The sequence below is a fragment of the Pholcus phalangioides genome, unplaced genomic scaffold (assembly GCF_987345545.1).
Source record: "Pholcus phalangioides strain wild (caught in Gottingen) unplaced genomic scaffold, Ppha-v1.0 ptg000007l_1, whole genome shotgun sequence".
Classification (NCBI taxonomy): Eukaryota; Metazoa; Arthropoda; class Arachnida; order Araneae; family Pholcidae; genus Pholcus; species Pholcus phalangioides.
Genome location: NW_028301600.1, coordinates 63,506,713 through 63,620,403, shown reverse-complemented (window position 1 = coordinate 63,620,403; position 113,691 = coordinate 63,506,713). Strand labels below are relative to the sequence as shown.

At 33.7% G+C, this 113,691-nt stretch overlaps 1 protein-coding gene across 2 annotated transcripts; it reads left to right on the top strand.

The window, feature by feature from the left end:
• The first annotated feature begins 16,035 nt into the window (after positions 1-16,035).
• LOC149085620 (protein FAM135A) lies at positions 16,036-97,853 on the top strand. Of its 2 annotated transcripts, XM_089233760.1 has the most exons (22): positions 16,193-16,318; positions 18,289-18,433; positions 27,232-27,311; positions 32,798-32,937; positions 35,279-35,349; positions 43,830-44,003; positions 47,424-47,456; positions 49,518-49,614; positions 52,162-52,312; positions 53,282-53,331; positions 57,263-57,334; positions 59,933-60,162; positions 63,132-63,310; positions 72,809-74,522; positions 74,944-75,003; positions 76,821-76,930; positions 81,982-82,073; positions 85,618-85,715; positions 90,637-90,788; positions 94,142-94,252; positions 94,439-94,555; positions 97,382-97,698. In XM_089233760.1, the coding sequence occupies exons 2-22, from the start codon at positions 18,357-18,359 to the stop codon at positions 97,585-97,587; spliced, it is 4,014 nt and encodes a 1,337-aa protein (XP_089089886.1). In that variant the 5' UTR covers positions 16,193-16,318; positions 18,289-18,356; the 3' UTR covers positions 97,588-97,698. The 2 variants fall into 2 exon arrangements, with proteins under 2 accessions (XP_089089887.1, XP_089089886.1); XM_089233761.1 differs by lacking the exon at positions 47,424-47,456 and having other exon boundaries at positions 16,036-16,318; positions 97,382-97,853.
• Positions 97,854-113,691: the final 15,838 nt, after the last annotated feature.

Here is a 113,691-nt window from a genome sequence, read left to right as displayed (position 1 = left end):
AGCAAATTTTTCCTACTTTCGGGGCCATATTACTAGTAGAAATTTTGGTCGCATGCTCTTCATTATGTTTAATGGAGTGAGAGAGTTTATTACCTTCACAAATATTACAACTTGGAGAAAAACTTCGACAGCAAATATAGAGATACCTATTTTTCCTGCCTATAATTCGCGGATTATGTTAAAAAAAACATTGGAAGTCGTTAGTGTGGAGTATATACCTCTGTGTCTTTTCTGAGAGGTTGGAACAGAAATAAATATTTTTAAAATTAATTTTTAAAAACAATTTTCAAAAGATTCATAGATTACGTACAGATATAAATAGAAAAAGTGATATTTTTATACAAAAACAAAACAAACAATCCCCTTTATTTTCTGGAGATTTCAATTCTGATAGATGGAATTTTTGCATGAGGGTAATACGCCGTTTCGGACTATAGTATGATATTTTTTTTCGAAGTAATGAAATTTACAACTGCGGATTATTATACACCGGAAAATACTGTAGACTACCATACAACAGCATGTTAATTTAGAAACTATTACTGTCAAATAAAAGAGCCAAATGAATAATTGGTATGTTGGTTTTTTCATTTAAATTCTATGTTGTACAACTTGGATGGAAATACAGATGCATTCAAATAGAAATAAACTGCTCATTTTTTCTTTATTCGCTTGCTTTTAGGTTATCAGGGGTTCGCTGAGAAAAAAAATTGATCCGGGCGTAGTATATATACAGATAAGTTTGGACAACCTTCACAAGATTCCAACCTAGTCAATGTGTCGATATCGCCATCTTGTGAGCAAATATCAAACTAATGTTATGGTAATTTCCAAGAAATAAAAAAAAATTTAAACTATCAATGGTTTCTTAGGGGCCGTTCAAGCAAACGGTAAGCAAATTTTTAGCTATTTTTGAGCCCCTCCCCCCTTGTCAGCAAAAGTCAGCAAAACTCTGACCCCCTCCCCGCCCCTTTGTCAGCAAAATTTCGTTATCAGCTCTGCTCCTATGAATCCTAACACATATTGGTGGGATCAGAGACGTACACGGGGGCATAGGGGGACTCATGCCCCCCCCCCCCCGACGATCAAAATTTTACTCTTTTTTAATGCAAAAAATAATTTTTTTAATTGAAATTTCGGAAGGAAATACCTTTATATGTTATTATAATCAATTTCTGTTAATTTCAATGTTATTTAAAGAACTCAAAATTTCTTTTTAAGAAATTCATTGCGACCCACCCTCTAAGTCATATAATGATGAATCGCATAAAGGTCCTTGTCCCGCGGACCAAATATGACCCCGGCGGTTATCTGATACGGTCTGCCCTCCTCAAACCTAATTTTGCAAAAATGAACTAAGCGGCACATTTACAGATCGCTTATGTGTCTCGTGGTACAATTCCAGAGCATTTAAGCGACCCGTGGCACATTTTCAGATCACTTAAATGACCCGGGACACAGTTCCAGATCACTTAAGCGATTCGTGACACATTTAGAGATCCCTTGAGTGACATGTGACGTAGTTTTAGAGCACTTAAGTGGCCCTCAGTGCGGTTCTACACCACTCAAGTTACCCGCGCCACATTCTTAGATTATTTAAGTGATCCACGACACATAATTACGGATCACTTGAGTGATGCGTGGCACAGTGTACACTTGAGTGATGCGTGGCACAGTGTACACTTGAGTGATGCGTGGCACAGTGTACACTTGAGTGATGCGTGGCACAGTGTACACTTGAGTGATGCGTGGCACAGTGTACACTTAAGCGGAACGGACATATTTCCAGATCACTTAGATCCGTGAAACATTTAGAGATCACTAAAGTGGCTCTGTATGGCACCTATCAATGTGGGGGGGTTGTTACTTCAAGTGCCCACAAACAATCGAAAGGTTTTTCTCGTTTTTGGCACACCGAGTAAGATGCCATTAAGAATATTTCATATCTTCGAAAAGGGTGGTTGATGGCGTAAGCATCATCCAAACCCCCCCTCGTCATCAAAAGTCAGCAAATCGGAAACCCCCTCCCTAACGATGCCATATAAAATTTCTTGCCATAACATTTGTAACATGGGTGTTACAAAAAAACTGGAAGTAAGGATGGAATTAGAAAAAAAAATCTTCGAAACCTTTTCTTTTCAAATTTTTAAGCCATTTGTTTCTATCTTTTTTAACAGTATTTTTTTCATTTTTTTTCAAAATAGGTCCAGACTACTGGACCACCTAGAATTTAATGCAAGTACAGATATGAAAAAAAATCCACAAATTCAATTGAAAAGTTTAGTGACAACTGCCCAACAGAAATAAAATCAATCAATTATAATTCCATCGTTTTACTTCCATTCTTTGTAACACCCATGTTAAAAATAACACGACAAGAAATGCTATATATAAGCTTGACATCCCCGCGTCACTAAAAGTGCACATGGAGAAATTTTGTACGTAAAAAAACTTTGAAAAATCTTTTCTTTAGAATTCTATTCTCTAAGTCGTTTGTCCTCTATCTTTAACAGCTTTCTTTAAATATATTTTTCAAAACAGGTAAAGACTTCTAGACCACCCTGTATTATTTTCACTCTTTTATCAACGCGTTTCAAGGTTTTTACGATTCATATACAGTCAATCTGGTAAATTACAAGTTCAAAAAGACTGTAAAAAAGTTCGAATCATATATAATTCGTCATTCCATAAATCAATCACAAAACACAACCTTAACTAGGATTTTTGTGAGTTGAGTAAAATTCGACAATTTTATAAGTGTTTTTGGTTCTTTCTATAATTTTTCGCCCCCTAAAGTTTGCCACCCGGTGAAATTACCTCATTTATTCCCCCCCCCCCCTCTGTAATTCTGACCTTGCACAAAAAATTCTTAATTCACATAAGATTCTTAAGTGATCGTAGCTGCTGTTTACTGGTCTAGAATCAATATTACTGTAGAATTTCTTCACTATGCTTAAAGCCTGCTTTAGGAAAATATTTAATAATAGTATGTTACGAAACTGTTTCGCAATCTCTGCTAATAGTTTTTATGTTGTGCTTTCCGATATTTTCTACACACTTGGATGAGGATAAAAATGTTTTAGATTTTTGATTACAACTTGGACTATTATATTGAATAACATAAGTCATATCAGATGAGAAATACTCAAGCTCAATGCACTTTCACTGAATATTAAAATGGGCATTTAATTATCAACAAACATTAGAAATATATAAATTAGCATGGTGAATTTTTTTTTGTACAGACAATGTCATATCAGAAGTAACTCACTAATCATCCAAAGAGTGTTCGAAAGGAATAAAATACTGCAGTTTGTTCTAAAATTGAAGTAAAATATAAACATAATTGAGACATAAAGCAAGCCTATAGGTTACATTCGAATGTAACCCATATACACATTGGTTGCATTTTTCAAGTTTTATCAAAGATATTTTACAAATCTTTTATAGTTTAATCCCTGCCTTATTCACATTTTTTTGATTGGCGGCCTGCATACATTTTTTTTTTTTATACGGTATATCTCTCCTTCATTTATTATTTAACATAAATGTAATTACCACAACCGAATTTCCCTCTTTTAACTGATTTTTTTTTAATATTTTACATAAGTTTTAAAATCAAAAATAGAATCAGGGCCGGATTAACCATTAAGCAAAATAATCACGTGCTTAGAAAATTCGGAAAATAGGGGCACTACAAAAATTATCCAATCATTATTTTTAAATTATTATCTCCCTTTAAATTGTACAATGTACAATCCTATACATTGTTTTTAAATATACAATTTTTTTCCCAGCATCAACCATCCAGTACAAAATCCTAAAATTTTTAAGAGCACTTGATTGCAAAATTGAAGGTTTTTTAATCAAAAGTATAGGGCGGGGGGTCTTTTCCCAATGCTGTCTTAACGCATGAGCCCACCCGGGCACGGCTCGGGGGCCTCAAGAGAAGAGGGGCTTCAGAAAAAAGAGTAGTTGAATTTTTCGAGAATTTTCCAGGTAGAGCCCCAGAAAAACCACTTGGCCCAGGGGCCCATGATGCTCTTAAGACAGCCCTGTCTGTCCCCCGGGCGCTGGACCAAGAAGGGCATCGAGTTTACTCTTTTTCCGTTAAAAATTACGGAGAGGGGGTGCCAAAATGGATACAGCAACCCCCTTCTAAGCGACAGAGTAAATTTTCGTTTGTAGTTACGGCCCTAAGGGTGGCACAAATGCAGAGAAACTGAGTTAATTGCGAACAAGAACTCGCTGTTGATACTCAGTTTATGGATTGAGAGATTTCACTCTATTCCCATAAAGTAAGCCCAGAGCCGTGTCAACAGCATGATAGGCCGCAGGTAAAACAAATTTTTCTGAGCTTTCCCCTCCTTCACATAGCTATAAATACCGAACTCCCATTTCGCATACTCACTATCTCCAAAATTTTAACCAGATCAAATTGTTATGAGGCCTTCCCAGCACTTGAGGATTCCGAGCCGTGACATCGTAGGCATCGGGCAAAAAACATTCCACTTCTTCTAAACCCCTACCCCACTTAAAAATGCCTTCTTGCCAATTTGCATAGCCCCGAAAAGTGGAAACAGATCTAACTGTCATGAGGGTCCACTGGTTATGGTTAAAAGTAAAATGGACGGAGAGGAGAGGGGCAACAAAATCACACTTGAGTGCTTAGGGCCTTCGAACGGGTTAATCCGCCCTGCATAGAATTATATTCGTTTCGGACGCTCTTCGTAAAACATCCGTATGTCCTTTCTCCTTATATTTTTCCGTATACACCAGTGTTTCTCAAAGTGGGAGATGGAATAGTTCGGGGGGGGGGGGCAGAGAAAATTTCTGAAGAAGGGGAGCGATGAAACAAAAAGTTTGGGAAACTATGGTATACACCATCATCTACTATTTCACGCACAATATAAGTAATTATAAGTTATTTCCGGTATTACATTATGAAAAACTCATCCATTTGTAGACTCTATACCGATATTCCCTTTATGTTTCGAAATCTTGACCTGTTTCATTAAGATGATTTGTTATGTAACATAGCCTGCAGTCTTCCCTTTAGTCACAGAGGAAGACAGACAAAGTGGTGACACTGTGAGGTTGGCGGTATTGGTGACCTTCTACCCTCTACTTACTAACAGGAGGAGAAAGATGAGGATGAGGCAGTAGAACAATAGGGTCCTTCGTCACGTACGCGACTCTTGACGCAAGAGTAGGGTGTTGATGACATTGATGAATACACACACAACGGGAACATAATATCTATAATGTCTTCAGCCGGATACCGTTGATGAGCATCTAACACAACAGTGTCGACTGCCCTACCATCCATAACATTACCCATGCGGCTATTGAAATTTTCCCATGTTCAATGAATATTACGTATCTGGCTGGATATACATTCCGTATCAAGTTAATTTGATGAATATTATCAAGCATATCATTCAACAAAATTTCAAAATAAATACTTTTGAATTTTATCCTTCCCAAAATAATTCCAAATGTCTTGCCTGTTATATAGAATAAACGTTCCCCATAGGCATAAACTTGCATTGAGCTCAATGTTCTCTCTGAGCTGAGTGCGTGCGCAAAATCATCATATGTATCATTGCTGTATGTGGTTTATTGTCATACCTGGAAGAGAATGTTCAGGTCGACACAGCAAAAACAAAAATTAGAGGTAACGTTTATTGAGAGATCATGGATCCTTCCCCCAATATTTCAAAAAATTTACACGTATATGCGCATCAACGGTTAATCTAGTTGAAAGCTCAGGCGTCCATTGCTTCTTATTAATTTTAGAATGCCTCATGAAAAATAAAAATGGTTCATTAAGATTTTTTATATCGTGATATTATTATTCTGGTATCTCACCATATTTTTGAATGTGAATATGTTCTTTATTTTAAAAATAAACTTATCAAATTGTATTAAAAGTTCATTCTTCTTGAACTTTTGGTCAAAATAGTGTTCGGTAAGAAAATCCTAATAAATTCAATTGTAAGGTATTCCACATTAACGGCTTATAATGAGAGAACCATACATCATTATTTTTAAATATAAATTGCATTGAGAAAAAGACAACTCCTGAAGTTTATATATATTTGCGGGTTAACAAAGTACAATGTGAGCACTTTTAGTGGTTCCGCAGATTTCGAAATTGTTCATGGTTGTGAGCAGTGATGGTAGCTCGTGTGCAATTTTTTGATATTCTATGGAAAAATTGGTCAAAATTTGTTCACGTGGGAAATTTCTTGTCGTTTGTCGGAAATTTTGAGATTTCACCAAACAAGAGTTTTTTTGAAAAAAAAAAATACAAATATATAGTGTAAAACTTCACTAATGGTAAATGTGTCCCGCAAACGATCTCAACCTAGGGGCCCTGCTCGGGTCATGATCGAGCCCCCCCACCCCCACCCCCACCCCCCCCCCACATTTGCCCACCATCTCCATTGTAACCTATGGAAATATTAGGTTTGAGCCAGCCAATAATTCTGAGCCCTCACAATATTTCTAATAACTTTACGTCTAAGGGCGTATTAGTGGTGACGTCACGACTGGCAGCTCTGATTCCAAACAAACATGAGCTACTTGAGATTTTATAGAGGAAAACGCCATAGGACGTAAGTGAGTCTGTTTAAATTATTATTTTTTAAAAATATGATCAAATAAGACTTGTGAGCTCTTGAAATGGGAACTTCAAACTCTTATGAACATTCAATGTTAAAAATAAAATAATACTTCTTCTCTAATTAGCTATGAAAGAATTTTTATTTCTGGAAGCTATCCGTTCACGTGCGTTTGACTTAATTGCTCTGAATATATTTATTTCAGGTAATTTGAATTTTTATAATTTATTTTCAAATAACTTCCTTTCATTAATTTCATTGATGTTTTTGATCAATTATTTCTTTTATTAAATCTGAAATTTGTTCCGATAAATCTGAAATTAGTTTTTCAATCAACCTTAAATTTTCATCAATTATGAACTTATTTCCTTCAAAAACTCTAATTTTTTTCATAAATTATTACTTTTAACCATTCTGAAATTACTCTTGACAATTCTGAAATTACTCTTGACAATTCTGAAATTACTCTTGACAATTCCAAAATTACTCTCAATAATTCTGATTTCTATCAGTAGTTTTGCAATTATTGCTTTTAGTAATTCTATGACTATTTTTTTCATCAATTCTAAAAATGATTTCTTTCATTAAGGCGTTTTTCATAAAGTCTGTAATTGCGTATACCTTTTAGATGCCGAGTTTAGCCTCTCGAAATATGTAGCCTATATAAAATCAGAGGGTTCCCCCGACGACCCATTTAATGTTTCAAATGCACAGCATATTGATTCTGGATAGCATCTCACAGTTCTAAATACAGCAGTACAGATTTCAGTGGTCAGAGCTTTTTTTTATTGATTTTTCTTTTAAATTTAAACTTTTTTCTATGTAAAGTAGCTAATTTCTAAAAATGGTCGGCAAGCCTCTGCACAAAGCTCGGAGGGCCACATTTAGCCCTCACAAGGGTGGGGCTGACAGGACTCTTGCCCTGGGGCTCCATCCTTTCATTTTTCGGCTTTTTCCTGCTAGAAATTAAACATAGAAAAGCCCGAGAAAAGTGTGACCGAGGGCTCGCGAAAGATCCCAGCCTAGGGGCCCTGCTCTAGGCTGTGAGGGCCAACGGCCCTGGCAAAGTTGGGATTAGTTTTCACTTTAGTATCTATTATATTTTTTATTTTCAGGTTTCTTCTCAAATAACTCGAAAAAATGTGGCAAAGTTTCATAATTCACTGGATTCCATCAAAGAACCTAAACTGATAGAAAGAGGAAAAAATGCAGTAGAATCCGATCACGTCAGATCCATTCACTGTGATAGACATGATGAAAATATCTCGGGCATAGTGTGAAGGCGTTTACAATCAGGCACAAAACACGTCACCATATTTAATAGCGAAAAAAATGACCCGAAAACAATTTGTTCGATTCAATCAGTGGATTCAAGTGATTCAATGCATGAATCAAAAGCATGGCTACTGGGATAAATACGAGTAAACAGATAGCATGCGAGAAATAAAAAGCTTTCATAGCTAATTAGAGATGAACTATCGTTATATTTTTAACATTGCATGTTCATAAGAGTTTGAAGTTTGCTCACAAGTCTTATTTGATCATATATTTTTCAGACAAATAATTTATACAGAGACGCACCTACGTCCTATGGCGTTTACCTTTTATAATCTCACCCGGCTTATGTTAGTTTGGAATCAGCGCTGCCTATTAAATGTATCTATTGTTAAACGTCGCCAGCAAAAATTTCACCATGAGTGACGTAATGATTCATCACTCATTTCGGCCAATCACGATGCGCTAAATTTCTACAATGTAGCTAGAAATGTAGGGATTGTTTATATAGGCTGCCCGGCACACTCAATCAATCAATCAATGTCTTTGTTTTAGCTGGGTTTTTGGCTACAGCAAGGCCCTCTCCCTGCAGCTGGTAGAGATTTTATACATTAAAAGGGGAAAAAAATTATTATCGCTTAAGACTGCTCCCAGAAATTAACAGCAAAAAAAGGAAAAAAAAAGAAGGGAAAGGAAGAGTGGAGTGTCTTCAGCTGCACCGGGCAACGATGCAGCACTTACAAAGATAGAGGCCCTCTATTTTAGTCATGATAGAACAGAAAAAAGTCAATCGAAACGATGTGAAGCCCAAATATATTTTTGAACCAAACAAAAAGAATGATGGGAGGAAGAGAAATCAGATCTGACCACTCTAAAATGTATTTTTTTGAAAAAAAATCAATTGCGAATATTTTTATAGAAAAGACATCGGAAAAGCAAATGATAAGCAGTTTCTTCCATTGGACAATGGAAACAGTTGGGGTCTGTTTGCCTTTTAATAGTGTGTAAGTACTTGTTGAGAGGAGCTCGTTCACAGATCAGTTTGTAAAGAAGGTTTTCTATTTTTCCAGATGACATCTTTCTGGAGATTTTATCAACGAAATTGAGGAAAAGAGAAAATTAAGGTGGACAAGCAGCTTGAAGTTTATTTCACCAAGTGGATGTGAGAATGTCTCTAGTTCTGGCTTTGCAGTCTTCCATGAAGAAACCTTCTGGAGTTGTCAGTGGAACAGAAGAAGTGGCTAAATTACGAACTGCTTTATCAATAGTTTCATTGAGAGAGATTTTGGCATGACCTGGAACCCATACAAGAGTCATCGAGTTGATCTGGTGACAAATATGAGCGATAAAGTTATAGTGTAACAAGATGACAGTTTGTGAGTGGATTATATTGTTCAGAGCAAGAACTGCTTTAGAGTCTGAAAAAATTGTGATGTTTGGATTGTTTTAGATGTTGATACAATTGAGGCTATATGCAATTGCAAGAGCTTCAGCGGAGAAAACAAATGCATTTGGATGTGCAGTACAGGTTTTCGTGACATTTGCTTGTGGAGGGGGAAAAGCACCAAGAGTTGTATACTTGGCTTTTAAGGCATCAGTAGCAATAATGATGTTGTTGTTCACCGATTCAAAATATTCGTTGAAAATAATTGAAGAGAGGTTGCTTTTAGGAGTTTCTTGGAATTCCCAAACATCAGTTTGAATGAAAACATTGTTCACAGACCATGAAGGCACTTTGTACCATACATGTATGGAATAAATGAGTTCAGATTTGAGAAAATAGAAGAGTTGGCACATCTATTTTTCCAGAAAGGAGTAGTATTTCCAAAATCAGAAAAACTATTCATAGTAAGAAGGACGAATTGTTGAGATGGTGAGCTAACTGCAGTGATAAGAGCCACAGAGATTCTGTTCAAAATAATGTTCTCCAATGATGGGATTTGAAGGAGGGATCTCATCTTATGACAGAGGTGCTTTTGGGAAGCCCAAGAATGGAGTGGATGGCTGAGTGGTATATGGGATCCAGAAAAGATAAGAGGGATTTCAAACAGTTTGCCCAAGCAATTGCACCATATCCCAATATATTTGAAATAATAGATATAAAAAAAATAGGTTTTAAAATATTATGTAGGGAATGGCTCTAGCTGACCGTGCAACAGAGTGGCAGATATTATTTGAGAATGCTCCTGTAAATTTGAGATGAAGTATTTGTTTCTTCCAGTTCAGAGTTGTGTCGAAATAAATTCCCAGGATTTTGATGAAAGGGTGGTAAGGAATCTGAGAATTATGAATATTAAACGAAGGATGTGTGGTAATTTGTTTTTTTGGAGAAAAAATTCAGAATTGAGATTTGTTAGGAAAAAGTTGAAGACTATTAGTTTCTGCCCAAGAATTAAGGATATTGATATATTTCTGAAGAAAAACCTCTGCTTGGTATCCCTCTGGAGAGCTGACATATATAATCAAGTCATCAGCATACACAAAACGTTTGACAAATTTTGGAATTATCGGAATCAAGTCCAGTGTAAAAACCGAAAAAAGGAATGGTGAGAGGCTAGAACCCTGTAGAAGACCTTTACTTATATGAAACCTGGGCGACGTATAGCCCCTCCAATGAATATGGTGATTTCTATTAGAGTGAAGCCACTTGCTTCATTAAGCTCAAGATATGAGTGAAGCCACTTGCAAAATAAGGTACCAAAACCAATGTTATAAAGTTTACGAATCAGAATATCATGAGGAACATTATCATATACACCTTGTATGTCTAAACCAATCAGATAGCCCTGGTGGCCTTTCGAGAAACTTGTATAAATATTGGCAACTATATCTCTAAGACAGCTTTCAGTACAAGTTTTAGGACGAAATCCATAGATTTACTGTAATGTAGAAATAAGAGATATTATGTAGAAATAAGTTGTGCTGAAGAGATCCATTGAATACGAGAAAGAATGATTCGTTCAAGTTTTGTAAAGGTATTAATCATTATGATGGGTCTATATGAAGTAATTTCAGTGGAAGGCTTTCCTTCTTTTAGGATGAAAATAACTTTTCCCTCTTTAAAAGATTCGGGAACAGAAGATGAAATCCAGAGAGAGTGGGGACTTTTGAGGAGGTATTGTAGGATGCCTGGAGGAAGTTGTCGAATGGCTTTGTTGGGGATATCGTCTGGTCCTGGAGCAGAGTCTTTACCCTTTTTGATTGCTGATTGAAGGTCCTTGAAGGTAAACTTCTTTTCCAAATTGATGTTAAATTCTCTAGAGGAGCTGAAAACTTGAGGGCATGTAGATTGGAGTTGTGGGTATTGGAATCTGGAAATTAATGCGTTAGTTTGATCCAGAGGGTCAATGAGCGTGTTCCACCTTGAAAGTGAATGACTGTATGTGCTGAATCATAGCTTTGGAAACCAATATATTTGAATTTCCTCAAAATCTTGTAGATACGCGATGGATTGTTGTTTTGTCTGAGTTGGGAGTCAAAAAACATAAATTTTAAACATCGGAAATATTGTCGAAAAGTAGCTTGAGCTTTTTGTGTATTCAATCCAATTTCTGACAGTAGGTGACTGTCTATACTCTAAAAGGCCTTTTTTTTATAAGGAGTTGTCTACACTCCGAGTTTAAGGGTATCCGCAGTGGCGGATCATGATTTTGGGAGGCCCCAGGCGCAACCTGATCTGGAGGCCCCAGGCGCAACCTGATCTGGAGGCCCCCTATCAGGGGCGGATTAAAGGTAGGGGCTGTCACCCCCCCCCCCCCGAGAGCAGAAAAATTAAATGGAAAAAAAATGTTTTCTACGTTTTTGACTGAATAACAAACCAAGAAAATAAATTTGCTTAAAAAAGGGGGGAAATTCAGAATTTTTTCCAAAAAAAATCAGAACCGTCCTGAAAAATTGAACATATGGTCACAACCACCGCCCCCACCCACAAATTTGCGTTTATCCACCACTGCACCCTTTTGGCCCTAATAAGAACGAGATGGTTCACTAAAATGAACAATATTATGAAAATCATAACTTTTTTTTTATTTTTGCATCACCAAAACCATAAACACAAAAATAAGATAAGGAAATATAATGATATTCTCTGGTACTAGATGAAAAATAATCACACTCCCATTAAAAAAAAAAATCACAGTAAAATTCTGCATCATATTTTTAGTAATCTAAGATGTCCGTCCTGGTGCCTTCAGCCACACGGCAAAAATGGAGATCCGTCATAGTTTTAGTAATTTAATATTACTGATTAATAAAGATTTGATAATATCTCAAATATAATATATTTGATTTGATATAAAGATACTGATAATATTTAATAGAAAAACATTTCTTCAATAGAGGGAATAGAGGGAGGAAATTATATCAGAGTAAACATAAGAATTATATTTTTAATGAAAGAAATTATTACAGAATGAATTAAATTTAATGAAAGAAATTATTTCAGAATGAATTAAAATTATTGTCAATGAAAGAAATTATTTAAAAATTTTTTTTAGAAATTATTATTTTTTATTTGTTTATTCTATTTTATTTTTACTATTATTATATTAATTATTATTATTTTCTCTTTCAGCCACCTCGTTGGGCACTCTGCCTGTTGTGGCCTTTGCCTTTGCATTATTTGTATTCAGAGTGAATAAAAATCTTCTATATTATGCCTCCCCCCTCCGTTTCGTTTAATAACGAAAAATGCCACAGTATAACATTGTGGCCCGCGTACTTTATAAAATGTTTCAATATGGCCTGCTATGCCTCAAAGGTTGAAGACCCCTGCAGTAGACTCTCGCTAATCCGGTACGTATTAGACCACGGTGTGCCAGATTTTACCGAAATTGCTGGATTAACTTTGAAGAACCCCATTGAAATAATATATGAAATTTCGTGCAAAGACATAGTCAGGACTTGATCAGCAATTAAGAAATATTAGAACGTGTTAAGGGGTTAGGGCATCAGGAGAAAAGTGACACCACGCCACCTAAATATCCTGGACTACTGGACGTGCTGGATTAGAGCACGACCGAATTCTCGAGAGACTACTGTAGTTGAATTGAAATGCTCAAATAAAAATTTATCAGATAATTTATATATTTTTAGTTTTGCTTACCGTTATTTTTGGAGATTCTGCAATCTAAATCCTAAAGGAAATCTTGAGGATCGGCATGAAAATTTTTTTCATTACAATAACACACATTACAATTACATTAACAATAAACACTTTTCGGTCTGACACAAAGATGTTGTCTACCCAATCCTCCTTGACCAATCCAAAAATGTAGCTCTTTTTTTAGAAAGAAGGAATAGAAACCCCCTTGATTTTTTTCAGCCGGGGAGGGAGTGTTAAAAGAGAAACAGAAAAATCACGTGATTCAGAATGCATGTCATTCAGCATTCATTTCAAACCCCACTTTTTTTTTGTCATATGGTCGTATGGTTCCAGTCATAGATTGCAAATGTATATGTTGTTTGAACCAGCTTATAGTATTTCATTCAAACAAGTGGGAGACAAAATCACAATAAGAGCTCTACTACATTCATTTTAATTAGTACGACTGTCTCTTCCTGTCGATGTCGCCGCTTGCCGATAGCCATCTTACCATCCATTATACTGTATACAAAAGCTTACACCAAAGCTGTCGTATTATCGGCGCCCATAAAAGCATTTAATACTGTGGAATGAGACATCTGTTTATGCCTTCACTCCAATTTTCATTTCGGACAGACATTAGGACCTGCTGTTCTCATCCCTCCTCCTGCTTGTGCCCTTGGGGAAATACTGTTTGAAAATGACCCTCCCTGAATGATCGCTTTACAATGTCTCTTCTTTCTTTGTCGGGGAAGAACTGGCCCTTGAGAGCTGCGTCTTGTAAATTGTTCTTTTCTTTCAGTTCCCGTTTTTCTAATCTTACGTACAGTATACATTAAAAAAAAAAAATTGCGGTTAAAAAAAAAAAGGGAGAGCAGATACTGTACTTAGTTCAAGAGATTTGTTGATGCGCATGTAAATTCATATGTAGGATGAAGCACACAACTATTTGGAGGCCCCCCGCTCTGCCGAGGCCCCAGGCACGCGCCTCATGCGCCTGTGCGGTAATCCGCCACTGGGTATCCGATGATTTTTAGTAGTGTCACAGAGTCCACGAGCATTTTGAAATTGATAAAATTATACAAGTGATTAAAAGAGTTAAACTTGGGATATCTAGTGCACTAGATAGCCTGAGTCTGCATCTTTTTCAATTGTTGACAGATTTCACAGATCCTCTGATCTTCCGAAAAAACATGATATGGATAAAATTATAATTTATATAACGTGTTGATAAATTTATATGAACAATTACTCATTGAAAATTTTACATTTCCATTCAAACAAAATCGCAATTAAAAGTACTTCATTTATCTTGTGAAAACCAGTAACGAATAGGCCTAAGGTAATTTTGAAATACCCTCTGAAGGTTCATTAACAAACATTTTGGATAATTTTGATATTTTCATCCGGAACCGAATTTTTCAATTCGAAAGAAATTCTTGATTTTTATGACGCAAAATCATTTACGTCATTTAATGAATGACGTGAAATGACACATGAAATGAACGTGAAGAACGGGAAGAGGACCTTTGATTTTGTGGAGGGTTTGAGAACAACTTGGTCATTTTCATTCGAATCGGTAATCTTTCTTTTGCCGCCAGGCTCCAGAGTCATTTTTGCTGGTAATGAAGTAAAGGGTTGTAACAATGCTTTAATTTCATTTACCAATGCTTCTCTAAAAGCATAAAGTTCACTCTGAAGAGTAGAAGTAATCTAAGCATTTTCAGGTGGACCACTTTTTGATGTGATCGTGGCAGGATATGATTCTGTGTGTATATATCGCCGTGCCTCAGCGATAGAGACGTGTCGCTCTGCTTTGATCTGTAGAACTTCGCATTCCGTATTGCAGTGGGCACACGATTTATCAAGTGCTGAATGAGAGCCTTTGCAATTGATACAGGTTAGTGTACTAGCTGTACACACTGATACATGGTGCTGTTCCCTACATTTATCACAAAATTGAGCCCTTGCTGAGCAGTATTTTGTAATGTGTGTGAATTTGAAGCATAGTTTACATTGCCGCGGTCTATCAACGAATAGAGAGATTTTCAGGCGAAGGAACCAAAGTTTTATGTCCGCAGGCAATTGTGTTCCCAGCTTGGTTACTAACACTGTGGAGGTTGGAACTCCCTGCTTGATGAAACGTCGTAGCTCAAGTAGGATCATGTTACTACCTTGAATTTCTTCTGCCAGTTCACCAACAGGGATATCTGATTCTATGTTTCTAACGAGGAATCTAGTTGAACAGTTTTCCAATAGGAATTTTGTATACACGTGAGCTCCAAACAGCTGATTTATCATTAACGCCTCCAATGTAGACTTTACTGTTGATATTATGAGAATGAGGCACTTCCCAGAGCGAATAAATTTCACCTTAGAGATATCTTTGCTTTTCCTGATGAAAATGTCGAGTTCTTTCTGAAGAGCACGAGGCTTCGAAGATGGGATATTCTTTGAAGAAAACAACTTCACTTGTGGAACACCGAGCAGCCTAGTGCGGCCGCTTGAATGACTTTTTTGTCCGTCGGACATGTTAGAAACGAACACGTTATGTTCGTCGGATTTTGTCTCGGTTCCACTTACCTCCATCTTCTCATGGGAAAGAGTCTGTTCACTTTTATCTGACGAAGTTGATGCAAGTATCTTCATATTGTCAGTGTCAACAGGACTTGACATGACAAAAGTTAGGCCTAAGCTATTTAACCCTCCCCACTGCAGAGGGGGAAATAAAAGAGCAAAATACCAAGAAAAGGCAAAATTCCCGAAACGAAAAGTAAACCTGACTAACTTGTCAATGAAAGAAACACAAAAAAGAAAAAAGTTGGAAAACGAAAAAAAAAAAAAACCAACCGCAGGGGGAAAAACTCCCCGGTCACGTTCCGAAATATTTTTCATCCCGGCACACTCATTCTGAAAGAATGTTGATCGCTCAGTCAGTCCGTAATTGTTGTGATGATGTCTTCAAAAAAACTCTCTTCGGGACTGTAGCGCCCTCTTTTGCGAATTTCACCCAGAGAAAGAAGCTTATGAAACCGTGACCGCGGTAATTTGAATTACGTACGAAAGTATGGCGATTTTGTTAGTAAATCGTCAGCTGTCGGGCTCTTACGGGAGCAGTTCTATAATATCAATTGTGAGGATGTGGGGGCTTCTCATACATCCAGACTTTAGCGATGTTGGCAGGAAACTGGGAATATCTAATTCATCTCCTGCACAGTACAGCCTTTTGTCATAGACTTTATGTTGCACCATCTTGCATGCAAGTTTTGGAATTGGAGTTCGTGTTTCTCTCTTTCACGTTCAGTTTATCTGTTACTGGAAGTGCACTTGATATGTAAGCATATAAAGATATTTTTGGAAAGACAATAGATATACAATTAAACCTCGATATAACAATACTCTGCAGACCAAGAAAAATATCGTCGAGGGCAGGATCCAACTTTGACTTGATGGGGCCCTGTATTGGAGGCCCCCCTAGACTGGTCGAAGAGGTTTGGTACGTCTTCAAATACAATACATGTTGTTTGTAAACACATCAAAAAAGGATATGCACTATTTAAATTGAGAAAGCTATGTAGAATTCTCCATGAAATTATCTGCAATAAATGCTTTTTCCATTCTTTCATATTAGCAAAATCACTGTTAATGTCATGAAAACCTAATTTTTGAGATATCTCAGTTTAAATACACAATAAAGGTGACAGTTTTTCTTGTAAAAGACTTGAGTGAACTGATCATACTTTATCCTTTTTAATGATCTTTTGCTAGAACACAGTTTGATATTGATGGTGATGCAATGTTGTCTCAACATTTGGAAACGCCTCTTCTAAACCCATAGCATTGTTTAAGATTTGTGGTATTGTGTCATCAGAGCCCAAGCCAAGGACGAAAATTGTTGCAGTTCGTCTGAAAAATTGTTCACAAGATCAGATGCGTAAAGTTTTTCATTGCAAATATATAGAATCTTCATGAAGATTCGAGGATTTCATGTTGATCAAACATGCAAATTTTCTTCTCATAGTTTCATAAATCATTTTACAATTAAAAGTGTGAAATTGAGGAATCAAACAGACTGACACATTGAAACATATTTTTGTCAGTGGAGTTGATATTGCAATAGGTGTTGTTATACATGTGCTGTGTAAAGTGTATTACTAATTAGAAATATTAAAATTGGTAGTTAATGGGATTTGTTAATAATGGCCACTTTGGAAATAGTATGATGTGATTTAAGAAAAATTCTTTGATTTTCCAAAATTTTACCAAATAAAATTTATAAAAATTTGAGTAAAATATATATGTTATAAATTTGGGGCCCTCTACAACATGGGGCCCATGCAGAGAAATTATTGTTATATTGAGAGCATTATCATCGGGTGTCACCAAATTCATGTTGGCATCTCTTCTGAATAGGCATTGTTAGTGGAACTATAAAATGCATTTATCAGTGTTTATTCTATAGGTTGCACCTATATCTTGATATTTTTTATGCAGATAAAGTTTGGCTATAATAGCAAAATTGTTTTCATTTCATCCAGACATAATATTGCAACCCTGTCGAGGACAAGATCATTCAATACACACACCATTCTCTATTCTTGTTTTTCCTTCTCAGCAGATGGGTTCCTGTGTAGGGACACCAGATGTCATTTTTTTATGACATTTGAAGCATCCTACGTTTTAGAAATTTCACCCCTTTTGCCTTTCTTCAGATTTCTGGAATCATTTTGGTTTTTTTCTGAGGAAATTTTTCCCCCACTCTGAAACATATTTCTTCATTGTCATGAGTGGTTTTTTGTGTTTGTGTTTTTAAATATTTATTGTGTTTTATAATGTTTTACAAACTTGCTCTAAATGACGAGAAAGAGGATGACTATCGTTTAAGATATCATTTTATGTTAACCAGAACTTTAAAATCCCAGGGACTAGGTTGCCGTGACAATTAAAACATTAGTATTAATGCTTAAATTTTTCTATGTGTGATAATTAAATTAGAGTCCAAGGACAACATCAATTTTTTAGGAATTATATCAGTATCACTACTGAAATGGAAAAAGATCACTGTCCTGGAAAAGTCGAAATAATATTTTGATCCCTTTTTTTTCTAGTGAGCGACTATGACATGGTTCTGGGGTCCTTGGGTAAATTCTAATCGAAAACTGCTTTCATATAAAATATCTAAACTCTCAAATTGGACCATCTTAGGTTGATCTGAATTTTGAATGGTTAATGTAATTGTGTGTGTGTGTCTCTAAATTTTTTGAGATTTTTCAGCATTATGTTAATTTTTTCATCTGTTTTCAGGATTATGTGGCCTTGGAAAAAGCACATAACTGTGCTGACTAGCTCTTACCATTAAATCTTGGTATAATATGGGTGATCTTCAGTGCACATTGGAATTTTCTGTTGAACTTCAAAAGTTCATTAATGTTGATTTATTCCAAAGGGGGTAAGTAAATGTGATCAGCTAAACTGATAAATAATTTTTGTGCTATTTTTGATTATTGATCGTTTTTGTCGCACTACCATCATTTTCTGCACATGAGGTCTAATTAAATGACTGGGCCACTTATAAACACCCTACATTCCTAGCTACATTATAGAAATTTAGCGCATCGTGATTGGTCAAACCGAGTGATGAACCATTACATCGCTCATAGTGAAATGTATGCTGGTGCTGTTTAACAATGAATATACTTAATTGTGGTTGAAACAGACATCCTCAGTTGGAGTAATGGTTATAACATGAACACACATACCAAAGGTTGTGTTTGATTCCTTCTCAAAACCATCCGAAATTTTTCTCCCATCCTTTCATCTTTGCTATTATTTATTGATTCACTAAAAAATGCTTTCATTTTTTTTCCTGATATAATCAAATGTGGTTCAGGTGCATCAAGATGAAAATAATCATGGCTCCCGAAGTTGGGCTCTACTGATTCACTGAATAATGCTTTCATTTTTCTTTAATGAACTTTGAAATTCAGTTTCACCAAAAAAACTCTGCCCCTCTACATGCGTGACTTTTTTCTTACTGGTAGTAACCAACACCAGCATGCTAATGTGTGATGTGTTGCTAAGAATGTAACGATTTTAATTACACGACCGGGACCTAAAATTTATTGCCAATTCTGAATGACAGCTGTTTTTACTTGCCGAGTATTTTTTGATATTACCATGTCAAACCTTTGTGTGAATGTGGCAGAGATAGAAAATCTGTGCTAATTGCGCCAAACTGCTACAATTTCTAACGTCTCCTATATTCTGTTACAAGAACGACAAAATTCTTCAATTCTGTGCTATCTTGCATCAGAAGTAGTTTTTCTTGCATCATAATGGAAGCAGAGTTTTCGATGACATCATTTGTCCCCCCCACAATTTTATTTCTTAGAGCCACAAATGGAATTAGCTTGAGAGCCCCCACCCCAGGATTTGTCACCTAGGGTTTTGACGTATAAAATGAGGTCAAACTATGTGAATTGTCACTCATCCGCGGAGCAATGAAAATACCCTTATCATATAACGGGTCCCATTACCTTCAATAGCTTAGTGGCCTATCAAACCAAAATCATCGTCTGAATCATCGTCGTTTCTAGGAATTTTTGGCCCAAGAGTTTGAAGCAGATCATGCCAATGCTGTCTATCATATCAATGTGTATTTGTTAAAAAAAAGTTTTGACTTGATGCAGATAACTGACTTTTCTTTCATGAATGACATCTCATTCCATTTGAATGAACTGAATACATGGCTACAATCCAGAGATCAACTTGTGCACACTATATTTGATCATGTCGAAGCTTTTGTGGCAAAGCTTAAACTTTGGGAGGTGCAACTCAAAATATAAAAAAAAACCAGACTTATTTTCAGCTTCTCGCCAAGTCCAGAAAGATTGTGACTTGTGAACAACTGTCTTTTTTCAGTTTTTTTAGATTTATTTTCGATGTTTTTCAGCATAGATGAAAGAAATTCAGCAGCTGAAATGCTAGTCTTACTACAAATAGAACAGCTCAAATTTCAAATCAGCTATTCCTTGAAGGAAAAATCATTCAGTATGCCCATGATCACATGTTATAGAGACTATATTTCTGAGAAGCATTCCCTAATCTTTGAAGGTGTGTACTTTGTTAGGAAACATACTTATGTGAGTAGTGCATGAAATACGTGAAGTGGAACACAAGAAGTCACAGATTAGGGACCAGCTGCTGTGGTGATTGAGTGATCATACTGATGGACTCGCATCACGAGGTCCCGGGTTTGAACCCCACCATTGCCACAGTGGTGGTTGGCTGAAGTTGGTTTTATGTGGTTCTCCCAACTTCAAGGCGTGAATGCGAGTCTATCTCCCGTTTACAAAGTCTCGCCATAGAGAGCAACAGACCTACAAATGGTACAAATGTAATTCAATCAGAACACATCACTCACTTCACTACTGAAATACAGATGGCAGCGCTGAAAAATCAAACAACACTACATACATACTTAGGCTGTTAGGTACACACACAGTTACACCGCCTGCACAACTCACTAGGTAGTAAATCACCCATAGATGGTGATAGACCTGAGTTGTGCTCGCTTTGAAAGAAAGAAAGATTAGGGACCAACATGTTGAAAATACTCTGCGTATTGCGTCGATCAACAATGACAACCTAGTCAAGGAAAATCAATGCCAAATGTCTCACTGAAATTGTAAAAATATATAATACAGGCCTATTATTATTTTTAATTAAATGTTCCTTACTCACAAAGTAGTTGAATGAAATTATAATCCCAACTCCTCTTCGCGCAAAGCTGAATTTGTTCATTTTATGCAAAGTATAATCTCTTGACACCTGAGCAAAAGTTGACTATTAAAAAAATATATATTTTTTTATTGATTTGTGTTTATTTTGTATGTCAAAATGCCCTTTAAAAAGGAAAAAAAAATTACTGATTTGGGTCTATCTTTATTAGGACCATAGACCTGCCAACTCTCCCGATTTTGGCCGAAAATTAAATTTTATGCGAGCTTTCACATTGTCGTGGCGTCAATGATTACCAGCGTCGTTAGGGAAAACACCCATAGAGGACAGCCAGTAGTCATTTCCATCGAGCACAGCCTTAAAAAAGTCTCTGTGACCGCATTTAAGCAACTGGCAAAGACGCGACTTCGTTTCCATAGCGTTTATCGGCAATCATTTATCAGGGGCATGACCTTGGTTGCCGAAATTACTGTATAATCGTTATTGTATTCCATTAACAGCCGTAAGGTAAACTTGTTTTTTCGTCGGCAGCTTTGTAATTTGAATATTTTTTAATTGTTTCTTCCGATTAAACATCTTCAGAAAGAAAATATAAAACTTCAAGCTATATAAAGCTAAATATAAAGCTTTTAAGAGTTCATATACCCAAGATTATCAATCACCGATAGCATCCACGAAAAGAAACACTTATGTTTTATGAACAGTATATAGATGTTATTTCTCTATTCTGCATGGAAAGACTGACATGGAATTATATTCTGCTCAGGGGTAATGCAGAGCCTGCCTTGGGGGGGGGGGGATGTAACTTTTTCTTACTTGATTTAAAAAAAAAATTTATGAACTTTTTTTTTTGATCGAGTCTGAGTGTCGGGGGTGGGGGGGGAGACCCCCCTCAGGAGAATCTCGGAATTTCTGGATTTCAAAAGTTGGCATGTCTGGGACCAATTAAGTTAGGTATGCAAATGTGTACCTCGTGTCTTAACTTGAAAAAAGAATCATTAAAAACCATTTAAAATGTGAAATACATATGTGTACCTCTGGAGCAAAGAGGATAAAACTCATCAGAGGTGTTGATTCAAAGTGGGTGGGGGGTAAGATGTCTAGCATATGGTCATTCCTAAAAAATGTGTACAAACCATTTCCAAGACTAATTTTTATACAAAATTTCAGAGCACTGGTAGTAGTTTTAATTTTTTTCTAGTTCATTTAATTCTTTGTCATATGGTATCTAATTTTTTTTAATCATTGTTTGTAGCAAAACCTCAAAATCTGGCTGTCTCCCAGTTTGAAAAAAGTGTTAAACAAAGGGGAAAAAATTGAAATCGCATTTTATATATGTGCTATAGATGAATAAAACAGGCAATAACATTTTGAAAAAAAAAAAAAAAATTTCTTATGAAAAACTATTTTTTTGTTTGTTTACTGAAATGTTTTCTTTAAAATGTCTGTTATGGTCATTTGGGAAATATATTTTTATACCGATTAAATCTGATAACACTTTTGAGCTCATCAAAAAGTTCACTTTTAATGCTTGATCAACTTTTTTGGATTTGACGTTGAAAAAATTACTTAAGATTCATGTAATCTCTTTAGTACCAGATTTTTCACCATGAAATTTCCACTATGTTACGTCATTATCATAAATAATTAAGAATTTTTTTTCATCTATATCAACATCAAGTGATAGTACATGGAGATATGCTTCAAAATTATAATAAACGTTTTCATCAATCATTTAAATTTATAATTTCAAAAAACGATAATTTAGGCTAATTTGCCCACTCTGTTACATCTTCCAAAAACCCAAGCAAGAATGGAAACTATGATTTAAAAGTAAAGTTATTGTAGTTCAGAGGTTTTGAAGATTTCAGTTAAACTTAATAAGTTATCCATTCAATTTTTAAACCTTTTTACCACATTCTCCATGTTATTTTTTTCAGTTAAATAAAAAAGTTAATTAGTGCTTCCAGGCACACATCCAGAGAGATGTGTCATAAGGGGCATTTTAGTATGAGTAAAGGTCATTATATAACAATGCATTCTGTATTTTATGGGACAGAACCATTATTTTCCTATAATTATTTTTATTTCCAGACTATCCCCCAGTCCACTCTGGATCACTAATGTGAGAGGCATAAACACAAGATTTATACCTACATCAAATTATTATTTAATTTCAACAATAAATTTTGAAGTAAAAGAAAAATCATCCTGATGATATAATATACAGTTGAGCTAGTCCATTGCCCACTTTAACCAAATTTTAAAGACCAAAATTCAAACTACGGGGTGGGGGCATGTGTTTTTTAAATTTCCTCATGGGTTGAACGTTTTTCAAAGGTTATAGAGGAGTCTCTGGGTCACCTATCGCATTTTGTATATAATTTTTTGAGAAAAGAGTGTATTTGCATAGCCTATTTAGAATATTATTATTTTTATATCAGTTAAACATTTCTGTGCACTCTGTTACAGGAAGCATTTTTGCAGTTCACCGGCAAAAAAAAATTCTTCAAACTAAGATGTTGAATTATAAATTACCAATCCACTGTCTGTCAGAAATAAAAAGTTCTGATTTTAAGTAGCTAAATATATTTAAAAAAATAAACTTTTCTATGTGCTATTTTGAAAAAAAATCATGAAAAACCGTCAAAAGTAAAAAAAAATTTAATTTGCCTTTTTTTCAGCATATGTGTAAGAAATAAGCTGATTTCATTATTTTAACAATATTTAAACTATATTTTACGGTGATATTTGTTTTTGTAACAGAGTTAACAAAATCCATGACTTTCAGTCATAAAACCGAAAAAATTGAATATTATTATAAAATAAAAGTGAATATTTATGAAATATTAAACTTCAAGTCATTGGCTATAATTTGAGATCAATTTTATTCTGAAAATTCAACTTTGAATTTCTCGTTTCAAAAATGTAGAATGTACAACTTTTTTGGGAATGACCCATATACAAAATTCAAGAATGGTTGTGAGGTGGATTTCATACTAGTAAGGGTATTACTGTCAAAAAATTTTCATGTAGTAGGGAGTTATGCTCAGGTAGCCTTAAGTACAGGTTTTGACATCCATGAAATGAACAGCATTAATTATGGATCTGGAAATCCCCTCACAGTTCTAAATACTTGAGATGCTTTGTGGCCCACAGGCTTCTCTGGTATGTGTAATACAGACAGCAATGTCTAAGATGTTGAAGATCCCTGGTCTGTAGAGGTCTCTATTATTTGTGAAAACCACATGTTTTTTATGTGCTTAGTTTTTAATCAGTGTTTCAAAGCAATTAAAAATATCTTTCTCCTGGTATTAAGTAATCAGAAGGAAGATTTGATCATAAGTTATACAAATGCAAAGGCCATAACAGAAAATGCCCAACGAGGTGACTAAAAAAAGATGCCCATGAAAAATATGGATGTGGAATGAATATCTAAACTAGATCAAAAATACAGCAACCCAATAAGAGAAATAAAAAAACCAATAATTATGATAAAATATAAATATACTGCCCATAAAAATTATGGTTCTCATCTAAGTATGGATAGCTTCTTAATTTATCCCACACAATTTGTTTATCATATTTCTTTTTAAAGTGTTGTTTGTGGTAGAATTCACGATCCTGGAGGTAAGCTATTCTATTTTAAAAAGATTAGGGGAGATGAAAGTTAAAAAAGAACTGCAGTAATGTTTCATCCAAAGACTACTTTGAGAGTGTCTTTCTTGCCTAAGCAAAAGATAAATAAATTATAAATCTGTTGCCTCCATAAAATTGGGGGAAAAAAGCAAGAAAAAACAAAAAAGAAATAAAACTACAACTGACAAAAAAAAAATTCAGAGTATCAGTGATAATTAGGAATGCGTAAATTTCATATTTATGAAATAGATGAGATAAATGTAAAATTGTTGAAATGGATGTGATAAATGTAAAATTGTTGAAATGGATGTGATAAATGTAAAATTGTTGAAATGGATGTGATAAATGTAAAATTGTTGAAATGGATGTGATAAATGTAAAATTGTTGAAATGGATGTGATAAATGTAAAATTGTTGAAATGGATGTGATAAATGTAAAATTGTTGAAATGGATGTGATAAATGTAAAATTTGTAAATTTTGACAAATAAATGCAAAAACTTGATTTTTTTTGCTACTTTTGCAAGAAAGCGCTAATTTGCTGTTTTAAAAGCAAAGATTGGACATGATTTCACTCAGTACTTGCACCTTATTTCCAATTTATTCACTTAAAAGCCAATTTTTCTCTTTGCATAAACTAGATCATCTTGTTGCATGTAATTATTTTGCGAAATATGTGCCTGGTTCAGGTAATCTTCCTTCATTTTTTATAATGAATTTCCAGCCTATAAAATATGAGCTATCCGTTCATGCCAGTTTTGTGAAGTTAGTAGTCTTAAAATCTTTTGAGCACTAAATTCGAGGGCATTTTTAAACAGACAAAAATTTTGACACAAGAATAGTGAATTGAAGAAAAGCTTAATATTATGGTCAAGACAGCAGCAGTTATTGACTGTCGTTTGTTTTGTGAGTAATGTTCAAACAATTACAAAACAAATGACATCCATTGTAGCGAATAGCTTTCCAGCATATAGATATTTTGGTCATCTGAAGCCGTAACAACACCTACATCATCTTTGTGTAACCAAATTTATTACTGGCATCCTTTTCCAAAAAATATTTTTTTAAAGATGTGACACAGGATGATGGGGAAATGATCATGTTAACAGATAGCTACTTCTAGTAGTAAACCAACAGACTTTTGCTCTGGCTGACTTCAAATGCCACCAGTATAACCCAAAATCTGCATAACTTCGGCAACATCAGTATGTTACGGCCACGCATATATGCACATTATGTTCCTGAATATACCAATTTGTTACAAAATTCACAAAGGAGTTTGCATTGTTTACGTGTTGCATGTACAATTAAATGACATGAAAATGTAGTAGTAGATTTAAAATGCAAAAAAAAAAATTGTTAATGCATGAATTTTTCAAGGGCAGCTATTAATTTAAATTAAAAACATACCATAATTAAAAAACAGTTGTAATTTTTTAAAAATCTATTATTTTTAGCAAACAATTACAAAAAAAATTTCATTTGAAGGTTTTTTGTCAATAAATGTGAAATTACCGATTTCAAAACTTTTTTTTTTAAGAAATATTTTTTATTCATAAAATTTATGTATCTCTAGTGATAATCCAAATTAAAAATAAGTTACTGAAATAAATTATATTGCGAGTGTCAAGCATAGCATAAATATCAAATTAGTGTGGAAATAGGCAAAATACCATGTTGGATTTATCAATCTCTTAACATGGTTAAATTCAATTTTTTTTTTACCATTAATTTTCAAGAAACTTAGCTGCTGGCTATATTTTACTTATCAGTATGTAAAAAGTCTCAGAATTTTTTTGGGGGGGTTTTTTTTGGTTGACATTTGTTTTTTTATGTAATGACATTTATTATGGTATTTTTTATGTTTTGTTCAATTCTATAAGAATGACCCATCTATATATAGTGACTTGTAGATAGAAATTTTTTCAATGTCACAATTTCTCTGGAAGCCAAAATAAGTAAATAGGAAATTTACAGAGTCATCTACTCCTTATATTTAAATTACTATGTCTTCGTAGAGAAAATGTGTCTCCATCAATGAGAGTTGAGAAAGATTGGAATGATGATTTATTTCAATAAATCAAAAACAATTTTTGTTTGCTCTATTTCTTGAGCTGTTTCGATGAGCATTTGTGTTCCATTAACTATAGATGTTCGGTGGTTGTTCCAAACAGTTTTGGTAATTTCATTATTGAAAATGAAATTTAATAAAATTATTTTAGTATTTTAGAGAGCAAACAGTTTACTTTAACCTCTTCTGTCCTCTTCTGTGGGAGGCACTAAACAGCACGTTTAGAAAGTCTGCCTAGCTAAATGAAATGTTCACAAAGAAACCTGAGAAAATTAGTTCTAGACGTTGCAAACACTTGGTAATAACTTATATATACTCATCTGTCAGCAGAAATTATTTTGTTGTAGAATTAATGTAAAAAGCGTAAAATTCAAAATGCTCGAGTACTGAGGAGGTTAAGCTTCCATAAAAATGTATTCATTGTTTATTTTTACCATGAGTGTTAAGTGGTGTATATTTCCTAAAGAAATTTGTTGCATGGCCAAAAAAATTTGAAAAGCACTGCATTAGTTAGTTTTTTTGCCTTAACATGTGTAATTAAAAAAAAAACTTTGTTTAATTTCTAATCGTTTTATATTTTTGTTGATCAACCATACTTCAAATCAAGGTATTTCTGTTAGTTCATTGTAAATTCATTCAAATTATATGGTCAGTTTATGACGTAATGATCTTACATGTTTTAAAATTTAAATTTATGAGATTTATTATGGTTTTTTTAATACTTTTTTGTGCCTATTTTTTTCAATTGCTGGTTGTTTTTTAAAATCCTTTACATGTGTTTTCAAATTTTGTTTCTAGTTTTTACCAACTTCGTATTACACTTAAAACATCACCAAAGCTGCCTGCTAAAGTTGAGGTTAGCCTGCCAAAAAACTCAAGTGAGCTCCATTTTTATTTTTTAGAAATTCAGTTTACAAAGTTACTTCAATTTGTTGTGATGATTGTACTTTAAAATTTTCATAAAAATTGGCATCTGCAGCAAAATGAATTTTGACAACAGCTGTTGCTCCCAAATCTTTTAATAGTTGTGATGTTTTCTATGTGAACATTTATTTTACTGGCTGTTAGTTTTGTACTTTATGTTGCATCATTCTTTTTGATGATTTGTGTATTATGTTAATATTTTTATACAAATTTTATGTATATATTTATGTTCTACGTTATACATGCATCGATTTACAAATATACAAATACAACGCCACAACAGGCAAATTGCCCAACGAGGTGGCTGACTTAAGAACATCATGGATCCCCGAGCCATTTTTTGGAGGCCCTACCTACTACTGCTACACCCCACATGCACCCCGCCCACACCCCCCTGGAACCCCCAACAAATCGGTACATGTGGGAATGTGCGCGTACGTATAGTGAAACCTGACGTGAAGTTTTTTGTTTCTCTGTAATGCTTGTTATGTGTAGTGCTGCCATCTGCCACCAGTTTTTCTAACTATGAGTGAAGTGTTATGATTGAATGATTTATCGTTGTAGGACTGTTGCTCTCTGTGGCGAGACTTTAACGGGGAGATCGGCTCGCATTTGTGCGCGTACGTATAGTGAAACCTGACGTGAAGTTTTTTGTTTCTCTGTAATGCTTGTTATGTGTAGTGCTGCCATCTGCCACCAGTTTTTCTAACTATGAGTGAAGTGTTATGATTGAATGATTTATCGTTGTAGGACTGTTGCTCTCTGTGGCGAGACTTTAACGGGGAGATCGGCTCGCATTTGTGCCTTGAAGTTGGAAACCACAGAAAACCAACTTCAGCCAACCACCACTGTGGGGTTCGAACCCGGATCCTCGCATCGCGAGTCTGTCACTATAACCACTCGACCACCACAGCGGCCAAACTTTTTCATGTCTGGATTCTAACCCATGACAGCTGATAAAACCCCAATCTCCAGCCTGATGTGCTAACCAATGAACCAAACTACTACTTATACATGGTATTTTAGCTAGTAACCATATTTATAAGAAATTATTTTCTTGTCAATTTCTCTAATCTGCCAACTTGAAAACAAAAAATTCGAATTCATCAGAAAATTCAACTAGAATTTCAGACAACGAACAATGGGACCAGTTCTGATCAAAGTAGCGGTACCTAGGCCAACGACTACCTCTTAAACAACACTGTGGGCTAAATCATTGTGAAAAAAATCACTGGCACTCCAACCTAATTCATTTCTTCCTTAAAACTTTCCAATGTACTTTATTTGTATAATTTTACTTAAAATAGCTCAAAAAGTTTCTGAAAGATAAACTAAACTAAGAAAATGCAGACGTGCCAACTTTTGAAATACCAACACAATTATTACCAATTACCAATACAATTATATATTATATTTATTATTTTGATGTATTATTTTGCATCATTAATTTTTAATGATTAAAAAACATGCCTCTTGTGGGAGGTTTTATTGTTTACTTCAAAGCACACTCACTAACTCAAGGAAAAAAAACTGATCTTTTTGTAAGAGTTGATCCTGTAATGGAGGTTAGGAGCAAAATATGCTGACAACTGTGACATGTTTTGCCTGCTACAGAACAATTGTTGTAACTCGGTGGTGCTACAGAATAATTTCAGTAAGAGTTTAGAGAAAAGAACTTTTCTGTATAGAAATCACTATTTTTTTCTTTAAATAACTTTCATATAGAACATTTTCTATCAACTGAGGGCTTTTTGCAGAGCAGTGCAGCACATTCTGCTTTGGGAAGGTGAGAGAAGGGGAAAAACATGTTTTAGTTACAAATGAAATATGAGGGCTTGGGACATATATAAAATAAATACAGTGAAACTCCTGTAAGATGGCCACTTGTCATTCCGTAAAAAAAGTTCCCATCTGCAGATGTGACTGCGGAATAGAGATTTTATGAGAGGAAACACGTTTCAGGGAGATGTGTCTAAATAACAGTTTTCAATGTCACCAAATAATCTTATGTTCAATTTATTTACAATGCCCAAAAGATAAAAACATATATATATATATATATGCACAGTGAAACCTCACTACAATGGTACTTGACATGACGATAAATCCCTCTACAATGGTATTTTTTTCAAATCTTGCTTGGAATCATCTATAGTCTGTAATTCTAAACTGCTCTCGATACAGTGATATGCTTTACTATGATAAACCCCTCTATAGGCCTACAATATTTTTTTGGGATGGATGACTTTGAAATCGCTGCAACATTATTTTTATTTTTCACTTATTTTAAATTTGATAAGTGATGATAATGTTGCCTCTCGATATAATGTTAATACCTCAAAAAAGGTATATTTCTTGGTCCGGTATTGTTATGTATATCAAGGTTTCACTATATTTTATACAGAACTTGAAATACCAGATTATCTGATCAATTACTTAGGCTATATAACAGGGATTTGTTTTCTTTATAGTAAGTTCTGTACATGTTTTTTTCCTCACATTTAAGTTACTACTTCATTATTGTCATATTGAATCTCTGCGTGCTAAAAAAAAGTGAAGTAAGAATCCACAAAGCCAGAACTTCCACATCCTTTATCTATTCTGTAGAGATCATAGGTTATTTGTCTTGTTTACCCTGTCACCCCTGGAGCAAATTTTCAAACTGTCTTATCAGCAAAAGTCAACCATATAGCATTAGCTTTTGTCCTATTTACAAATATTTCCAACCTAATAGTGTTACTCATAAACAGAAAATATGATTGACCCAAAAAGGGTATTTATGCTGATGGTTGAAGATAAGGTTGCACAAAGAGAACTATCAGCTCTGAATGCATTAGGAAGGGAGAAAAACACAAAAACATTTTTTTTCAACTCTTATAAACAGAGTGGCCGTGGACAGGTTTGCCACTGACTGCATACAGAGGTGGCCATAGAATAGGAGTGATTTTTGTATGATGCCTATGAAGCCTGTTGTCCGTTCCAACACAAACTGGCCGTGATAGGAAGTTAGCTGCGAAATAGAGGTGGTCGTCTATGGAAGTTTAACTGTATATAAAAATTTAAAATATGAACAATGCAGGTCATTCACATATACCAGGGATTATCTGAAAATGTCAAATAAAAACCATGAACAAAAGTACAGTCGACGCATCTTATAATGACCTTGCATCATAGCAACCATTCCATTACAATGAAACGATTGTTATAACGAGTGTCAACTATTATTTTGCACCGTAAACTGGGGTGACTTGCGTAAAGATTTTATGAATATTTTTGTATTATCTCCCTTATAAATTAACATTTGTTGCACCTCTAGAGAGACTGCGTTTTTAGTTATTTGTTTATGTAAGTAATTGTTTTGTAACTTATTATAATGGAGAAAAATTAATGCAAGGTCATGCCCAAGTCACCCTTTCAGGTGGAATGACTTGTGTACACAGAGCAATAGAGTAGTGTGCCCAAGCACCCACCTGAAGGAGTGACTACTCTATTGCAATGATATTTTGCTTTTCAAAGCGTATGTTTTCATCTGACCCAACTGGAAATAATTAGAGACAAAAAAAGGATAAATACATAAATTTTGTTTTCATTACAGTAATATAAATACAGGGAATTATTTATTATATTACAGGGAATTTATTTTTTTATGTCTACAATGAATACTGCCTAGTCTAAGATGTCTGTTTTGTGTTAATCTCTTCCTTGTAATTTCTATAGGGCTTTTAGCCTGAACATTTTCTCATATGTTTGAGGTATCTGTGTAACTGCGCCTGCAGCAAATATAAAATATTGTCCTCAAGAGAGAGAGAGAGTGTGAGTCACCTTACAAATATTAAATGTTTCACTAATAAAACAACCAGTATTTAACAAACTGAGATTTAATTACATCCACCATTAAAACAATAAGTATACTTACCAAAGCTAACTTCTATCAAGACTAAGATTTAACCACTAGGCACTTTAAACAAAGTTTTGCAATGTTTTTATGATACCTTAAAACATAGATTTTGATGAAAGTAAGCAGAAAAAAAAGTGAGATAATTTTGAGATATTCTGGCACCATTTTTAATCATGGAGGCTGGCTCTGGTGTCTAGACTTAGAATCACCTTTCAATTTCATTTAAAGTGGCTATAAGTCATCTAAAATGAGAAATCTGAGTATGTACCCAAGTCACCTCAGTATACGGTATCTGCATTCCCCAAAGTGGGCAATATTGCCCCTTGAGATCGATGGAGTTGTCTATGGAGTTGGTAGAAGCTGTGAATTTAGTACAGGGTCCCTATGGGATAGCTTGAGTTTAGGGGAATGTGATGTTAAAAACTTTCAAAGGGAGCTATGGAACAAAAAATTTGGTAACTGTTCTATATGCATAGTAATATTCACATGGCTGTATAAAAAAAAATATGTAGTCCCCAAGGAACGAATATTGAGAAAACAATGGGTACCTAGGGTTTCCCATATGTCATAAGTTTTAAGGCCATACACAGAGAAGGGGTGTGCATTACATTGTACATTCATGAATTATTGGTAGTGACTCAACCCCTTCACTAAGTTTATTAGGGTACTCTGGCCAGTGCCTTCCCTGGTTCCAGAATCTGTGCATACTATTCTATGAAAGTAGTCCACCCAGAGAGCATCCATAATGATTTAGAAGACATTAAATACAACCCTTGATGTTTTCTCAAGTTTGATAGTCTCCTAATCAGTGATACACTATTGTGTGCATGTATTTTGATTACTGTTGCTTACAAGTGACTAATCATGTTTACATGTCTGCAATAAATAGAAAGTTTCTCTTTTTAAAGGACAGTCATCTGTACAAAATTATTATCTTTACGTTTTTCCAACGCTATTGCTTGGCATCATCAGGAAATATTAAGTGTGTTACTGAATTAGCGAGAAAAGAATAAAAGCCACTGATGATAGCTTAAGGAAAAACTATTGTTTCTCACAACTTTGTTTCACTTAATCCCTATCTAATCCTAGTGCACATACATGCATTGTTCATATTTTTATCAAGCTTGACCAATCTCAGATGCCAAGTCGTTATAGTGAGTAGAAAATCTGTATCTGCACCTAAACTTTTTGATATGTAATTTCTGAATTGAAGTCTAAATTAAGAAAATTTCTAATTTCATGACAGTGTCTACCAACATGGAAAGAGGTCATGAGTCTCAGAAAGATCAAAAGAAATATTTAGAATTGTTTTTCTTGAGAAAGAAACCATGGCTAGCTCCTGAGAAATCTGGCTGGCACCCAAATTTTTCTTCAATTTATCGAGCTCTAACACTTTTCTGTTTTATTTGCATGTTTAGAAATCCTGCTGTGATCTCTTCTTTCTTTTCTACATTCCAGCTCATAAATGTTTTTTTGTGAAGGCACAGTTTTTTAAATAATATAATATGAACAGAAAAATATAATTTTCTGTGAATCTTATAGGCTGCCCACTGGTTTTTCCTGCCTGTATTGTTAATGGAACTGCTGTTAGCAAGACATTTCAAATTTTATACAAAAATGAAGAGGTCATCCTCGATGATTTGGCAATATTCAAGGTTCATGCACTTGTTGAAGGTTACAAGGTATATAATAGTTTAAAGAAATAAATTTCATATACTTTTATATTTAGTTTGTACTATCCTACTTTATTTATTGACAAATGTTTAAAAAAATATATGTTTTTAGTATTCAGAGTTATTACCTTGAAATGTAATAACACTTTTATTGGTTATGTTTGAAATTTTGAGTGCTTTAAATAAGTTGAAGCCACCAGTAATTGTTGGACTGTACCATATTGTACAAGATATGCAGGAAACTGGATGTTATGTTGAGATTCAAAGAATTTTTGCAACCTATTGGCTGATTTTGAGATAAAAAACATAGAATGATCGAGTTTTATGTTCAAGTTTTGGGTTTTCTATAGAAGTATTTCTGATTAATTTCTTAATATTCATATAAGAATAAATAGCATGGGGCAGTACACAGTGTAATTTCTATGCAGACAAAGTGTATATAGTTTAGCTAACAAGACCAATATGGTACATATATAGAGTTAAATGTCACTGTCCTTGTTTATACAAGATATACAGGAAACTAGATGTTAAGTAAAGATGGTTTTTGGAAATAAAAATTCACTTGTTTCTTTTGAGGAATTAAACCACTGTCCCCCTCCTCGTAGTCCAAGCAGGTGTCCCCATGTGTAATGTAATCAGCTCATTTCTCTGTCTCATACATGCAGAGCGAAAAGATAAACTCCTAGAACTCCCATACCATTCAGTTTAATGCTAAGTCTTTCCCCGAAAGAACTTGTGTACTCAAAAAAATTGAAGTACTTGATTTCTTTACTTTTTAATGCATTTTGCATTAGCTTTGTCTTTCATTTTACATGAAGTTGCTCAAAACCTTTTTGAAAGACAAACTAATATAGGTATACAAAGGTTTTTAACAGCTGGCTGATGCAAAGATGAATTTAAGAAAGAAAAAATTTGATTCCACGCAAGGATAATTGATTTTTCTCTTTCTTAAATTCATCTTTGCATCAGCCAGCTGTTGAAAACTTTTTTATGGATAGCAGAAAGTGACATCATCCTTGGTTAACCCTTACAGCAGCAATCCCAAGATATCTTGTCAAACTTGATCTGCTTTATTTTGGTCACCCAAAAATATCTTGGTTTCTTTTTCTTAGTACACTTTTATTTCCAATGTAGCAGTTATAATGCAAGATCAGAGAAATTTTTAAAACCGCTTAAAGGGTTAAATATGGGTATACCTAGAAAGAAATTTCAAATGCGGATATAAATTAATCAGGTCAAGTGACAGTAACTCTGATTATTGTCGCCACATTTCAGCTCGCAACGGGACTGTGTTAGGTTAGCATGTGCATCTACATCAATAAAAATGTTTGTTAGCCTAATCCATATTCATTAGCAGCGGTAGAAATACTGCGAAAAAAATCTTTTGTTAGCTGAACAATTTGTAATACAAGGTAATGCTGTATGGATATAAAGCAATTTTTGGAGTTGTCAGTTTAAATTATTTTATTTTCTGAAACATTATTTTACTGCACAGCACCAACAATTTTGAGAATTTAACAAATATCTTTCGTTCGCTCTGTTTTTTAAACTTCGTGTAACCCTTATATATGCCATACATGATGATCTGCAGCATTTTTACAACTTTTAATGTCTGAATTTCAAATTGAGTTTGATCAATTGCAAAATGCAAATTTTCTGCTAACAAAGAACATCAATCACGCTTTTTTTTCATAAGGAAAAAAATCATGTAATAAAATAGCAGTACAGTCAACATTCGTTATAGCGACCATTTCATTACAACTGGTAGGATAAGTCCCAAATGGTTTGATACTAGGACTATCTTATATGTTTTACTTTCAATATAACGTCTGTTTTCAACGAAGGGGATCGTTATATCAATTGTCGACTATATTAAATATTATATTGTGATAATTTTTTAAACAATTATGAATTTTGTTATCACCTCAACACCACACTGTGAGTGTAAAATGCTGTCATCTGAATTTCAGTGAGTGGTTCTCCAAACTCCTTATTTTTTTCTCTATATATGAGCAAGAACACTGCTTACTCATGGAGCTGGTTGCAAAATTTGCCTTTTCTCTCCTTGTAGTCATAAACAGTTAAGATTTGGAGTTGAATCCTTAAAAGTATGAGTAACTGGTACACGTCTGGGAAGTGTTAGAGTAACATCACTGTTTTTTTATGCAGTTTAAGGGTTGCCTGTTTCATCAAAGTAAATGAATCTGCCATCCTACTAAATACAATAATTTTCTGTACAAATCTTAGAATAAATCTTTTTTTAATTTAGAATTGCATTGTTTGTCAGACCTACATATATATGTATATACATACATGTTTTGTTTGGTTTTTTTTCCCGATTGTGCTGCAGATTATAGAATGTCTTTTGAAAGCTGATTTTCAAATTATTGTTGAATTGTGGTTCACTGACCAAACATTTGGGTAAGTCTAGACTTTCTGTTTTTTTTTCATTCTTATTGCTTATTTCTTTCAAAATGCAGGATGAGTCAAAATGATTGCCGGGCGCGGTAGCCCAGTCGATAAGATACTCGCCTAAAGTACCAAAGGATGTTTAGAGGTGTCGCGAGTTCGATACCCGGTTCGTCCTTGTCAGAAAACTTTCCTGGCACAGGGGTACAACAAAAAAAAAAAACGGCGACTTGACCGCAGCAAAAAATTGTTACCGCAGGGGGCCCCCATCGAGGAGTTAGCGTACCAACCTCTCGATGAGTATAAGAAACAAGCCTGCCGCTCGGAATCGGCAATAAATTGTAGGTCCCGGTTTAATTAGCCCTCGTGTGCAGAAAATGACCGTGGTGCGACAAAAATGATCAAATGATCAAAATGATTGCCTTTGATTACAAATGAAAATAACTTTATTATAAATATTGAAATATGATAAATTTACACAATACAGTAGACTAATTAAGTCTGGTTAGGGCCGGACTCAAGCAGGTGCGAAGGGTGCAGCTGCACCGGGCCACTAAATTTTAGGGGCCACAAACCAGAATAAAAACACTTTGATTGCATTGAATTACATTTGACATCTTGCCAAAGCAATAGCTTAAACTTCTGCCCAAGACAGAAGTAGGGGTTTAAGTAAGTCCAAGACAGGGCCATAACTGGGGGAGAGCAGGCGGGGCTGGTGCCTCAATGCCGGACCAGAGAAGGATGCAAATTTGATCCTTTAACCCATCCTTCAATATTAATAAGGGGCACCAAAATGTGTCTTTGTCCCGACTGACCATGTTGCGGCCCTGCAAGACAGGACCCACAGATCTAATCTAGGGTTTTTGGGTGAGGTCCCTGTATCTCATAATTTCTGGCAAATATGATTTTTTTGGGGCTCTTTATATGTAGTGTTCTTTGAGGCAGTGGTGTGGGGAGAGGGTCCTGTGACTATAATGCAAAAAGCAGCCAATTTAGGGACCCTGGACACATGCAAAACCTTCTAGATAGACATTGTAATATCTAGGAGGCTTTATCAAGCGCGCTGTTTGCCCATGCGAGAAACAGACCCTGCCCAGAGCAAGAGTGCACAGGTTTGATGTCCCGGGTGCTGGACCAGAAAGAGCACTTGAGTTCTCCCTTTAACAATTTAAAACTGCACTGAACATTCTTGCTTTAGCTGGAAGAGTATTTAGTTGCAGCTCTTGGTAGATAATCGGTCGTCTAGCTGTGACAGCCCTTCCATTGTGGTATGCTATATATATTATAAACATACCTCTCCCCCCCACGCACACACATTTTGCAGCAGGGTCCCTAGGCTGTGATCTTTGGTTGGCCCTAGGACAGATATTTTTGACGGACCCCCTCTGTAGTGAATTAAAAGATGAAGAAACAAAAAAATCATTCCAGGGTTCCCGGACTGGAGCCCTGTCAGCCTACCTATTTGGGTGGGGCATGATTGCAAAGTAGTGGTTCTCAACCTTCAGGTTCCCGTGTGCAGACTTACAATTTTTATCATTGGGTAATGGGCCCAAATTTATTGCCAAGTAGCTTTTTTTTTATAATAAACTAGCTATAATACCCGTCGCTACCCAGGTTTTCTTCAATTTCTGTGAGAGGATTGATAATGTGGCAAACCATTATAAAGGAATAAACTATTATACATAATATTGGTAATATTGAAAAAGTGACAAATCATTGTAAAGGCATATGCACATCTGAAACACATTGCTAGGGAACCACGGTAACCAGAGTAAACATTCCGAAAGTGATTGTTGAGGCTGAGAAACCATTGTTGCCCGACAGTTTTTCACTTATTTCAGGCATTTGCCCAGCTCTGACAAACTTTTAAAGTAGCCTATACCATTCAAGTCAAGCCCTATTTGGTATATATGCAAAATTTGACGAGAATAGATCTAAAATTATAGATTTGTATAGAGAACATACACAGACACAATCAATTATATATATATATATAGATGTAGTGCATAGTTTAATGGTCTTTCTTGGGTGCTATTGTAAACCTGTGTCCTATCACAGGGTGCCGAGGATACTAAAGGATTGTAGGAAAATCATTTTAGAGGGCTGCAAAGCTCTTTTCGCAAAGGCCGCAAAATGTAGATGTAGCATTTGAACCTAATCTTAAACTATATAAAAAAAATTAAAAACTTCTCTAATATTTTAAAGATAAAGTGTCAGAGATTACAATGGAAACTTTCTGGTTTCTTATAAATCGGGATATAAACAATTTAAAATGTTAAATTTTTTAGAGGAAGGTAACTTAAAAAATAGGGTTTTTTGTACATTAAAAATTATGCACACCTCATTTCTTTGAATATCTATTGTAGATGCTTAAGTTTTTAAACAATTTTAAAGCTTTTAATGCTCATTCATTCTATTTTGTATTCTTGGGAAGAAAAAATAATTGCAGTGTCTTCCATACCAACCCTCATATTTATAAGTTTAAGAGTGGGGTTACAAAAAGCTTTCCGCTGATTTCGTTAAATATAAGCTTTCTGCTGATTTTGTTAAATATAAGCTTTCCGCTGATTTCGTTAAATATAAGCTTTCTGCTGATTTTGTTAAATATAAGCTTTCCGCTGATTTCGTTAAATATAAGCTTTCCTCTTAAATATAATTATCACTTCATATTGAATAGTTTTTCGATTTTTACTTATATTTTCTCTGGTTGAAATTATTTTTAATTCTGCTTCATTCTATTTGATAGTCTATTCTTCTAATTCATACAATAATTTTTTCAGCATCTATTATAGTGTGGTACCATATATTTGAATTTTCTGTCATTTCATGTGCCATCATACAATTAAGATTTCTCCTTTTAGTCTGCATTTGTGGATTTTTGAAATCATTTGAATTTTGTTTTCTTTGAAGAAAAATTTGTAATTGGAATCAAATATTTTTTTCATCAGTATGAATGTCTGTATGTTCTTTTTTTTTAACGTGATCATCATGTATTCCCAAGATATCTTTACAATCTGTCGAGGGAATTTGTTAGTGTTAGTAAACATCCATGCCCGAACCCAGACCTGCACAGTAGGGTGGAACGAAAAAATAAATTTTTGAAATTGCCATTGTAATAGAATTTAAAATATGCCTTTATGTGAAGAAATACCATTCCTAATCTTTTTTCCAAAGTTCAAACTTCTTGAGGTTTCTCATCGCCCCTAAAGTTTTATTGCACGTATGTAATTCTGTAACGACATCACAGAGAAGGCTTTCCTACTCCCCTGAACATGTGATTCGTTCAGTGACCTCGATGCTATTCTCTTGTTTTCAGTATTCATTTGCAATCTTACCCCTTAACTGAGAGGGTGTATAACAGTCAAAATGATCAGAAGCTTTTTATCGTTGTGACATTTTAGGAAATCCTAAAGAGTTGGATTCGCGGGTCTTGCCCACCTGTGGTGATGTTATGCTTTATTATTTGCTGACTCAACGCAATATGAAGGCACAACAATAAAGAAAAGATCCACCTATTGCAGACATTCTTGAAATTATGCCAAAGATAGAAAATATTTGGAAAACTGCTTCAATTCCTACAGTTTCTCACCAACGGATATGCAAAATTTTCTGTGACTTTATTGTAAATACAAGAATCTTCAGAAAAGTATGAAAGCAAGGAAAGACTCTCAAACTTTCAAGTTGAACTTGAAATTTTTTCAGTGTGACGCACTGAAATTGTTCGACATTGCAGCATGCAAATATGATTTTGAAGACTGTAAGTGTGACAAGTTGAGAAAGGTCCCAAATTTAGAGCGAGATTTCTTGCAAGATCAAAGTACACGCAAGATGGCCATTGGTTGAGTAGAGGTCCTGGCTTTGCTTCCTGGCTGGGCAGTTATTTTGGCCACTGTGTCAGGCTAGTTTAAAAAATATACCATCTGAAAAACCACAAGATTCATCTTGAGAGCACTACTGATAATGCCATACACAGAAGAATGTTTGAGCTGGTAGCATATTCGGAAAGCAATGTGCTTTGTTGTTGAAAAAATATCATTATTTCACTTAAATGGATGGCTTTAACAAGATGGGTGCACCCCCAAAACAATGTTTTGCATTGTTCCACAACGAGCCCTCAGTTGACTAGAAATGTTCTACGATAAAAATTCTTATTGCAGTATTTTTCTCGTTTTTCTTAAAATTCTTCCTGTGATAGTTCTGTGACATACCTTGCAGTTTTTGGCATATTCTGCTTTGGGGATGACATAAAACGCCAACTCTAAAGTTTTTTTTCAATCAGTGGAAACAAGTAAACTATGAAGTAAGTACCTTTAGGGACTGGTGTAATTATGTGCAAATTTATTTTCGTAAATGACTTGGAATGTGACAAAGTAGGCAATTATACATTTTACTATGGTGCTTTATGGTTTACTTGTTTTCTTTGATTAAACTGCAACAAAAAGTTTGTAAACTGCTCCAAAGTATACTGAAAAAAAATTGTAAATGCAATAGGATTTCTATTGTGAATATTAAAAATGTAATTATCTTATTGAAAGACAGTTTCTCTCTGGGCAAAGTTCCCCTTATTTAACAACAATCCTTTGTTGCAAGAAACTACTACACACCAACTCCGACCATATCATCATACAATAATTTAAGAAACTGTCTTTTGATTCCTGATGGCTGAAAAACCTTCTTAGAGAATTATTTTATTACAGGAAAGTAAGATAAAGGAAGATTTGCTCCTTTAATTTAACGAAGATAACCTTTAATGAACTTGACTTTGTTTTTTTAGCACATTGCATAATTGTTAATAAGTTTTTCCAAAGAAATTTTTTTAACTAAATTTATTGATGTTTTAAATTGTCTTGTTTTTTCTTCCATTCTCATACAGTGGTTGAAATTCAGATATAATTACATACTGATGAGTGTGTGTAAATACAGTGAAACTTCCATAGGCGGCCACCTTTATTCCATGGCCAACTGCAGTCAGTTTTCCTAAGAATGGGCAATAAGCTCATAGTCATAATACAAAAACCACCCCATTCTGTGATCAACCTGTCCATGTTGATCTGCTCCCTAGATAGAGTTGATAAGAGTAATAAAAATAGATAAGAGTTGAAAAAAAAGTTTTTGTGCATTTTTTTAAATGCATTAAGACCTGATAGTTCTCTTTGTATAACCCTTATAATCTTTATACAAGGGCATAAATACCTTTTCGGATCAACTAAATTTTCTGTTAATGTGTGATACTATCAGGTTGGAAACATTTTTAAATACAATGACAAAGGCTAATGCTATATGGTTGACTTTTGCTGATAAGATAGTGTGAAAATTTGCCGGGGGGGGGGGGGGGTGTAACACAGGGTAAAAAATAAAATAAGCAGTAGGAAATCTAAAAAAATCTTCTAATTAGAATCATGAGGGCCCTATCTCCATAGATATATTGGAAATCCTTAAAAATTGAATATAAAAAATTGTGAAGTAAAAATTCAGAAAAATGGTGCAACCAAAAATTCTTGACTTCATGAAATGAAAATTGGTATAGCTATATATATACAGTCAAACTCGGTTATAACAACATTGAAGATTCTGTGAAATTTTGTTACAACCAATATATCATTACAACAGAGATAGACTTCGAAGTTTTTTTGGTGTAAAATATAATTGTATATATAATAGAATATCTGCTGAATCGAAGTTATTTCGTTATGATGAATGTGACCATATTAGATTGGGGAAATTAGGTAAATGTAAATTATGGATATACATTCCGTCAAACATGTAATTTTTTTTCCAATATTAGGCAGTAGAGCAACAAACATTTCCTTAGTGTGATGAATTCTAATTCTAAAAAACTTCGTTCAGAATACGCCATAAAAAAAAGCAAAGGCAGCGAAAAATATATCGTTATGTCTGAGGTCATTGCATTTACATCGACCTTATAAACAAGGTTCATTAACATTACTCGCTATGGGAATCAAACCAGATTGCTAATTATTAATGTTATAACCAAGGTATCAATACAACCAAATCCGTTATTACAGAGTTTGACAAAATGTGTTTGTTTTTTGGATATTGTAAATAAATTGAGCAAAATATTTTTTGGGACATTAAAAACTATTATTTTGACACCCCCCCCCCCCTTCCACCATCGTACAACTTCTATTTGATGGTCATCCCTGCAGACTGCCACTTTTTTATGGAATGCCAAGTTGTCATCTTAGAGAAGTTTCACTGTATATGGAAACATTGTTATAGCAAACAGAAATCGGTTTTATAAATTGAATATGTATTTGGTATATGCTGAACTATATGTATACAGACTTCCCAGACTGCTATGGATTGTCCATAGCTTCTACAGATGGCAGCACTCATCTACATGTCTACGAAAGGTACTGTCAATACAGTGGTAGATTTTTGGAAAAAACTTGGTTTTTCTACTCGCATCTATATGTCATCTATAAATCTTTAAAAAAAAATTGTGTTTTACAAATTAAGTTTGAAAATATTTATTTCTATTACAACCTCATAGAAGTAAAAAGCTGCAGATAGAAGAGACAGCTGTGTATAATCTATGCTAAGTTCAGATTTTTTTTAAGGTGTTAATCTGCAGATCGTATGCAGAAAAATGGTGTTTTGTAAGGGGAAACACTGTGTGTGTGTGTGTGTGTGTGATAGAATAGAATTATATGGATACTATATGGGCACCCACCCCCCATGCAAGTCATAATTCCAAAGTTGCCAACTGTTATGGATTGTCCATAGTTTCTGTGGACGGCCGCAATGAACTACGAAGCTATGGGAGACACTCTAAATACTACTGAAATCGGTTTTAAAATATTGGGTCTTTGGATTTCTTGTGTTTTACTTATTTTTATTATTATTTTTATTAAATTGCATGTGAGATGGTTTGTGAGAAGACCAACTTGGAGCCGATCTGTTTTGTCTGTGCATGGAAGGCAATCTGTAAAGCCTCGGCTAAACCCGCTGCTCTACAAACACCTTCTATAGCAGAAAGCCTCTGCACAAAGCTTCTGATATCTCTGAAGTCGTCCATTTCACCTATAGTCATTGCATATACTCCAAAAAAGGTAAAGATTTCGCATATGTCGGCCTGCTTTATCTAATGGCTGCAGGTGAAATGGACGACTTCAGTGACGTCAAAGCTTCGCACGAAGGCTTTCTGCTATAGAAGGTGTTAGTTCTACTCGATGCCCAAAGCACAAAAACCTGTTTTCCATCAAAACTGTCCCATGCTGTGGGATAAAAACAGGTTTTGAACCGTTCAGCACAGCGGTTCCAGATTCCCAGCTTTGCTCTATTCGCATAGTGCATGCTCGAGCTCAATGAACTTGTGTCGGAAAAAATGCTTCATCATAGGAATCGGCAATAAATTGTAGGTCCCAGTCTAATTAGCCCTTGTGTGCAGAAAATGATCGTGGTGCGACAAAAATGATCTAATGATTAAATTATCATAGGTGCCGTAGGAGCTCTGATACGAAGAAAATGGGGATCTAGGGTTGCTAGACGTCCGTATATACGGCCCACAAGGGTGTATGCAGGTTGGGATTGCATTGAATATTCATGAATTATTAAGGGATTCAGCTACTTCTCTCTCTCTCTCTGGAAGTTGTTTCGGGAAGTGGGGGGGGGAGACTCATGTGGCTTGAGCCCTCTAGGTATGAGTGTATGATGCTGTATTTAATGAACTTTCAATTAAAATTTTTTTTTTAAATTAAATTTTTGAGTGATTATTTTTTATTGTACTATGATTATGTTGTCCTGGGGGTTACTTCCCCCTCCCCATGGCAGAGCTGAACATTCATCACTACTGACAAGCTTTAAGCCAATGTTGGCATGTCTATATGATATATTATTTATAACACATAATAAATAATATAAAAATATATACAAGGGTGTACAAAATTTCATTAAAACTATGTTATTTTTCAATTAACTATTATTTAAAGAAATTGTGGTTTGCAAAAATGGGGTCAGATTGAGATCAAATTTTAAGAAAAATAAATTAGTTTACAATAGATTACAGCTAATATGCAATATATGGAGCAGACTATGCAAATGAGGCTGCTAGTATTGAATGAAGAATTCATGTGCATCCATCCATTTTATTAATGGCCTGATTTGCATAAAGCTGCTTCAAATGTTGTATGTCAGTGGCATTTATCAGACAGTCATCTATCAAACTTATAGAACTTTTTTTCACATTTAATTTTTTTTTTTTAATCTTATCTCCGTCTGATCCCATTCATGCAAACCATAATTTTCTATAATTTCTTCTTTTTTAGTTAATTTTAAGTTTTTATGAACTTTCGATGCACCCTGTATACTTATATAAGGTAATTTAAACTCGTTGAGAAAAAAATTTAAATTTATCGTATTTTCTCAAAAAAAAAAACCCCAGGTTTTTTGCGACTATGCTAATAAGTGAACAGTAGCTGGTATTCCTTCATTTATCTTCATTTCATATGTGCATTGTTGATTTTCCTCAGGCCTGACCAACATAATTCCATCCATTGTGTGAGTACAAGGACATTATTGATACATTTTGACCCATGCCGGGGTCTTCATCATCACTTACCACTTTTATTTGATTATTTCCATTTGTGTGCAGTGACTATCACCATCCATGCATCCATCCTAGCCCTCTGTCAGCCGTATCTCAGGTGAGTACTTTGTTGTGGCTTTGACCACAGCCTTACATATTTGTTTGCATGATAAAATAATACTAAGCTAACCCACACACATTGAATAATAAGAGAAAACACCTTTCAAAAAATGTAAAAACATTTATTCAAAAATATAAAAATATTTATCTTCAAACTGATAATTTGATTGACCATTTTGAAATTCCATACATTACTTAACCGATGAAACATTACTCAACAACATTCTTTTATAAGGGCATCTTTTTCTCAGCCACCTCGTTGGACATTTTGCTTGTTGTGGCCTTGTACTTGTATTTGCAATTATGTTACACATGGGCCCCAAAGCGTTTTTTTTCCCCCCTCTTTTCTTAAAATTCTTGCCAATCTTTATAAAAAAAATTTAAGAAAAGAAGAAAACTTTTCTGTGTAGAAAACCCTATTATTGGAGTTTTCATCACAGAGCATTTTCAGTCAGAGCTGAGGGATCATTGCAGAACAATGCAAAGCATTCCACTTTAAGGTACACAGGAAAAAACTTGCTCACCAACAACTTCAAGGCCAATAGCCATTTATCATTACTTATGGAAGGTAATCTTGCTCAAAAATCAAGAGAACTAATAAAAACCTATCAAACTTAACATGTTTCAGCCACAGTGTGTCCACAGTCTGGCAACACCATAGATCTCAAAATCTTTTTTCTCTAACTAGCTTTTTTAATTGAGTTACAATTGTCATGTAAAATCCTTGGGAAAGTTATACAGAACAAAGATGCCACTGTACTCTAATTTACCTGGGTCCCTCAAAAAATCTGGGTCCTTTTTGAGTAAAAGCGGGTCCCTGTCAAAAAAAATATCTTGAAAATAATTATTCCCCCCCCCCCCCCATAATTCACTGGTGTCTCTATAAATTTACTTCCAGCATGCCACAGGTCTTTGATCACCTGCTTATATCTGTGGTGTTTGGTCAGAGCATGATATCTCTAAAAAATGGCTTCTTGATCTAAAAGTAAGTCTTGTTAATTATAACTAATTAGAAGTGAGATAAATGCACAAATACGTGTGTACGGCTAAACAACATGCTGATGTGTGATATTTTCATTTGCATTTGTGTTTTATTTTGGATTTTTAAATGACAATGAAAATGCTTATATCTCAAAAATGTGATTTTGGAGTTATGTTCTGACCAAACACCATAGATATTTCTTCGTTGAGACTGCGCGGTGGACCATGTTCTGGGTAGGAAAAAATATCTGTGAATCAAGTAATTCATTTCTAATTTAGAAATGAATTACTCAATGAATTATTAATAGAAATTTTAAAAATATGTTATATCCAAAGGTTCATTTACTTATCCAAAGGTGAGAATTTAAACGTATGGAATTCCTCATACACATATAAAAGATCTAAAACAAATATACAGTTGATCCCACTTATAAGGTTTCTCCCATTTAGAACTTTTTCCACTTAGTACAACTTATTTTCTTGGTCCTAACAATAAGTCCCGTTTAAAGTGTTTTCCTGTTTACAACATTTTTTATGACAGTTTTTGAAAAATGTTATAAGCAGGATCCACTTTAATTAACAGTTAGAGGCACACATTTATATATTTACTAATAAATCAATCTATAAATTCCCTTCTGATTGATTTTACATTTCATTAAAGAATCTTCTTAGCACTTTCAATATCTTCTGATCAAATTTAAAGCAAATTAGATTCTCTTTCATCTCTCAGATGATTGTTTCTGATTCCCTATTCATACTTTGGTTTTCCTGGTAAAATGATTTTATTTTCCCTCCCTGATGGTCCAAGAGTCTGATCTGTTGCCATTTAACTGCCACATATTTTCACACCTGAATATGGGAGCTATGTCAGATTTGTGTTGGAGAAACTTAACAGTGTGCTTTGTGTGTGCACAGCATTTGGCATGTTTTGTGTTCAGTAAGTGTTGTTCAGAAATTATCCAGTTGCAGCGCTAGATAGATGGCAAAATCTATCTAGCGCTGCAACTGGATAATTTCTCAAATGGGGCAAGCACATATTTTGGCACACCCATGTAATGTAGAAGAAGTAGTTATAAAGGGTGAATTTGGTGCCCCCCCCCCTCTGGTCTAGAGCTCAGGACACTAGACCCGTCTGTCCCCCCCCCCCTCCCAGTTGCAGCCCTGCATCTATCCTCCAAACTGGTGATGCGTGCATTTGAAGTTCGATGTATACATATTTGTGTTGTAGGTCTTTGTGATCAACCAGAAGTTTTTTTGAAAGGAATATCCAACTCAAAATTTGAAAACCTTAGAAAATCACATTTTTAGCTGATTACCATTGCGCAATCGCGGGTTCCAAACCCGGATTTTCACTAAAAGCAAAATTTGATAGATCTGAGTTGTGCTCAGTTTGAAAGAAAGTAAGTATGATAAGTGCTGAATGTGTTCGGCGGAACAGTGGCAGTTGCTATGACGAGCATTGACTGTTTATCATATTAGAAACAACATGACTCTTGTTACTTATTACTATTCACTGGGATGAGAATTATGAAACTTCACAAAATTTAATGTATGTCATTCGTAACAAATATATTTGGTCTTAATCTCTAATTGATCTTTCAGTTTATGATGCTCATTTTATGCTCTTGCATTTTGGGAAAGCTTTCTATTTTTGGGGAAAAAATAGGCACTAAAAAACAGCTTCTAATATGCACAGAGGTAAAAATGTAGGTGTTACTGTTTGTGGCTAAAGCAAATGATGATGTTGCTACACTGCTTTATATAAGAAGTCAAAAACATTTTAAATGCATAGTAGTTGTGGCATTTTAGCATGGGGTTGATTAATAAATTGTTGAACTACCTTCAGAAGTAATATTTTTTATTCATCTTCCACCAAGTGATCTTAAACACAATTCTCAAGGGCTGGGAGATGGTTGTTCTCATGGACCTATCTTGAAAGCTGTCCTAATAAACAGGATGTAAGTACTTATATAAGGATGGTATACCTCTTAGGTTTGAATCTTGGTGAGCATGGAAGCATAGCCCTTTAAAATTTCCCTGTCTAATTAGCTGTGTACCAAAAATAATAATGTTGCTATCAAATTATACCTCTAAATATATAAATATTCTGTAGGAAACTTTAAATAATAGCATAGCCTATATACCGTGTGTGTTGTCTAAATTTCAAAAGTATGGGAAATGTAATTTTTATTGCCTTATTTTTCTGCTTCATGAGATAAAAAATAATTGAGATAAAATAATCATTTTTGTGTGATTTTTCAACACATTTACATATACATTAGATTCTGCTTATAATGCTCTGCTTGTAACGTTTTTCATTAGGTTTTTGAAAAATGTTATAAGGGAGAACCACACTGTATATATCTTTCTAAGATGCATATTGATAAAATTAATGTTGATAGAAACATTCATACTTCTTTTTTTGCCACTAATGCAGGAAGGGTGTGATACAAACACCCACTCAGTCCGGGTAAGTCTTCTAAATAGTTTTATTCTTATAAATTTTATGTTCTTAATAGCTTAGTTTGTAAGAAATTATGGGGAAATTTTTTCTTGTCTTCAGTCATTTGTGCAAAAAAACTGTCGCTAGTCTGTGTAGCATTTCATCCAATTCATTTAGCCACTAAATAAATTCAGTAATAATGCTAATGGCATTCAGCGAGAATCTATTCAGCAGTTGAAAGAAACTCTTATTGTAGAATGATAGAAAAATACAACTGTGTGTGTGTATTGAAAAGTTTGCAGACAAACATTGCAGACAGTGTATTTCCAATGCACTAAAAAAGATTAATTGCGGATGGCTTGTATCATTTCGTAACTTATAATTTTCATTTTTAATTGATTTCAAGAAATGTTTTAATTGTATCACATTGTTTTCCCATCAACTATTTAAATCATCCATGCACAGACCTGCCAACTCTCCTGATTTAGGCAGGAGACTCCGGATTTTTCATCCTTCCTCCCGCTCTCCAGATTTGTTAAAATTTCTCCGGATTTTGGCAGAAAATTAAATTTTACGCGAGCTTTCACGTTGTCGTGGCATCAATGATTACCGTCGTCGTTAGGGAAAACACCCATAGAGGACAGCCATAGTCATTTCTATTGAGCAGCCTTAAAAAAGTCTCTGTGACCACATTTAAGCAATTGGCAAAGACACGACTTCATTTTCGTAGCGTTTATCTGCAATCATTTATCAGGGACATGGCCTTGGTTGCCAAAATTCCTGTATAATCGATATTGTATTCCATTAACAGCGGTGCAGTAAACACGTTTTTTCATCCACAGCTTGGTAATTTGAATTTTTGTAAACCGTTTCTTCTGATTAAACATCTTCAGAAAAAAAATATAAAACTTTAAGCTATATATACAGCTGAATATAAAGCTTTTAAGAGTTCATATACCCAAGATTATCAATCACTGATAGCATCCATGAAAGGAAACACTTTATGAACAGTATGTAGATACGATTTCGCTATTCTGCATGGAAATACTGACATGGAATTATATTCTGCTCAGGGGCAATGCAGAACCTGCCTTGGGGGGGGGAAGAATGTAACTTTTTCTTAATTTATTTTTTAAAAAAAAGTTTTTTTTCGGAAATTTTTTTTGATCAAGTCTATGAATGTTGGAGGGGGGGGGGGTACTCCCCTCGGAAGAATCTCCGGATTTCTGGATTTCAAAAGTTGGCACGTCTGCATACATTAAAAAAAATAAATATATCTCACTACTGCCTCGTCTATTATACAGGGTGATTCAGAAAAGGTAGAAAAAACTTTAAGAGGTGATAGTACACACCAATACAAACAATTGTCATCAAACAATGCATGGTCTAACATGAAATGCAAACATGCTAGCACGTTTTGAAATGGACACTTTGCAAACATTAAAACAACATTCCAGTGGAAATTTATCAGGGGGAAAAGAACACCACATGCATGCAAATGTAACCTGGGGAAGAAGAGACCATATGCAAATCTGTGGCACAGGGAATAAAAGGCACATATGCCAGCCCTGTGAAGTTATTCCAATGTGCAACCATTCTAACAGTTGTAATGTAGGAGATAATATGGCGCACTTTAGTAATATTGAGTCGATGCCTTTTATTCACTGTGATGCAGATTTGCATACGGTATCTTCTTCCCCAGGTTACATTTGCATGCATGGTGTTCTTTTTCTCCCGATAAATTTCAACAGGAATGCTGCTTTAACGTTTGCAGAGCGGCCGTTTTGAAATGCACTAGCATGTTTGCATTTCATGTTAGACCATGCATTCTTTGATGATAATTGTTTGTATTGGTGTGTACTACCACCTATATTAAAGTTTTTCTCATCTTTTCTGAATCACCCTGTATATTGTCGGAAAGTGATCAAATTATTTTGTATTAAGTGTTTGATTCAAAACGTACCACAAACAGGCAAATGTTGTGTGTGGTTTCCTGTAAAATTAAATTCTGAATGATGTTTGATAGCAAGTTTTCTAATTCCAAAATTGAGAAGAACTATTTTGCATGAGATTATTAACTTATTTCAGCCTTCAACGCACTTCAAAGCAGACATTTTTGACTAGCAGCCCTCGGATTTATAAGAAAAGTCATTCCAGTATGGATACTATACTTTTTGGCTGTCAGGTAATCTTTATTATGTAAAAATTCCAGCTTTATGTATTCATCTATGTTTATCCACATTCATCTATGTATTTTATTTGCTTGTACAGTCTGACCTGCTTATAACGAAGTATAAAAAAAATTCAAAATTATTCGTCACATATGCAGACTTCGTTATATCCATTCTGGCTTCAAAAATGTTACATTTAAAGCAACATTTAACATGCACGATACACACTTTTTATTAATCTGAGCATTCTTAAAATGAATAGATTAAAATAACATTTTAACAAAGATTAAGAAATTTAATTAAAATCTTTCATGTAGTTGAATGCATTAATAAAAATATATGTGTCAATCAAACAGTGCTTTTTTTTATATTTTTGTTGACTTTGAACATTTTGCCTAATAAGCATGCAAAATATAATGCATTTTCTTTTAGTTATAACATGGACACCAACTGCATAGCTACAATTTTTGAAGCAATGTGTTTTTCCCATGGACATTCTCAAAATTAATTTTCATACTATAAAATCACAACAAACATCGGTATTTGGTTTGAGAATTGCAAATATGTACCAAAATTTGTTTGAAGATTAGATTCTTGGGAATAAATAACCTTAATCTTTTCTTGTTGAAAAAAAAAAACTGAAATAAGATTTTTTACAGTACCTAAAAAAGCTCTACTAGATTGTCTTCCAAGGAGAGAAAAGAGACATCTGTTGCAGGAATGTAAATTTACAGATAAGAAGATTTAGATGAGATTGTAAAAAAATTTGGGACAATTCGTGTCTGAAAATCTGTCATTAAAAATTTGTTATGGTATTTGTACACCCATAAAATTTGCTATGGGTGTACTTCGTTATCAGCGTTTGTTATAAGCAATCAAAATAGCATAGACAAGCAATACGAAGTTCACAGAAAACTGAAAAACTTCGTTATACATGAAAGTTTGTAATATACGTGTTCATTGTGTGTCTGACTGTATTTTAATTTTACATGTATTTTTTTCCTCCATAACTGAACCTGTTTATCTGGGTTTGTGCATTAAAATTTGTGACAAATGTCTACGAGCATTAAAAGAAATATATATTTTTGCTGCTAAAAAGTAGCTTGTACATTAGATTTAAGCAAATGTTTATTTTTTAATAAGATTATCTTTTAATAATTTATCTGTTTTAAAAGATAACTTAATAAACTATCTTATAGGTTATCTTTTCGGAAATATAACCTAACCAATCAAAATAGAAAAACAACCCTCATCCACCATCTTCTGCTCTTGATGAACAGATAAACAGAAGACTATTTCTCTTAAACTAGAGGATTGATATGGTTTCTTGTAGGCTCTTTCAAAAGCTGGTGCAATGGAAAAGTTTTTTGGTAAATTTGACTGATTGTAGCTAGAAGGGTGTTTACAGAATTGGTGATGAAAAATTTTGACGAAGATCAAGAAAAGCAAAAGTTTCTGGCATTTGGGAACATCAAAAGGCTTTTGCCAAAGTTAGGAAGTAAAGGCAGTCCTTGGATCAGCAAACGAGAGCAAAGAGAAATGAAATATTCAATTTAATGATTAAAATAAATTAGAAGTATTAATAGTAAAATGTTCTCACAAAAATTTTAAAATACACTGTATTGGAATTAAGAAAGATATCCTCTCCACTTTTTGATTTTATATATATGTAAAACTGGCTTTATGAAGAGATATGATGTTTAGGGAAAGGAAAATTTTTTTCTCCCTCTCATCTCTACACTCAGTCTGGAACCCCTGTCTTTCGTACGCTGGACAAGCACTCTATCTAGTAAATATACTATTAATAAGTATATTATTTTTAGAAGTGGAGAGGCTGTCTTTCTCTACACACATATTCGTCATAGACATTGTAATAAAATTTTTACGTATACAGGGTGTCACTGCTTATCATCCAATAGCTAATCTTAGAGGTAACTTCCAATTACAAAAAAAAAATTTTAAATGCTGTCAGCAATCATCCTATAAGCTGCTTTATTCAAAAAAATTATTTCTGAAAAGGCAATGAAATTTAATATTTATATGATCCCAGATTATCTACAAAAAAAAATATAGTAAATTCATGTACTGATCTGAAAAAGCATGGGAAAACAAAAAAAAAATCATTCTTTTGTAATCTGAAATTGACTAAATTATGAAAAATTGAATTTCACTATGTTTGCAAAAAAAAAAGATTTTTTTTTTTTACTTGTAGGGCAATGCATGACCACATTTGATTTTTTTTTTTTTTCATAACTGGAAGTTTAAAGCAATGGTTATATTGTTACTTGAAAAGTATATTTTCTATGCCCCAAAGCAGAATATGCCAAAATCTGTGACATGCGTCACAGAACAATCAGTGCCACTTCAGAAAAATCTGGGAGATTTTTAAGAAAAGTGTAAAAGCACTATTTTACAGGATTTTTACTGCAGAATATTTCCACTCAGCCGAGGGCTCGAAAGCAAAACATTCTGCTTTGGGGTTTCTATGTAAAGTATTAATTGTGCCTAATAAAAAAAGTTCTGAGCAAAATATTCTCAACTGTTCTGTGACTTATTTTCAGACAAAATCTGTTCCTCATTCCACTCGAATGTATAGGGCCAGATTTGTATATCGGGAGCTTTGTTGTGTACTTTTATCTGCATACAATAGCCTTACCAGAAAAATGGTGGAGTACATGTCTTTATTGCCCCCATGGCAGCAACTGAAGCTTGGTAAGAAATAGCCATAAATTGATATTTTTTTTAGTCATACTTTTTTTTGCTGCAAATCGTAGATGTACTTTGTAAAATGTTATATTCAGCTACCACGCAAGGTCAACTTTCATGGGTATATGTATCTCTCTTCAAGAAAAGTATTACTTTTTCTCATTCTTCATTTTGGTATCAAATTTTGCCATAGTTCTGGGGTTTGTCCAGCTGAAATTTCCGTCAGAGATTTCCAGACTTTACAAAACTCTGGATCAATATAAAATGAACTCTTCAGAAAATACTATGCATGGAGGAATGCATTTCACTAACTTTCAAAACCTAAAATTCACCGGTATCAGTAGATTAAATTGATTGGTGTTCAATGTTCACATCCTTTATGCTGGCAAATGAACATACTTCTCTTGGATAAAGTCTCTAAGACACATGGCCATTCTTGAACTTCTTGTACCATACAAGGTACAAACAATTTTCCTTCCAAATTCATCTCTGCATTATATTGAGTTACCTGTACCTTGTATGAATAGCAGGTAGTGACATCTCTTTGCATACCATGCAAATACTTTAGTATGACTTGAAAAACCAAAACCCTGAATGCCATCTTCATTTTAAAAGTTCTGTGCTTCTTTTTTTTCCTTATAAAATTATTTGTGGTTTTTTTTTTTCATCATAAACTTTGCTCATTGCAATCTGGCAACCCAATTTTTTACATGCACTCAATGCAAACAACTACTGGCTTCTTAATTCTTTAAAAGAAAAATAATACCCTCATTCAATGTTTATGGCTAATAGTCATTGTACATTGAAGAAAAATTCATTCCTTGAACTTTTTCAACAGATTGTATTCAGATATAATTTTAAATGTTCACGCTTTAAATGGAATTTTTTAAATTAATGCATTTTTAAAATTTCCTGAAAAGTTGTTTATGGACACGTCATGTTTTATACCATATCTTATGGTTTTTATTGTTTCAGAATCTTTTGAAAGCTCCAGCCATTTAGACAACTTGAGTGACTTTGCAAAAGTAGGAAAAATAGTTTTATACATATTTCATGATAAGTATTGATACTATAGTAAAATTATTTTACTATAGTATCAAAAATCATAATGAATATATTTGCCAAATATGTACAGCAAATAGCTCAACTTACATAATGAAGGGTTTACAATATTTTCTTTGAAAAATGCACATTCTTCAAAATCAAGCTAATCACCAGATTATTGCTAAGATAACAGTGATTGCAATTGACGCTTAATTTTATGAGCTCGTGCAAACTTGAACAGTTATTTCGTTAAATCAAAAGTTTGTGTATGGGAAAGACATTCAAATGAATTAAATATTTTCAAGTGTTCAATGACAGTTTGTAAAAACAAGTCAGTTCCTAAATTGGAGATTCATAAAAGCGAGCATAAACTATGTAATAAGTTATAGTCAAGTTAGAATCTTTTAGTGGATCAGTATATCATATATAATACAGGGTTCTTAGCAACCTGGAAAGTCAGAAATGAAAAATGCTCAGGAGAAATGTAAAATATCTTGCAAAAGTCAGCTAAATGTGCAAATATTTAACAAAAGCCAGGGAAAAGTTCTGTGAAAGGGAAAAAACAAAATTGGAAAAAAAAAATTTGATATTTTGAAGTTAAGATTTTGAATTATATTTCTTCTAGAGTTTTTGTCAGGGTAAGTCAGAAAATCTTTTGGTTTAAGTCAGGGAAATGATCAAGCAGATTTTTTGCTGGGAATCTGTAATGAAACTATATGAATTTTTGAGAGACTACGGTATAAGTTTAGGAAGCTGAAGCTTTTGATGATTATAATTTGCAGCGATTTAGAAATAAAATCCAATGTTTGTATGCCATCTTTTAGTTTTGCAGACTAGTCAGTTTCATACCTGAAATACTAATGTTAAAGGCAGTCTAAAAAAATTGTTAATGTGATGCACATTTATGAGTATGCATCTGGTCTGCCACTCTCAATTGATTTCAATCGAGTAAAAGTTGCTTTCTTGCCTTCAAATCATGGGCTGAGATGTGGATTGTGGCATTGCTCCCTCAGCATGAATAGTAGAGCCGAGTGATATAATGTTTATTATTCATATATAAATTGACATCAATGTCCACTTCCCCCCCCCCCCAGCCTTTCATGTCTATCTTGACCTATGCTTTAAATATAAGCAGTTTATTATTGTCATTTATTATTATTGACCAAACTATTATCAAAACATTCGAAACACATGATTTATACGTATTTTAAGGAATTATTGATATTTTTTTTAAGATGGGATTGCTGTCACAAGGCAAGATTTTATACATTGAAAATTTTTCTGTACATTATGCAAGAATACCTGCAGTTTTTACCATAGGACATGAGTTTTTTCCAACATTTAGTCCCAATATACAGTAGTGCTCTGACAGAAAATGCAATCTCAAAACCAAAAAGTAATACTGGGTAAACAAAAACTAAGTGATACATTCACACATTTGAAAGATGCTGTGATGTGAATGACAAAGTTGCAGAATGTGGTAGAGGCGCATTGAGCATGCAAATCAAGTGTCCTTAAAATATGTGTGGAAATGTTCATGAACATTCATTTCCTTTTGTGTATTGAGTTTTTTATGTTAGGTAAGAGGGGGTAATGCACCTGAGGGAAAAATTGAAATCAGCATTAAACTCAGTTTGAACAAAACCATAAAAAAGGCTTTTTCCAAATGTGGCAGATTCATTTAATTAAGGGGTGTCATGGCCCTGATACTGATTTTTCAAACATGAATTCTGATGTCATGTGAAAATCAAATGCAAAGTATTTCATGTCCATTGGGTTAGTTTTTTTTATTTCAAAATAAAATATTAAAAAAGTTATAAATCATAGTGCAAACGTGAACACCTCTAATGCCATTTTCTCAAATTGCAGTTTTTGAGCTCATCCGTTTAGATAATAAAAAAATTACTGCACCAAAAATTCTGAAATTTTAAAGGAATATTTTGACATGTTAGTAAAATGAATCTTGAACGTCAATATCTGATCATTCATTAGAATTTTATGAATTTTTAAAAAATGTAAATTTCAAAAATGTGAATTCAACAATTTTTCAAAAATACTTTGATGGGTTAGTTTCTAAATTTGAGGTTCATTTTACTAACACGTGTAAATAAACATTTCTGTAAAATTTCAGAATTTTTGGGGCAGTCATTTTTTTTTAATCTCGTGTATGAATTCCAAAAATGCAATCTGAGAAAATAGTAATAACAATTGCATAAAAATTTGAAAAGCGCAGCACACACACATGAGAGGAGAAAAAAAACTGGTTTCCTCTTAGGGCTGATAGAAAATTAACACCTTCAAAAGCACAAAGTTATACGTTTGGTGTACATTCGGCAAATTTGGCAGGATTTTGTGTGACATCACCAATTTTTAAATTGTTAAAGCTCATTAATTATGGGTCAAATCAAAAACTTTTGATTTATTAAATTTAAAATAGAACTTTTGATTTATAAAGCACTTTTCCATATTAGTTTTTCACATGGAATCACATGAATAATTATTGGGCAGCCGATAGTTGCCACCCTGTATTATATGATATAATAATATATATATCATTTTTATATAATATATACATAATAATTTCTATCAATATAATATGGTCATTTTGGCTAAATGAAAACATCCTTAATGATCAACTAATTATAAAATAAATACTAATCTATGGCCAAAAATATAGTGATGCAAATCATTGAATCTTATCTAAAAGCTAGTAGAAGTTTCAGCACATGATAGTTTATCTTCATTAATACTTGCTGAAATACTGAAGCAGAATAATACTACCTTGGTAGGTATAATAATAGAAGATCAAAAAGAAATTTCACATGAAATTCATCAGGGATCCCTTTATACGAAACACGTTTTACTATTTTGTGTTTACTGGGTAAGAAAAAGGAAAATATTCTTCTACTACGTTCAGTGCATTGAAATACTGAAATATATATTCTCAAAGTGAGAAAAAAAAAAATACTGAAACCGTCCAGTTTTACAACAAAAGGAAATATAGTGTTGATCAGATGGCTCAAAAGTATTCCGTGCTCATATAATTCATTTGCCAGTGTGCATTTTCCACAACATTTGCCATGGCCCAAAGAAATGCTTGGTCGATTTGTAGAAAAAAAATAAAACCGGGAAAGCTAGTTGCTTTCATGGTGGAAGTTAACTCAAAAGCTTAGATCCCCCCCCCCTATTTTTTCGGGAATCCGAATTTTGCTCAAAACAACAAAAATACTACTGTACCAGGGAAAAAACAGATGTGTCAGGTCCCACAATGCAATAACCTTTATTATAATAAATACTAGTATTAATAATAATAGCAATTGAATAAATTTTTAATGCGTAATACATCTGTATGCGGAAAATAGGTTTCTAATGTAACAAAGGTAATAAAAAGTGTAGAAAGTGTGACGTGCAAATGCAACTGAAATTATGATTAGAATGTCAATATTTGTTTTTATCAGTTATGAAATGAGAAACTTTTTGGTAAGTATTATCCTCTTCAAACCTGAGCCAAAACTGACCATTAAAAAAATATCTTTTTTCCAATTGATTTGTGTTTAATTTATGTCAAAAAGGCCTTTAAAAAATGGAAGCATACCCAAATCTTGACTTTCAAAAAGAATCGTTAAAGACCATTAAAAACCGTTGAAAAAATAGGTAAAAAAACTTGTGCCACTGGAGTTCAGAGGTTAAAAATAAAATTTCATTGTAAAATTTGTGTGAAAAAACTCGTTTTTATATTATATTGCTTACACACTCATATCTACATTTAAACATAAAAAAACTCACGAAAATCAAAATATAGTGAAAAAATATATATAATTATCAACCTCCAATCATTTTGGCCAGTATTGGCCCTTCTAGGTAGAATGAAAAGTCTGTCCTTTAGTTATAATTTATGGTTTGCTGTTATAGGAATGCCTTGAACATCTGAAATCAACTCCATCAGTGCCACCATCAAAAGATCAAATTTTTGGACTTTATGAGGTAATATATTTATATATGTATTGCAATTTGTTTTGATCTCTCACTTATGTACCGGTTGCAAGAGAACAAGGAAAAAATTCATAAATGGGAGTGGTGTAAGTGAATAGCATTATTTACCTTATATCTGCCTGAGAGTGCAGAAAATTCTCTTATTACTGATAGAAACATAAGTGAGAAATCACAGTATATACATACAGGGTGATCCAAAACTCAATATAAAAACTTTTAGGGGAGGTAGAAAACACAAAAACAAAACAGAATCACATATGAACGTATGACTGGAAACCCCAACCTGAATAGCTGGAGGATAAATGAAGATGCACAGATGACAAGCCAATAATGGGTGAAAAAAATCTTTATTTAGCAATACTTTACAAGAGGACAGTACGTGTACACGATAAGTTTCGTAACAAATGCTCAAAGTTCTTACCAACCACAGTTATGCATGCTTCACAATGGTGATGCATTGATTGTCGAACCCTTTCAAAAATAGACATTTCGCAGCATTTACAGCTGCAACAGATTCTTGCGGCAAGGTCAGTGCCAGAATCAATGCCCACCTCATAGACCATGGCTTTCAGGGTCTTATCCAGGCTCTTGAGATCCAAAATATCACTAAATAAAGAGTTTTTCCACCCAATATTGGCTGTTATTTCTTCATTTTCATTTATCTTCCAGCTGATGAGGTTGGGGTTTCGAGTCATACATTCCTATGTGATTGTGTTTTGTTTTTGTTTTCTCTACATTCCCTAAAAGTTTGTACATTGAGTTTTCAATCACTGTGTGTGTGTTTATTTTTTTCTAGCCACCTTGTTGGGCTATTTATCTTTAGTGGTTTCTGATTTTTATGTATGTTTTGCATTTTAATATTATATTATTGATTTTGATTAATATTTTTTTAATGTGTTGTTGCAATTCTCTTTTTCTTATCTTTATAAGTGTTTATTTTGCTCCTTATATACCTTTAGCATTAGTATGTCTCGACCTTGATTATTGTTGTGTAGAAGTTGCAATGGGAGCTTTTTCCCTGGAATAGGGGGATAGTAGCCCATAGTTTCAATGAAAATAATGACAATTTAAATGGGGAATTACCCACCTCTGACTTGGATAGCTTCTTGATTGACACTAAATCACACGGGAAAATGTGTGCTACTAAATGCCAGGAGCTTGGGTAATAAACATTTTTTAGAAACTATGATAGCTATGAAGGGCCTAGACATTGTAGCCATTACAGGATCTTGGACAGACGATTGGATTAAATCTTTCTTACCCATTTCAGGATAGAATACTTTTAAAAAAATGGATCTGATGGGAAAAGGGGGGGGGTGGATTCTTGACTAACCAGAAATCATGTTTGAAGGCTAGAGAGTGTAACGTACAGAGAAGTGATATTATAACTACATGGACTGAGCTTGAAAACAAAAAGCATCATAAGCTTATTGTAGGAGTTTGCTTTAACCCCCCCCCCCCCACCAAATTGGCATTCAAACTATCTCCAAGCTTCATGAAGAAATTTTGTACACACGTTACCATAAGAGGGTAGTAATATTAGGAGATTTTAATTATCCTGGTATCGATTGGGAGAACCTATCTGCTAGGGATCAATATGAGAGAGATTATCTTTCTCATATATAATTCAACACTGAAGGTCATGCACTATTCATTTGCCCATGTTACAATACTATTTAAGTTAGTCTGGAGCAACTCCCTTGATTCCCAACTACATCCATTAACGTCATCCGCGAATTTGTTAACAATTCTTATCCAATTACATCCATTAATTTAACGTCATTTGCAAATTTGTTAACAATCCTATAGAATTTATCCATTAAAAATTGAAAATAGGTATTGGTCCAAGGACACTTCTCGAGAGACGACTCTTGCTACACCCGTTCAATCAGAAAATTCTTATCAGATTCAACCCAGTTCAGAAAGTTGTCCCTATTCCCAATCTCATGTAAACACTTTAAGAGTTTACCTTGTTGAATTTGATCGAAAGTTGGAAATCAGGGTATACAGGTCAATGTTTTTGTTTTGCTCGAGGCCTTATTCGCATGATCATAGAAGCAAAGGAGATTGGTTACACATGACTTGCCCTTACTGGACCCATGCTGATTTTCCACCAAAACACAAATGTCAAATAAATTTAGTTTCAGGATATTTTCTAGGTTTATTCTCTATTGTTCTGAGTCGGTGCTCTTTTTAATAGGTGGGAGGTTTCATTCACCCTAATATTTCTGTCACAAAAAGTTGACTTGATCAAAACTTCTGGAAGTCTGGTGTGCAAAATACCATTGCTACTAAATACTGTTGGGAGAATAAAAACTAGGTTGATGGCGATGTTAACATGAAAATAAAAATTTTAAGAGTTTCAGAATCTCCAAAATCTCTTGAAATAATATTGTTATAGGGGTATTTGTTGTATCAAAGGATATTGTAGCAAGAGAGCAGTTTAACATTGTGTTGATTTTAATTCCAAACAAGATTTGTGAAAAATATCATTGTGAAGAGAATTAGTTATACATCAAGCATCATTGTAGCAAGGTTTCACTACATATTATCTGAGGTAGTTCTCAAACAATCTTATTTTTCTTCTAGACTATGGACACAGAGGAAGAAATGGTGGTAAAAGCTAATGGTGACATTGCTCAAATGTGTGGTGCTTTGATTCTTGCATGGCAACAATTTTTAGAAGTTGTCATTAACCGAGAAAAAATTCGGCAACACTTATCTAGGCAAAGGCATTTCCAACGAGTTAAACGGTTTTCAGAAGCATTTTTCATAATAGAAAGAACAAGAGATTCAGCTCTTGCTGCATGTGACAGCAGGTGAGTTTATATTAAGAATATTATATACTTTTTAGCATAAAAATATTGAAAGAAAAAAGTTTTTGCATAACATTTTTCAATTGCGCTGAAACATCTTTCTCTGCTCCTCCAAAACTTCTGCAGATAATAATTCCTTGCAAAATCACCTGAATAGTAAAGTATTTCTGATTTTTGTTTTGATCAACTTCAGACAAATTGACTCGCGTCTATGAGAGTCCTTCAATCACCCATGAGAGGAAAAGGCTGTACAACTAGTTTCTATCCATACAATAAATTTTAACGAACCAAACTAATATGATGGAGAGCAGAACACGTTACACATTGATCTCTCTTAGGCAAGTACATATCAATACAATTTGGTGAGAAAAAAGTTCTCCAACTTACTCTGTAAAATATACTTAAATTTTGAAATAATTATAAACAAAATTTTGCAATGTTGTAATGTATGTCCAATCGATACTTTGTGAAAACTATAACAATGCCTTAATGATAATGTTTTCTGTGATTCAAATTAAAGTGTCTACTGTATTGAGAAATCACAAATGGCTAGATGATACAAATGAAACAGATGGAAAGCTATGATGTTTTTCGCTAGAAATTGTTATATGTGATCTCATAAGGGGCCGTTCAAGTATTACGTAAGCAAATTTTTAGCCATTTTTGACCCCCCTCTCCTTGTCAGCAAAATTTTGTCATCAGCTCTACCCCTCTGAATCCAACTCATATTTTCATAAAGGGTGGTTGATGATGTAAGCATTATCCAAACCCCCCTCCCCCCTTGTCATCAAAAGTCAGCAAATCGGAAACCCCCTTTCCCCCCCCCCCTCCACATTGATGATGACGTAATACTTGAATGGTCCCTAAGGTCTTACAACAGTGGTTGTAGGGGATGTTGTGTCATGTTTTATTTTTTAATTTTTCAGTGTGCGTTCATACATGAAATGATACAGAGTGATTCAGAAAGAATCATCCAATTTCAAAATGATTTTTTTTCAAATTATCGTTACAATGATAAGTGAAACATAAAGGGAAATATCTAAATTTATTTTGCAAATGTTCAATATGACTTCCTTCAGTCACACTAAAATGCCAAGGTGATAATGAAAATTCGTACAAAACATGTTCTAGAAAAATTAGGATGTAACATTGTCTGCCTTTTGCATGTAAATAATTTCAGTCCTCATTAGGTTTTACTGCTTGTGAGTTATTCGATATCTCTCTGAGATGGGAAGCGGGGTGTGTCCGGTCCTTCAATGTTCAATGCTTGTGAGTTAGAAAATTTGTATGGCCTGTAACACATTTGTGTCCTCAACATATACTTATGCCAACTGGCATCATATCATACAAATGAAATAACACTGAGGGCTTTCTGCTAGCTAGACATTTCACTTCTTCACAACTGGGTTCCCAGTGACGTCAAGAAATAAGCAGATATTTAATAAAAGTCTAGGAAAAAAATCTGGAAAGGGGAAAAAATGAATTTGAAAAGCATTTGGAAGATTAATGTTCAAAATTGCATTTCTCTCTTTTTTAAAAAAAAAAAAGGGAGAATGTGTTTGTCAACAGATGTTTCCTCTTTAGAATTAGTATACCGTAACCACAGTTCTCTTTTACTCATAGTAAGTACCTAGGCCAGAACTGTTTCTTGCTTTAACCCACAAATATGAATCTAATATTCAGTGTTTCTTCATTGAACAAGCAGTTAAATATCTCATTTAGTGCAAAATGATTTAAAAAACTGTAGCTTTTAAAAATGAAGTTTCTAAAAAAGTTTAAGAATTGAAAAGGACAGACTTGCTTGTGCTATTGATACGAGTCAGTCAGAAAACTTGATTCATAATAAAAATATCAACATTGGTTTAAATGCAAGAAAATTTCCAGTAGAAACCAAAGCAAATGAGAATGATGTGGCTGAATTTTGCTTGCAAAGTAAGCAACTTTTAATTGCTGTCATTGAAAAATTAAAATGAAGAAATCCTCTCAAATGCTTGATAATTCAAGGCTATGCATTGGGGAAGGTGAAATTGTTAGAAGTAGCAGGCCTGTTATTTGGGGGGGGTTGGGGGTCCCACTTTTAAAACATACAATAGAAATGGTCAAAACGAGGTGAAATATATACACACATATATTGAGTATATGTTCTTTGTGTCCCCCCCCCCCTGAAAAAAGTTGAAATGACAAGCCTGAGAACATACTTTATTAGGCAGAATCATTATTCAGAGAGATAGATGGCCACAGTGTGTGAAATAGGAAGGCAGGGTCGTATCTCCAGTGGTGTAGATGATAGCATGCTTGCCCGGTATTCAAGAGGGCCTGGGTTTGAGTCTCAGCGGAGACAGGATGACTTTTCTTTCTGAGTTCATCTCAGCATAATATCCAGAAAATAAGAATCATTATTTTCGGTATTTCTGGCTCTTGGACAAGGTAGGTTCAAATATTTTTGGATCAGGGGGGGGGGGGCTTTTCACAGCTGATATCAAGTATGCCCTTTTAATAAGGGAAATTTTTAAGTTTTGATCACAGAGAAATGATCCAGCAGAATTTGCTGGAAACAAAATTTTACATAAACAACACTTTAGCATCAACAGTTAGTCACTATCTAAAACTTTGGCATTTCTCCCTTTCTCTTTATGTGCTACTTATCATACGATACTTTTAATTTAAAAAAATAATTTTGGTCATCAACGATTCTTTCTGATTTTAAGATCATCCTTTATTATACCCATCACATTCAAAATATTAATTGTATCTAGCTAAAAACAGTCTCAAACATCTTTTATTTCTCTTGACAATCAATGTAGTCATGAATCCTAAAGTTATTCAACTGACTGTACCCGTTCTTAGGCAAACATATGGGACCTTATCTCTACCATAGCAGTTACTGCACCCCCACTCTGTTCCAGATTTTCTTAATAAGCAGGGCAAAAGGTATGGGAATACCACATATCAGTTTGAATCTTCTTTTACAGTGCCGATGCATATCAAGAGGTTACCGAAGCATTGAGACGCTCATCTTATCTGAATTTGTTGCCTCCTTTAGAAGTGGAATGTGTAGAATTGGATGGTGATTTCAGTTCCTTACCTATAGTTTATGAAGAACATTTCCAGGAAACTGCTCGCAGAGGATCTAGTAACAGTCACAGTTCACGTAAGTCATCAAATTTATCTCCGTAGACAAAAAAGAAAAAGACATGACTGCATAAACTAGTATTTATTTTCTCTATAGCAACTTTATACATAAGTTTTACTATCCTCCATTTGAAAGAAGTTAATTTTGTCAATTGGTATTATTTATTCTCTGTTAAAAAAAATACCCATTTGTTAATATAGTATAATTTGTAATATACACTTTATAACTATAATTATGTTTTTATATAGTTTTTTATGAGAGTGAGATTGTGTGGGTTTTGAAAGCAACTCTTGTAATGTTGTCATATGGGGGCCAATGTTATCTGAAAAAATAATTTTGAAGAGTTATTTCACTTCTCTTAAAAATTTTAAGGAGTAGTTTTATAAAAGGAGGGTGTTTTTTTTTAAGGAAAAACAGAGAAAATAACTACTTAAAAAACCCCTAAAATTTTAAGCAGTATTTTAAGGCTCAAACAAAATTTGGAGGAGAATATTTAATTTTTTTATGCATTAATCTCACGTATCTAGATGCATATTGGCAAACACTGAGTCGGGGGGGGGCTACATTGTATACACCAATTTGAATTGGCAACCCTATCAGAATATGAGCATGCACGCATGTTATGCATCTTTTAAGATTTTAAATTTTACTGCTTATAATCTTCTCGCACTTCAGCTAATGCAGATGCTATTGCAGCATTGTGAGCCACACCAGTAAACTGACCCAGAAAACTTGCAGATTTGTATACAAGTTCTTGGTTCTCAATCTTTTTGAAGTCTGGAAACTCTGAAATATTTTGTGTAGAACACTTACAATACAATTTAAGCTTTAAAGCAGGGATGGCCTACCTTTTTGAAATCAAAGGCGCAATGCAAAAAAGGACATTTATCATCAAAATAACTCCTTTATTGAAGAGGAAAAGTAAGCATATTGTGTTTGTAGGGTTGACAACCCCGCTTCAGAGTGTTACTTTTATATACAATAAAATACTGATATTGATTGATGCAAACATATTGTAATTTTAAGTGATTTTCAAATAAATAAGTAAAAAAAATCTCGAATTTAATGAAATACATGAGCTTGGTGATCTTTGCAAATTTCAGCAATATTCATAATCTGTGCAGTGTAACAAAAGTACGACAAATTAATAGCGTTATTTCAATATGGATTATGTTACACTGCACGTAGGTATAAGGCACTGTCTTATTTAAATAAATAACAGAGATATTCTTACTTTATGAAACAAGCAAGCTCCATAGAAAGATGTACTAAAAAAACTTCAATCAGCTTTCCTGTAGAATTTCTCTTTTGTGACATGGTTGACATGGTGCCTTTTACTTCAGGCATACATATTTATCCTTTTTTTTTTTTAATGTCCCGCTCATTCTCAAATTTTCAACAAAGCTTGTGTAAATTTGCAATTGTAACTGAAATCGTGAATGAACATGATTTCCCACAATTTATAAACAAATAAATATTCAAAACAAGGCTCCACATCCTAGAGCTGGGACCTTAGCCCCTCTTGGATGCCAGGGAATAGACCCGTCTCCTGACAATGATTTGGATATAACTTACTTGGTTGCTTAGCCTCTCTATACCCTTCTGTATAGTATATGGCGTCATTTTTCATGGCAATTAGGTGTGTATTAAGTTTAGGATATCCCATTTGAGAACCACGGCCATAAGTTAATATGTTAAAACACTTGTACAAATTCAGTCCTTAAACCTTACCCTCGCTTTATATTCCTACACTTCATAAACTAAACATATTCATTATATGTCTAGTTTCATTCCCAGCGCTAGGTGCAATGCATCAAAAATAATTTTTTCTGCAAATTATTGCATCCAGTACATTTATAGTTTGAATTTTATGGACAAAACATCTTTTCCAAATTTTTCTGAATTTTTTTCCTGAATAGGCACCCCCCACCCTCTCCTATAGCTACACACTCGTGCATCCACACTGGTTATTACAAGGATTTGATTCATGCACAGATCATTTGTGCTGAGTGTCATGCCTAGGGGTCTTACAGGAAAGAACTGATCGAGAAAAAAAGAGACTGTGGGGGAGTGAATTCTTGTTGTGGGGGCCCGGAGGAAGAGAAAAAGAAGAGACGTAGGGAGATGCTTCTCTGGTGACGAAAGGCCGGAGGGTTTTTCTTTTTTATGTATTATGTGTGTGCTCGAGAGAGAGAGAAAGAGAATGTTGTTTTCTTGTACTCTCAGTTGGTAATTAAATATATTGTTTGTTTTCACAAATATGAGTGGAGTTACTTTTGTTCGAGATGTTGGTAGTTGATGGAGAAAGGACTTCACATAGTGTCGCAGTCGCAATGGATTCGAACCAATTTAGAATCAACTTTCCGTGAGAACGCTGTATCTTCGTAGCGAATTTCCGGTGTCATGGCTTCCATTTCCAGGGAGGAAGACGCGCTAGGCTTGATGGTTGTTTGATGCTCGACGAGTGTGGTTTCATCAACGGGATGGTCAGCGATCGTCTGTGGTGATGGCATCAGTGATTCAACATCAGGAAATAACTACGGATAGTCAGAGATTGTTGATGGTTATATCCGACCAGTGTGCTTGTATCAACGGGATGGTGAAGGATCAGCAATTGTCTGTGATGTAATTGGTGAGGAAACGTCCGTCAACGAGGCAATATAACTCTCTATGTTGAATCTCGAGGAAAAGAACAAGGTCTTGTGATCAATATCTAGCGAAGGTCATTCATACACAGGGTGAGTGAATCCCTATACTTGTGTTCTCTGGGCCATTTGTAGTGTATTCAGGAGTAATAGCAGTTTTACGTATGTGTATATATTATATATAGGTAAATTTTTTTCGTATGAATTATGTATGCATAGTTATTATTATTGCGTAATTATAAGAAGATAAAAAGAAAAAATAAATAAATAATGGCGTGTTTCGGTAAGGCAAGGAAGGAAGATTTACTTGTTTTGGCGGAAGAGATAGCAGTGGCGGTACCACCAAATACAAAGGTGTATGATATTAAAGAAATGATATTGAGGTCTGACAAATTTGACGAAGAGGCGGTGAGAGAGTTAGCGAAGGCAATAGTCGATGAAAGGCTAGGAAAGGAAGAACAGGAGTTTGAGTTGAAAAGGCAAGAAAATGAAATGAGATTAAGACAACTGGAAAATCAGAATGGTGCTCAAAGGGGAGAAGAAAATTTGGTTTCAGCGTCTGGTAACGGTGTGAATAGGGCTGGCAATAACTTTATTGATTCGTTTAAGGTTATCAAGGGAGTCCTACCGGAGCCACCAGAGCGGTCTGAGGAATGGCCATTTTTCTTTCACCAGGTAGAGACCATGTTCAAATTGTATGAAGTCCCGGAATTTTATCAGGGTAAGATTATGTTGTACACTCTAAAGGGAAGGATAAAGGGATTGAGCACGATGTTGACTGGTGATGAGTTGGATGACTATACAAAAATTAAAGACTGTGTGTTCAAGGAACACCAAATCACCCCCCTACCACATAAAAAGAACCCGGAAAAATGTGAAAAAAGGGTTAATGAGTCGTATACTCAGTATATGAATAGATTGGGACACACATGGGAACTGTATTTGGAATCTAGACAAGTGGATACTTTGGAAATGTTGAGGGACCTGTTGGTAGTAGATAGAGTTAAGGATAGTCTGCCTAGGGATGTCAAGTCTCATATGTATTTGAAAGAAACCGAAACTTGGTTGGCGAGAGAAGAGTTAGCTAGAGAGCTGGACAATTTTGTATTAGCAGGCATAACCCCACATTCGAACTATATAAAAGGTAGACTAGGAAGTTCTGATGCTAGTTCTGGGAAGATTGGTGATTTTCATGGTTCATCCATTAAAACTGTACAGGGTAGGGTTGTTAAATGTTTCAAATGCAATCAGGAAGGTCATATTCGGAAGTTTTGCCCAACAATAAACACAATCACAAAATCTGTAGTCAAGAGCAATGAAGAGAGGTACAAAGCATGCGCTTTAGTGAAAAGTACCATGGAACTGATGGACAAGATAGCAGACAGAGGAACGGATGAGGGTTTACCAAAAATTGAGTTGGCGATCGGTCCGGTAAAGTTTCAGGGCATTGTGGATAGTGGTGTCGAAATCTCAGTGTTAGTGTTATGACAATGCTTGGTTCCCAAGGAGTATCTCGAATCAGCTGGTAAGGTTATGTTGAGACCTGCTTTTGGACCACAAGTGGAATCTAAATTAGTAACATTGCCCTTAAGTTTGTGGACGGAGGAAGGGGAAATAAGACCCTTTGTGAATGTTCACGTAGCAGTGGCTGAAAATCTAAACGAAATGGCATTGATAACACCAGATTGTTAAAGGATCAAAAAATAAAGTACCTTGGAGAAGAGACTGATTTCTTCAGACCAAGTAGAGGTCATGGGGTAATTGAAGAAATTAGAGAACTGGAGGAGCGGGAAGGGGGTGAGGTCACAGCGGAATCAGCGGAGGTTACGAGGAAAGGTGCTGATGCCGGGCTGGTAGTTCCTGTGTGTCCAGTGGCAAGCGAAAGTGTTGAGGTACACCGGGAGAGAGAAGGAGGTAATAATAACCCATTATCTCAGACGCAGACATTTAGGCAAGAACAAGCAGAATGCGAATCCTTGAAGAGAGCGTTTGAGGAAGCCAGGCGGGGGGAAAATGGATATTATTTGCAGACTGATATATTGTATCATACAGGGTCCGTAGCTGGCCAGAAATATAGTCAGTTGGTGATTCCGAAATCCCGGAGAAAGGAAATTCTCAAATTGGCTCACGAAACTTCGCGGGGTCATCTGGGTTATAGGAAGACCAGAGACCGGATTGCCTTGTCGTTTTGGTGGGATGGCTTGTTAGCTCATGTTAAAAAATTGTGCGAGTCATGTCATGATTGTCAGATGCGTCGGAGAGTGAAGATTAAAGATAGAGCACCCATCGAAACTGTAGGAAGGCCAGAGTTACCATTTCAGCAGGTCAACGCGGATGTGTTAGGGCCCATCGAGCCTAAATCATTAAAAGGGCATAGTTATGTGTTGTGCATAATGGACCAACACAGTAGGTGGTCCAGTAAGTGGTATAGTAGAAGCTATACCACTTAAATCTTTAACTGCTAAGGCTACTTGCGACGCTTTTATCCAAGTTTTCATGCGGACGGGAATACAGAGAATTATAGCGATGGATAATGCTACAAATTTTTCGGCGAGTCTCACACAGGAATTTTTGAGTAGACTGGGGTGCTGCCTTAAGTTTTCTACGCCGGGTTATCCACAGTCGAATGGGCTGGTTGAGCGTTTCGTTGGAACGATGAAAAACATGCTGCATCACGCAATTCGTAGTCATGGTATAAACAATTACTGTTTTTACTGTGGGCTTACCGAGAAGTTCCCAATTCAACGACCGGAGTACCTCCATTTCTGCTTGTGCATGGTCATATGCCAATAGGTCCTTTGGCCATACTAAGGTCTAGTTGGGAGGATGATGAGGTTTTACCACAGGGTATTGGAGATTCAGTGTCACAGTATTTGCGATCCCTTCGGGAAAATATAGTGGAAGCAGAACAATTTGTGTCTACAACTGTTAATAAACAACAAGAAAAGTATGTACATCATTATACTTTGCGATGTAAGGATGAAAAATTCGAAGTGGGTGATGAGGTGGTAGTCCTTATCCCAGATTCAGCAAACAAGCTTTGTTCGAAATGGAGTGGTCCAGGAGAGATCGTAGACATTAGGGGTCCCCATTCATATTTTGTTAGGTTACCCGACAGAAGCGTAAGGAATTTACACCAAAACAAATTATGCAAATACATACAGCCGATACGGGTGGTGGGTTTAATCTATGAGGAAGACGATGATTTTGGCGAAATTCGGCATGTCCCCGTGGAGCATCGGAAAGTAGACGGTTTGTTAGAAAAATCTAACGGAATGGAAAAATTAAGCCATTTGGATGAAAAACAGGTCAGGGATCGGAAACAAATTATCGGGAAGTTTCAAACCTTGTTTGAAGGGGAAATAAAACGTGCCAAAGTAGGGTCTCACTTAATCCAGCTGAAACCGGGAATAACAAGGAAACAGCCCCACATCTACAGAGTTCCAGAAGCACTGAAACCTCAAGTAGAACGCCAGATTGGGAAGTTGTTGGGTAGGGGTCTAATTGAACCATCTAGAGCTGAGATCGTGTACCCTATTGTGTGTGTGTGGCGAAGAAAGATGGTACTGTAAGACTTTGTTGTGACTATCGGGCACTTAACGTAGCTAGTAAGGTGGTCCTGTTTCCAATGCAGAGTTCCGAAGAATTGAGGTACAAAGCAGGAGTGGCACGTTATTTGACTACACTAGATAGTTTAAAAGGATATTGGGAAATTCCTTTGGATAAGGGTTGTAGAGAGTTGACAAGTTTCGTATCACCAACAGGCCAGTATCAGTGGAAGGTGATGCCATTTGGTTTATCGGGGGCTGCGGCAATGTTCCAAAGGACGATGAACCAGGCTTTGAGAATACATAGTGGGTATGCAGAGAGTTTCATAGATAATATTGTTATTTATTCAGGTAGTTGGGAAGAGCATATGACTCACTTGGAAGCAGTGCTGAGCACATTAAAATCTTTGAACTTCTCAGCCAATCTGGAGAAATGTACATTTGGAAAATCGGAAGTGAAGTACCTGGGACACGTCATTGGTTCAGGGAAACATGGTCCTGATCCGGCGAAGTTGGCAACTATAAAAATGCTGAAGGTTCCCAAGGCGAAAAAGATGCTGAGGTCAGTGTTAGGACTGTTTAACTATTACCGGGAATATATGAAAGATTACTCGACCATAGCTAAACCATTGACCGATCTAACGAAGAAGTCAATACCGAATGATGTTCCGTGGACGGAAGAGGCATACACCGCTTTTCAGAAACTAAAAGGGGCATTGTGCAGTGTGGTTTCTTTATTCACGCCCGATTTAGAGAAACCATTTGAAATCCATACCGACGCATCAGAAACAGGAGTTGGTGCTTGTTTAGCGCAGCGAGGGGTCGATGGCAAAGTCAGACCGATCACCTTCGTGAGCCAGAAACTGACTCCCACTCAGAGTAAATGGAGTACAATAGAACGAGAGGCTTATGCGGTCGTTTGGGCTTTGGGAAAATTTGAGCACTGGATTTTAGGTAGGATGACCCACCTGTACACGGACCACAATCCGCTCAAATTTCTATGCGAAGGGGTGCCCAGAAATGCAAAGTTGCAGAGATGGGCTCTTGCTCTTTCAAAGTTTCAACTATCTATAAGTCACAAAGCCGGAAGCCAAAATACAGATGCGGATGCTCTATCCAGGCTCTACTAATGATGTTGTACAAAAAGGGGAAATATGTCATAGCAAATTATATTTACCAGTATGATCCACCTTATATGTGATTGAATAAGTGTGGATGTGGAAAAAAAAAAAGATGTGAATTGTATATCAAGCGAAGAAAAAAAAAGATGTACGTTGTGCTGTGTGTTATTTGCATTTCATGTATTTGTATGTTATTTGCATTTCATGTATTTGTATGTTATTTGCATTTCATGTATTTGTATGTTATTTGCATTTCATGTATTTGTATGTTATTGGCATTTCATGTATTTAGGTTGGCATTTCATGTATTTAGGTTGGCGTTTGAAGTATTTATATGTTATCTGCGTATTCTGTATTACCTGCATCTAGTGTATTTTTGTTTTTTTTATTTCAATCATGGCTCAGAGTAACATAATGAATGAACCTTGGTTATTTTGGTGAATGAGTTTACGAATTATGGACAATTGTCCAGTAATTGTAAACTGGAGGAGAGGTGTCATGCCTAGGGGTCTTACAGGAAAGAACTGATCGAGAAAAAAAGAGACTGCAGGAGAGTGAATTCTTGTTGGGGGGCCCGGAGGAAGAGAAAAAGAAGAGGAGACGTAGGGGGATGCTTCTCTGGTGACGAAAGGCCGGAGGGTTTTTCTTTTTTATGTATTATGTGTGTGCTCGAGAGAGAGAGAGAGAGAATGTGGTTTTCTTGTACTCTCAGTTGGTAATTAAATATATTGTTTGTTTTCACAAATATGAGTGGAGTTACTTTTGTTCGAGATGTTGGTAGTTGATGGAGAAAGGAGTTCACATAGTTGAGGATGTCTGGAATAGGTAAATGCTTGATACTACCATGATGAGATGGACTAGCTTTGCAAAATTATAGATCAGACAATTACTTATTGCTGTGAAAGAATGTATGTCCATAAAATCACGCAGAACCAGATTTACAATACATATATTCTTATGACATGATCTGCCTTCTTTACCAGAGAATATTAGTAGTTCATTTGCAAGAAGTGCCACGTAGAATGCCACCAACCTTCCATTTCAAAATTTAGAGATGAATGCTTCTCTGTTTCTGGCAAAATATCAAGCACAATATCAAATATCACACATTTTTGCCCAATAGTTTTATTAGGGTGTGTGTAGCTTAGTTGATTAATGTTTTGAGGTACCATTGAGAGTTGGCATCCACGTTGGAAAAAATTTTGTCACAGTGAGCACAGAACACCAAATATGCATATATGCTTTCAGCTACAAATGCAGAGACCACAGCAGAAAGCTTGTTCTTTAAGATGGCATTAAAAAAAATGCTCATAACAAAGTTTGTAATTTGTGTGTTCGAAAAGACAGTATGGTGAGAACATAGATAGTTATTTTGCCACTAGAAATAGTGCATGTAAGTAGTTTTTTAATCAAGAACTCTGCTGTTGGAATCATTAGCTCAAATAATGGTCACAACTTTAATTTAATACATAGTATTTTTGCCTAGCTGGAGACTGCATAAAATCAGCTCATGCTTCAAGTGTTGCCCCTTCACGCTCTAAGTCATCAAACATTTGCAGATGATATTGACTAAACATATATTAGCAAAGACTCTCTTCTTCAAGTATTCCCAGATCAAATAATCAGGGGCATAGTTTCAAAGTTCGAACTTTTTGTTCTACCATGCTTTTTCTTCAGAATTTTTTTCCTCATTGTCTCTCCCCGAACTTGAGCCAACTCATAACTTCTATCACCCACTTTGGGAAACACTGATCTAGAGCAATTAAATCTAAGGAGGGTCAAATAAGGGGGGGGAATCGGAGGATTTTGTAATGACTGAAGTTACCGGAACCAGACAGTATCTACCATTGCTCACATTCATGGGATAATTGAATTCTGTGTCATTTCACTTTAGCATTCGTTATCCACAGTCACTACTTATCTGGAGTCATCTTCAAAAAGGTAGGAATAACAATCCTACGCACGTAACCTTTTGCCTCATCTGAAACCTTTTATATTATTTTTGGGGATTTTTCATGCAATCCATATCTACAAATAGTATAGTGATTGTCAAATTCACAACTCTTAATCTATGTAAATAGATATCAAGCACACACACTCAAATCAGTTGGTAGAATGCAAGTGACCCTGTATGTTATCGTTATTAAATTATTGTATTTGTAAAAATTATATATATATAATTTATTTTATGGTATTTTATAGAATCTGAATCAACAGTTAGCTTATGTGATGTGAACTTCCTAGTCAATGAGACTGTTGATGAAAAACCTCCAAGAAGAAATTCTCAGGGATCTCTAGGGCAGAAGTCCAGATCTCCCGATATTTCAGCTACGCCAACAAGTCCATCTGCCATATCTTGGTGTCCAGAATCAGCAGTATCATCACCGGTGTCAGTCAAGCCAAGCCCTCTTGCTACTAAGAAACAGAAGCTCAAAGACAAGTTACTAAACAATTTCAAAGTTGAACTTGAAAGTGACTGTGAAGAGTATAATCTTTGCACTGGTACATTCTCTCGATTGAATCAGAAAATTACATTGCAGTCAAAGATAAGGTTGCGCTCAAAAACAGTAAATTTTCTTAAGCAGCTCAAAAAGCCTCATTTTAATCAGGGTCCAAGTTCAGTGGTTTTGTTGGGTGTTAAGAAATTAGATTCTAGTCAGACAATTGCATGTGGCTTATCTAAATCTTCAAGAATTCCTTTTTCTGTTGAAAATGGCATCAGACATTCACAGAGTACACTAAGTGTGATGAGCACTTTGTATACAGAAGGGAAATCATTGTCTAACAGTGAGTCTATGCCAGATCTTACTAGTGGATATATACCTCCTCCTCCGCCGCCACCAAGATCAAGATTTGCTAGTTCAGAATTGGAGTGGGCAGCTCTAGATTTATCTATTCAGAATTCAGATAGAGTTCCTTCTAAAGTGTCTAGAAAAGGCAATGGTTGTAAGACGTCAAACATGCCAACAATTTCCCCCTCAGTTCGATCTAGAGATATTACCAACAAGAGCATGAGAAGTTTGTCTCACAATCATTCTTTGGATGATAAAATATGTAAATTGAATTCTAGTGCTGTTAAAAAAGCTGGTAAGCAACGAACCAAATCTGCAGAAGGATGGAAAGATGATGATGTTTTTATTGCACTTAAAGTACCTTCGGAGTATTCAAATAAATCTGAACATGTTGTTTCAAGTCAGCCATCCAAATCTGGACAGCAGGATATTTTTCAACATAAACCAAAAAAATTGCACTCCAGTAAAAAGGCTTCAACGTATACCTCTATTACACAATCTGCTAGTGAAACTACTTTTGATATTGGTGGAGAAACAAATATCTGTGAAATATGTCCGCCATCACCTCCTGTGCAATTCAGAGATCCACCGCAAGGTACTGAATGCAAAAATTCTCTGTTAAAAAATGGTGATGTCCCAATAAAACAGCCCAGTAAAAATAAGAAATCTCCTATCAAAAATAGAACAAAAGCAACTTCTTGGACAAGTGACAGTTGCTTGACTAGTCTAATTTGTCAAGGAACATTATTCTTTCCCAAACCTCCTGCGCAATTTGCTGGAGATGACTCTGATGAAATGGGACAGTTGAAGAATTCTGAAATTGAAGTAGAGGAGAAACAAGTTAAAGTAGAATCATCAGCCATTTTAGAAGATGATAAAACTCAAAATACTGAGAGTTCATCTTCTGATCTTAAAGATGATGTTCAAGATATGACTTTTTATGAGTCAAAATGTACAATTCTTGAGATGTTGACAGATTTACGAGGCATGGATGAATGTTACCAACCTGGCAACAATATTTGTAATGCTGATGAACAAAGCTTTAACATGATTTCTTCAAATTCTTCTCTTGAAGATGTCCCAAGTATTAGAAGAGCATCAGTAATTGGTACTGAAATGATCAGGTACTCAATAAGCACTATGAGTAATTACTCCACTCAATAAGCAAGATGTTTAACCAGTCATCTGGCCAGTTTCTCCTTTTTTAATTTTTTCAAAGTTTGAAGCTGATAAAATATATTTTCTTAAGAATTTTTTTAAATATATTATATTAAAAGATTTTATATGAATACGTTGAAACTGACTTCATCTCATGTTATTAACTGTGTTTTTAAATCATCAATAAAAAAATGATAATTGAACTAATTACTAATTAGTTTTCAAAAATTGAAATAATTTGACCAAAACTTGGCATGATATCATATGATGTCATAGCCAGATGACTGGTTGAACATATTACTGCTCGCATTTTATTTCAAATAGAAATGTACTGTTTTTTTTATACTGATAGAAAATATAATAATTATTTGATATTTTGCTGTTTAGTTTTGTGAAGGCTAAAGAGGAATTTCGAAAGCAATTGCGTTACCCTTGGTTGTGGTACAGGTAAGATAAAATTGAATTTCCTTTTTTTCCAACCTATATCAAAGCTTTGAGTGCAATGTTTATTCTAACCATAGCAGAAAAAATTATTTGAACCTTTTAACAACTCATCATCTATAAGCAATCATTATGTTATCGTAATTGTTCCTGGGGAAAATGAAGCAATTATCTTTCACAAAAACATTAATATGACTTCTTATAAAGTTATGTCCTGTTACATTTATATTGTCAGGGTGTTTTCCACAATGAAAAATTTAATTTTGTCTTAAATATATATATATATATGCAATAATAAGAGTGTAAAGACAAAAAAAAGGTTTTTTTTCAATTGGAAGATCAAGTTAACTTTTGTAAAATTTATTTCTCAATTGATCTCCCCCCCCCCCCCATGACAATGCAGACTTTTTGACCAAGTGGGGGAGGAGGGCATTTATATATATAATGTCTATACCCTAGTAATTTCTTTTCACCTCAGACCCCATGCACTTATGGTAGTGGTGGTGGTAGTGACTCGTTTTTGTGTAGGCTCCAGCTATCTCCCACAGGAACAGTTTGAGCAACTGTTAAATTTCAGCTGAAAAAGTCCTGGTGAAGATTGGTTTATCCAAGGATGACGTCAGTCTCTGCTATCTATACAAAGGTTTTTAACAGCTGATTGATGCAAAGATATATTTTTTTGGATAGAGAAAATTCAACTGTTGCTATGTGGAATCAAACCTACATCCTTTTACTTTCCGGGTGAATGCCCTTGACCACTAGACTACAGATGCGACGAATATCTCAATCTTTCCTTGGCGCTCATGTGCACTGAACGGGGCCGTACATGACAGTCTGACACAATTCAGGCCAAATCTCACAATTGCTGGCGATGCCATCAGATGGCGACTTATCCGAGGATGACATCACTCTCTGCTATCCATACAAAGGATTTTAACAGCTGGCTGATGCAAAGATATATTTTTTGGAAAGAGAAAATTCAACTGCCCCTGCGGGGAATCAAACCCACGTCCTTTCACTTTCTGGTTGAATGCCCTAGACCACTAGACTACAGAGGCAATGACACTTACATGGAAGTAAGTTCCAATAGCAATTTTCATATTTACTTCTACACACCCCGATATTCTATGTAATACTCAGGTGTGTGGTATTAATATACCAAAAATACTATATAATAAAAACAAAACAGCCTGAAACAGTGATTTTCAAATGGTAGTCTGTGGACCCCTAAAAGTGGGTAAGAGGTCTGGAGGATGTATTTTCAATCATGGCACCTTGGTACATTTTCACTCTAGTTTCTGCTATGGCATAGCTCAGAAAATCCTATGTTCCTTCTGCGATAAATTGAGATTTTCAATTGTTGATTTCTCAATGAATTTTTATCCATGTGTTAGGGTAAATTTCTTTTGGTACAGTAAATAAAAACGATTTTACCAATTGAAATTTCTTGATGGAAGGTTATATAAAAAATTTCATTTCTATCTATTATTTTGCAGAAGCACCACTAACACAACTTCATTATTTGCTGATATATTTTTAAATTTTATTTCAATTTTAAAATATGGCATAAAAGTTTTACTCTTTGGGGCATTTGTCATGAAACACCCACTATATGTATGTTTTTTAATCATTACATTTCTTGAAGAATTATTGGGATTTTTTTTTTAATGGAATTTGTAAACCTTTTTTTTTTTTTTATAAAAAAATGTTTTAAAAATTAACTTGGGAATGTGACCTCTTATGTAAGTGATGGTTATTAATCTTGTTTATTAAAATTAATTTAAATTTTCTTAATAGCACTTATTTTTTCTAAATTCATACAGTGATTTTCCATGTCTGGCATCCAGCGTTCCTTATTTCCAGTGTGATAGTGACCTCCGCGCTTTCAGTCCAGAAGGCATGCACCTAGTGGTTTGTGTTCATGGATTAGATGGTAAGCATTTTATAATCTGATGTTTTCTGTTACTTTTGTTGGAACATGTGCCTGCTTCCAAACATAACACAGTAAAACCTCCCTAATCTGGACTCCTCAGGACCTAAGTGATTCCAAATTAGCAAATTTTCTGGATTATGGATCAACTTTTGTTCATTTCCCAAATTTTTTTATTTAAAGTGATAATATACCTCTTTGAGCATTTTGATTCATGTTTTCCTTTAGAAGAAAATTAAAAAAGTATTATATGTATATGCACATAATAGAAAAAAAAAATCCCTTTACTTATCCTTTTCCCCTTTATATCAATTTTTTTTTTTTTTTTTGTATCTGACAGGGTTTGTTGATATTTTATATCTGATATTTATGTACAAAATATCATATTTTCAGTCGAAAATTATTTGTTATTTTCATGGGTAAATGAATTTTGCTATCATAAATTAGTTCATCTGTAAATAAACAGATTTCTTCAAAAATGGAAATATTCAGTTGAGAATAGGCTGGTACCTTCACGAGAATGGGCTGTTATTTTCAGTTGAGAATTGGCTGATGTTTTCAGCCTCACATTTTTAGTTGAGAATGGTTTAATATTTTCAATTGAGAAATGGTTTGATATTTTACTCTCATGTTTTCAGTTGTAAATGTGCTGACATTTTCCTTCGAGAATGGTTTGATATTTTCAATTGAAGATGGTTTGATATTTTCAGCCAAGATTGGTTTGCTATTTTCAGTCAAGAAAAAGTGTAGGATATTTTATAAAATATATTTACAAAACCTGCTTCTCCAGTTAAATGTGAAAATGGATTTATAAAATATCTTAATAATTATGAAATGTAAAATTTTGATGTCAAGTTGGAAATGTTCCAAATTTTATATTTTACACCATTTGTGAATAGCTTTGTAATCAATAGCTTTTGACTATTCTATAGAAAATATTGGATCATAATTTTGATGTTGAATGTGAAAAGTTATGCTAAAACATATTATTTAAAAATATCTGGAATGTTTTCAGGTTAAGGGATTCGTTCCAACTACAGGGTTCGTACGGGTCAGGGAAAACCTGGAAAAGTCAGGGAAAAGAATTTTTACTAAAAAAAGTCAGGGAAAATGGCCCATTTTTGCTTTAAAACATGGAAATTTCAAACAACGACCTGGAAAATCGTCACGATTGTCGTCTGATCGGGAAAAAAGATTGATCAAAAATAATAATGAGGGAAAAAAAATCCGTCTGGATGAAAAAGGGAATTCCGATAACATCGTAAATATTGATAATCCGTAAAATATTGCAATGTATCGCAAAAAACGTTAGATACTGCCAAGGAGGAACGAGAATTTCGTAAGTCCGCTTGGAAAAGCGTATTGCTACGACTTTATCGTAACTTTTTCTAGCGCTTTCCCAGAAACATCATAACTACGCATCGTAGAAAGCCATAGGTACAAAGCGCAGTTGCGATAATTTCGTAAGTTGACCAGTTAGGAACGACAGATGACGCACGGGTATGTTTTGATTTTTCACGTGGGTATTTTTATTTGAAAACAATACGTTGTAAGAAAACTTGTCTGAGCGGATCGTCAGTAGGCTGATTGGATCGAAGCAGTCAAAAATGACCCGTATAAAGCATGGTGGCAGCTTTGCGGTAAAACTCGCAACATGGGCAGATAAGTTATCCACAACTATGCCAAGCACGTCAAATCAGAGTTCAGTGAACAACCCCCGATTGCGTAGCTTCTCGGTTCTAGCGCTTACGCGAGTGCAAGCCAACTACATCTTTGACTAATTATGTCACAAAGGAAACAACTGTAAGGGCTTAAATCTTGTGGGCATTGAAATTGCCGAAAAGGGAAATCTTTCATTCCTTAATTGTGTTCCATTTTTCTTCTCCATCAGGTGTATTTGAAAAGCATAAATGTGTGTAAAAAAATCTGTGATTATGATGTCATTATGATATTGTAATTAAAATTATTAATTTTATAATTAAAATTATTAATTTTATAATTAAAATTATTAATTTTATAATTAAAATTATTAATTTTATAATTAAAATTATTAATTTTATAATTAAAATTATTAATTTTATAATTAAAATTATTAATTTTATAATTAAAATTATTAATTTTATAATTAAAATTATTAATTTTATAATTAAAATTATTAATTTAATATAAATAATTTTATAATATAATTAATTTTTTCTAAATTTTTATTAATTTATATCAATTTTTTGATTTTAAAAAAAAAAACCTGGAATTTTTTGAAAATATTACTGGAAAACCTGGAAAAGTCAGGGAAATTTTTTTACGAAAATGAGTATGAACCCTGAACTATTAATTTACATCAAGCCTGAAAACGTTCATAATCAATGTGTTCACTATTCTTCGATTTTCCAATTCTATATTCTTCATGCAACATTCATGCTGATGTTGTGTGGAATCTACCTTCCAAAGTGTCCATGGTTATTGTAGTACTGGTCCCCACATCTGATAAAGGTTTGTTCTGGATTTCCGAAATCAAGAGCTATTGGTTTCAGGACCAATCAACAGAGGATTTAATTGGAGATTGGATTTAATAACAGAGGAAAGCACACTACTTTCAAGCATATGCTACCAATAAGCTAATTAATAGCACATGCATATGAAACAAACAAGCTTATTGAAGAGCATGCTACTCAATCACACGACACTTTGTTTTCCATGCTTGATGACATGCAGTTAGAGGGAAAGAAGCTGGTGAGTTTGAACATGTGCAGGTGGGTATACTATGAACCAGTTCTGTTATTGCTTTGTAACAATAGTTCGATGGGGTGATGAAAAACTTTTGCATTTTTTTTATTATTGGGGCATTGAGTGCTTATGAATGTCAACTGTACAATAAAAATTGCTCCAATGATTTTGTTAATTTTTGCAGTGGAATAATTGATAAGATAGAAAAATATCATTTGCATAAGTTTTTGTGAAACTTGAGGGCCAGAGTATATATAACTTCCTTTCCTAAAAAAATCATTATTTTTTGTCACTCATCAATAGAGATATGCAAGTTTTGCATATAAAACAATCCAAATTTCGCAAAAAAAAATCAAATTTAATAACCAGATAATTTGCAACATTTTTGTCCCAAGAGCGAAAGCTTAGACAATGTTGCCCATTGCTCTGACACCAAGTAGTATAACACAAATTATGGGTCATGTAGATGTGTAGAAGTACCCGTCTGTGTGGATTTCTCAGAAGTTTTTGCAACGGTGTTGGGAACGAAAGTCATGATAACTGTTACCATTCTGTTAAATACTAGAACATGTAAGTGGGACATTAAGAGATACCTTCTAAGGGTATCGCCATATATAAGTAAATAAGGAGGCTGCTGCTATCTGTGATTTCCCTTTTAAGGGGGTGAAAAAGAGCAGAAGAGAGATTTCCTCTGGCTATATGGCCAGAAACCCAACATAAAGTTATTGAAAATAACACGTGAGAGTTTAAATCAGAGTGGAGGATTGATATTCAACATGAGTTCAGGTGTTCAGTATAATTAAGAAAATTTACAAAGTTATAAATGCTAACTGCATTTGCTACTTCACTTAGCATCACCTGATGTGGTCACCAAATTAAATCCTTCTGGGGATAGAGAATGCAGGGCATCATCCTACATACAGAAGTGGAGTTTCATCTTCTCCACACACAGGACAGATAGATGAATCTGTATAGCCACAGTTGTGTAGATGGATTACTAGGTTAGCATGGCCAGTGATGATTTGTATAACTCAACGAATCTGTTTCCTATTCAGTGAAATAAGTTTTTTGGCGATATTCGTTTGGATTCCCAAGGCCAGTTTGTCTTGTCTGTAGTCCTGCCTTGTTCCACCGCCACTAATGTTTATTTTGTTACGATAATGTATTTTTATCCATCATTTCACATTTCTTATGATTCACATGGAAACAGGATAAAAAGGTTCAGGTCCATATAGCTTCATATTTGCTGTCCTGAGACCCAATAAAAGTTATTGTTTTCAAGTGCTGCTAAATAATTCAACATATCAATGCAGTAGTTAACACCAGTTGGTCCCAATGCAGTAGTTGGTCCCAGGTTCGAACCCCACTGTTGCCATAGTGGTAGTCAGCTGAAGTTGGTTTTCTGTGGTTCCCAACTTCGAGGGGCAAGTGCGAGTCAATTTCCCTTTTAAAGTCTCGCCACAGAGAGCAACAGACCTGTACAAATGTAATTCAGTCATTGCACTTCACTTCTGAAATATAGATGATAGCACTGAAAAATCAAACACAACACTATATATGCACTCAGACTGTTAGGTACACCCACTTACACTTCCAGTATAACTCACTAGGTAGTAAATTGCCCATAGATGGAGATAGACCTGAGTTGTGCTTGGTTTGAAAGAAAAAAAAGTAGTTGACACAGTTGAAACTTGAAGTTGTCAAAAGCCACTGCTGTTGCTTGGCTTTCAGAGAATATAAAAATTTATTTATTATGGCACCCTTTAGCGATTAAGTTTTCAGCTAGTGTAGCTATTGCCAGTACTTCAGCTTGGAAGACTGCAGTCATTTTACAAAGATACAAGTGTCTTATGGTTACTTAGCAGCAATTAAGCAAGCTTTTTTCATAGCATCACAGGCCTAACAGATATTGAACAGTTCATTTGATTTGATAATTGGTAAAATTGTAATGTTGCCATGAATCTCGTCACAATTTACTGTTTATGGAAATATCACACACCCTTTAGGTCAAATAGTGTTTGTTTTGTAATTGTCATTTTTTTTTTTTTTTTTTTGCTTGATTTTATGTTGTCTTGTCTAAATAAGCAGTTTGATTTCTATTTTAGTTATTTACTTCATGCCTGTTTTATTTTTTGCAAATTTTCTTGCAATTGTTTATTTTTATTTATTTTGTTTTTGTCTACTTTATTTTTCTCTTTATATTGAATTTTTCTTGCTTTATTGAGTTACTTTTTAAAGACAAATAATTTTGTCGAGTTAAATTGCAGTGGAATGAAATCTTTAAAAATTTGCATTTACACTTTTTAATTTCAATGTTTTATATGTTCCAGGTAACAGTGCAGATTTGCGTCTTGTTAGAACATACCTCGAGTTGGGACTTCCTACAGTAAACTTTGAGTTTTTAATGTCAGAGCGGAATCAGGTAAAAAAAACAGTATTTTTTAATGTTCATAATCTAGGTGAAAACATCTGGAAGCCAACAGTTACCTTTAAAATTCCATGTAGATGTACAGTAGTCTCTCGAAAAACCAGTTTCAGAATTATCCAGGGCACTGAAAGTTTTCAAATTTCTTTCTTAAAACCCTCTCTTCTTTTTTTTTTCTTCCAAGAACCCAATTTCATTTTTTCCAGGAATACTGTGGTACTTATATATTGTGCAGTAATTTCAGTTTAAGAGAGACTAGGCAGCCCCCAGCACTATATAATAGGTAACTGGTGTAATGAAATATTAGACTCCCTTGAATGGACATAGACCATTTTAATTTTTCCAGGATCCTGAGAAATAGAAGCAAGTTTTACAGTTTTCTTTGTAATGGTGGACAATGGCATTGCCCCCCTCCCCAATTGCTTACATGAAATCATCCCAAATCCTAATTGCTTACATTGGAAAGGCAGTTGAAAGCTATCAGTATTTCAACTTTCTTCACCATCAATTCCATCTCCAACTCCTCTCAATCACTCTCTTATCTTTGCCCCCTTTTTACATTTTTCATTTTTTTAAACAAATCCTATGACTAAGATCTCTACTGTGCTGTTTGTGAGAATGATGCAAAATGACTTATACAAGTAAAAGAAAGTTTGTTTCTATGCTGACTAAGTTTGAAGCTATAAAAATACTGTATAGAAGTGAAACAATTAAAAATGTTGCAAATACAGTATGTATGCTATTACTGCTTTTGCTTATCTTTTTTTGAGTATAACCAACAGTTAAAACATTTTTTTATTGTTTTTTTCTTTTTTGTATAACTTAAGTTTTTCGATAATCTGAGGCAGCCTCGGTTCCATCCACGTTGGATTATTGAGACTACTTGTGTGTATCTTCCATAATATAATATGCTCAGAGCTGTCAACTTTCTGGATTTAGGCTGGCATTTTCCAGATTTCCATATCTTTACAGAGCTTTTCGATTGAATTAATATTAAAGGCTTTCTCAAATATTTCAAGGAGAGTTAGCATAAAAAGAAGAAAAAAAAATTAAATCTTCAATTGCATGAAGAAGCTGTAGTAACATCACGCTAGTCTAACTCTAGGTTAAAAATATAACTGAAGATGATCAAAGCTGTCTAATCATCAATTGGGCCCAATTGTGTGAAAAGGAGTTTTTATCTCTTTTTTTTTCCATGTGTTTCATTATTCGATGCCTGGTAGATAATTCAACAGCCATAATTTATTTTTTATTACTACACTGACTCTCCCCCACCCCTACCAAGTTTGTCAATATTCCTGTTTTTAGATCGAGCTACAGATGACTCTGAGTTGTCAGTTCAGTTATAAACACTATATTATAAATTCAAAGAACTGTGATTGTAATAAGAAACTACATTTTTTTTATATATTTAGACTGCAAATAATAAGAAAAATACAGGAATGCTGCATAAAACAAGCATCATATTGTCACTTTATTCATTATGTATTACTTATGTTGGTTCTTATAATGCCTGTAAATATTTTAAACGTTCAAAAGAATGCTTGCAATAATTTTAAGAATATCCGAGTGAATGTAAAATATTTTCAAATTTCAAAAATGATTATATTTTAAAATTAGATAATATAAAGATGTGTATACTGATATTGTGTATTTGCATAAAGCTTATTTTAAATTTTTATACAATGCAATAAGAATATTAAATGTAGTATATATAAAATTACATGAATTATAAAGCATTGTATTCTACTTAGTTTACAATATGTTAAATATCACTGTTCATGTTTTGAGAAAAATACCATCACATAGCATGTAAAGCTTTTGCTACATGTTGAAGTTGTAGTTGAACCAGTTTCTTGCAGTGTAAAGTAATTTGTGCATCATTTTATTTCATCTACTTTTTAAAAATCAATGATATATGAAATATATGAAAAGTATATCCTGAATCACCTGGAAACTCACATAGTCAACATTCTACTTCACATACAATATTATTTTCAATGAGCAGTGTTTTACAAACTTTGATATTCCTCTGAAGATGCATTACATTGGACAGGCAGGGAAATAATAGTTGTTTCAAATATAGAAACCTGTAGGTTTGTTTAGTGGAGATGGGGTTGCTGATAAAATTTTTCCAGAGGAGGAGATGGTGGGACAATTTTGAACGCCCTGGTTAGAACATTAATACTTGTTTCAGAAGACCAGTATGAATGTGCCTACCAATTTCATCTCTATTAGAAGAGCTATAACTGGAATGTTGATTTACTACTTTAATAAACAGTGAATGTTTCACTCTGCAGTTAGAAGTATTTGTTTCATGTTTAAATCTAAATACTTGTTCATATTTAGAACAGCCAGAATATCATAAGAACAGCCAATGGAGATGGTGCCTGTTGGTGATATCATAAATGCATGATGCAATATTTATTCATTATTTTGGTAAAGATAGCGTTTGATTTTTAGGGTCAGATTTGGGTTTGATTTTTAGGGTCAGATTTGGGTTTGAATTTTAGTCATAAATTTTAACCGAGTATTTAAGCTTGTGGCTTAAATTTAGCAATTAGGCTGCTGACTTGAGTGACTAAAAACTTTGTTAGTTGTTTAAAACCATTTGTATTACAAAACCAATCCTGACCCACAGGCCTTGTTCTGGGCAAAAAATATCAGCAAATGAGAAATAAAACAAGAAAAAAAAAATCCTCTATTTTACTGCTGTATTACATTCCACAGTGGAAATAATGCAGTTTCATACATGTTCATTAGAATATCGTACTGTGTAATGTTATCTGTGTTCTATATCATTGTTAATCACTCTTCTATTGTTTTTTATTTCACTGGTAGTGTGCTTTTTATTTCATCATTTTGTATCGGTGACCATATGAGCAATGATATATATATATATATAAAATTTATATTTTTGTTTGTACTACTATTTTACTGCACACCAACTCTGGTCATATTGCCATACAGCAATTTACAACTGATCGAGTTGGGTTGGAAATGAAGGTGCCATCTATCTGTGGTCATTCTAGATTCGGTAGAAAAAGAACTTGTTATCTGTGTTCTTCCCTGGAATTGAACATAGGGACCTGTGTGGTGGCAGCATTTTTAGTGGTAGACGAGCATCTTACCACTGTGTCACTCAAATGCCATATATATATATATATATATAGTATATGTACTGTCTCTCAGACTTCTATTATCTGACAGATCATACTGTAATTCTTTTTTCAGAGATATGAACATTCTGATCATTTTGTATGTGTTATCACTTATAATACCATCATGAAACTTATTGCTCAACTTCAGAAGCTTATTGCTTAAAAAACTTATTATTGCTTATTAAACTTATTGCTCAACTTTTTTCTTCTCTCCAATATGATTAAGTAATCAAAAAGTAATTTTAGAAGTTCTCCATACAAACTATATTTTTCATTCTCTAATATTATTTACGTACATATATTTTTAATTGTCAAAATGATTTGTTGAACAGCATCTGTCATAAGTCTGTGAAAAAAAAAATTTTTTTTAATTTCTTTAGGGAGAAACTTTTGATGATTTTGATACACTAACTGATCGCCTTGTATCTGAAATCACTTACTATATTGAAGTTTATGGTCTTAAACCAGCTAAAATTAGGTGAGTTCAAGTAATGGTACATAGTGATCATATATAGAGTTGATCCTAATTAACACAGTTTTGTTTCTAGAGTCCTGGTTTTTTCCATAGGATGTAATTTTTTTTCATGCTTAAAGTTTTTCAATTTCCTAGTTTTGTGTGCAACACATGGTTAAAACTTTTGACACTTGCATTGATGAACACCAACACTACATAAGATTAGCACAATATCAATAGGATTTTAGAATTACCTAAAACAACAGGATGCAATTATTTTGAATGCCACAGAAAAAATAAACCAATGAGCCATTATATTATGGCTGTGAACGTGCAAGATTTACAGTGCAATAATCAAATTTACGATTCCAAAGGGAAAAAAAGATTTGTGCTAAAAAAATTACAAAATTTCCTTTTTACATTTAAAATAAGGACAGCTAAATTATATTGGGTAGGGGGAGCAAATGACCCGGTCCCGTAAAAATGGGACATATAATCTATGTCTCAAAATTTAGAGAGTGGCACACACACATTAACATATGCGGCAGCTACTTGAAATTATAGCACAGTTTGAAATAGGTTCGGTGCCCTCAGCTTACAGCATACTTGGCTTATATATTTATATGCAGTGAAACCTTGTTAGCGGATCACCCAGATAACGCTTCGCTCCACTTACTGGCTCACATTTTTTGAAACCCTGATTGTTCTCTATGGTGTTCTTGTGGTAATAAACTCCTGATGTTTTCAAACTCCGCTCAAGGGGTCACTTTTGTGAAGCCCAACGATTTTCATAGAAATTAGAAACTCTTATAATAAACTCAATTCACAATTATTTGTGGTTTTCTGGCCATTCAACAGAGCATGTCCTTCCCCCCCCCCCAATATGAGGGATGGTGATTGGCCTTGAGCACGAGGTTCCAGCTCCAAGAAGCCCTGTTATAGACACTCCAGTTTTTATGATAGTGAAAAAATTATTAAAGTGTTGTTGCCAGTCAACGATAATGTAGAATCTTATATATTATAAAATTAAACATATTTTTTTCTATTTTAGTTTCATTAGCATGAGGCCCTATATGTGTCTGGACGCATGAATAAAAGGGCCCAGCAAGTATGGTGAATTCGACCCCAAAATTTACTTTTTTACTCAATTTGTTTTCTATACGAGAAGGAATGTTTTTGGTATTTTTCCTTTCAATTTTGTGTTTTCTTTAAATTTTGAATTCTCTTACTAATTTTTTTTTTCCTTGGAAATGGTGACTTAAGTATTCGTATGTGCCATAAAAATATTGTTGCTGCATTTTCATAGTTTATTGACAATGTTTCAGTAGATAGTGCAGCCTATAACACTTTCATCATTGAGAAATGATTACAAAAACGTGTTAATTCAAAATCTTTAAAAACTAACTTCAGTTCATTTTTCAAACTCTTTGTGTTTTTTAGTATAAACATGGATAATTGTTTAATTGTAATTTTAACTACTGGTCGAATAAATGTGATTTTTATTCCTTTCAATACATATTTTGATGTCGTGAACCATTTTTTATTATTACTAGAGTAGTTTTTAGCTCAAAACCTATAAAAAGTAGTTGCTGTCAAAATGACCCCGCATCAGGCTTTTGCAAAATTCTATGATCTTATGACAGAAACGAAAATTAAGGTAAATAATATAAATTAATATAATTTACTTAAATTGATAAATTTCCAAGACAACTTATTTGAATAACAAAATTTGTTTTATGGGTATGAGTGCATCAGTGGGGGAGAAGAAATAGTGAGGTCATGGCTTACTCCATTTATCGGGTCACTCTGCTTACAGGATCACATTTTTGCTCTCCCAAGAGTGACCCATTAACAAGATTTGACTGTAATATATCACGAAGAAGCCAACTTCTCACAAGTATAATTTTTGGATGCACTGTGGGTGAAACAACTGATTTACCAGATGTTCATAAAAAAAAAATTGTGATGACCCTGGTAACATCCCTTTTAGAAACAATATCCTTTGCAGTTCATGCATCATCAGTGTGAGAACGTATCAAAGTTGGTATAGATGGAGAAGCAATGAATGGCTGACAAGCTGTTAGTTTTCCACAGCACATTGATGACAAAAGGGAGTTGCATCTGCTACTTATTGTTCAAAGTAACCACAGGTCTATAAATTGCCAGCTTCTACAACTGTGGTGATCAGAAAAATGTGTTCCCAGCACACAGCTTGTTACGGGACAAAATTATGTTCAATTATGGCGAAACAAACATTGTGAAGGCTTAAAAAAACCAAATAATGTTCCCTTATAGAAATTATTCCATTATTTTTCTATTTTATAGAATAATACTCTATTCTGTGTTTTCTATTTCTGGTTGCTTAACATTCAGCTAGTCTATATTTTCTTCAGTAAATTTTACAATCACCCCTGTTTGCCCAAAACTTGTAATTGCTATTGCCCATCCTACTGTTTCAGGACCTTCCATTTCTGAGTTCTATGTTAACAAATCTGTTACTATTTGTAAACTGGGAAAGTGTTGCAAAGTGAAGTAGTAAAGACCCTTCACCTGTGTGAATTCCAAAAATATTTAAATTATAATTTATATATATAATTTTCTATATATATATACACACATACATACATACAGAGTTGCCAACTACTACGGATTGTCCCTAGTTTCTAAGGACAGCTGCAATAAACTACAGAGCTACAGGAGACACTGTCAATACTACGGAAATTTATTTTTTTTAAAAATCGGGTCTTTGTGTTTCTTGCAGTGTTTTACTCATTTTTATTATTTTTTGAGTTGCATCAATCTTTACCATAATGACGAATTCGTATACGCATATGAGAGAGAGAGAAAACAAACTCGGGTAAAGCCATGTCTAAACCTGCCACTGTACTTGATGCCTAAAAATGCAAAAACCCATTTTCTGTCAAAACAGGTTTTTTAGAGAGTTTAGCGTGGTGGGTCTGGACCCAGCTTTATTTGCATAGTGCATGGTCGAGCTTGCAGAACTTGTGTTGAAAAGAATGTTTCATCATACGTGCTGTAAGAGCTCTGATATGAAGAAAACTGGGATGGGGAGGGATGTCCATTGTTGCTAGATATCCATATATATGACCCATAAGGGCACATGCAGGTTTGGATTGCATTGAATATTCATGAATTAAGGGACTCAGTCGGCGGCCTCAGAAAGTTTCTTTGGGAGGTGGGGGCCGGACTTATAGAAGCTGTGCGGTGAGATTGCATTAGGATTGTGCAAAGATGTGAACCAATCACTGAAGAGAGTGATTTTTGTTCAAGTCAGAGCTGACAGGCTTGGATTGTATTTTACAGAGAGCTAAAAATCAGTCCTGATTAATATGCAGGGTGGCAGTGATGTCAGTCGGCATGCAAAGAATTTTTGATAGCCTGAAAAAAAATTGTTTTATAGTTTGTTGTGTAGAGACTTGCAAGGGTCCCAAACTCAAATGCAGAAAAATGTCAGTCAACTAGATGCATATCAGACTGGGGTTTTTGCCGTTTATACTCTGTGCATACATGCAGGCTTTTATGTCAAAAAATCTGAAATACTGGTTTTTTAACCAATAAGCAATGTTGCATTTTTAGTGCATAAAAGTCCTACCCCTGATGATGAGCATAGTGCACTGCTGAATTGCTTTTGAGCATAAAGTACAGTGCTGAATTGCTTTTGAGCATAGTACAGTCAATTCACGATAACTTGAACTCCGATAGCTCGAATATCTGTTTAAGATGAAGTTTTCACTCAGCCTCTGAACTTCTTCCCGTATAAAAATTAAATTAATCCCGTATTAAAATTTTCCTTTAACTCCTTTTATTTATTTTCAATCAAAGTTTTTTGAAAAGAGAGAAATTTAAAAAGTAGCATTTAGCAATAGAATTTAACATTTAGCAATGGAATTTAGCAGATTCGTTTAGCGGATTCATTTGTCTGCTTACAAAATGTGAATGACTTTCTCACAAAAGAAGCGATAGGCAATCAGTGCATTTTTTGACAGGAAATAATCTGGTGTGCACTTTATTTATGATTCATTTGATTCATTTCATTTATACATGTATCATGTATGCGTCTGTGTCCATAATACAATATGTACGTCTAGTTTATTTCTAAGTATTTTCATTCAGTAATTAAATTAGAATAGCTTATCTTTTCAAATTTCTTCATCTCCAGTAGTTTGACATGTTTTACTAATACAGTATTTGTAAATAGAGAACTGTTATTTTAATAAATATCTTTATTTTTCCCCCACTCTGAAATTGGAATTTCCGATAAATTGAATTAACGTCAGCTCAGAGTTTTTTTGTTGGCTACTGCCATCCGACTTATCAGGATTTGATTTGAACTGCTGAATTGGTGATTGGTAATGCAGGATAAAGAATTATTTTTTTCATGTGCATATGAAAAGATAGATATATTTTGGTTAAGAAAGATACTAAAGTCTTCCCTCATTCAAGTTTTCCTGCCGAATTGGTTTTTATCACATTGTCTCAATGATGCTGCTTGCTCATCTCTGTATTTTGTGTTTTTCATTTAATTTACAAGTGGTAGTACCAAAAAAAGTGTTTTTTAATGATTGATATTTTTTGTAAAACTATAAGCAATAAAAATATTTTTGAAAAATTAATTTGCAGGTTTTTTTTTACACAAGCAACATTCGAAATAATTCTCTTATTGGTTAGGAAATTCTGAGCTAAACAGCTGTGGTCAACAGGAATTATTATTTTTTTAACATTTTGCCTACTTTTGTAGCAGATATCTTCAGTAGTCTATGAAATCTGTTTGGCTGTTTGGAATTAAAGGGGCACCAATCCCCACAAATATAAATTTCTATAATATTTTTCATTTTCATTGGTTTTTTATTTATTTTTTATTGTATTTTGTTATGAAACTATAAACTTTGTATTCCTGTTTTGAAGTATATTGTTCTTTTAACAGTTTTATTGGACACTCATTGGGAAATATTATTATACGTTCTGCACTCACTCGAACTGAAATGAAACCATATCTATCCAAATTGCATACTTTTCTTTCTTTGTCTGGACCTCATTTAGGGACTTTATACAACAACAGTGGTCTTGTTAATATGGGTAAGTTAAGTTTCACATGAAGACCAATGCAAGTGCATCTTTTTTTTATATATAATGAGATACTTTGTACCGATGTTTCCATATTAACAAAATTTTCAGAGCTTTGAGAAATTGTATTTTTACATAACCTTCAAGAACTCCTGATATAATCTTTCAACTTCAGCAGACTACAGTGAAATGATGTATGAGTGAGAAATATTGATGCAATTAAAACTATTTTAAATCATTAGTTGTTGCTTGAACTAAAATTCTTCAATTTACCAACTTCCAAATGTATTGGTGTCTCATAGAATCAGTAACACAGATTTTTAAATAAAAAATATTTTAGTTTCTGTACCAAACTGAGTTTATAGCCTAAAAACATATTTCCTGGGAGGAGGGGACTTAAAATGCAAATTTTTCTATAAAGTTAATACTAAAATGGGAGTATATATACAGGGTGTTTCAAAAAGAATCATGTGATTAAAAAAATCATAACTATTCAGCTTTTAATCTATTTTCATCGAATAATGTATAGGTAGAAAGAGGGAAATCTCGAGTTTCACACAGTTGCCGATAGATAGGGCTAATGCTAATATAGTTTTTGCTTAATATGAATTGAATATTTTTCACATTGGACATAATCTATTCACCATTTTGTTGGTTAATACAAAATTTGTTAAGTACAAAATATTTTTGTATTTTTTGACTTTGTAACGTAGCTCAACTGTATTTCATTTTGTTTTTCTGTATTGATTCAGTAAAACATACACAAAAAACAATCTACTGAATTGTTGCTTCCAAATTCAAAGACAGGTAGCAGCACTTCTTCAATACAAAACATAAATGGTGAATCAATTTAATCAACAAAAAGGATAAATCAATTAATTGTCATTCAATCAAGTGATTGCCTTGAGGTAGAAAAGGACAGTAGAAGGAGAACTTGAGGAATCGCCAAAAAACCTTGAGCATGAAACTAGCATGTAACAGGTCTACTCCGTAAAGTTTGGTCTCTAGCTGGAAGAAAGAGAGAAGAGAAATTATATAGTATGGTCACACTAGGACAAATGTAAAGATGTTCTGAACACTATGATCCTCCTTTTTTTTATCTCGACCTTGTAAAAGTCTTTCAGTAATAATAATAATAATTTTATTTGTATGCATTGGTTACAAACCATTAGCAAAAGGCAGTGACAACACAGATAAAAAAAACATTGATTGATTGAAACACAAAATTGATTGATTGAATTTGAACTGTCGAATACAGAAGTAAAAAAATTACAGTGAAAAAAGTAAAAATTCAGAAAATTCATAAGTTCCACAATTTTCTGATTGCAACATACAACCATTATTGATAAACAATGTAAAATAATGATGATACAAATAAAAAGACTTCAAAAACATGAAGGTGATGGGAAAAACATTTGTTCTTGAACTGTCAAAATTCAAAGCAATCTCTAAATTTCATATCATACAAGAACCAATAGATAGAAATGTTAGTTTCACATAATGTTTCAGAAATTCATTGACGTGTCAAGTTTTTGTCTAAGTATTTTGACCGATAGTATGTGTAAGCATCACAGACAGACAGACATGACCGCCCAGAGAGACCATCTTGGGATGGTTTGCGCTCTTTCCCAAAGGGATGGACGGTCTCTGAGAGAGTAAGCATTACAGTGAAAAAGAACATGCGACCAGGTCTCGAGAATTTTTATTACAAAATGTACAGTTTTCAACTGGGTTAATGAGAAGCACCTTTCCATTCATGTAAATTCCAAGTCAAATTTAGACAAAAACTCTCTTGTATTTCAGATCATTATTCAGAAGAAATTATTCAATTCCAGAGTTAAATTTTACTGGCCTATATTCAGGAAATGATGTAGAATTATATACATTTGATGAGACTACCTGTAAACTTTGACCACATAGAATGTAAAAAATTTTAGTGATGTGTTATTTTATCACAAGTTTGGATCCATAGATTCTCTCAGAAAACTCAATCGGCAATTGTTGAATATTCTCTACATGAAGAAAAGCCAGTCATGTCTATCTGGGAGTGAACTGAACTAGTGTTTTGCATTTTCCAACAATTGGTGAAGAAGGTGGTCTTGGAAGTCTGTAGTTTGGCATTTTTAAGATTCCAACAAAACTTCTGAGTAATATGGACATTCTTGGTTGACCAAATTCACATCTAATTATATAACTTAGTTTATCTCGCGGGAAGTGCAATAGTTTTCTTGAAAAAAAATGTAACACATCAAAATCATCCAAATATTCTGGGCTCAGTTGGTGCACCATATGAAATAGTTGATACAACCAGAAAAAAGTCTAAATGCAATATTGATAGATGAAATCCTAGACTACATAAGAATCGGCCAGATTTAGCTTATTGCGTTTTTTGCTTTGGAGATGAATTTGATTTTAGCTGTCCGAAATTGTCCAGAAGATGAAAATGGAATTCCCAAGTATGTGTACGACGAAACTGTTTCTGTTGGAATATTAGAGAAATATAATTTTTCTGACTTTATGTCGCCCTCCCTTTCTGAAGACCATGGCCTTAGTTTATGTTGTACAATGAGTTTTCACATATATCGTTAATGTTTTCAATCTGATTCAAGTATTTTAGTCACAAAATTTGATATAACTTTACTAGAAAAATTTAAGTATCATTTCTTCTTAAATGAAACTTTGGAAGACATAAAACATTGCTAATTAAACCTTTAAGTGGGTTTCAAAAGTGAATGACCATATGACTGGTATTTTACCGGACATTCTCGTATTTTTTAGCAATTTTTGCCGTTTCAATATTGTTTTTTAAACTGTCCCATTTTTTTTCCAAATTTTCAACAAATGAATTATCAACTTGAATTTTCATTCTTTGCTTATAATTATAATGATATAAATATTTATCTCATATTTGTTAAACTAAACATTTATTTCGTGAATCATATTTTGATTTGCAGTAACACTTTATTTCCTGCCATTGGTGATTTTTCAGTGATAAATGACAACCTTACTGACTTTCAGCCATTTTTTGGTTGCGTCTCATGTTTACCGTAGGGATCCCAGTATCCTGTATTAATAATAATTTTTTTAGGATTTAGGCAGCATAGGTGTACATCTTGTGTGTGTAGATATATTTTTTTCTAGAACATCTTTCGTGGGTTGTATTCTGGTCAGAGGTTGTGCACTTCTTGCAGGCCTACAGAGCTAGCCTTTGACATCAAAATTTAAGTTGCTTCAGCCAATTAATTTAGCTCAGATTCTGGATTGATGTGGTCAAATTCTTGGAGTCTGAACCAATTTTGGTTCATCCTCTTATTTTAGATGATTGCTGTTCCACTGTATTCAAAATAATCTGAAATTTCTTTTAGGAATGTGGTTCATGCAGAAATGGAAAAAATCAGGTTCACTACTTCAGTTGTCAATGAAAGATGCATCAGATCCAAGACAGACATTTTTGTATAAACTCAGTAAAAGCAAAGGTACAGTACTAAATTAAGGAAATATATATATAATATTTTTTACTTCCAGCACTCTTGGCATTAATTTTTGGAGAATATAAATTCAAGTTTTTGTCTCTGTTTCGCCTATTCATTCACATAACATTTATTTTTAATGTTATATGGAAATCAAGAATATGGGACCATAAATAATTTTTATTCAAATAGGGTTGGAGTACTTTCAAAATATTCTATTGTTTGGATCATCTCAAGATCGATATGTTCCACTTCACTCTGCAAGAATTGAAATGTGCAAATCAGCTCTGAAAGATTCATCTTTACAAGGTAGAACTGAAAATCTTAGATATAGGTTTATGAAAGAAATTTTTATTTTAAATTTTTCTACAAGATTTGTATAAAAAATAGATATGAAATCATTTTATAAAAATTTTGTTATGGAGTAAAAAATGTATAATACAAAGTAGAAAAAATGCTGTGATGGATATCTAGCCACTGAAGCTTGATTTTTCAGTGGAGATGCAATTTTTATTGCAAGCATTAATTTTATATTTAATATAAAAAGTTTTATTATAATAATTTTTTATTATAAATTAAGATGTCTTTTGAATATACACTGTAGTCTGTATAAAATGAAATGTTAAGAGACTGAAATAATATTTTGTTTTAGACAAGTATCTATTCTATAAAGGTGCTCATCAAAGCACTAATCATTGATGGGACTATCTTTTGATTCCATTAAAACTCTTGGGTGAACTGGGTGATGTATCGATTTATAATACGCCACTGATATTGATGTACGGTCCCACATTCATATCCCGATTTCATGAGTTTGAACACGGCAATGTATCGTTCATTCAGATGTCTAACATTGCAATGCCGATTTAGCTAATGCACGTGCACAATGTATTGAGGAAATCTAATCTCCTTACATCGAGTTGAAATTGGCGGTGCCGGTTTAGTGGATGCTCATACACAACGTATCTGAAATCTGATGTTATGTCGAGTTCAAATTGCCATTGTTGATTTAGTGAATATGGTGCATGTGTAATTTTTGTTATTAGATGTAGACATCAGCAGGCATGGTAGAAACGATTTTGCAAGCAAGTATGCTTGAGTGAATTCCGACATTGCTTTCTGTTGGCAAACAAGGAGGAAAGAAGACTAATCGTAGATAGTTCCATGGTCAGTAGAGCTGGATAAACAATTTTCCAGCTACCACCGATTTTCTCTATCAAAAAACAGTGATATCACCTGATTCCTCACTTGAACATCTTGCATTACATGACATTGCTTCTTTTTATTAATTTTTTTGCACTGTTTTCATCAACATAACTTTTTTTTAGCAGATGCCACATATCATTTACTATCAAGATATATATTTTTTTAAGTTATTTGATTTTTGATAAATTTTTTCTCTAACTCATGTATGCAATGCTAAATCAGTAAGAAATAACTATGTTCAAAAAATCTACAAAAATGGTATTATTAGAAATTTTCTTTTGTGGAGGGGGGAAATTAGAAAATAAATCTTCCAATATTTCATGTTCATCAGGCCCCGGCCATAGGCGGGTACAGAGGGGGTGACAACCTCCATTGCTGCCACCATTAATTAATAAATCATTAGCATGGGCAGGAGGGTGGAAATTGAAATTATCCTCCCCCTCTTCATTCACTATACACAAACTCAGTGATTCGTGCCCCATACAAGGAGCCTTTATCTGCTTATGGTCAGGATGGCATATCTCAGGGCTTCCACTTGTATTACTTTTGTTTTACTTTCTAGGTTTTATCCTACTTTTTCTATTTTTTATCAAATCGTATCAGCAAAATTCGTGTATTTTTTCTTAAATGAAAAGGGGATTAAAATATTGCCAAATAATACAAACATAGTAGATTGCAATTAATGATTCTGCCTAAGCAAAAGTTGTGTATTTTTTATACAATATATTTAGGTTATTTAGGGGGTTTATGTGGGCTATGTGGTTTATTAGTTTTTCTTTTGCTTAGTTTGAGGGTTCAAAAACTCATGCGTCAATTTCAGTAATCATTAAAAACTTCTATCTGGATAGAAAAAACTTCATGGCCTTGGACAATTCATTGTACAGTAACCACCGTTCATCATTCAAAAATATGGTGCACATTTTGTATATAGGTGAAACAAAAAATTTGCATAATAAAGCAGTTGGATACAGTTCTATTTCAGGTTTTGTGACTGATGCTGCCCAATAGCATTTGATTGTCTTCTGTATTTTTAGGCCATGCAGAGACATAAGCAATGTTTACAAGTTCTGCAAAGAGCTAGAAATGAAAGTCTTCATTTTTCAAAAATGATCTTGCTGGTATTGAAATATAAACAAATCCCTTTAAAAAAGGATGGGCAATGTACTAAAACCATCCAGTTCACTTCGACTTATTTACATTGAACCTTGTAATTTACACGTTTTGCACTGTGCTTTTGAAAGTTATCTCAAAGAAGTGTCATTCTTAAAAAAACTTGTGTATCTTCGTAATTGGCTGTGCATTGAGGCAAAGAGTTGACAGGCTAGACTTTGGAAGACCAAGAAAAAAAAATGTAATATACAGGTATATTGTGAAGAGACAAAAGAATTATCTATGGTTGCTAAGTACACTGTTTTGGCTCTCAATTATTTTTGTTCTCAGGTTATTTGTCATTTTTGCTTTGATTCAAGTCAATCTTATAGGATATTGAAATAGTGTGATTAAAAAAATTAATTAAAAAATTTTAAAAAAATAGAAAAAATAAATTTTTGTGTTTTTTTATTCATGGGGTTTGATTATGTTGCCTTATATATATAAGGGCTAATGATATGATTTTTGTACAGGCAAAACTGGTAAGTGGCTAAGCATATCAGAACTTGGTTGAAAGCATGCCTAGGAGTTTCAAGGCGGTCATGTTTGCAATTGATATACTTCCTTCTGTATCAGTAAACTTGTCAACTAATTTGATATTCAACTCTGATCCTCTTAAAGAGTAATAAATAGTATCTTTCCAAGAGTTTTAAGAGCTTTTGTATGAGGAGGGGTCCAGTGGATCTCAGAAAGTAACACTGTACTTCTTGTTGCTTGCATTCATTAGCTGTTGATAATTTTGACTTTGCATTCACTGAAAGTGGTTTTTTTTTATTTTAGGTATTGTGTATCGTGAAATGGTCAGCAATCTTATTCAACCAATTATTCAGAAACCAGAAATATCATTTTTAAGGTATGATGTTCATCATGTTCTGCCTAGTAGTGCCAATTCATTGATAGGTAGAGCTGCCCATATTGCTGTCTTGGACTCTGAGTTATTCATTGAAAAATTTTTAGTTGTTTGTGGTCTTAGATTCTTCACTTGATTGAAAAAGAAAAATTGATAGTTTTCATTTGATTTTAAAAAATTAATGGCTGCAGCTATGAATTTAAAAAAAAACTTTCAACTCAAAAAGACTGTTCATTAAAAGCTTCATATTTCTTTAAATCTGTAATTAATCAATTCAATACAAATGAATAATCATTGTAAATTTTTTTGTACAGTATGTCATGTATGTAAAAATATTATCATAGTTAATTAATTAAAAAATTCTATTGTTTTGTTATGAATAAAATGTCTCGAACTCGTCCCATTTTGCTCTTTTCAATATTTTGGTGTAGCTTTCAAATTTCTGTACTAGTTTTTTTTCTTCTTTTTTTTTATAGTTGTAAACTGTTTACTGTGATGAATTTATGGAATATGCAATGTTTTTTTTGTTTTTTTTTATTGGATGTCACTTTACTTGAGAAGTTTTCTATTTATTTGTTAATTGACATTCCATGTTTTAATGAACAGACATTACCAAGATTTTAGTCTACATATTTGTATGTTGTGTATATGTTGTCCTTTTCCTCATTTCTGAAGGAAATCATAGATGTGTTTATAGTATGTAGAAGGAATATATTTGTCTGTAATTGCTTTGGAAAGAAGAATCTGATACTTTTTGTATGGTCACTTTCCTAATGCACATGCATTTCTTTCGTCTTTTTCATAAGCTACTCATAGTAAAAAACCAACTTATGGAGAAATTCTTATGTAGCTTTCAAACATAATTTACAAAAATCAAAGAATCTACAGATAACTTTGTAATGACTACTTTTTGGTTTAATATTAAAAACTATTTATAATATGTATAATAATGAAACCCTGCCCCAAGCCGAAAATTTAAAGCAGGAGTGTCCAGTAGGGTGGAACGAAAAAGGGTGTTTTTTCACTTTTTTTTGGAAATTGATGTTGCCTTAATATTCAAAAGATGCCTTTGAAGGTTTTAAGCACTTATACCAAAATCTAGGAAAATGTTTTAATATCTCGAGATTCCTCACAGACCCAAAATGTCGATCAAAAAGTCTAAGTACACATTATAAAAATCTTTTTAAACATAAACGAAGTTAATTTTTAAAAAAGCATTCTCATTTTATGAGAATATTTTATTATCAATATTTTATTTATTACCATTTTATTATTCGCATTCTTAAAAAGCATTCTTATATATATATATATATACATATACGTATATATATATATACACACATCACTTTCATATTTTTCTGAAGATTCTTGTATTTACAGTAAAAGTCTTTGAAAATTTTGTTTATCCGTTGATGAGCAAACGTAGGAATTGAAGCAGTTTTCCAAATATTTTCTATCTTTGGCACAATAATTTCAAGAATGTCTGCAATAGCTGGATCTTTTCTTGATTGTTCTGCCTTTGTATTGCGTTGAGTCAGCAAATAACAAAGTATAGCATCGCCATAGGTGGGCAAGACCTGAGAATCCAACTCTTTAGGATTTCCTACAATGTCACGACGATAAAAGCTTCTGGTCATTATTTTGACTGTTATACACCCTCTTATTTGAGGGGTAAGATTCAGGGTTTAAGCTAGATAAAAAAATTCCTTTCACAAAAAAGCGAAAATGGGGAGAAAAGCTTTAGCAAAATGCTACAATGCTAATGCTATGATTAATGGTTGGATGTTTACTCGTTCCGTACCTCCTGTACGCATTTTTGCAAAAATGGCTATCACTTCTTTCGTATTCCACGATTTTCTTTCGCATTTTGCGAAAAATGCAACCATAGCTTAAACCCTGGTAAGATTGCAAGTGAATACTGAAAACAAGGGAAAAACATCGAGGTCACTGAACAAATCGTGTGTTCAGGGGAATAGGAAAGCCTCCTCCGCAGTGTCATGTTACAGAATTCCACAAGTGCTTAAAACTTTAGGGGCGATGAGGAACCTCAAGAAGTTTGAATTTTGGGGAAAAAAATTAGGAATGGCATTTCTTCACATAAAGGCATATTTTGAATTCTATTACAATGGCAATTTCGAAAAAAAAAATTCGTTCCACCCTAGTGTCCAATCTTTTGGTTTTCTGGGATGCATTTGAAGAAGAAAAACTGTTTTGGACTGCATTTCAAATGTAAATTATAGCTGATGAGAGCATGTTAAAGCCAAATTTACTATTTTAAGTGCAGACTTACCAACTGCTACAGATTGACTGTACTTCCTAGAGATGGCAGCACTCAACTAGGGAACTTTGGGAAATCTGCCCAATACTACGGAGTTTTTTCTTCAGATTTTCTCCCTGCCCCTAAAAAAATCATCTTTAAGTTTCTTGCAGTACTTTTTTGTGTGTGTTGATCTTTGACAGCTAGCTATGGTGCATCGAAAAATGTTTATGTGTGTGTGACAGAAAGGAAGATTTGAGATAAGGCAAACATCAGATTGGGAAAGAGTGAATGATCAAATTTATGTATCATTCATCATTAAGAGTCTTGTGACACAACCTTTGAGTCTAATTAAAAAGAAACAGGGTGACAAGCTCACGAATCAGTCCAGCCTATTTTAATGATAAGGCAAATAATAAACATCTAATATCAGGACATGAAAAAAATCTGAAAAATATAAGGTTATTGTGATATTCACTCTGTAAAGGGACCTGTGGTTGTTTTTACACTGATTACTGCATATGGTTAGGATGGTTCTGGATCTGCAATTTCAACAATAACCAGTTTCAGGACCAATCAACAGAAAATTTATATAATTGAAGGCTATATAATTTTGTGTTCAGTAAGGATTTCTATGTTTTCCCTGTGTTTATCTTGAAGTAGCATTGCTAACATGTAGAACTTGTGTTGTGAGCATTTATGAATTGCTGAAGGACTCTGCAACCTTGCAAAGTTTCTTGAGGAAGGGTTCCTTCAAGTAACCTGAGCCCCTAGATTTCAGTGACTATATGAGGCTGTATTTTAAATGAAACTTAAAATCTTAAATTTTTTAATTGAAAAAAAATTAAAATCTGTTCAAATAGTTTTTTTTCCAATAGTTATGTTGTCCAAATAGGATGCCCATCTCCCTGATAAAGGCCAATATTCATCACTACTGAGAGACTTCATACCAGTATTACCATGTCTGTAAGTAGGAACAAAATAGACAAAATAAGCTCTAAATTTACATGAAACTATTTAAGTAGAACAGTATTTGTGTGTATGTATAAAAGTGCTTGTCAAGTTGCATTAATATCTGATTTGTGCTGTATGCAGAGTTGTCAACTGCTACAGATTGTCCGTAGTTTCTACAGATGGCCGCAATAAATTACGAAGCTACAGGAGACACTCTCAATACCATGGAAATAGGTTTTAAAAAAAATCAGGACTTTGAGTTTCTTGTGGCGTTTCACTTATTTTATTTTATTATAATTCCATCAATCTTTACTGTAACATTGAATTCGTATGTGCACGTGAGAGAGTTCGACAGAAGACAAACTGGGAGGTGATCTGTTTTGTCTGTGCTGGAAGGTAATCTGTAAAGCTGCATCTGAACCTGTCGCTCTACTCAATGCCCAAACACTCAAAATCCTGTTTTCCGTCAAAACCGCCCCATGCTGTGGGCTAAAAATATGTTTTTGAGTGGTTAAAGGTTGTTGAGAGGATAGGTTTTTTTTCGGCAGGTGCGGACCCGGCTTCATTTGCATAGTGCATGGTCGAGCTCGGGGAACTTGTGTCTGAAAGAATGTTTTATCATAGGTGCCCTAAGAGTTCTGATATGAAGAAAACAGGGATGGGGGTCTAGGGTTTCAAGACGTCCGTATATATACGGCCCACAAGTGCATATGCAGGTTGAGATTGCATTGAATGTTCATGAATTATTAGAGACTCTGCGACCTCGGAAAGTTGCTTCAGGGGGGTCATGTGGGCTGAGCCTTCTACATTCCAGTGCCAATGAGGTGCTGTATTTAATGAACTTTCAATCAAAATAAAAAAAATTAAATTTTTGAGTTTCTTTTTTATTGCACTATGATTATGTTGTCCTAGGGGAGTATTCCCCCCACCATGGCAAAGCTGAACGTTCATCATTACTGATAAGCTGTAAGCCAATGTTGTCATGTCTGTGTATGTGGGCATGGATTGGACACTCCTGATTTAAAGTTTAGTTGTTCCTTTTTTGAAAGAAAATTGAATTCAATAAAAGAGCCATGCATATAGAGGAAAATAATCTACTGTAAAAACAACCTGATGTATATGCTATCACATTAGGTTAATTGAATAGACTTTTATAGGAGTTTCTTGGCTTTGATTTCAGACATTTTGATCAGTTATTTTATACCATCCAGTTTGAAGTGACAAATAAAATTTCTTACTATTTCACTTGCGTTTATATGCTGCTTTTGACATGCTATGTTTTTGCATATATATATATATATATATATATGCACTCACATTTCATATACATATATGAGGAAATGAAAAAAAAAAATGTGTGTGTGTGGGGGGGGGGGAAAGAAGTTGCAATTTGTTTTAGGCATATGTCATTTCTTGAAAATAGAAAAGTTACCTAATTTTCTTTATTCTTGATAAGTTAACTCCAGAACATAAAATTAAAAAAGAACTGGGAAATAGAATGTAGGTTTTAACTAAAATTAATAACACTATATAATGGCTTAAAATATAAGATGATTCTAGGATTTTGTAAACAATTACAATCCCTTATTGACCATTAAAAGTAAATATTGTTATGTGGCATGTAACAACCTTATAACAGAAGATATATGTCTGGTTCAACTGTTACTAATGTCTTTCAATTTTTTGCAAAAGCATCAACAAAGTATTACCTTGAATTTTTTCTGAAATGAGGAGTGTAAATATTTTATATCAAGTCAGATCCCAGTATTTACATGCCATTTGTTATTGATGGCTTCCATAATATTTAGTAACTCTTGTAGTACTTATTGTGAAAGGATTTGGCATTTATATCTAAGCGAATTATTTCAGGTAGGAGAAAGGCTCCTGTTTCTCAAGGCTTTGTATCAAAGCATTGACCTGTGGGTGTTTGTGAATGCTTGGTCAGTTTTTTTACCAACTGTTGTGATGAATTTGACTAAAGTAGTTAATGCAGGATTTCAAAGAAATTATTTATTTTTATTGAATTCTTGTTTCCAAAAGGTTTTGTATAAAACATATTCAAAGTTGTTTATAGTTGCTCAGTTTTGTTGTGAGATTTCACAGCAAATAAGGAAAATGTTTCTTCCAAAATATATTGTATATGCTTGTGTCTCGTATTAGATGTATGTAAAATTTAATTGTTTAATATTAACTGTATTCATAGTTATGATATTGTGGCATTGAAATTTCAATATACAAGATAAATCACTCCTGTTAAAAGCTTATTTTTGTATTTTATCAGTACTTTTAGCAGGGTTCATACAGATCAAGGAAAACCTTAAATTGTCAGGGAATTTGGTTTTTGTCAAAAAATGTTGGGAATATTCTTTTAAACTATAAATTAAAAAAAGACAATGAACATTAAACTGTATTATGAAATTTTTTCAATGACTAACTCCTGTAAAATTGCAAATATATGTGTCGTAGATCAAATTGCAAAAACTATGGTGAAATTGATATTAGAAATGGCAAAAAAAGTTGTGCATGAAAAATTAGGTTGCGTCATGTAAAGTTTTCCATATTAGCATGATAAGAGAGTCTGACAAATTTTTTGATTGTAAATTTTTTTTTTTTTTTTTTTTTTTTTTTTTTTTTTTTTTTTAGAAGATCATCACTTGCTGTATTCTAAGCCACTGATTAATCTTTCAGAACCTCTTTATCAATTTAATATATAATACACAATGAGAACAAATTGTGAAAAACAAATTCAATGAATATGTCAACAAAAAGGTACAATGGAATGAAATAATTTTTTTTAATTTCAGCCAAAGAAGAAAAAAGTTTGTGCATTTTCTGCAAAGGTTAAACTTTATGTTGAATGCTCAGAGCCAAGAGATTGGAAAACTTACTATTTGATTGGAAGAAAAAATTGCTTAAATATTATAAGAGTTTGGTAGTAAGTTTAAGTTTGCATCAATTACATCTTTTTGGTGATGTTTCAAAAAAGTTGTTGAACGCTCTACTTAAAAAAAAATACTGTCTGCAAAGTTTTTAAGAAGACTGAAAAACCTTGAAAAGTAATTACTTTTTTCAGTGAAAGTGGGTATGAACCCTGCTTTAGGCACAAATTGAATTTGGTATAGAATGATGAAAATGTTTTGAATCATTTACTGTAGAGAAAATTTAAAAAATCAAAATTATATATATACACACATGGTGCATAGGTAATAGAGCGTATAGTATTTTACTGTGAACCGTTGATCCTAGAAACATACTTATAATTAGAAAAAGAATCCAAATAACATGTAGTACTCAGATATTTCATTCGTGTTGCAAGGGATTGTATAATTATTAAAATAAAAAATTTTATTTTTTGGACACCCTGTGGTCAAGAATCAAATTAAACAGTTGTTACCCTGTCTTTCCTGATGTCAACAAAAAAAAATCCACATTTTTAATTTCAATATTTATTGAAATATTTGTTATTGAAAAATGAAGGAAAGTTGGGAAAAACACCATAAGTGCCTGTAAAACGTTTTATCTGTATTTAATGCTGTTTTTTTTGTTTTTTTTTCACTTTCCTCTGTTTCTCAAATTTGAATACTTCATGAAATAATGCACTTATGTAAAAGCATGGATTTTTTTTTTGTCAACACATAGTTGTCAACTACAATGGAATTTCTGTAGTTTCTACGAACATTTAGCATCAAATAGGGAACTACTGCAAATCGTTAAAAAATATATATATTACGGAAGTGTGGGGGTTTGTTTTTAGAAATTTCTTTCATTTAAAGATTTCTTGGAAGTTCATTATCCTATCGAGTACAGAATGACATCACTCAAAGACTGTATCTCCAAAAAATATCAGGCCGAGAAAAATATCAAATTAACAAAACAACTGATGTAAAACGATGCATTTCACCCTAAGATAACTTATCGTGGCCTAGGGTTTTTTGATACATAAAAGAAACTTCAAAATTTTCACTCACAGATGATGCTATAAAATGAAAAACTCGACATCTATATATAAAACTGATTTTCTGTGAGTATGTTCTCGCGTAAGTACAAATCTAAAATTCCATACTGATCTTTACCAAATTTTGTGTGTGTACCAAACAAGCCCCAACTCAAACGATAGGATACTTTAAAAGTTTGTCAGAGTTGTACAAATGCCTGATAGGGGCAAAAATCTGTTCATCAACAATGACTTTTGAAATGTTTGCTTTAGTTACCTTAGTTCCCAAACAGTGGGTCGTTCACTTTTTTACTGCTCCCAGTGTAAGCAAAACCCAGGTAGTTCCAGGTATTACTGCTAGTTTCATATAGAATGTCGGATGTTGTCAGATTTACAATTTTTTTCTAAACTTGGAGAAAATTGATTTTAATTTTGAGAAAAAATGTGTCTCATGAGAAAGGAAAAAATTTCTCCCCCCCCCCCCCCCATATGAACAATGTCACTACTGAGAGAGGTTGGCATGTATGGCAACAGAAGAGTCAGCAAAAACTTTCTAATTTGGTTTTGGGACACACAGGAAGTGTATAAAAAGTTACTTTTTTTATTTTATTAGCTATGCGACCCCTAGAAACATGATGAATGACATATGAGTACTGCAGGTTATTTGGATACTTTTTCTAATTGGAAGTATGCCTCTAGGATTAACGGTTCTCTAGTAAAATGCCATATGCCATTACTTATTCACCCTGCATGTATGTATAGGTTAAAATTTTCTTCTGTAAGCAGAAGACACAAATGAATTTTTTAGAACTTATCTTTTATTTGATATAGGTTGATTAATATCGTGTTAAAAATAAAGTTGAATGGAGCAAATGAAAACACAGCACCTGCAATTTTTTTTCATAGTAAATATTCAAAATGTTAATAGTATTCTTCCTGGTTTTTTTTTTCTTTATAAAGTAGCTGTTAATTAGATTATTACTTGCTAATCAATATTTTAATGATTTTTATAAATTTTTGTCATGGTCCATTGTTGGTAATTGCCATTACAATTTCATCACCATAGTTAAGTGAGAGTGTCTTTAGTTGAAACCTTGACAATCTGTTGTATCTGCATATATTTGGCTAAAAGTGTATATCCTCGCATTTCCACGTGTGGTTTCTTTGTGTGCAGTAATTATTGTGACAGCAGTTCTCATTTTTCAAATCACGTATGTTTTATATTGAAAGAAGAAAACTTATTTGTTTCATCTGTACGAATAAGCTAGTTTTGTTATTTGTATCTGTATACCAGTAGTGGTTCTCAAAATGTGTGTTATTGTCTTCTAGGAGTATCATAGCTAGCTAGTGATTTTGATGTGCTTGTTTCAGGGTTAAGAAATGACTATTTTCTTGATTGTTTGAGACCCCTAGGTAATTGATCAAATACCAAGGAAGCGATGGTTGTCAAAAGTTTGAGAACCACTGCTGTATACTTATATCATTGTCTTTTGACTGATTTTGTATGAAATAAAGGGAGGTGAATGGCATAGATATGTTAATTCTGCTATTCTTCATATTGATGGCCTTGTGTGAAAACCTTGTATCTCAAACTAGGGTTTTTTGTGTCTACAGAAAGTAGACCTCGAATCTCATCAACCAAATAAAGCACATAATCACTGATTACCCTTTTACCAAAATATAGTTGTTAAACTACTCTCTCTTTGGTTCCACTCTTATTCTTTTTACATGAGGAAAACAAATTATTAAGAATAAGAAAAAATTAAACTCAGTGTTATGATTTTCATAAAAATCAGCTTGAATATGTCACTTCCTATTACATTAAAGCAAGTTAACTAGTACTTTTCAGGAAAACAGTTAATTATATAGATGCACTCAGTTTCAGACCGAATTCATTTTAACCTAGAGAACTAATCTTATAGATCAGGGCTACTCAGTTACTAATCTGTTAGGTAGTCTATTAGATGAATGTTTAGTTATCTAAAAAGGGTTAACATAATAACAAACCCTGTTACATTAGTCACCTGTCTTCAAGTTTTTCTATTCTCCAAACATTTATCTTTGCATAGTCACTGAATAAAAATTCTAATATAGTCAAACCTCTCTTTCTGAAAAACTCCATGTCTCAAAATATAAGAAAATAAATCCCTGCATTTACTGTACTGAATTAATGCATTTTCACCTGTTTGAAAGTAATTTTCGAAAAACTCTCAATCTCATGAAGGCCAAGCCCAATGATAGTAAAATAAAAACACAGAAATTCCTTTTCTTTTTTTTTAAATCTGGCTTTTCTCTAGAGGGGAATGAAACTGATAAGAAAGAGACGGTCTTCACAGCCCATTGTGTTAATTAATCTTGTTAATCATATGTGGATGCTATGATTGACGGGCTGGATGGCTTGTTCAGCATGGCAAAAAGTCAGTTAACAGACAATTCAAAATTGTTTCAAGACAGCTGTGGGTTTCGAACCAGTCATTGATGAAGGGTCAGATCTGGTGGTTCACTAAAATTTCAACAAATCTCAACCATGTTGAAAATGTGAAATTTTGGGACATTATTAAAAAACACTATTTCATTTTTCGATTTTGTGGAAATGGACAATTCACTACAAACTTGCAACACCTTGACTGATACCAAAATTATTGCTGAATGTATGGCTGACTCGGGTAATAAAAAATACAGAAAAAGGTGTTCCAGAGGAATTTAAAAAAAGTAAAAGTGAAAAATGCTGAACGCATGCTGTAAAAGTGCTGCGTCATATTCTGGAGCAAATTGAAAAGGCCCGGCCCAAAATATTTGCAGCTCTTGCCAGTATAGATGACATTGCGAAGGCTGAAAGAGCAAAAAGTATGCATCAATCTATTCTTACAGATTATTTTAAATATGGTATGTAAATAAAATTTAATTGATCAAAAAAAATTTGAACATATTTTAGTGTATTTGCATATAATGTGATTGAACATTGATAGATATATTTTTTAATTTTTATCAATCAAAATTTTTGCTGTTTTTTCCTTTCTTACTCAAAAAATATGTTTAGAAATTTTTTTTGGTCCTGTCAGTTTTGCGATAGAGAGGTTTGACTATATCATCTTACTTCCTAATGGTATTAAAATGAAGATCAAATTCCACGACTGTAAAAAATTTTCATTTGTCTAAGTGGTTTCATAGTTTTCTCTAGTTTTTGAGGTTGAATAAAGTGGGGTGGTTGTTTTTTTTTTAGAGGGGGATTTTGGTTTCGTTGAAATTCTGTTGAAAAATTTCTATTCACTGCACAAATCGTAAAACTGTTATAAATTTTTCATCAGGGTTAAGATATTTGAAATTCATCACAAAATATTCCCTTGCTGTTATCTGTCAGGTGACAAACCAGTATTTCAAGTCATCATTTTGTTTTCATAAAATGCCAAATTATTTTGTTATTTTCAATGTTGTTGTTTTTTTTATAGAGGGCCAAATTATGAGAATTTGCAACTGTAATATGTTGTTCAAATTATGCTCACAGACTTCATGATAAGTTTATGTTCAAGTTTCCATTTTTTTATTTTCCCTGTTGAAATTCCCATAGTATATAACTGTTTTATTTACTTTTTTGTTATGATGCAAGAAAATTCTTGTGTATATTTTTTGTGGCTATTGTTATTTATTTCAGATAGTTATTTATTGCTAATTTAGAGTTTCTTATATATACCATGATTTCTGATAAATGAGCGGTATCTAGAAAAATGACCAGCAGAAAGATAAAGTTCCCATAGAAAGACTGATTTTTTACACCCGCAGCTACCTATAAGCAACTCATAATTTTCATTCAAAGTATAAAAATTTTTTAAACTAATATGTATAGGAAGTGCAGGGATTATGTGGAATAGTTTTGTAATATAGAACACCAGGTTTACACCACCTTAAGGCATCACCGCTAAGTGGAATAGTGATAAACTCTCTTGAAATGCCCCCGATACTCTAAAACAGTGGTTCCCAAAGTGTTGATTGTGACCCTCTTGGGGGTCGTGATAATGAACTAGGAAGGTCATTAAAGATTCTCAATAAAAATGTCTTAATAAAAAAATGTATTCTCATCTTTTGCAACATAAATAACAATGTGCCAAACCTAAAAAATACCTTATATCTTAGCTGTGCTACTTGTTATCCATATATACAGTCTGAGTCAAAAGTAAAGCATACAACTCATAATTAGAAACAATGATTTCTCGCTTTTCACTGCTTATCTGAAGCAAAAGTTTCTCCAGTAGGTACTCTAACCACCGCTCTCTCTCTCTCATGAGGTGTTAAAATCCAGAAACATCAAGAAACAAAATGAACAAACAAGTAAATAGAGCTGCAGTAAATCTTTTTTTTTTTTGTGGACACTGGCGGGACAAAAGAAAATTTGTCTGTGAAAGAGGGGTGGCCATTAATCGGGTTTGAAGTGCATACTTTTATTGTACAAGGGGAATAATTATTTGCCGTCAAAGAGGGGTGACCGCATCTGAAGGGTGTCTGTTAAGATGGGTTTTACTGTATTTGATTGAAAATGCCAGGGCAGTGTCAGTGTTTTATTTTGAAAGATGTTTAAAATAGCAGTGGGGAGGAGGAGGAGTTATTTTTCAAAAAAGTTTGGAAACCATTGCTCTTCAGCAGTGTCACTTGATTGCTATCGTCATTATGTCTGCTTTAGGAGATCTTTTTCTTTCCAGAGGTTCATAATCCCTGCATTTTATATATTTATAAGACTTAAATATAGCTCAATTTAACTATCTCGTTGAAAATTGTATAATATTGCTAAATAAATACTATCAGCTGGAGTGAAAATGTTCATAAAAATCCCTTGAATGTAAGAACAACAGAAAAAAAACTATTGGACATGCAGCAACTTTGAATTAGCTGCAAGAGCTGAAAATTTATTTCAAAAACTGTATAGGCTGCTGCTTTATTATAAAAAAATTATGGTATGTATTTTTTTACTGTAGATGTGTCTTTTTTTCATTTTCATGTTGGAATAATTGTAGTTTTGATTGTAATTTTTACGGGGTCATTCTATGTCAAATCTCCCAGCCATGAAACCCAGTCTCAGATTTAAATGGCTTTTTTTTATTTGTTGCTTTTGCCATATTTATTAAACATGTGAAATATTATTTGCATATCTCTAAAACTTTTAGAAAAAAAAAATTGAAATTTATCAAAAAATGATGCAGATGACTTTTCCGAGGCTCAATTTTTAAGGGGCATTGTTTGAGAAAATGAATCATAACTTTTCAATTTTCAATATATTGAAGTAAAGTTTTCACTAAAGTGTTCACAAAAACATACAGAATATGAATAAAAATAATTCATACACTTACATTTGAAATTTATATGCAAAAAAATTGTGTAAACTCTGTTTTTGTGGAATTTTTTGCTCGAAAAAATACAATTTTTCTAACGTATTTTTACACTACAGGCACAGCCATTAACAAAACAATTTTTATTTTAAATTTCTCCAAAATATATGAAGTAAAAGACTGGAGAAAAAAAAAATAATGGTTTTTTTGACCGTTAAATATATTTATTCTGGCTCGCAGCACAAAATTCATTGAAATAAGATTGGATCATTCCGATTTCAAATCATTCAACTAGATACTGGAATGCAACCCATCATCCCAGATTCCAATTATTATTTTTTTGTTTATTGCTTCTGCTATCCTTGTTGGCCATGCAAAATTTCATGTAAATATCTCAAAAACTTTTTGAGAAAAATGTTTTCTAACCCCACAAAATGGCGTCTCTAAGGCTAACTATTCAAGCAATATTATTTATGAAAATATATCAATTTTCCAGATTTTCAATACGTTCAAATGAAATTTTCACTAAAATGCGCCCAAAAAAAATGCAGATTATGACTAGGAAAGAAAATTTAAACCTTAGAAGCAAATTTAATTTTTTAAACACTCTTTTTGGATGCACACCATGAATTTTTATTTATTTTTTGATTTAATCCTATTAATATATTAAGAAGACTATAGAAAAGTGAACGTTATTTTGACAGTTAATACATTTGAGTAACAAAACACAATTGTACTTATATGACTACATTAATTATATTGGTACATTTTGACTTAATATAATGATTCATGCTTAATAAAAAGAAATTTATATTTTATTTTCATGTACACTTATACGTTTATTACAGTATTCACTAAATTAAATTCCATGAGTAGTTAAAGCAATAATTCAAAACATTTAATAAATTTTAAAATTCTAAAATTAAATGAATTCATGAAAAAATTAGAAATGCTAATGTAATGTGTCAAATCAGAAAAAAAAAGTTTTTTTTGTTTTAATTCATACTTACAATAAATTCATTTATTGTTGAATAAAATTTTTTAAATTAAACCTTCATGTTCAGATTCTTAGAAAATTGTTCAAATTCAAAATAATTAAAAGAATAGTTAATTTCACTTTTAATTGATCTATAAATATTTCTTATGATGCAACAAAGGCAAACTTTTGTGCAATCTGATATTATATTTTTGCATAAAGAATTATTCTGTATTTGATAGATCCAGATAATATTCACACATTTTATATATATATATATATATATATATATATTTTTTTTTTTTTCTTTTAAAGTTTTTTTAGCATGCTTAATTATGAAGGTATTTTACCAAAACAGTGCTAAATTTTTTTTTAAATTACTTTGATTTTTACAGCATATATTTTAGTAAACATATATTTAATATGTATGATAAATATGAAATGTTATACTTGTGTGAAAAAAAATTCTACATTACAATATTTAATACAGGCCTATAGATTTTTCCCAAGAAATAATTTAAAATTACTGTGATAAAAAGCTAGAATATGAGGCATCAAATCACAAGGAATGAAATAATTATCAGATACAACCTGATTGTGTTAGCTGAGGTAGATGGAAGAGAGTAGAATTAAAACCTAATGTATATAGTGTGAGAACATCATTTCACCTTTTTCCAGGGGGGGGGGGGCAAGGAGCATGTACTCAATGTATGTGTGTATATATATTTGTATACATATGTACCATTTTTAGTGTGTTTTCAAAAGCCAGGGAGCAATGCTCCTCCCTGGACCCCCCCCCCCCCAAATGACGGCCCTGATATAGTGCCTGGTGGTGATCTATTACATCTGATGTTTCTTGTAATGATGATTGTGTAAAAAATAATAGCCTCTGTGAAGATATAAACTATGGCACACTGGCCTTTGTCCTTCAGAGGTGTCTTATTTGATTATAAGACTTTATCATCCCAGCAGGTGATGATAAAGTCACTGCTGCTGCTTCATTGAGAAAGCTAAAACAAAAGTGTTAGAACTAAACTGCCCCCCCCCCATACAAATGATGCAAGTCTCAATTATGATCTTGCTGAAGACAGAGTATGTGCTCCATAGAGTGGCCAACTCCAGGTTTAGAAAATTTTTCTTATAACACAATTTCCGTTTGAGCTAAATATTTGATATAATTTTGGAATTCAAAGTAAAATGTCTGAAAAGATACTTGAAATTTATAGTGTTGGAAAAGAAACTGGATCTGACTGTCATAAAAATTGTTATGCAAAAGTGAAAAATCTGTTACCCGTTATCATCATTGGGCCCATCGGACAGCAATCTTTTGATGTTGAGGAGTGGAGCAAGTTATGAACCCATTCATCTACTGTGTGTAAGCATCACAGAGCTTTTTCTTAAAGAAGTATGAAATATACCGAAAGCATTCTTTATTCTTTTAAATGTCATAAGGAAAGAATAAAAGGTTTAAGGATAGTAAACTTGTATTTTTCATGGAAAATAAATGGAATACATAGTTGTACAAAATCAATTCCAGGGCAAAAAATATGCCATGCTTGTAATGACAAAGTGAATAAAACACATCAATAAATTAGGTGAAGAAACTGAATACTGTGAAGAGATGAACAGTGATAGTGATGTAGTGATAAGTAACTTTTTTTTTTTTTTTTGGAAATGTCAATTTCTAAACAAGAAGCATTTGAAGAAATAAATTCATCTCTACTCATCTACAAAACATAGAAGAGTCACCAATTAAACTTCATGGGGTAGCTCCACAGTGCAAGTCAAATTATGCCAAGAGAAAAATTGAATCGGTCTGAGCACTTTTAAAATAAAAGGTTTGTAAAGTTTTTGAAGAATTACCAGAAAATGAATCACTTAACCCATTAACGCCAGTTGGTAAGAAAATTCACCAGTCTAAAGTTTTTTCTTTGCCAATAAATGGTGGAAGTGGTTCCACTCATTATTTTTTGTTTTTAAAAAAATCAGAGTCGTTGTTAATGGATTAATGAAGATATTAAATAGAAAGCAAATGAGATATCATTTTGATAGAGTTAATTAAAAATAAGGCTCAATTTTTTTTTTAACCATCACAACAAGGGAAAAACAAAGTTTTAACTCTGGTTTTGCTTCATGGAACAAGGAAAAAAATCTGTGAAGAGTTCAATGTCACTGAATATGCTGTGTGAAAATCAGGAGAGCTTTTGTAAATGAAAAAATCAAAGATGAGCCATTGTGTTTTTATCATAAAAAGAAAAATCGAATTTCAATGGATTTTTTGCAATATAATTTTTTAATGCAAAGGTTAAAATTTTATTTCTTAATCTACATTTTTTTGTGAGCATTTCAGTAAAAATTTCATTTGAATGTATTGAAAATTTGCAAAGTTATGATATATTTTCATAAATAATATTGCTTGAATGGGGTCAGCCTAAAAGACGTCATTCGTGGGTTTAGAAAACAATTTTTTTTCTCAAAATGTTTTTGAGATATTTACATGAAAATTTGCATGGTCAACAAGAATGGTAGAAGCAATAAACAAAAATAATAATTAGAATCTGGGATGATGGGTTGCATTTCAGTATCTAGTTGAATGATTTGAAATCAGAGCAATCCAGTCTTGTTTCGATGAATTTTGTGTTGCAAGCCAGAATAAATATATTAATGGTCAAAAAAAAAATTTTTTTTTGCCAGTCTTTTACTTCATATATTTTGGAGAAACTTAAAATAAAAGTTGTTTTCGTAACTGCTGTGCCTCTGGTCTAAAAATATGTTAGAAAAATTGTGTTTTTTCTAACGAA

Excerpts from the sequence above, each read along its gene's own strand:
- LOC149085620 (XM_089233760.1), top strand. The coding sequence starts at position 18,357 with ATGGGTGATCTTCAGTGCACATTGGAATTTTCTGTTGAACTTCAAAAG. Across the intron at positions 90,789-94,141 it reads CAGTGGTCTTGTTAATATGG|GAATGTGGTTCATGCAGAAA; the intron begins GTAAGTTAAGTT and ends AATTTCTTTTAG. Across the intron at positions 94,556-97,381 it reads GAAAGATTCATCTTTACAAG|GTATTGTGTATCGTGAAATG; the intron begins GTAGAACTGAAA and ends TTTTTATTTTAG.